This window comes from Populus trichocarpa, chromosome 5 (genome assembly GCF_000002775.5).
Source record: "Populus trichocarpa isolate Nisqually-1 chromosome 5, P.trichocarpa_v4.1, whole genome shotgun sequence".
Classification (NCBI taxonomy): Eukaryota; Viridiplantae; Streptophyta; class Magnoliopsida; order Malpighiales; family Salicaceae; genus Populus; species Populus trichocarpa.
Genome location: NC_037289.2, coordinates 24,486,446 through 24,612,986, shown reverse-complemented (window position 1 = coordinate 24,612,986; position 126,541 = coordinate 24,486,446). Strand labels below are relative to the sequence as shown.

Here is a 126,541-nt window from a genome sequence, read left to right as displayed (position 1 = left end):
CTGAACCAGTGAATAGCCTAAATAATGCAACCTGCCATATAAATATTAACATCGTGATGAATATGGACCACCCCCATTAAAGCGTAAATTCAAGAACTAGATTTTTTAGTTCAGTGACAAATTAGAGTAAATTATTCTTTAGTCCTTAAGTTTAAACACGGTTATAACTTGGTCCTCCATGTTTTAAAACCTATAATTTAATCCCTTGACTGAAGTTCGTCCAACACCTTTTAAGAAGTCGAATATCGGTATCTCATTTTTTCTCTAAAATCTAATTATTTTGTATGTTTTTCTTAAATCATCAATTGATACGTTTGGGATTAAGGAAAAACAGAAGATGTTTTGTAAGAAGATAATTGTTATCAAAAGTGAAGAGACTAAATTATAAGTTTTCAAACATGAAGGGCTAAGCTATAATCTCAATCAAAAAACAGGGACTAAAGAATAATTTACTAATGGCACACATAATTCAACTTGGACCACTTGGGAATTATTATTTTTTTTAAAAAAGAGAGTAATCAAGGAAAGGAATGTTATAAGCTTACAACCCATTTGATCCCTGGTGCTGTGGCGATGCCAGAGTGACGCTTTACAAAGGAGGTCTGGTGAACCAGTCTAAATCTTGCTGAGTCTGAAAATTGTTCAACAAGACTAATAAAATCTAAAATGTGCTGGGCAAGCAAAATCTATAAAATATTCATAAATGATCGCGGATAGTGTTATTAAATCTTACCCGACATAGTGATTAATTCTAAACAAGGTTTTAAAAAGAAATAGACTTAATCATTCAATTAAAAGTATAACTTTTATAAAAAAGTTTACAAAGCGAGTAGTTGGGTATTATTTAACAGTAATTGCCTAACTGTCATTCCAGACATAAAATATTTTAAAACTCGTGTATTTAAAATTATGCATTAATTAAATAATATATCTAATATATTGGTATAAAAAATTGCAAATAAATAAATATTTTTTAAAATATAAAATCCTTGATATTCATGATGAACACAACACAATCTTTTAACATGTAACTTAATTATCGATAATGTATGGTTTAAAAATAAACTTACTCAATGCGTAACAAAATTGAAAACTATTTACCAAAAGAAAATAAGAATATTTACCGTTTGAAAATTGGTACTCTAGGGACGAAGTCTCTAATTCCCAAGCCTTCCATTTCTTCATCTGATCAACAAACCCAGTTAAACAGATCATCGTCAGGCACGCCTAGCATGAATTCTAGATGCATGGCTTGCTAGCTAGGGTTTTAAGCTCAATTAAGCTTTATATATATATAAAACTACTGATCTTTCTTGTAGACTCATTGTATAGCTTATACAAAAAACAAATTTGCATGGGGAGCTTGTTATGGAATTGGAACTTACTTTTGCTTGCCCTAGCGCCATAGTAATGACACTGTACAGAACATGAAAAATGGCAAGAACAAATAGAAATATGTGCAATTGGTGCACTCCTGTTTGCGAAATCAAAGACACTTTACCCTATAACCACATCAAGAGAAAAAGGATTTATCAGATTCCCACCTCTACCATATTGATTAATCCTTATCAATTGAAAGAAGTTGGTTTTGTTGATTACCTTGGAGCAATAGTCGCCACCATCACCACCAGCTGCTGCCAAAACTCGGTGTATTGCTACATTTCCGGCAAATGAAAGTAGCTTCCTCTTATTATATCCCCCTTCACCTCCTTTACCACCACTTTTATCTTCATACTTGTCCAGGCCGTAAGCATTTTTGCAGGGGAGCATAATTTTTTCATATTTTTCAGGGATGCATATCTTCAAGATAGCTCTTGTACCCACAGTAAGCAGCAAGGATATGAAGCCTAGTAGCATTAGCTCTGTGATGAAAATAATAGATTCATCAAATCTAACTAAAGAAGCACTTGTTTAATAATAATGGGATGCATCTAAACACTTGTCACCAAAAATTTCTTAAAAAATGTTGTTCCTCTGCTGTACGTAGTGATTAAAAAGACTTAATTACCAGCTTTAATCTTCTCCAAAGCTTCACTCATGGCCTTCTTTTGACGTTTTTGGAACCACTGCAATGTGCATCATTACACAAGCTAATTTAGAGTTATGCATGGATTCTTAAGTCAAATCAAGAATAACCCACCTTTCCTAACGAATGAATGGAATGATCTATTAGAACAGATATGATCACAAACACTGCACAAACTGCCGCCACAGCCCATGTAGGTGTGTTTTGCAGGGTCTTGTCTCCATAAGAACCAGCTGCCATGGTGCTATAAATGTTTTACTTGATTCAGACACTTGCTAACAAGTGAGAATAGGCAAGCTTGCAATAATTCTTAGTCAAATTTATGGAACCTGAAGACCAATGAGGTAGATGGAAGGCAATGGTTGTGAATTTATCTTAAAAATTTCCCAACAATAACGCGTTGTTAATTTGTGTAATAAAACTTGTCATATACCCCTCTGTTTTTATTGCATGAAGCTGCAGAAAATATTAGCTGGTCATTTAGAGTTCCGTCAATCCTTGATATGAGCCGGGTATATAAGTCAAAGAGAGTAAGGTTGATCAAAACCATTCTCGTAGGTGTATTTACAAGGCAAATATCATTAAATATTTGTTTAATAAAGAAAGTATTGCATAAAATAAACTAAAAAATAATATTATAATTGCGTTATAATATATATTGATCATCAAACCAACCCACTAATTAAAACAAATATCCATGCCTTTTTTGTGATTTTAATCGTTATCAGCATATGGATTATCGAGACGGTGCCTTCTTGCTCTGTGTTTGTGGGTTTCTCAACATAGGATTTATGTTGTGCGCGCGCGCGCGCGTGTGTTGAAGGATGAAACGTGGAGGAAAAAGGGGATAAGAAAAGGACACCCTCGTATATGCCTCCAACTTAATTATACACTAGTTAACAATTAGGTCAGTTGAGGATTCTTTTTCCTCAATTGGGTACTCAATGTATCAGATATTATCAATTAGGTCCCCAGTCCAAATCTTTTTCTTAAAATCACAAATTGACTTGTAAAACTATATGATTTTACGTATTTATTGTAAAAAAACATTTTAAAAACTTGAATACTAATAAAATCAAATTGAAATGGAGTAAAATCAATTGAAATCATGATTTTACTTTTTTTTACATTTTCATGTAAAACATTTCTGCCTTATTTTTTTAAACAAAATGTTGTTAATTACCTTTGTTTTGAAGGATGTAGATAGTGTTTGGCGGTAGTTATTTTCTAAAATATTTTTTGTTTAGAAATATATTACAATAATATTTTTTAAAAATATTATTTTTAATATTAACACATCAAAATAATATAAAAACATTAAAAAATTAATTTAAAGAATTATTAACACCTAAATTTGTACCAGTTGAGTATCTAATTTATTAGATTGAGAGTATCTTATTGGGTTAATTACATATTCAGAAATTATGATTGTATGATCCCACACATAAATGTTGACTACCGTATCCTACAATTTGTTACCCATTATATATTATTAACAATTACCTTTTTATTTAATAATGACTATTTTTTTACATTTTAAAAATATATTTTTATATGCACTTAGTGTATTTAGTTTTCTTGAATACTAATTTTAAAGTATGAATTTTAAAAATAGAAAATGGAGTTCATCATTTTTCAAGTGATAAGTTTTTTAAAATTATTTATAATAATTACTTGAGAAAAAAAATTGACTCAATTTTTTTAAATTATCTTTTACATCACTTGTTGACATATATGGGAAGTGTTGTAGAATGGATATAAATTAATAACAAAATCTAGAGATTCACTCATTAAGAAGCATGATTTGAAGATTCAAATCAATAAGAAACCAGAATATTTAAGGAGTTTCAAGTTAAATAATGTTAACAATATTGATGTTGGTATTGATCATAGCACTAATATTTATAATATTGATGTTGGTACTACTAACAGCATTAATAATCATTTAGATGGTAATGATCTTGATGAATATACGATGAATAATAAAAAAGATAAAAATAATAAGATTAGTTTTAGTTTACATGACATGCTAATGGTTTAAAGCCTCCACTTAACAACAACAACAAAAACTCAAGAATAAGTAAGATATATTTGTCAATTATATTTTATAAAATAAAGATTACATCCATTAAACAAAAAGCCTCAAGCATGAAATGAAATTGCTAAAGGCTTTAATTATCAAATATACATAAAAATAATAAAAAAGTATTTTAAAATGCTGCATTTATAATTTTGTTCAAGGCTCTTATTTATCTTAAGTCGACTTTACACACTAATTGATCGTTTGTTTCAAGTTTGTTAATTGTGAGTTAATAAAAATTTATGTAACATTATGAACATGAAAAAATTACAATCTTTTAATTTTCAACTGTGCTGTAGATTTACATAATAGTTATTAGGGGTGAGCAAAAAAACTGAAAAACCGATTAAACCTAGAAAATTGGAAAAAAAATAACTGAAAAAACTGAACCGTGAAAAAAACAGATTAAACCGATTAAAATTTTGAAAAATCCAACCGGTTCGGTTCGGTTTCAGTTTTATAAGCCTAAAACTGAAAAAACAAAACGAACCCAAACTAGAAAAAACCGAGCCAAAACCAGAAAAAACCGAGCCAAAACCGGTTTGAACCGGTTTTTGCCAAAAAAACTGAACCAAAACCGGTTTTGGTTTTTTTTTTAAAAAAAATTGGTTTGGTTATTTTTTTATATAAAAACCGAACCGAACTGAAAATGATCACCCCTAATAATCATATTAGAATATTCTATAATGTTAGTATAAGAGTTGATGATTTTATCTATTGATAATTATTGTTATTATAACTTAATTATATGTGATACTACATGAATTAATTAATTAACTAATTTTGACAAGCTAATTTACTACCCAAAAAAAGAGTCCTTGTCTCCGGATCCCAAGCCAAACGCCATGTCATCGAGGAACTCAAAACGATATTAAGCTTAAGAAAAAACGGCATTTCAATTTTCTAAATACCATGAAATAATCCAACGGTGTGGTAAGCGCAAGGCCATCATCATCATCATATTGGCTGGTGTTAAAAAGTAACTCCTCTAGCTACAAATCACGGGAGTCGTCGTGATAAACGAAGAAGAAGCTTAGATATCATCGAGCGGAGTCAAAATCAAACCATCACCTGCTCCTGCACTTCAATTTCTTCTTCATCATCTTCTTCTTTTGGAGCTTCAAGAGAAACATCAACAACAATGGCTGCTGCTACTGCTATTCTTTGGAATCCTTTAATTCTAACCAGAAATCCTCAAGGACTCCACCTATCTCCAGGTTTGTAGTCTTCATTTTTCGCTTACTTCAATTCAATTTTCTGTATAATTAGGTTTATTCGAGGTGGCTAGATATTCCCATGGCTTCCTTTGTTTGGCACACAGCATTTGTAAATGAAATATTGATTATATTATTTATTTATCTCTGTTAGCGTTGTCTTCTTCTTCTTCTATAAAGCCGTTGGACAAACGCGCCTTGAGTGGTGGTCCTGGAAAACTGCGAATAACTAACTCCATAACCAGAAGCTCACTCACAGTCCAAGCTGCTGCTAATGCTGCTTATAGGTACCGTACAATTGCTTTGATGGAAATAGAAGAATTACTATAAATTTAGCTGAGAATTGCTTGTTTGCCTGTGTTTTCACAGTGATGGAGGAAGAAGGCCAAGCAATGCAAGCATTTTTGTTGGTGGCTTTGTTTTGGGAGGACTTATAGTTGGTGCTCTTGGATGTGTATATGCTCCTCAGGTCTTGTTAATTTTTTCCATATTTTTCTTATCTCTTTCAACTAAGCGGTGTGTGCTTCTTATAGCATAGTTGAAGAGAATTTTACAAGTCATTTTGCAAGTGAATCTTGTTTCTTATGCTTCTGTATAGATCAGCAAGGCATTAGCTGGCACTGACCGGAAGGATCTTATGAGGAAGCTACCCAAATTCATCTATGATGAAGAAAAAGCTCTGGAGGTGTGCTTTAGTTCTTGATTCTCTCTGTTCGTAATCAATTTTTGGCATTTTAACACTTTAGATTCAACCTTGCCTTGTGATTTTTCGGTTCTTTTATATCGCTTTTTGCTATCCCCGTTTCTTTATTCATTAATGATCTTTGGGATCCGGACTCACTTCCTATTTACCTTTCAAGTCGTTGCTACTCTATGAAAGTATTTGTTGATCGTTGTCCCGGAAAATTTACTTTTCAGCTCATTGCTGCCATGTCATAGCATTTGCTGATCATTGTCCCAAAATAGTTATGAAGATTAGATTCCTTAGGAGTTTGATTATTTTTGCTTTTGTCTCTGGTTTGACATACAATGCGTAATTGATTCCTTGGCACCATCACATTGAGTGCGTTGCGTGCCTGACATTTTATGATCAGCATAATGACAGACAGTGTTTGTAATTTCTTGATTTCCAGAAAACTCGAAAAATATTAGCTGAGAAGATTGAACAACTGAACTCGGCCATTGATGATGTTTCCTCTCAACTCCGATCAGAAGATGCCCCAAATGGAGCAAGTGTGCATTCTGATGACATTGAAGCTGCCATATGAGCTACCTCTGTCTACGCGACAGTCTACCTGGTCTCCACTACCAGTAATTTCCATACTGATAATTAATAGCAGTTGAGCTGATCTTTCTTTGTTCTCTTCTTTTCAATGAACAGTTCCACTGTGACGGCGCCTGGTGTGGGTACATGTAATTTTGCGTGATCGGTTCAGTTAGATTACGCTGATCAAGTATTGTACTCGAGTTATATACAGTAACATTCCAGCTTTTTTATTTCGTTATATGAGGAGCTGTTTTTTTCACTACAGTTGTGCTGCTATAACTAGAACTCTCCAATGTTATGTGCCCAGGGGTCACACTGGATTCTATAGCCTATCCTTGAGCCAAATTCCTCATGTCCTGGGAATTTTTTTTTTCAAAAATGCTTGATAGTTAACATGTTCTTCGGCGAGGTTATATTCAGTACTTTAGAAAAATTTGGGCACTCTTTGTATGATACGAAACCTGCGTGATTTGATTTCAGACTGTGAGTCAGTCATGTTGCTAAATTTGTGGAGTGATCAAGCAACCAACATATGGATTGCTTGACAGCATATGAAGCAGAGGAAAATAATCTGCACTCTGCGGTGCCTTCTTCAGTCCCCTCCTCCTGTCAAGGACTGGCGTTGCCATTTTTGCTAGGCAGGTCTCCCATAATACTAAATGATATGAGCTGTTTACTCTCCGAAGACCTGGGCTCTATGCTACTAATGATTGCTACATCAAGTCAAATGATTTGTTTCCTTTCATATTGTTTTTCTGAAAATATTGCATAGACTAATCCCTGCCTCAGAAAACTCCTAAATAGGAACCTCTATTTGAGACGTCCATGCAGTTGTTCTTCCTTTCTGACCTTAATCCACATAGATATTTTATATTTCCCAGTGTTCTCCACCATGCAGAGTGACTTTCCCTATTAACCAGAAAAATTCCCAGGAAAGATCTACTGGATGGGAGCCTGAATGTGGGCCATTTCTACTCATCATGTGGCCCACGAGGTACACAGCATTTCTCACTCAGCAAATTAGTGGCTATCAAGCAGTTGTATTAAACCCAGTCTGGGTCAATTCAGGATCTATTTGACTCGAAACCTTTCTAAACCAGTTTTGAAACCAGATTATATGACGTGTTTAATATTTTTAAACCTTGATTAATCGGTCTTTAATTATTATTTTTTAAAACCAAGTCATTTCAACTTTTTATTTTAAATATCGAAAGGATATAGTTTTAGCTAACTTATAACCCAAGTTTTGGACTGCATGAATCACATGACGGGTTTAATACCTTTGCAATTAAAGGGTCTGATTTTACAACTGTGAAGAGAGCAGCCAAGGAAATACAAAAGGGTGCACAATCTGTGGTCGAGACTCTCACATTACAAGCTCAATTATCATCTTATCCCATACATCCTCATGCACCATTCTCACCACTCGTTCTTTCAACTAAGTTGCGGCCATAATTTTTTAAAAAAAATTGGAAAAAATATCAAGGAATTGTAAAATGAGAATAACTGATAAAACGAGTTGAACTATATATAGCCAAGAAGTGGCTCTCTTTAGCTTTAGTTGCAGCCATGGCTACCCACGCAGCTCTTGCCTCTTCAAGAATCCCTGCCAATACAAGACTTCCCTCCAAGATCAACCACTCTTTCCCCACTCAAAGCTCCTTAAAGGTTTCTCTCTCTCTCTCTCTCTCTCTCTCTCTCTCTATGCTTTTACATACACAGTGCATCCTAGCAAGTGCTCTATGTTGCTCTCTTCTATGTGATATTTTGAATATATTTGGATATGCAGAGGCTAGAAGTGGCTGAGTTTTCTGGGCTTCGAGCCAGTTCATGTGTAACCTATGCCAAGAACGCTAGTGAGGGATCCTTCTTTGATGTGGTGGCTTCCCAACTTGCTCCCAAGGTTTGCTAAACTATGCCTGCTAGCTTTCTTAACATTCCTTTCAATGATCATTAGAACATACCTTGTAATTATATTTTGCTTTAACAATATGTAGTTCCACCTGAAAATTCTTCATTGCAGTTGTATAATTGTGCATGATTATATCTTCTTGATAGTGTGATAGCTTGGGGAGGGAAATTTGAACTTGAAATCTCTCCTGTAAAGGTGACATGCTGATAATATGAGGCTACAGCTTGACTATTTTGATTGCTTTATTTTAGCGATAAACTTAGTATTTGGAAGTAGAGCTTTATGTATCTCCAGCGTACCATATACTTGATTAATTTTGTACTGGATGTTTTCTCTAAAATTAGGTTGCAGTGTCAACTCCTGTTAGGGCAGAAACTGTGGCCAAATTAAAGGTGGCTATCAACGGATTTGGACGCATTGGCAGGAACTTCCTGCGATGCTGGCATGGTCGCAAAGACTCTCCCCTTGATGTAATTGTTGTCAATGACAGCGGTGGTGTCAAGAACGTAAGCAAACTACTGTATATATCTTAATTGTCTAAATTTTGGAGAATTAACTTTCATTAATTAATTGAGAAATCAACTAAGAATCTTGTGCAACAAACAGGCTTCCCACTTGTTGAAATATGATTCAATGCTTGGAACTTTCAAAGCAGAGGTGAAAATTGTGGACAACGAGACCATCAGTGTTGATGGCAAGCCCATTAAGGTTGTTTCCAACAGAGACCCTCTTAAGCTTCCATGGGCTGAGCTCGGAATAGACATTGTTATCGAGGTAAGCTGTGCTCTCAATTCTCTCCCTTCTGAAGTGGACTTGTAAGTTTTGTGGCAATTCTTTGTAAGATAATCATATTGTTGAACTGAATTATGCAGGGAACCGGAGTTTTTGTGGATGGCCCTGGTGCTGGGAAACATATTCAAGCTGGTGCCACGAAAGTTATCATCACTGCTCCAGCCAAAGGCGCCGATATCCCAACCTATGTTGTTGGTGTTAACGAAAAGGACTACGACCATGAGGTTGCCAACATTATAAGGTTGGTATTTTAAATAATTCTGCGTGCAAAAAAGCAAGTACCCCTATTATTCTTGATTATTCATTGGACTGCATATGATAAATTGTAAGTTGATAAAATTCTACTGTTTGCAGTAATGCTTCTTGCACCACAAATTGTCTGGCTCCCTTTGTGAAGGTCATGGATGAGGAATTCGGTATGAATTCATTCATAATCAGTGTTAAATATCTAGATGCATATGAGGGAAACTTGAGTAATTGTGTGATTATTTTGGCAGGCATTGTCAAGGGAACAATGACAACAACTCACTCCTACACTGGAGATCAGGTAACCGTTAAGAATTCAGTGCTCTGCTGATATAGTGTTATAACCTACTTAGTTTGACATTGAAACTATGAAAGATTAATTTTTTGTACTAACCAGAGGCTCTTGGATGCTTCACACCGTGACTTGAGGAGAGCCAGGGCTGCAGCATTGAACATAGTCCCAACAAGCACTGGTGCAGCCAAAGCTGTATCTCTTGTGCTGCCTCAGCTCAAGGGCAAGCTCAATGGCATCGCACTGCGTGTCCCGACACCCAATGTTTCAGTTGTTGACCTTGTTGTGAATGTTGAGAAGAAGGGCATTACAGCAGAAGATGTCAATGGAGCCTTCAGAAAGGCGGCTGAGGGACCATTGAAGGGTGTATTGGATGTGTGTGATGTTCCTCTTGTGTCTGTTGACTTCCGATGCTCTGATGTTTCTTCAACCATTGACTCTTCATTGACCATGGTCATGGGAGATGATATGATCAAGGTTGTCGCCTGGTATGACAATGAATGGGGATACAGGTCAGAATCCTGAACTAACTTGACACTCACCATAATTCTCATTTGGCATCATGAAGTTAAATATTAAGCATACAATCCTATATCCAGCTTGCCTAGAACAGAATTTACATCAACACTTGGATCCTTTATAAACTAGCAAGAGTATCCTAACTATAATGATATGATTTCTGTTTTCAGCCAAAGGGTCGTTGATTTAGCACATCTTGTAGCCAACAAGTGGCCAGGAGTGGCTGCAGCAGGAAGTGGAGACCCATTGGAGGATTTCTGCAAGACAAACCCAGCTGATGAGGAGTGCAAAGTTTATGAAGCTTAGACGATTGCTCTTTTTTCTTTTTTGTTTCGTACCAAGGTTTGTTAGTCTTTGTACTAACCAAATGGTGATCTTGTATTGACATCCGATGATGAGGAACACATTTGTCAAATATTAGCATGTTAATAATGCTATTCAAACTCCAAGCCTGAAGCTTCCACTTCAAAAACAATGCTTGTGATAATGTTACGACCATCTCTGTTAAAGAAAAACAAATCACTTGAGAGTTCCTTCTTCTTTACTGAATTTCTAATTTAGGGAAACAAACCACATGCATGGAGGATTAAGCAGCCCAAGTGACTTTGGACGATCACTATCTAGCCGTCCCAGATCTTCTCATCCATCATTATGCATTTACTTTGCCCTCCTTGTCAGAAGATCATTCCCTGCATCATCTGTTAGGGAGGGCAAGAGTACTTCCTAGCCATTACCGTTTTCTTTCTCTCCCATAACCCCTTCAATATCAAGGGAGAAGAGTTCTCTCTTTTTTTTTGAAGTAGAAAGAGTGTTTGATCCAGTTTAGTGGCATGAAATTAGCAGGATTCAAGTTTACTCGTATTCTTGCCGAGCCTAAAACAAGAAACTCAAGTTCAGCTTCAAATCACAAGCACACGCATCCTAGTTTGCAGTTTGCAGTATTCACACACCATGTGTATTCACTAATTATTTTGCTCAACGTCCATGATGATTCTTTAAGCGCGCTTGGAATCCACAAGGTTACAGAATTCTTGTGACATTTTTACATAGTATTTCTCTTTTAAAAAAATTTAATTACATAGCATCATCATCGATTCCCAGTTATAATTAAAATTTCAATTAATTTGGCTAGTAAACTTAATAATTTATTGATTTAAAGCGAGTTTGAATTAAATTAGTGAAAAAAAATTAAAAATTGATTGAATGAAATTGCTCTAAAATGTAGATTGATTTTATTTTATTTTTTGAATAATCAATTTATTGGAAACATTTTTATGGTCTTTTTGTGTGTGAATATATTCCTTGATAAATTACATAATTTTCTTTATAATGGATAAGTTCACCATAAGCTCGTAGTCCGCTCTACACCTAATAATCACTACCAGCGCCAACTATTAAATACTTGTAAATCCTCGCCGCCGCGAGTAAAAATGAAATCATCCTGTCCATCTGCCTCTCTCTCTCCGTATAAAAAAAATCCCCAAATTAGAGAAACCTAATAAAATCCCAATTCACGAGCTAAAAATCGAGTTCGAAATTCCCAAATGCAGTGATGAAGCGCTCTTTGATATTTCTTCTACTGATACTTCTGATCTTGTCACCGCTGATCTCTCAATTTTGCCTCTCTGATCAGAGTAATCAGATCACCAAACTATTCGATCCTCTGCTGCCGCCAACACCGTATGTAAATCTCAGATCATATGGGTTTTATGTTATTTTTTTGAATTTTTTATTAAAATCTAACTCATTTTGATGTAGTAGGCAACAAGATGTAGCGATTGTGGCTGCTTTGGATGGGACAGTGCATTTGGTGGATACTAATTTAAGGAAAACTCGATGGTCTTTTCCGACGGGATCGCCTATTTATTCTTCTTATCAAGCTAGAGTTAGCAGTGATGATGATAGGCATAATGGTTCTGAGCTTAGTAAGGACTTGTATTATATTGATTGTGGAGATGATTGGGAACTTTATGTGCATAGCCAGCGCTTTGGAAAATTGGTAATGCGAACCTAACCTTGTATTTTATTGATGCTTTAGGCTTTAGTTTTTCGAGGATTTAGTTTGCTAATTGTTAATTATGACATGGGTTTTTTATGGAAAGATATGAATGTCTGTTGAGTGGTCTGCTGCATTGCTGAATGAGTGGTTTTGTTACTTAATTTGCTGTAACTGCTTTTTGTGCAGCGAAAACTCTCACTGAGTGCTGATGAATATATTAGAATGACGCCACATATATCTGATGATGGAGAAATTACGTTGGGGTTGAAAAAAACTACTGCTTTTCTTGTTGATGCTAAGACTGGAAGGGTTGTTCGCACATATAAGTTTGATAATTCTGCTTCGAAAGTAGGGGTTCAAGTTTTTGAAGGGAATGCTGTTATGTTGTCGAAAGATGCTGGAGAATTGGTAGAATCTGGTGATGTTGATCTGGGAGCATTTAAGCATCTGGTTTACATCACAAGGACAGATTATGTGCTGCAACACTATTCTCCAAACTCTTCTGAGATATTATGGAATGTGGCATTTGCAGATATTGAGGGTGAATTCCGGTGTCAGGGGATTCAGAGTTCTTTTGATGGGGTGCCTCCGAATGCCAATGAGGACACAGATGAGACTGAATGGCAATTGCCTTGTCAGAAGAAGACAGTTGCCCTCCGAATTCGTGACCACGGCATGTTTGAATTTGATAAACTAGCAATTACTCATCTAGGAGGTGGAGCTAACTTTCTTCCTGTTCCATATAACAAACCTCCTTTTGGACATGTTCCTAGATTTCAGCCGGCTCTTCCCACCAGTGGAGACATACCTGTGCTTGCATTGCCCTCATCTGAGGGGAAAAACCCTGGGATATTGGCTCCTTTTAGTGGAAACAGTGGCACAGTGAATGCTATAACCCCATCTTCTGAAAATATAGCAAAGTCTCATGTATGGCCTTTTATTACAGCTGTTTTGTCAATTATGGGGTTCATCTTTTACAAATTTTTAGCATCCAGAAAACAGGGCAAGTTGAATAAACCTATTGAGGAACTTCAACCCCGATCTGGGATGCCAAAAAAGAAGAAAAATCGGAGATCAGGAAACAACAAGAGTAATCCCAATAATCTGAAAAATCAGAAATATTTGTCTCTTCAGAGTAAGGTTGGAGAAATCAATGAACTTACACGTGTTGAAAGAGATGAAAGGAAATTGTTATTGACTTTTACTGATCATGTTGATGGTCGAGTAGATGGTCGTAGAATTGGCAAGTTGTTAGTTTCCAACAAAGAAATTGCTAAGGGTAGTAATGGTACAGTTGTGCTTGAGGGAATTTATGATGGGCGTCATGTGGCTGTGAAGCGCCTGGTGCAATCTCATCATGATGTGGCTTTGAAAGAGATTCAGAACCTTATTGCCTCTGATCAACATCCAAATATTGTTAGATGGTACGGGGTGGAGTATGATCAAGATTTTGTTTATCTTGCGTTGGAGCGCTGCACCTGCAGCTTAAATGACTTAATTTATGTTAATTCTGAATCTTTCCAAAATCAAATACCATCCAAGGATATGGACTCCAACCGCTTGCCTGAGTACATGGTTCGATTGCATTCAATGCCGGAACATAACAGAAATGTTGAATTGTGGAAGGCCAACGGTTATCCTTCAGTACAGTTGTTAAAATTAATGAGGTCAGTTAATATTCCCTTTCTTTTTATTTCTAGCAGTCCTTACATAGGCATTAAAGGTGGTGATTGGTTAGAGGATTAATAATGCCATTCGTGTCTGCCCTTCAAGAACAGTAATTAAAGAATAAAGGTTTTGCCTTAGATGGATAGTGCATATGCTTTATTCTTTGCAGACTACTTCTGTTAAGGGCTTAAAGAAAATGCATAATCTGCACGATAATGTTTTGCTTAGACATTCTAAATTGGGTCAGAGATCAGAGTTTTGGACTCCTTGAATAACGCTCTCTTTTCTTAGAAGGGAAAAGAAACACCATTAGCACTTTATAATATATGACATCACTGCCCCTACTCTTGAATCAGCTAAAACAATTAGTAAATTACCAAAGAAACTGGACGAAACTTGAAGAACTCTTTATTTCTGCAGGGATGTGGTTTCTGGGCTTGCCCATTTGCATGAACTTGGAATTGTACATCGGGACATGAAGCCTCAGAATGTTTTGATTATCAGCGAGAAATCTTTCTGTGCAAAGCTTTCAGATATGGGCATTAGCAAGCGCCTACTTGGGGACATGTCTTCCTTGACCCAGCATCCAACTGGTAAGCATGCTAGTTATTTGTTGATCTAAGTATCTGAATAATTATCACTCATCATGGACTCATTGCTGGTTTCACCCACTGTCACTCTTTGCTTGCATGTTCTAATGAAGCAGGGAGGCAGGCAGGTTTAGCTCTAAATTGTTCCCTTAGTTCTCTGTGTTGTCACTAATTGTAGGTTATGGGAGCTCAGGCTGGCAAGCACCTGAACAACTACTTCATGGACGCCAAACACGTGCATTAGACTTGTTTAGTTTAGGCTGTGTTCTATTTTTTTGTATCACAGGGGGTAAGCATCCTTTTGGCGATAATATTGAACGTGATGTCAATATTGTCAATGACCGTAAGGACCTATTCTTAGTAGAGAATATACCAGAAGCTCTGGATCTTTTCACTTGTCTCTTGGATCCCGACCCAGAGAAGAGGTAAGACTGTCCTACACTTTCAATCTGAAAAGAGTTTTTATGGTCCTTAAATTATTTGTTTATTTGAAATTTGAAGAGTCCTATATTCTAAAACTTTCTGTTGAAGCCTTGCTGTATGAATGATAATAGCAGTTAGTATTATTTTCATGTGATAACGCATTCCTTGTATATGTTGTAGGCCAAAAGCCCAGGAAGTGTTGAATCATCCCCTGTTTTGGACTTCTGAGAAAAGGCTCTCATTTCTCCAGGATGTTAGTGATCGAGTGGAACTGGAAGATAGGGAGAATGCATCGGAACTCTTGGATACATTAGAAAGCACTGCAACAATGGCATTGAATGGGAAATGGGATGAAAAGATGGAAGCTGCATTTATTAACAACATTGGCCGCTACAGGCGTTATAAGTTTGACTCCATTCGTGACCTATTACGGGTCATACGCAACAAGTCACATCACTATAGGGAACTCCCCCAGGAGATTAAGGAATTATTAGGGTCACATCCAGAAGGATTTGAGAGTTATTTTTCACGTCGATTTCCAAAACTCTTGATTGAAGTTTACAAAGTGATCTACAGGTACTGCAAAGAGGAGGAGTTTTTCCGTAAATACATAGACAGCAATATAATCTAGCAAACTACTCCTTTCACCCTCCGTAACTCAGTCTGGTTCCTCTGAACAGAATAGTCATAGGTTTTGTACATAGAAACTGTAGTCATCTGTTGTACACGTCGATTGTAACTTACATGATTGTAACATCTTTTAGTTTCTTTTCTTTTGCCACCGAAGAGGCACAGTTGGCTCCAAAGCAATGTAATGTCACCTCCTAACCTCGTATCATACTAGTTGGAACTAAGATTTTCTTGAGTTGAATATTGCCAATAATTTGAGCAGCCTGATCCATGATGGTGTTGATATCTGTGCTTGGCTTTGAAGATTTCATATAGGTTTGTCTAGTCAACAACAGAGTGAAAAGGCGAGGGAGCTAATTGATGAATTCTATCTCCTCTTACGATTTATTTTCAGCAAAAGTGGATGGATTGGGAGGGTTTCAAGGAAACGAACGAGGAGTCTCTTGCTGCATCATGTCAACGCAATTATTTGAAAAAACCCAGTACTGTAAGGTCCAAGCCGAGACTGCTCTGCTTCCACTATTTTTTTCAATTGTGGAGGACAGTTTTTCAGACTCCCAGTATCTTTTCCATCTGCACTCTGGCAGCAATAGGCTACCACATTTTTGCACTGGCACACTAGGTTAATCGAGTGTTGTGCAACTGCGGGATGCAATTTTTTCTGCTATATGTATACTGCAGAGAAAGCAATGGGATGTGCCGAGCTGACATCCGTTTTTAAAGATAAGGAATCTTTTGCGCTCAGATTAGAATTTTTCACGTCATACTCGTACAAGAGGTAGTCAAGCTCCCGTTAGTAGAGCCTGGCATGAGTGAAGATTAGCTAGGAGTCCATAGTCACAATTCTTGACCTTTTCTACTAAACAGCTGTTTCTCTAACCTTGTTTGATCTAGATTCACCAACTCCAATCCACAGCATGAAAGAAAATCTTAGAATAATCCAAATTCGGGTGCAGGAATTTAACCAGCCACGAGAGCATAAAGATTCTAAACCAAGGCTAATCGGTAAAGTGACAGGTTGCACGGCAACAAAACATAGCCTATATGCGAGAACTAAAGCTACCCCAAGCACAGTGTGATATTGCCTACATCATGTGTAAATGCGAGCCAAATAATTCAAGATGCGTTTGACTTCAGTTACAATTGGATACCCCCACAGATTTTATCTCCATCATTTGCTACCCAACACAAATGGCCCACTCATAATCACCTTTTGATCTGGAGTTTGAATTTCTTGCATCACTCTGTTTCCCAGTTCAAGATTTCCCTTTAATTTGGCACCTAAAATTGTTGATCCATAGAGCACATAGGTAGGACAAGTAATTCCAATGTCATTTTCCATCAGAAATTGGTGCATAAATCCTGTATACTAGCAAAATTCTCTTACTAGTTAGCAGGCCAGTACCCCAATTGAACCAAAATGGCTACTGCCTCTGTCCTTGCCCTTCTCCTCCTTGCAATTCTCAGCCCACTTCAAAACGTTTCTGCTGTTGGTGTTAGCTACGGCACTCTTGGAAACAACTTCCCATCACCGAAAAAGGTACTCATTGACAAGGTCGAAATCTATGACACAGACCCTGAAATCCTAGAGGAGAGGCATTTTCCAACACCAGAATTGACCTCATCATAGCAGTCGAAAACTACCACGTGGCAAATATCAGCACTGATACGTCAGCTGCCGATGAATGGTTCACCGATCGTGTGATGTCCTTTATTCCTGTCACTTCCATTGTGCCATTGTTGTTGGTAATGAGTATCTAACAACAGATCCTGATCACCTGAAGCGAAATGCACTTGTCCAAGCAATGCAAAACTTGCATGTTTTATTTCAACGTGCACACATTCATAGTATGGCAGTTCTTGCTTCTTCATTCCCTCCTTCAGTTTCAACTTTTGCCACTACACTCATGCCTGTTATGACCTCAATTGTAGGCTTTTTGGCTGACACGGGTGCACCTTATATGGTCAATGCTTACCCTTATTTTGCTTATAGGGATAACCCTGGTACGGTCGACCTAGAGTATGCCTTGCTAGGGGATGCTACCGGGTCCACGACCCTAAAGGATATGTGTACAACAATATGTTAGATGCACAAGTTGATGCTATTGGATCAGCTATTGTTGCATTAGGGTCTGGAAATCGTACGGTTAAGATCACCATATCAGAATCCGGGTGGCCATCAAAGGGTGAATCAGGTGAGACAGCTGCCACACCTGATAATGCAAAGACTCATAATACTAGGTTGGTTGAACGTGCACAGTCTAGTAAAGGGACACCAATGAGTCCCAAGGAAAATATACAGAAATTTGTGTTTGCATTGTTTAATGAGAATAAAAAAGAGGGAGGGGTCAGTGAGAGGAGTTTTGGGATGTTTAATGGGGATGGATCTAATTAAGTTGTATGTTGTGGATTTGAGCTGCCAGTTTTGTAGTAGCAATGGAGGGACATCAGGGTTTGGTGAGAAAATGTCGAGTGGAGTAAGTGGTCCTTCAGTTCGGTGTGTAGCTAAACCTCATGCTGATGAGAAAGTGCTTCAAGCTGTGCTGGATTTGTTCTGTGGACCAGGTGGCGTGGATTGCAGAGAGATTTATGTAAGTGGTGACTGTTTTGCACCTGATAAGCTTCATGCACATGCATCATATGCCATGAATGCTTATTACCAAATGCATGGGAGAAACCACTGGAATTGTGACTTCAAGGGCACTGGACTTGTTACTTTCAGTGATCGAAGCTACAAGTTCAAAGACATGTCCTTCTCTTTTTTGCTTAAAAGGTTCTTTGTAATAGAGTTGATTTAATTATATTTTGGTTTTCTGTGTATGATTCGATCAGGTTACGGGATGCCGGTATTCACAGCAATGATTAAGTAGCAAGGAATGGCAGTAGCTTTGTGAGGTTTTTGGCAGCCCTTTAAAAGTATCGTGAAATATGTAATTGCCTTGGTTACTGCCAAAACTTTGCAAAATTCATTTGCTGGTTATTGATCTTGATGGATGAATCAATTCATGGATTTGTTTGAATATTTTGTTGGTCTGTCTCAGAGAATTAAAGGCATTATCATTTGATTACTCTATTAAAATAGAAAAGGAGTCGGGGGCACGTGGTTCTTTCATGGATAAAAATTTACTGGAGAAGAAGTAGATCATGATTGTTAGACACGGTTCAGATCTTACTTGAAAAAAGGCCTAGGAAACCAAGTTATTCGGCTAATTCATGGATCATCGAGTCAACCTAGTTCATCTCTTTCTGTTTTGAGAGGACTTTTATCAGCAAGAGCAGAAAAATTCAGCTAAGCCCATAAAAGATATAGCGCAACTAAAATAGAATTTCTCTTAACATTAATAAGGTAAAAGAAAATTAGGGAACTTCCTAACTAGAGGCTGTAGGTAATAAAAAAAACTGCTGCCAGTGTCTACCTAGTCCTCAGTTTGCGAGGATTAAGGTAGAATTTCCTATTCAATTTCTTTCTTCTCTGTATTTGCAGCATAATCCCACGTCCTCAAAGTTGTGCTCTTCTTGCACTTTATTCCTTTGCTTTTCTCCTTTCTTGTTCTTTTTTCTAGCAAAACTCATTTTGCTGAATATTAGAGCAAAATCAACAATCGGTAGGGAGCATGAACGTAACCATAGAATACGGTAAAGGACACACTTGTATGATATCATGCATGGAATTTTTGTTTTTGCTTTTGCAAACTTATATATAGTGTGCTGGTAATGTGCAGAAATATACGAGTTTCTAAGCATGTAAATGTAACAGTATGTGGGATGGGAGGGTTGATCAGACCGGCAACTCGAAGAACCTGAAGCACAAAGTCTGTAGATTGAATTCATAAGTTCTGGTAATACTCAAAACGGAGAGATCATAAGGAAGTCCACGAATGCTGAGGGAAATCCAAGAATCATGATTGATGGTTAAACAGGAAGGTTATCAAGTGAAATAAGAAGGTAAAGTAAGAGTGTAGAGAGAGCCAATATATTCTTCTTCATCTGTAAACATTAAAATTCCAACATTTCCTTTCTTTGTGATTTGATACAGGATTCTGGGATAGAAATTAGCAATGCAACACTCCATGTACAATCAGCAAATTTCAGTGGAACTGATACAGGCACTGATGTTGATTTGAAGGAGGTAGATAACATTCTGAAAAAAAGGCACGTTGCTAAATGAATATTGAGTACATTGTTTCCAAGTCCAACTCAAACGGAGGGCCAACGGTGTTGTGTATTCTTTTATCTGTAATTCAACGTCAAAAGGAGATTAGATAGGCTAATATAAATTCATATCATCACATCAAGGGATTGGATAATGTCAGTCTTTTGTTAGTTGAAAATTTCTGAGTAAAGAGATCCATTTAAAAAAAATTACTTAAAAGCTTATTTGTGAATAATTAGATAGGCTAAACATTTCTATTTACAAGAAAAAATGAAAATTCTAAACGAGAAAGACAGTAAATATAATTTTATACTACCTTCAATATTCACGCAGTCACCGAAATGGAAAACTAACATCCTTTTTGGGGATACCCCCCCCCCACCAAAAAAAAAAAAAAAAAAGCTTTCAAGCTATAGATTACTACTCTCAAAAGATAAAGATGTTGGTTGACAAGCTTACTAGCTTAACTTGCCGTTGTTCCGGTCATCCTTTCTGTTTCTTTCCTCGTGGGATTCCTCCCCAACTCACAGTCCCGATCATTCTCGGATAATGATCTTTCCAACTTCCTTCTTTTAACTGCACTCTTTTCTTGGCTAGCCTTCTCATCCATTAATGAAAATAGTCTATGAAGACGCCCAGAACGCAAGGAACCTTGACCAGCAGATGGAGATTCTACAGGGGCGGTGCGATATAACTGGCGTGTAATCTGGCAAAAGTGTATGAGGAGGGAAATGAAGCAAGCTAGACCACAAATGAGAAAGAGGCCCCAAAAGCTCTTGAGGTGAAGTCTATCTGATTCAAGCTCAGATGTCTCTGAACTGCACGTGCTTTGCGTCAGCCACTTGTCATGGATCCGTTGGAGATCACCATTCTCTGATAGTGCTAGAATTGCAGTTGACATATCCAAAGCTAAGGGAGAGTCTCTTGGAAACGCCTGGTTTTTGGCAAACACAAATGAGCAGAGGAGAGAATCAGTGGTGAAACTAACCATTCCCTTGACAGGATGCTTATTTATAATGGTAAAATGCACTGTCATAGCATTGCATGTCAAGGGATCAAGGATGAGTAATCATGCTTGTATAGAAAGATAATTTTGAGGCTAATAATTGTGTGAAATAAGCATATTAAAATGTTGATTCACTGTATGGACATATTTTTTGGAAATTTTATCTTTTTTCGTGAATCCACTCCGAATAGAGAACTTTTCATTCCTATCTATGCAACACAGGAACATGTATTCTTTATTTAGATCTAATGCAGTAATGCTTTGCTTTTAGAGTGAGAAAAGAACAGATGAACCAGGAAGCAGGTACTCACAAAACCCCAGCCACTTTTTGTAAATTCTTGACCAACAATCCTGAATGTGCACTGCCTTGAGAGGAAAAGTTCCACATAAGGAAGTTCATCAACAATTGCAGCAACACCCCCTTTTTCAGGACCAAGTTGGAGTGCATTAGCATATGCTTCTGGTGATCCCAAGGCAACAAGCCTAGATTTAGGTATTCCAACTTCCTCTCTCAAATAATATTCAGCAAACGAACCCACCTGGTATCCTACAGGCTCATTGCTTTCCTTCAAGCTTTCAATTCCTTTAATAGGAGAAGATAGTTGCTGCACTGTGAAAATTGAAGTCAAACTTGCAGTGTAGCTTGAGTTGATTATTAAGACCACAAAGAGCCATATAAGTAGCACAAACCGAGCAAGGGTGCTCATAGTGTTTTCTCCTGCAAAAGGTATAGGAAACCAACTCAATCAAATTAATGATGACTCCTTACGACCCAAGATAAGCATAGAATTTGGGCAAGAATCTGATTTCCACTTACTATGAGCGAAAAATAGAGTCGAGAGGCTGAACCTGCAAGGGTTAAGAAAGAAACGGATCAGGCAATGATCATTTTGATTACTTGCAAAATGTTACTTGGGATTAAATCATTATTGCATTAGTGATATATTATCTGAGGTCTGACCCTCATATGATAAAGTCAGCTTTACTAAAGGGTGCTTGAATTGCAAGAATACAAGTACATAATTTTAGCAAAACAGCATGGTACAGAAATCAAATTACTTCCTACAAGAAAAAGAAAAAAGAAAAAACAGAAACGAAACATTTATAGCAGTAACCGAGAAATGGCAGACACAAATGCGAGAATGGTAAATTTAAAATTTAAGAAACAGTGCATACAGATACAAGGAAATATTTCTCTTTTCTTGAATTCTGAAGAATTTCACAGTGACTGTTACTTCGAAGTTTTTCCTTTTTGTTCTTTTTTTCCTCTGTCCTCCAATGTGTTGTGTTTTTCTTAAACAAGGAACGAGCCAAAACAATATGAACTGAAGTTTGGAAGTTCCATGTCAAGTATGTAAGCAGGAAACGTATTCAAAAAAACATTTAGGAAGAACTTGTTTCTCATTTGCTCTCATAATTTTTTTGTTTTTTTAAGGGATGTGGCATTCTCAGTACGTCCCTTAGGCAACTAAGCACCCAAAAAAACCCAAAGAAGTAATTCCTTTGTTTTCTTTAACATAAATAATGTCAAAGATCTTTATCGACCAACAGCCAAAATAAGATGATAATTTAAAAGCTCACCATAAAACAGTTATTACTTGTCTTTTAGGTGGGCCCCTGAATTCGTCATTTATCCTATGCTCCAGAATCCACACAACTAAGCCAACAACAAGGAAGAAACAAGCAGTGACAATCCACATACGGGCACTGAATGGCCTCAGGAAAGCCCAGGCTCCAGAGTTCAACTTCCTAAATGGGGCCACAACAACCAATCCAGACGCGACATATGGCTGCGTAAAATCAATGACTTTCGTTCTTTTGGTTACAATGGCAATATCACCAACAGCAGCATCAAAGAACTGCAACAAGAATATGAGTGGGTCAAACACTGGAATACATGGACTTAAACTTGAAGTGCAAACAACTTTACTATGCACTCACACCCGTCGTGATCTTATTCACCAGCTCTGTGTAGCTTGGATTTTCTTTACCATCTCCAAAGGGGACGAACTGATATTGAACAGGGTATGGTAATAGATTTACAGCAGCTGTAAAAACATCTATGCAGAAACCCTTGAACGTATCTGTCCCTTGTACTTGTGATACAAATTCTCGGAAACTCACCCGAATTGGCACACCAATTCTCAGTTGCTTCCCATTGTTAGCAAAAGCCCATCCACGTGGCGTAAGCAATGTATCCCCAGGCCAAATGGCATTGTACAATTTCTGGTTTGCGCTTGAACGATTTGGTGGCTTTGTATAAAGTGTCTCAGGAGGCGTGATAGACAAACCAGAATAATTGGACCAGTAACCAATCCGTCTATACCCAGTTCCAATAACATTAACAACATCATATGCAGGCAGAATAAGAGATCTGTCTATTCCAAACTTAATACGGCCGGTCAAACCAACAAGATCACTCTGCAATATGTTATTCAGCAGAAGTTTTCCATCATCAAAGATGCTTATTGCCTCAAGGTGGAGACTACTACCTTCCCCAGAAGGTAACCTGGAATCATTAGAAAATGAGATAATACCACCCTGGTTAAAAAATGCATCAAGAGCATGCGCAATTAGCCAGACAGAATCATAAGCATAAAGCCCATAAGAATGCAGCCCCAAATAACCACCAGTCAATTTGTGCCACCTAGAGGAAAAGGCTCTATTTCTATCTGAATCTGGTGTGTGTTGACGCAAAACAAGAACCCCTTGCACTGAGTCCATGGTCTCTGATGGGAGAGGAGAAGCAGAATCCAAAACAGACGAAAGCCAATCCGTAGCAATCCATACCCACCCATTACCCATCATTTCAAGGTGGTTTGCCATGGAAAAGATCTTGAAACCCATGTCAGGATACACATGGACAATTACAACCCGAGATTCCATTAACGCGACCTTAACAAGAATATCCATGATGTCACCCCTGTTAACTCCAGAATCCGGGGGAATCCCCACCTTGTAAGATATTCTACAACGTCTCTCTGCAAGTCTATCACCTAGAGCTGACACGCCATTTCGTCCATAATCATTATCAATGAAAATGGCAGTCACCTGCTTCCAACCATAATGATCAACTACCTCTGATATTGCCGCCATTTGGTAGAAATCACTCTGCGTGGTCCTAACAAAAAAGGGGAACTGCAGCGAGTTAAGAGTGGGGTCTGTTGCTGCAAATGACAATAGGGGAACTTGAAGTTCATTCGCGACATGGGATATAATATGGGCAACAACAGAAGATTGCGGGCCAATAATGGCAATGACATCATTCTCCGTGAACTTCAAAGCTGTCACAAACATGATGATTTGAGTAAATAATTAAAAACCCTATCTTGTCCATGATAGACAGCTAAACACACAAAGTATAATCATCAACTAACATTGATAACATAAGGGGAAGAAGTATTGGTAAATTACCTTCAGCCAAGCCTAGAAACCCACTGCAGTTAGAGTTTTTCATATGAATTTTGAGTTCGGTGCCATGCAGAATGCTAGAATTTGCATTCACATCTTTGACAGCTTCCTGGATAGCAATCTTGGCAACTCTTCCAATCGTAGATTCAAAGGTAAAAATAGCTCCAATATTCACAACAGCAGGCCTTGAGCTCACATTCCTACTATATCCACTTGTTGAAAACAGCACACAGAAGAGAAAAAGACACGAAACAAACCTAACAGCGTTCATTTCAATTCAATAGCACAATTATCTTCCCCTCCAAAACGAATCCGCCTGCACAAAATTGATTCTGAAGGGCTTTGAACCGTATGTAACAAAACCAGACCTTAATCAGAAGCTTTAACAACAGAAATTTCAAAGACACGAGTAAAATCACTTAACAAACAAGCATTGGTCCCTTTATGCAAATGTGCAAGAAATCTTCAAAAACCGAGTTCTTAAATAAATAGTCAAGCTCTGAAACACGTGCTTCTGTGCTGAGAGAAAACAAAGCATTAGAATCCAAGCCAAAGCATCAACTCAGCCACAACAATGAGCCTAAGCTATGAAATGGCATCCAGCTAGCAGAAGCAGGAATAAGATTCTTCTCTCTTTAAGTAAGAAAAAGAAAAATCCAAAAAAAAGCCCATGTTAAAGAAATTGCCAGGAAAAATCCCATTGATGAAGCCAAGAATAGTTCTTCGAGAGCTAAGAACAAATTTATGATGCTATCAACAAACCCTTGATCAAATTCAATGAAAAAGAAATGAAAAATGAAGGGAAAGAGCCAATACAACAACAGAGACTGACCTGAAAAAAGAAAATCCAAATCCAACATGAGAGTTGAGTGGAAGACCAATATTCACACGAAACTTTCTTTTTGGGTCAATAGTCTCTTCATCAATGTGGAATGGGAATTAAATGCTTTGAACTAAAGTAGCACTCAACTCATTGTTCACATGGGCAGAAGGCATCGTTTTGGAGTGTACTTTGGATGGGGTTGAGAGAGACAAATTGCCTACTTTTTTCATTTTCCATGTTTGAAATTTGAGTTTCACATGACATGAAGAATCCCTTTGTTGTTGATAGTTTTGTTGCAATGCTACAACTTCTTTCCATATAATTACACCTTTTTTTTCTGAAGAAAAAAAATATTGCAAATTGATTGTTCTTTGACTTTGTTTGAAGGCTACCCTGTGTTTACTATAAAGTAATTTTTATTTACAAAATGAATTTTAGAAAAGTAAATTAATTTTTTTTATGTTTAGTAGTGTAATAAAAAATAAATTAAAAAATATTTTACAGTATTTGGCTATGTCATAAAAGATAAGCTGAAAAATAACTTATTAATATTTTATTTTTTTCAAGGTTATTAAAATAATAAGAAACAAATCTTACAAATTAAAAAGTTGAATGAGAATGAAATTGAAAAAAAATATAATTTTATAAATTATCTCAAATAAAATAAATAATAATCAAAATAATAGAGATCAAATCTAAAAAATAAAAAAAATTAAAAGATGAAGAAATTAAAATAATAATAATTAACATTTCATAAATTATTTCAAATAAAATAAGTAAGAATCAAAAGAATGAGGACTAAATTTGATAGATAAAAAAATTCAATTAAAAATGACAAGAGAAAAGCAAATAACAATTATAAAAACAAGGACCAAAATTAATATAAAAATTAAATTATAAGGGATGAAATTGAAAAAAAAATATATATATATATATATAGCAATCAAAAGTTTGAGTACTAAATTTGATATAATCAGTAAATAATATAACATTTTTAAATTTTTCACAACTTTCAGAAAGTATTTTTCGTTCAAAATAAAAGAAAAATATTTTTTTGAAAATCAGGTTAAATTTTTTTTTACTGGAAAATATTTTTTGTTGATTAACTTTTTTAATAATAAATAAACATTAAAAAATTTAAAAAATTATTTTTCAAGAAACAAACTCGTTGTGAACACGTAGCTGACAGGTTTCGCAAGTGTTTTTCAATGAAAAGACGGATTTAGAAACAACTAGGCATATTTAAGTACAGTAACATAAATTATATTATAGTTTAGGGCTAAAAACTAGGTTTGAAGAGAGAATTAGACTTGGATAAGATCTAAGAAAACCAATGGATCAGAAGCTAGCAGTGTTCCAGTCACGTGCTTGCATGCCTCTGGCACTCACGTACAAAGGATAACATGTAAACGGGGTTCTTGGTCGATGGAATGTTGTGGATTTGATGAAGGAAAGAATAAAGGTGGTCTCTCAGGTATTCTGTTCATGTTTTGTTTTTGAAAAAATTAAAAAAAAATCTTATTTTAAATTAATAATTTTTTATATTTTCAAATTATTTTAATATTATTTTTAAAAAATAAAAAAAACATTATAATGATATGTTTTTAAATCTTCAAAAAGCAAGCACTATCAAACTTCTTAACACACCGTGATGGAATATTAGGTTGTGAGGAATCTAGATGAAAAGGCAAGCACGGTGCTGCCCAACATGCATGTAAAGTGAAAACGTGTGGATGCAGTATGAGTATGGATACGAGTTGATTAGCATATATATATATATATATATATATATATATATAATCCTTCTTTTGATGTCGCCGTCGTGACCCATGTTACTTGGTGATATTCCACTCCAACCCCACCAGGCACCAGTGAATGGTTGTCGTTGTTTCTGATATGCATGAAGCCATAGCTTAAAGACTTGAGGAGAGCTATGGCTTCCGGGGTGAGTGAGCAGCTTGAAAGAAAGCTCTGCCTCTGTCCCTGCTGTTCTTTTCCCCTGCCGGTTTGGCTGCTGCCTGCTGGTCTTCAATAATTTGGATGTAAAGATTCCACAATTCATGAAAATATCCGCTCTTCTTATCTGACTCGTAGGCAATATCACTGTTTGCGCGCAGGCCAATCATTGTATATATGCTGTTGGCTGAACATTTCATCCAAGCCAGACATACGATCGAGAACCCCAGGATATACAAGTGTCTGCGGTTCTGTGGTATATAATAGCTTGAAACAATAAATTTAAAAAAATTATAAATTATAGTTTTTTATAATTAAAAAAAAAAAGAAATTTTAGTAGAATCTAGCTATATAAAATTACATTATGTGTTAAATATTAAACAAACATTCTTAATTTGCACCGTACAGTAACATGAAAATAAACATAGCCAGGACCACTCCTAACAACATTAGCTCAACATTGAATTAAACTAAATAATATTGGATAATCTTCTAGCATTATTGTTTTTTTTTTACCAATTTTTTTCAGGTAAAAATCATTAACAACGTCAAAAACATTTGATTATTATTTTTGGATATAACAATTAAAATAATTATGACAAAAACAACATATAGCATGTCTATGATATTTTAAAAAGAGAATAGAGTGATTAAAACAATTATGACAAGGATAACATAATATATTTAAAAAATATATATATATATAGTAATTAAGACAAAGACAATATATATCTTTCATATTAGAAAAAACATAAATCTATTTTAAATTTTTTTTAAAAATAAATTTATTTTTATATCTTTATATCTTTAATTAAATATATTTATAACGAAATGGTATATGATAATTTTATTTTTTATTTTTTTTATTTTTTTTTTGTGTGAAGAGGGTAACTAACTACACAAAACCCCTAAAAGAAGGAATGGCTGGAGGTAAGGCGTCGTAAGAAAGAGGCGATGATGAGAAGTGGTTTGTGGGCCCGCCTGTTTCTTTCACGTGGGCAAGTTGGATCCGAGCTGGATTCTGTTGGGCTTCTTTCACATCTTCGGTAAAGCCCTTGTGATGGTAACCCCGCGAATTGGATTTGTGACTGGATGTCATTGTCAAGCCCAGGCCTCAAGCCAGGGCATGACGGTGACAGATGATTGATGGATGACAATCATGCAAGAGCGCATGGTAAGAAGCAAGAGGGCGACTTCATCTTAACCTTACTCTGGCTGTGGAGATGGCGAGCATAGCACGGGCCTGGAACAATTATTGCAGCCGTCGGCAATCCCTTCCATAATTAGCAAAAGAAAAGCCCATGCAACCACCTCATTATAATCTCAGCAATTATGCCATTCTTCACTTTCACAGAGACAGACAGACAGACAGAGAGAGAGAGGGAGAGGGAGAAAAGGAGAGGAAAGAGAGCAACACTGGATTTCTGTCGGATGACTTTCTTCCTATAAAAAGAATATTCAAAAGATCATAATTTAAGGTAATTCAAGTTAACTTGTTATTGGAATAACTTTAGAAAAAAGAAAGGAAAAAAAATAAAAAAACTCAATGCTCAATAATCTAATATCAAGTGATGCAATTAAAAAAAACAAAAAAAAAAAACCAAAGTTAAATTAAACTACTTTTCAAAACAAGTAACTTTAATCATAAACTAAGATAACCATATAAAAAACCAAAAAGAATCCTGAACAGAATTCTTAACCATAAAAAACTATAAAGAAAATAAATAGTAATCAAAATAATGAATCTGGTATAAAAACTAATGAAATAAAATAATGAGGGACTTTATCGAAAAATAGAATAAAAAAAAAAGAGCAACTAAAAAGAATAAGAACAAAAAATGGATAAAAAAACAAATGAAATAAAATATTAAGGAACAAAATTGAAAGATAAAACAAATTAAGAAAATGATAAAAAAAAATACGCAATTAAAAAAATAAGAACTAAATATGAAAAAATTGAAATCAAATGTTGAGGGGCAAAATTGAAAGCAAAAAAAACAAGAAAGATATAAAAAAGAAACAATCAAGAGAATGGGTACCATATTTAATATAAAAACAAAACAAAATCAAATGAAAATAGATGAAATTGGAAAAAAAAATAAACAATCCAAAACAAAAAAAGACTAATGATAAAAGGAGGATCATAATTGAATCTTTTCTCCATTATTTTTTATTAAAATAATATCATTCTTACTTTTTAGCAGAATAAAAATCAAGCGATTAGTTAAGAAAAAAATAATTTCAACACCCGTTGATTTTTTTTTCCCATTGTTTTCTTGTCAAGATAATGTCAGTTTTACTTCCCACACAATAAAAAGTTTGATTAACCCATGTTAATCATGATTATTCAACCCAACCCGTGATCCAGGACATGATGAGGGTCAACTCCCGAGGCAGGTCTTAAAAGCATGACAAAAAAAAACACCAAATATGACATGAAAATTCAATGAAATTAAACAACAAGGGATGAAATTGCAAAAAAAAAAAAACAATTAATCAATAGAAGAATTCAAAATAAAAGGAATTGCAATCAATAATGGAGATCAAATTTTAAAAAAATTCAAATGACTAAGGATTAAATCGAAAAATAAAATCCAGTCGAAAAAAGATTAAAATCAAAATAAATAGGAATCAAAAGAATGAGGATCAAATTTGATAAAAAAAATAGGGAAAAAAATTATATGTCAATGGATGAAATTGAAAAACAAATAAGCCAAATTTAATACAATTAAATGATTGATGACCATTTTGCAACTTTTCATGGTCAGCACACCTTTTGAGGTGGAGAGGAGAGAAAAGAGTGGGGAGGAGAAAAATTATCGTTGGAGCTCCTTCGTGTCGTGTATGCCAACACGCGCAAGCCCATAATGTAGAGAGTGGTTAAATGCTTCGAATGTTGCCGTGTAAGGCTACCAGGAGGTGCCGCATGCGCTACCTAAAAAGCTACCTAAAAGCACAGATGCCAACTATTTTTTTTTTAATTATAAAAAGATCATAATACTCCCAATCCAAAGGGATAATTATAAGAGAACCGTGGTTAGAAAAACTAAAATGTTCATAGTACACAATCCACAATAAAACACGAACAAATTTTAATTTTAGCTATAATTTCAATCCATTCATGATCTATTTGTTTGTCAATAAGTATATGATCTACTTGTTTATTTAGGTTTTAAAATTGTATCATAAAATGTGTATAGCTTGGAAAAATATTAAATTAATATTTTTTTATAATTTTAATATACTGATATTAAAAATAAAAAATATTTTAACATATTTAAAAAAAACTATAACAAGATACAAAAGCACGCACTCAAGGTTTAATCACTACCTTCAATTATTGATCTTGTTTGTTTGTTTATATGTGATATAGTCCTTAAAATACCAAGTGTTTAATAACGAGACAGATACAAAGAAATAAAAATCATATCCAGTCCCATTAAAAAGTGATAAAAATTCTATTTTTTTAATTAAGAATTTATTTTAAAATTATTTTTCTACTACTTGTATTTATCCCTTGTAACCATGAAATTTCTCAGGATAATCATATGTTCAATGCTTAAAAACAAAATACACATCTCTCGAGTTCTTGAATTCAAATTTTAAAATTTGTATTAAAAACTTATTTTTTAATATAATAAAAGATCTAGTATTTAATTAATATACAAATTAATCTAAACATAAAAAAAAATTATTTGCAAATTTCGAAGTGATAACATGATGCTGTAGTAAAACAATTTTTTTTTATGAAAAAAATACTATTAAATAACAACTCATTTATAACATTAAACAAAAAAAAATCGAGCCTTGACCAATAAAAAAAATATAGAAAAGAAAATTGATAAAAGCAAAAAAAAGAAAGAAAGAGATCAAACAGCCTATTAAACAGTTGCGAGACCAACGGCTGGGACACAATGGAGGCACCAATCCACGAACTACCAAAATAACAATCCATCCAAACAGAAAACTCACCAACCAAAACAAACCACGTGTCGTAAATCCAATCTCCACACGGACAGCTAGTTAGATCCACCAGATCACCTGGAATCGCCAGTATCCAACCAAACACCAACATCCTTAACTCTCTTTCTCTCTCCTCAAAGGCTCAAACTTTCCCCTCCATCATCATCCATTTTCTTCAACCTTTCTCCTCCTCCTCCCCCCTTCCTCCTCTCTCAAGAATTCCTCTCCTTTCCTTTCTAGTGTTTTTACAGCCATCATCACCGCCGTTGAATTATTGTTTTTTATGATCGAGAAGAAGATATGGCAGCAGGCATGGATTTTTCGCCACCATTTACGGTACTAGAAGGCGGTTACAACAAAGACAACAACAACAGCAGCACTAATGTATCGGAAAATCAAAACGCTGAGAATTTAGACAACCTTAAACAATCCACCAATGGGAAACCTCCACGACATCTCCGTCAAAGTATGGACTCCACCCGATTGCTCAACGCCGCTGATCTGGTAAATTAAGAAATAAATTAAAAATTTAATCTTTTTTTCAATAATCATGAATTGATTGATTTTTTTGTTTAGGCGCTTGATGTTGGGGTTGTGGTCGTGGTTAGTAACTCACCGGCTGATGAAAGAACGGATTTTTTACCGTTGTTTCGATCGGGAAGTTGTGCTGAAGGAGGGCCTAAACAGTATATGGAAGATGAACATGTTTGTATAGATAATCTTGTTGATCATCTAGATGCCACCGCCAACTGCCCTTCTCCGGGAGCTTTTTATGGGGTGAGTATTTCAAAACATCCTGTTGATCTCTGAGTGACTGGGAATTTCATTATGTTGATAAGTTAGCTGGAAATGTGTTTTGGGCTGATTTTAATTGGAATTTGTGGGCAGGTGTTTGATGGGCATGGAGGAACAGATGCGGCATTGTTTGTGAAAAATAATATTCTGAGGTTTATAGTCGAGGACTCCCATTTTCCGATTTGTGTGGAGAAGGCTATTAAGAGTGCTTTTGTGAAAGCTGATTATGCATTTGCAGATGATAGTGCACTTGATATCTCTTCTGGCACCACCGCACTAATTGCTCTTATATTTGGAAGGTAAGGGGGATGTATCCTTTTTAGATATAGAATATTTAGTAGGATATTGTTGCCAAAAATTTCTTATTTGGGACTAAGGTGTAGCCCCCAAGCTTCCTTTTATTCAACAGTTTGTCATTCACCTTTAAAAGTACTTTATTTGAGGATTGCTTAGTTGTTTTGTTGAGCGCTCAAGGAGAGGGATAAAGCTGGACAGTGGTAGAGTTGGAGATGGCCATAGAAATTGGAGTGAGGTAGAGTAGATCTGACTGTACTTTTGGATCAAGTTGAGCTCGGTTTATCAGTGCAATACAAATAAATAACCTTTACAATTTGAAGATTAAGTGTTGCATAGCGTCAAAATATATATTGAAACACGGGCCTTTTGTTATGTTTGTCTACTGTCCCATCCTCTTGGGAACTCTTGTGTGCAGACATGTCTTTCTTATAAGTTTACATCGGTCTCCAGGTTCTGGATCTCATTTAGGTTTTGAGGTTTCATTTCTCTGAAATAACTCTACTCTTTTGCAGGACATTAATAGTTGCCAATGCTGGAGATTGTCGAGCTGTGCTGGGGAGGCGAGGTAGAGCAATTGAGATGTCCAAAGACCACAAACCTAACTGCACATCAGAGAGACTAAGAATTGAGAAACTTGGTGGCGTCATTTATGATGACTACCTCAATGGCCAATTATCTGTTGCACGTGCCCTCGGAGACTGGCACATGAAGGGCCCTAAAGGTTCGGCCTGCCCTTTAAGTGCTGAGCCTGAATTGCGAGAGACAAATTTGACTGAGGAAGATGAGTTCTTGATCATGGGCTGTGATGGCCTGTGGGATGTAATGAGCAGCCAGTGTGCTGTGACAATTTCTAGGAAAGAACTGATGCTCCATAATGATCCTGAAAGATGCTCAAGAGAGCTGGTCAGGGAGGCACTCAGACGCAATGCATGTGATAATCTAACAGTAATTGTTATCTGTTTCTCCCCGGATCCACCCCCCAGGATAGAAATCCCACAATCCCGAGTTCGGAGGAGCATATCAGCTGAAGGTTTGAACTTACTAAAGGGTGTTCTGGATAGTAACTCATGAAAAAACTGATGGTTTGATCACGTCTGTACAAATACATTCAAGGTTGGAACAGGTAAGAACATCTTTCTCTCCGGGCTGCTCCTGATATCCACAAGGCCATGGCTGACATTCAGCTTTCTTCAGGGAATGAATATGGCATGGATTCTTTTGAGTTTCAAAACCCTGTACATCTGATATAATTTATGTTGTTCCATTTGGAGTTCGTTGTTCAACTTCTTAGTTGCATGCACCTCCCTCTCATTCTTTTCTTCTCCGTTGTACATAATTTGGGGGGGAAATGAGAGCTGTGATCTAACACTCTTCTTTTAAATCGTTCATCTCTGTGTTGTCATTCAATGAATTAATTGATTATGAGGGATTTCCATGGATGCCTGCTTGCTTGTTTCCGTCGATCATTCTGTTAGATAACTGTGATGTTTTTTGGATTGTGTTGCCTTCAAAACTGACTTGATCATAACTAGCCGCGGCTCTCATAAGCTCATCTTATCAATTATCATCCAGCCTGTCCTTTTATGCTACTAGTGGTGATTCAGGTTTCAGATATTGATTGCCTGAAAATAAATAGCTGATGGAAACATGCATGAAACGAGTTCAGACTCGCAGAGTACCTGAAGACCGAGAGAACATATCTTTGACAAAAATTCACCTTATTATTGTCCTGGAAATAGATTTATTTACGTCGTTTTCGTTACCTGTGTATCAATTTGATACTAACCAAACACAATTTTAAATAATGGGATTTCGTATTAAAATAAAAACTGCTGTAATTTTTGAGTTTGATAGGGTCGCTTGGTGTTGTGCCTTTTTTAACCCTTTCCACCAACCTTCCCAGTTTTCAAACTTCTCGATACAAGTTTTTGTAAGCGGAAAAGGAGGAGAGCAGTACACTCACCTCAAAGTCGAGAAGAATAGCATGATTTCAGGTTTTTAATGTGAACATGGGACACCAAAGGTCCAAAGCTGTCCCATCATAATGAAAATCTTGAACCTTATGTACACCTGCTTCACCTGTGACGATGCTTTCTTGATCCAGGTGGCGGTTTCTTTTCCTTGGAAGCCACAAGTCGAAAGAGAGATTCAAAACAGGAAGCAACAAGGTTAAGTTAACAAGTCATATATTTGACAAAGAAATAGAAATCGAAATCAAGGTGTTCGTCCTCTTTCACGACTGTTATAGCAATGTTTTAGGTCCAAAACACTGATACAAGGCCTGCCCATTTGTGGGAGAAAAATTGCGGGGTTGTAATCCCGGGCACAATTCAGCATTGTAAACAAGGCTGTCAAGTTTGGAAAAACTTTCCCACGAGCGATCGATTCAAAATCATGGGAGTTACTCAGAGTTCTCCATCTGGTTCATCATCATCAGCGTCTGCCTGATGGGAGTCACTGCATAAACCAATAAAGTTTTGAATTAATATATAAATGAGAGCATGATGCCTCTTTTAGGTTGACAAACAATAGCTGTGCATGATTAAGCTGGAATCAGGTAATTTCCAATCAACAGGCAAATTGAGGAAAGACCCAGGTGCAAATTTTATTTTCTCAACCAGTAATCATGCATGATTAAACTGCAATCAAGTAACTTGCAATCAACAAACAAAACAAAATTGAGGCAATAACAAGGTGCAAATTGTATTTTCTCGTTTAGGAGGTACATGGGCCCAATATGACTTTAATGGAGAATGCCACTCAAGACAGTGAATGGTTTAATTGATACTTCCGAGTTAGGTCACAACACAACCTTCTTTAAAGCCACGTTCCCAGGGATTGATAGCAACTATCCCTGTAACCAGCTATTTTGCTTAAAGTACATAAACCTGGCTTTAGATTCCACGTTACCTGGACATATTACAATGCTTGCTCAAATCCTGGCATAAAATCTTGCTCACATCTCCTACTTTCACAGATCCTTTCTTTATCCGTTCTGCCAACTGCAATATTAACCATCCTTAGTAGCCTGAATTGTCACCCTATAATAAACCACATAAATGACCAGTTAACTAAGAAATGGCTAAGCAGGTACGAAAACTCACCTCATCTTCAGTTTCCTCCAATAACCTGTCCCATTTTAAACATATAGGTTAGACTTTGGTAAACCATACACTAGCTGGCATTTACCATCCTTGGATTATAAGCACAAATTACACAATCATATGCGTATTTTGCAATGAGTGAAAATAGAGGGATGACCAAAACATTCCATCTCACCTTCCACAATAAGATGATATATCTTTTGAATATGCCTTGGCTTCTTGCTTGTCTATCAAAAGATAAAAATAGAAAAACAACTTAAAAAATTTGTAGTAGTTTCAGTTGAAAATAAAAGTTCAAAGACAGAGAAACAAAGAACATATAACAAAAATGCTGAGTTAGGGCCAACCATTGGCATCACAACTAATAAGCGTGAGCCAATTGTGGGAAAAGGCAGTGATTCCAATTTCCTAGAAAGGCAAGGATAAGAAATTTTGTGGTGTTCCAATCCCATTCTCCTAAAAAGGAAAACAAACTCACCAGAGCAAGGATATGGCTCTTCTGCTTAAATAGAATTCCCATTCTGTTATGAGGTGATCAAGATCTTTGTTTTCAGCTTCCCACCAAATCTTAAACTCACATCTATTAATCTAACGCTAGTTGCACTTCACAATTAAGCTACCAATCCTATTCCAAGAGTAAGATAGTAGTCCTAGTCCTACTATCATTTTACATTCTCTTTATCAAACATGGCCCATTTGAAACTAAATGAACGCACAAAAAGCATGACATCAAATCAGACATCAAGTTCAATAAAGAAATGGAGGAACATCATGACAACCAGGGACAAATTGGTTAATGCACAGAAGCCACAACAAGAGACAAGAATATTGTTAAGAACAGGCAATATTATTAAATACTTACTAATTGCAAGATTGTCCCAGCTATCCACTCTAACCCATTCATATCTTTTCGAATCCACCTGCCAAAACAATGAAACAAATATTGAATGTGCTTGCAAGGGGACATGAAATAAATAAACATGCAGCTGCAAAGACAATATTTAATGGCAACATGATTAAGGATTACCAGACATCACTGTTAATAGAAACTACAAATAGTCAAGTACAAATGTCTCCGACTAAAAAACACAGAAGTAGTACATCAACCATGCATCCAAAGCAAAGAACACGACCGATGAAGAGCTCAATTCAACCGATAATTACCTTCTGAAGAGTGTAATCTTGCATTTTATCACAAAGCCCATCTAGTAACTCAACGACCCTAAGCTCACTGACTCTGTCCAAAAATAAAAACACAATCATAAAAAAATTAGCAACATTTACAAGACAATGCGCCCCACACAGACACTACACTATATGGCACGGAGCGGTACGGCACGGAATAGATAACTTAAAGTTGAAAGGAAATATTGAAGCTTTACCTGTAATCAATTACTTTTCCTTTACGTTGACCTTTAGAATCCAATCTATGTCGCATATCCAAATGATTCCTCGGTTTTTCCTACACAATAATTACCAAACCATTGAGAAATGAAGCAGAGCTTAAAAAATTGAAAGAAAATAAGACTAAAATCCTTACATTGGAAAGCCCATTCTCTATCTCCTCCTGAAAAATCGATGATCACAACATTCAGTTAATGAATTAAGTTCGGAAGGATGCTTAGTTAATAATTAAACCCTAACGATCATCGAATAAAGCACAGAGAGAATTGGAGGATCTAAAAGAAATAAAGGAAAGTACCGCAACGGCATTACAAGCAGCGCATTTGTCATCGATGCTTGAGACAACTGTGAATGTCAAAACGACGAGTATCATCAGAAGCCACGCCGTCAACTCCGCCATCTTTATCGTTCTAGTCTTCGTCTCTACCGATCGCACCTCTCTCTCTGGTCTCTTGTTCCTTGTGGACTGGTGAGTCTAATTTAAGGAACGCGTCTTAAACATAGTCCAGTGTCAAGATTAGAAGTCCAGGCCCATGTTACCGACGAGGCCAGCATGGACTAGGATTGTGGTTTGGACTTCAAGGCCCAGTATTCTTCTCACCTTTTCTTGAAAAAAAAAAAAAGGAATTGTGGTTATAAAATCAGATAGGATTGTGGTTATAAAATCCTTCTAATCACAGGCTATCCGGATAGGTCAATCTAGGAATTTAAAATCACTTTGTTTAATTTTTTAAGTTAAAATATCATGTCTTTTTAGAGAAAAAAATCAAATTAAATATCATTTAAATTTTAACCAAGTGAATTATGAAATAAAATATCAAGTTTGACATGATAAACTATTACCTGATTCGACATGATACTCAACATATATTTTAAACTAAATATTCTTCTTATCTTTTCTTGAAAAAAAATAATTAAGAATCAATACAATGAAATTTATCAAATTAACTTACATGTCAGTTTCATCAAATAATATATAACCATAGTTATAAAATTCAGTCTAATTCATTATTTGATTTAAGATAGAGATCATGAGTTAAAAAAATTAATCTAAATTAACCGAGTTCAAAACCATGTCATTTATTTCTTAAGAGTTAAAACAATATCACCGTGGGGAAGAAAAAATAAATTTAAATCATGTCCTATTTAAATTTTATAGGTTTAACCAAATCAATAATAGATAAAATCAACATACAACCTGACCCAAATTAGATGTCGATAAGTCACCGGATTTATTATGGGTTTTATAGGACCAAGCAAGACATTGCATAAGGCCGTTCTTCTATTTACATTTTTTTATTAATATAGGTGTTTGGACCAGTTTGCGTACACCTCGACTAATCCCACGGACCCTGAAGTTAACGACCATGTAAGCCTCTAGTGGTCCTGATGTTTGTGGGACTCGAACTGGTGACCTCTAGAAAATAAATTTAGGGTCTGACCAGTTAAACTATACCCCTCAGTATATATATTTTTTAGATTTATACCTTAAGATCATGGATATTTATTTTCGAGGAGTTTTCACATATTGTCCATGACGACATCTTACATATCCGAAGCTATTATTTAAGATCATGGATCCGATATTATTGTATGTTTATCCATTTTCCGGCTGTGGTGGGGAGTTATGGCAACAAATTATAGGCATTTAAATTTTGTGACGTTTTAGGAAAGTGGACGCTGGCATTGGGGAAAACGGGGATTGTTCATGAACAAGGAAAGTCCATCCATGTGGTCCAAAAGAGCAGGAGGCAAGGTGGGTCGTCATTTTCTCTCCAAGTTTCCAAGTCATGATGTTGCATTAAAATATACTTATCACCTTTTTTTATAAATTCCCTTTCGAAAAATAGATATTCTCCTTCCCCAGTGCCTATCCAACTATCACTCCAGTGCCTGAAATGAAGAGTTGTGCACATGCATGCTGATCAATTAATAAGACAGCAGTGTTTCCCTTTGTTGTCAGAGAGAGTTAGGTGCCCGCAAGACATCATTAAAGACCGTACAGTTTAATGGATGGTTGTCTAACCCTCTTTATGTAATAACCTGAAAAAGGAAGAGGTGGGTTTTCACTGTACAACAAAGTTCAGTAAAAATTCTAAAAAAAAATAAAATAAATTCTAAAAAATATTTAGAAAGTAGAATAGTTAAACACCTACGTGTTTTTAAATATTAATTTTGTATACCACCATTATTCTTCAATATTAGTTCCTTCATCGACCTTAAACAAAAATTTTAATTAATTATATTTTTTTTAGTGCTTTTTAATAACACCAATTGTATTAAAAATAAAGTCTTAATTTATGATTTATTGTCTATTTTTTTCATTTCTCGTTCTCTTTCACTCACACAAGTTTATTTTCTCTCTTATATCTTAGTATTAAATTTTATTTTTTAACCATTAAATATTCATAAGATTTTAAACACGATTGTATACTTAATTAATTTAAATAAAACATGTGTTTTGAAATAACCATGATTAAAAATAATGAGCGGGTACAGTTATTATAATTATTATTTTTAATTGATTTGTTTTAGTTGTATACAAAGAATTTGTGCTGTTTTTTTAATTCTTGTACACCATGTGGTAATGAAACATTCCCTTCGCTAGTACTCACCATCCTGAATTTTGCATTTTCGCTTTTTATTCGGATCTCCCCAACCACTTAGTAAAGGGATTAAGAATATAGTTTTTAAGATTATAAGGACTAGTCAGTTATTCTTATGAAACTATAGGGACTAAGCTATAATTAACTCAGGCTAACTTTAGCAAGTAGCGAGAGCCATGGCGCAGAGAGTAAATGGAAGTAGGTGATGGCATAATCAATCAGCTTCTTGACTTTAAGAGACACCTCATGGGGTCCACACCACTAACCCACCCAAAAAAACTGATCACACACACAACAGTTTCTCCACGACGTCGTATTCCACACTCCCATTAATTCGTTCATTGAACCCCGAGCCCCACGCCACATTCGAAACCAATCAAACACAGCTCCCCTCGAGATCCTAGTCACATAATCAACGGCTCGGATTAAAGATACACGATCACCCTTGAGTTCAAGGTTCCACCAAATCATAACTCCGCTACGAAAATTAACGCATCACTTTTGATTAGTGTCCGCATTATAAAATAAATCAGAAATAAATTTAGTAGGAGAAATTAAGATACAAACATAAAACAATTTTTTTATGAGATGATTTTCAGTTGTGATTAGTTAATATGTATTAGATATAAAAATAAAAAAATAACATAAATCCATTTTAATAACAGATTTGAATAGAAAAACTTATTGTTTTTATTGTCTTGTTTTTAAACGGTAATTAAAGATAATAACTAAATACTACTGATGAACATGTAAAAATAAAAATATGTTTAATTATAAAAAAAAATTGTTTTTGAAAATAATTTTAGAATAAATCTTTATGTAAAATAAAGAAATATATCCTTTTTATTTTTTTTTATTTTAAAAAGAATGATAAATGGGAAAGAAAAGAGGTGATGCGTTGCTTTATTTTTTATTTTTTTGAAATAAATTAGTATTGTAAGCAAAAAAGCGGAGTGGAGGGTCGCTTTACTCAATGCAGACCGACCACCAAAAATAAAAACTAGAAAACAAATTTTTTTGGTGGATACAAATTCCGAATCTCTCAAGTCTTTGTTACTTCATTCACTTCATTCCTCCTTCACCTCACATTTTCAAATTATGGGGATTTGTTTTTTTCTGCTGTTTGCAATGTAAGTAACGTTCTCTCTGTTTCTTGGCTTTTAATTTCGTTTATAGTGTTGGTATGGGTGTTTGATTACTGAGAAAATGGAGGAAAGAAATGTTACTTTTTTTATGCTAATAATGGATGTTTTAAGCTTTCCCTTTTTGTCTTTCAAATGGGTCACTTCCCTTTTTTTCAGGCTTGTGTTTTCTATAATTGGTGTTGCCTACTGGTTTGTTTTTGAAAATATGGTGGGTTTTGCGTTTTTATTTAAAAAGCTGCAACAAGGCTTACCTGCGAGTTGTGGACTTTAGTTTATATAATCTTTTCGATGATTTATGGTGATGATTTTTACTGATATAGGATATGATTTGTTGAAAAACCATGTTATGGATCTGATAAATTGAAGGAAAGTCGATCTTTTTTTTTGTTCCTTTTGTTCTATGAGGATGCTTGAGGGCTGATCTTTGTTGGGTTTTTTTTTTAGATGATAGAAGGTGAGTAATGCTGCTTTCAAGATGGTTACGGGGTGTAAATTGTTGTGTGGAAACTAGTAGAGGACGGGGACGGAATGTTTTCCGAGAGATTAACGGGAGAGGCATCTCTTCGCCGGGAATTGGAGGCTTTGAGTGTGTCTCAACGGCTAGTTAGAAGTGTTAGCCAGAAGTTGAGGAAGAGGAATCATAGAGGTGAAGGAGAGGAAGAGGATGATTCAAGGGGAGTTTCGCTGAAATGTCTTACTTTGTATGGTATGGGTGGGGGTTGCAAAGTTGGTGCTGACACAGGTGAGGAATTTGGGGATCCGAGCGGTAGGAGGAGGTCATCAAGTGCTAGTGAAGAAGGAAAGGGATATAGACCGATATGTGGTAATGAGGAGACAGGGTTCGATTGTTTCTCATATGGGATGAGGGAGAAGTTTTGGAAGAAAAACAGTAGAAAGGATTTAGAGCTTGAAGATTTAATTCAAAATAGCAGGTTGCATATGTTTCTTCCAGATGACGTACTGGAATTATGCTTGGTGAGACTCCCATTGACCAGTCTGATGAATGCCCGCCTTGTATGCAAGAAGTGGAGATACTTGACTACCACCCCTCGGTTCCTGCAGATGAGACGGGAAGGTCCATATCTGAATCCGTGGTTGTTTTTGTTTGGCGCTGTTAAAGATGGATATTGTTCTGGGGATATATATGCATTGGATGTATATCAGGACCAGTGGCATAGGATTGATTCTGACATTCTAAAAGGAAGGTTCATGTTTTCTGTTGCCAGTTTTCAAGATGATATTTATGTTGTTGGTGGTTGTTCTAGCTTGACTCACTTTGGGAGAGTGGATAGGAGCTCATTCAGGACACACAAAGGGGTGTGGGCTTTTAGCCCTTTAACTAAATCTTGGCGTAAAATTGCTTCCATGAGGTATGCTAGATCAATGCCTGTTTTAGGAATTTCTGAGGTTCGTTCAGACTTTTCAGTGGTTCACAGTCATCAACATCGACAAGAAAGACGTTTTCCTAGGTCACGTATTGCTGGGGTATCAGATGTTTATGAGGACCCTCACAGGTTTTCACTAAGAAGACAATATAGAAATGCTTTTGATGAATATGAGCCTTCATCATTGCCCAATAGAAAGTCACACAAGTTCACCAGACAAAAAAGTGGCCAATCAAATATGAAGGACTGCAAGAGGTTTGTATTGATTGCTGTAGGGGGTCTTGGATCCTGGGACGAGCCACTAGATTCTGGAGAAATTTATGATCCCATAGCAAATAAATGGACAGAAATCCAGAGGTTGCCTATGGATTTTGGGGTTGTTTGTTCTGGAGTTATTTGCAATGGGATGTTTTATGTTTACTCTGAGACAGACAAGCTCATGGGATATGACATTGAAAGGGGCTTCTGGATGGCAATCCAATCCTCTCCATTCCCTCCTCGTGTTCAAGAGTATTACCCTAAACTTGTATCTTGTAATGGCCAGCTATTTATGCTTTCAGTCTCCTGGTGTGAAGGGGATGGTCAAATCGGCCAGAGAAACAAGGCTGTTAGAAAATTGTGGGAGCTAGATCTCATGTATCTTAACTGGACTGAAGTTTCAGTACATCCCGATGCTCCAATGGATTGGAATGCTGCATTTGTTGCAGATAAAAACCTAATATTTGGGGTTGAAATGTTCAAAATATTTGGTCAAGTGTTGGACTTCTTGACCGTATGTGATGTGTCTGACACGGGGACAAACTGGAGTCACATTGCTAGGAATCACATGACTCATGAATTTGACGCTTCCTCGTGCATGACTAAATCATTGGCTGTCTTGTATCTTTGAGGTCCTTGTTGAATGTTGATTTGTGCAGAGAATTTTAAACATTTATTTAGCCACACCAGGTTTTGAGCACAGATTGTGACCCCCGAATTTCATATTTAATTCTTTGGACAATCAATTTGCCTGCTGGTGCTTTCATCTGTGCATTTTCTTCACCACTGTTTATACGATTCATCCTGTATTCCTGAGCTTGTTTATGTTCATTAATAATGAATTTGTTTTCTTGTTCATCCAGTTTCCAATTAGGTGGAGTTTATTCTGATGATATCATTTTGACCTTTCATTTTGCTTCTTTGCTGATGCTGATTTCATGCTTGAACAATGAATATTTATGGCGGCAAACTGGCAGTTGTAGGGAAAGCCTTGTGCTAGCAGGGTGGACAATTGATTTGGTGAAACAGACTCTGTTTTTCTATGTTAAAATAGGACTGTAAGAGAAGTTCTAGTACGGAAGTTGTCATCCACAGGCCACTGGTATTACATTACTACATGAAACGCATGATGACATTCGTAGCCACAATTTTAAAGATTCAAGACTTTCGATCCAGCCTCGAGACCAAAGTCTGCGTATCTATACGAGTTGAGTTCGTTGCATCAGTACTTCGTCTATGCTTGAATTTTTCCATAAAAAATAAGGTTAAGATACTTTGCATAAACTCAACAGTTCTGCTCCTGCACAAGCCCCCTCCCTCTGAGGATATTGTTAAAAAATTGTAAGACGGTTGCTTACCTAAGCTGCCTTTCAATTCTCAAAGGTTAAGTATTTCACGAACAGAGAACAATATTTATTGGGAAGCCATTACTTTCAGGACTACAAGACCCGACCTAGGGTCGATGTTAACCCGATTCCCGGAAACAGTATTGTTTCAGGTTTTTTTCATCCACTTGAGAAACATTGAGTGCTGGTTGATCTGCGAAATATAAAACGTTAAAGAACCATGATGTTGGAAGCCTGAAATGAAAAATAACCAATATCCCACTCTTGGTGCTAGTACAATACATGCAACCGTATTAAAAAATGGAAGAAAAGATGGGGGAAAAAATAAGAAAGAAAAGAAGTGAAAATTTTCGAAATCCTCTACAAACGAGAAATCGGTTTACATCAATAACTACCAGCAGCTTAACGCTACCATAACCATAAATGGCTCTGGACAAAGGGTGGATTACATACAGCTCCTGGATCAGAAAGCGGTCTGACCTGTATTTGGATAGATGCCAGAGAAGTTGGGTATCTTATCGACATGTTTCAGGGCACGCTCAGCAATCTGCCGTGTCCGATAGTCAGCATGCTGGAAGGCATCAACAAGTGCAGTACTCACGTTTGGATCTCCAGAAACGTCATATGCTATGTCATCAGTTCGTAAAAGTCTCTCAGCAGCCCAAACTGCCCTCCTTCTCAGATTCTCTGTCCGTTTCTCCAGCAAAACATCAAGTATAGGTCTAACTCCCTCTGCCTCACACAGCACCGCCACCCCTTGTTCAATGTCAACCCCATCATCCAACAAAGTAGAGATTGCTGCAAGTGCTGCCTCAACCACTTTCTCATTTGTGTGATCTAAAAGAGCTACCAGCTTCTCAACAGCCTGTCCTTCCAGAAGACAGAATGTTTCTTTTAGGGAACATGTTCCTCCGTGGAGCCGGCACGATCCACTTATGACAGGCTGTTTGCTAAAACACGAAAAGATTGAGGCACATAAATTAGGAGGCGGCAACTCAGGCAATCTTGTTAAATTTTTGGACTCTTGAGCCAAGTTCTCTAATGCCATGGCAGAGACCATCTGTACATTGTCGAGTCCGTTGGACTGAAGCAGTTGGATGAAAAGAGCTGCGAGATTGTGCTCACGGGCGAGCTTAATGGCATCTGGTTCATCAGCCAACACAAATGTGACCCTTGATAGAACCCGTACTAGTCCTTCAAAAAATGGTGTCATAAAGCGGGCACTCCTAATCTCACCCTGTTGGATCTTTACCACTCTGGAGATGATTAGTGGAAAGGAGCTTTCATCTAGCATCTGCCGAGTGAGGCCCAGATCCCTCTCTGGGAGCTCAGCTAAAAGGCCAATAGCAGCTGCCTGCTCTTCTGTGATTCCTATGTTTTCTGCTACAACTTTGAAAAGGCTTCCTAGCTGGCCCACCACGCCACAGAGAGCATCAGCTAATTCCTGGCCCATATGTGGAGAGACTTTCTGGAGAAGTTTTATGGAAGCTACACGCAAATCCCTCTGGGGAGCCTCAATAAACTGAACCAAACTGTTGATAGCTCCTGAGCTTTTAATGGCAGCAACAACATTTAAAACAGTAGATGAAGAACTAGTCAGCCCAACAAGAACCTGCAAAAGTTTGCACTCAATAGCTGGACCAGTGTTGCTAATTAGATGGAGGAGGTTATGCACCATGTCTTCTGAAACAAGAGAGTGATGGTCAGGTCCAACAGGAATCAGATCAAAGTCATCGCCTGAGTTTACAACATTGGCGAGAATTGTTGCCGCGACCTCTTTGAGACGCATGGGAAGCTGATTGGTGCCGACTGTGAAGAGGTCTTTGACAAGAGGAGGAAGAATTCCGGCCTCAATCAAAACCTTGGCACTTGCCTCGTGAAAAGAAATTTGATTCAAAGCTTTTAAGGCAGCTTCTCTTGACTGCATATCACCACTTCTCATAATATTGATTAAAGATGAACCAACAGTTCTTGCAACAAGGACTTTCACGTCATTGTTCATGACCAGCTCACCCAGGTATGAAGCCATAGACAGTTTAGTTTCTGGTGGGCCTGCAGCATTTCCATTCTGGTTACATTAATCAATGCAATATGGCATTTGTATATGATCAGATGAATGCATCTGGGTCTAACCATCGACGATACCACAATTTAGAGTACAAACGCCTGACACCAACTTTTTTAAATACCAAGTTGAATTTTGCAATTTCTATGGCTTTTACTACCTCCAGATTACAATTTTTAAAAAAGATCGTACAGGTGCATAAGCTAAGGACCCCCCTAATACTTGCATGAAATTCAAAAATCATTGAAACATTGAGCTCCGAGGACGTACCTTCAAGAATTTGATTCAGAAGAGGTCGCAGTCTGCCATTTTCAGCCATCTGCCGTACATTGTTTTCACATTTCTCCAGATTTCCCAGTGTTTTATCAGCTTTCTCAACAGTTGAAAGATTTTCTGATTTGCTGCTTATCATTCCAACAAGTATGAGAATTGCTCCATTGACTGAACCAATCTTCTCGCACAAGGCTTCGGATTTTGAGAGCTCAAGCAACAATGAGACAGCTTCCTCCCTTTCTATGGATTGCTCATGAGACAAAAACTTAACTATTGTCCGCACGTTGTCACCCTCAGCCAGTATTGCCTGCAAAACAAGGAAGATTCGGTTATCAGGAGACAGACAATGCATAACTCTGGTGATGTCATGGAAGCTATACCGCAACACATAACTCTGGTGATGTCATCGAAGCTATACAGAAATAACAAGCAAACCTGGCACGACCTTATTATCAGCATCATCCTCGACCACAATCTGAAGCGTTTCCAAAGCTTTGCACCGGACTCTACGACTGGTACTCTTCAACATTTCAACAACCATAGGTATTAAATCAGCATTGCGCACAGCATGCTTATTTGACCGGCTCTTATGACACATGTATTGTATATACTTCAAAGAATGCAAAACATCACTCTCTGGAGTGCCCGGGTTTAGAGATCTCCTTGCCGTATCAAGTTGAACAGCTTCATTCCTAGCAGTCCACTCTTCAATGGTGTTCCGCAAAGCCATGCTGGGGTTTAGTTCTGTGCTTCTCAATTCTTTTTGTGTCAAAGGGCAAACCAACTTCCTTCCACTCTCCCTGCATTCCTTGAACCACTTCTCTATCGCTTCGCGTTCAAAAGTGTGACCATTTTCTAAGGTGACAGGATCACTCATAACTTGCTTTGTTAAAGGGCAAACAAATGCATCGTAAATAGGCTCTACATGGAGTCTCTCAAACTGATAACTTTCATCCGATTGACTACCATGATCATAACTTCCATCCCAGCTTTCAGCCATCTGATCTAAATAAACCTGTAGCAACAAAGCAGTGTCCCGTCAGCAATCACCAAACTTAGTTTTGCCCATAGCCATAGCATTCCATCAACAAAGCAGTAGTAAAAGCACATCGAGAAGATTAAATTGGCCCAATTCCAAGAAAAAAGGCATCAAGCACAATAAAGAAAGAAAGCAAGCAAGCATTCCAAGTAACCTTTTCCTTCCAATCTACTGATAACAGTTGAACAAGCAAAGCGTTGAAGAGCTGCCTACACAAAGCAAAAACTAACCTTTCCCTTCCAATTTAGTGATAAATGAATGGAAAGTTACCAATTCTAATTCTCCAAATTTCCTCAATTATCTATCCTAGCAGCGAACACTTGCAGCAAAAAGAAGAAAGACAAGGGGAAACAAAGAATACATCAAGAAGTACAGTAGCTGAGATGGGCAAAAAAAGGGTCTACTGGAATCACCAAAACTCTTAATTGATAATCCAAACAAGTTAATTGAATTCACAAAATTCATACAGCCATACCTATCCGCCGTTAATTATCAAAAGGTCTCCAATTTAACAGCTATTCCAAAAACCCTTTCCCCTCCTTTTTGTTTGCAATTCAACAAGTAGCTCGAGAAGAATTGGACAATCCATAAGGGCAGGTTGCTTCAACTTCTATTATTTTTCTTCTTTTATCTTATTCGAAATGGGAAAATAATATTGGTACCAAACAGAGAGGAAGGAGAGGGAGAGGGAGAGGGAGAGGGAGTAAAAAAAATAATATTTTTTTCTTTCTTTATTTATTATTTTGAAATTGAATAGTATGGTAGTAGAAGAAAGGAGAAGGCAACAAGGAGAACCAAACAAAAAACGAGTGAAAACGATCATGAGGCATAAAAGTAGAGAAGGTTGACCAAAACGAAAGAGTCTTTATTTTTATTTATTTTTTAACTTTTAGTTGACGAAAGGGAGAGAGGTTTTGAGTTTTAATTATGAAGATTAACCTTAACAAGAAGGGTGGAAGTGGATCCCATGTGACTAGTGTCCGAAAACAGGCTGGATTTCTAGGTTTCTTGCCTGTTTATTGTTTGTTGAACCCATATGATTAGAGGAGGGAACCTAAGCAACCACCTTAACTACAGCTTGTGTAAATTAAGCAATAAGAGGGAATTTTGAAAACTCGTTGGTTTTTTTTTTTTTTTCCTGCGCTTGGACCCAGTAGAGATAGAACTTTCTTGCACTCTAGCAACCACCAGTAGCAGCAGCGGTCTGCTTTTTCCATCCCAACCGGTCAGCAAACTTTTTTTGTGGATTGCAATCATGATGCAAAAAAGATAACGGGTGAGCACTGTCTTTGATCCTGTTCTTCCCCTTTCCATGGACTTGTAAACAAGAAACATGCTTCGTTGGTGTACACAAAATCCATAAAGCTTGTGAGCAGTTTCACCTCATTCTTGAAACTCTTGTTAAAACCATGCTCCTCTGCCTCTCGATGATGAAGTTTCTTCAAGGCAACTACTTGTGCACTTGGAAGTTGTGCCTTGTAGACACTCCCATAACCAGTGGATCCGATACAATATTTGAGGTCAAGGTCCTCCGTCGCTGCAATGATGTCTTCGTATGGAAAATAAGTCTTCATTTCTAAAGATGTTGGCTCCACTTGGGTGGTCTTAACCTTACATCGAGGCAGAGAATAACATCCGAGAAAAAAGAGAGTGAAATGGTGATGATGGTAAGAAATATTTTGAGGAATGAGTATTTCTCTTGGATTTTGAAGGTAAGCAGTATGAGAAAACAGGGTGTAAATTGACAGAGTAAATAGATCAAATGATATAGATGGGAAGGCATCTTTCCACTTAAATTACTCTGTAGCTCAAACCCAGGAAGTTTAAATTATTACAATCTTCCAAAGATGATAGGATGGACCCATTGATGTAGTTGCGAGAAAGGTCCAGAGCTGTCAACTTGCTTAAAATGGCCAGTATAGTAGGAATCGAGCCACTGATAATGTTTAAACCAAGAACAAATCTGCCAAATGACAAAGTGCCAAGTGAATGTGTTTTGGACCAATGAAGATGCTTTGGGACAAGTTCAAAGACCAGATTCTTAAGATTGCAAAGTTCTGGAGGGATGGAAGTGAAGAAATGATTGAAAGAAAAATCAAGATCAACTAATTGGCTGAGGTTTCCAAGTGAAGACTAGCTCACATGTTAGATTATTCGAGGACAAGTTGAGGTACCTGAGTTTTGGAAGGAAAGAAATTTGAGGTGAGATGCTCCAAATGAGCTCATGGTTGGCCAGGCCAAGACGGACAAGGTTTAAGAATTAAGAAAAGTTCATCTTCCCAAACTTATTTCCCATCTTGAGGAACTCTGAATTTGGAGAAATGTCAATGATGCTTCCAGCCTGATTGCAAGCTATACCAAGCCACCTGCAACAACGTGAAGTGAGATCGCTGTAGTGACTCCACCATCCACTCTCAAGCAAAGACAAGCCTTCTGATGCTAGTAAGGGTTAGCCAAGTGCAGCCACAAGACACCAGTAGCAGAAACAACAACACAGGACATGAAAAATGCGATGCTTCCAATTGGAACAAGTTTTGGATAGATGAACGCAACGTTTGTGTTTAATGCCTTCAATAATAATGCAAAATTCATGAATGATGTGCATGGCTATTCTCATAGGCTATTCCCAAGTCAAGTTCGTCTGGTTTTTCTAGTGTATTTTTCTTACTGTCTTTCCAAACCAAAGGTGATGCATGGACCCATGCGTACACTGCAGGACTTTGAATTCTATCGTGTCCAATACCCAAGGCTTAAGCTTCAGATTGGCTAGCTCTTTTCTTCCACAAAGAAAAAAAGTTTCACCAATAGTGGAATTACTTGTAATCGAGTCAAGATTGTCAGTGCAGGGAGACTTGAAAAACTTGTTGTAATCGAGTCAAGATTGTCAGTGTAGGGAGACTTGAAAAACTTGGCCTTGAGCTTGCACCCACACATGGGTTACTGACCTTAGAAAAATATACAACACGTCCATGGTAGCGTATTTCTAATACAAGAAATAAAATTGTTTGCGTTTGTGTATCGGCATCTTCTATCATCATTTGAATTGTAGGAGAGGCATCTCTAGAAGAAAGCTTTTGAGTGGTTTTCTCTGGGACGATGGATCGAGAATTCCACATGTGCTTTGATAGATGACGAGTTATATTGGTAGGAAGATGGAGACTCACTCCTGTGTCTCCATCTACATGCTGCTACCGGGTTTCCACACAGACTCTTATCAGCAACCACGAAGGGAGTTAACAGATCTCTTCCGCAAAAATAATTTCAAAGATGACTTGTACTGCATTAGAGAAACAGAAACTAGTCAGTGGAAATATTTGATAATGAGAAAGAATAGCAATTCAATGATGCTTATGGAGTAAGAGGTGAGCATCAATAAAAGCGGAAACACTTTGAGCAAGTCTACTCAGGATGTTCTTAACTAAATAAAAGGGTTAAGTAGCAGGACTTTGTCTTTTTATTGCAGAACCAATCATCAGATTAGCTTAATTAATCTTTGCTAAAACTGTTTAAATGATCTGCCACCAAGCCCCAAAGAATATGGATAGTGATTCAACTGTTCCGAGATCCCACTGGCAATATCATCCTGGCAACTTATCAGTGTCTCAGTTTACCATAATGTTCGACTTAATATTTCATCTATATACTAATTCCTTTTGGTGGATATAGATGGAATTATAAACAATTAGCTTTGAAAAAAAAAAAGCAACTAAAATTAATCGTATAATATATCATATGTAGAGAGACAGAGGACTATATTACATCAGCCTAGAAAAACTCGAGCATACACTTCATTATATGCTACCTACCTTCCTCTTTGGGGATATTAGGCTGATCAATCAAGAGTTGTTGCAGCGCACCAAGATCACTGGAACTGCAATATAGCCAAGCCAGTATGTTTATAACCCTTGGATTGTAAAGTCATTAGCAGACATACGAAGATATCTGCATGCATGAATGCAAAAACACGTAAAATAAACAGAAGGACAGGAAAATACATTATAAATATATAGTATATTATAACCTAGGATCAATAGGAAGATGGGGAATAGGGCCGATGTTAAGGAAAAACATATCAGCTATTTCTTCTCTTCTGTATTTGTTCTACAAAAGCTCAAAAGTGACTAAGATCTAGTGCTAAGTACATTTTTCCACTCAGATTTCATATCTAAACCTTAAGATATCCACAAATGTAATTCACAACAGAAGTTTCCTAAGAATTTAAGAGAAATCATTTTAAGAAATGAATCTCGATGTACCTGAGTAATACAATTCACAACAGAAGTTCCCTAAGAATTCAAGAGAAATAAAGTTGTTCTCATTTTAAAGAATGGAACTCGGCGTACCTGGGTTTCAAGGTGAGCGCTGAAAGTGCTGAAACAACTGATGATTTAAGCAGGTATCTGCCAGAAAATCAGATGAGCTATTCTGATTTCAACAATACAACTACTCCAAACACGATAATGCAACACATTGTTGGATGCTACTAATTAGATGATCGGCATATCAAGATAAATCATGCGTCCCAATTGCTATAACTGATCTACCATTGATGCTTACAACAATCTTGGATCGTGTAATTTCATATTCACCCTTTTTATATTGCAGTAACATTCATTTAAAAGAGTTCTGTCATATAAAAGGCCACTTGAACACAAAAATCTTTGACTCGAGCAAGCACTCAGACAAGAAAGAATAGCCAAAGCCATGTACAGATTTTAGACAAAAGAATGAAATTTTGTCAAGTACTCAGATTGAAGCATATCAAAGGCCACTTGAACACACAAAATTATTTGACCCGACCAAGCACTCATACAAGAAAGAATAGCCAATGCCAAACCTATGTAAAGATTTTAGACAAAAGAACATCACATACTCAGCCTGATGCATTTCATGAAGAATCATAAGCCCATCTAGACAGTCAGCGAGACATGGTTTAATCCCAATTCGTTGCCGCAATTGTTTCACATTCAACTGATTAGAACCTCCACCCCCTTTAACTAACTGTCTACCATCCCTATACATCTTCTCAATTGTCAAAACCACACCGCGAAACTCTTCCCTGCAAAATATGTGTGTGTATATAAATTCGACCCAAGAAATGAAATTTATAAAAAAGTTAAGAAATTTAACAAGAAAAAGAAAAATACAAAGTCTTATTCATGGAAAGCAAAATGGTCTGCAAAGACTCGAGCTGCTTTCTCACCACTGCATCTACAATTCCATCCACACTCTTCAAATTACCATAATTATTACAATCTCCAATCACCTAATCATCATAATTAAAAACAGATAATTTCAAAATTGTAATCTAATTTTAACAATAATTAACAAACTAATTATCATAACAACAACAACAATTACCTTTAACCTCTCAATAATAGCAGAAGCGTTACTAAATTGAGAGATTAATCGAGATTGAAGCTGTTCCCATTCCTCCATTAATCCTCTCACTTTTCTAAATCTTTGCTGATATTTCTTCACCAATCCCTCCATGGCTAAAAGCTTCAAACTTTAAACCCCACATCCACCACGACGACGAGAGCGGCTTTTTAAACCACTTGAATAACTTACAAAACGTCGCCGTCTGGTCTCACATTTTTTAATATCACAAAACACCCCCTAAACTTCTAAACATTGCAATAACTCCCACAAACTTTAGATTGCATTTTATCTTCGATCCGATCCAGAATCCAATCAGAAACAATTATAGCAGCTCAGAAACCGAGGAAGAAGGTCCAGCTCACTCTGATGGAAGAACAAGAAGAAGCAACGGGCTTTGAAATCGAAGTACGAAAAGTCGTAGGAGATGAAGATGTTCTACGATTCATGGATTCGACGGATAGCTATTTGACTCTGCTAGATTCCTTATCTTCTACCCTTCGCCAGGTAAACTGTATTATTAATATTTTTTATTTTTTTTTGTAATATATTAATAATTAATCTAGATTCTAGTTTAATTTTGATAAAATGGAGACTAAATTTCGATGATCATGGCTATATTTCTAATTAGGTGTGCAATTTCTGTAAAAAAATTAGAAATTGAGATGAATTTGTGGTGGTTTTAGGGATGGCTGGATTTAGCGATTGCTCGGCAGTCGATGGGGGCTTCACGAATAAATGGGGCTTTATTGGACCATAAATTACACTCCGCTGCCACTTCAGTTCAAGTAGATCAAGAAGATGGTATGATATAATGGCTATATATATATATATATATATATATATATATATATATATATATATATATTCATTAATTAAATCATATTTATTTTTATTTTTCATGAGATTATTTGGTGGTGTAGTTGATTCTATGGAGGCTCAACCGCGCTTTATCTTGCGTAAATGGGCATCGGTGGCTGATGGAAAACAGTGTTACGAGGAGCAGAAATTGGGAGAGGATAAGTTGCCAGGGAAATCTGGCAGTTTACAGCTCCGACATCGCGGCGATTCCCAGCTTTCTGGTATTATGTTGTTTCCCTGTACATGGAAGTGGTTGTAGTTGTGTTTTGTAAGCGATGTAAATGTGTGTAAAATGGAAGTGTTTCTTAACCAGTTATCGGGGATAATTATCTGTTGCTTTTTGGAGCTGTTTGTAATTTTTTAATGATATCTCCTTGGTGGGCTCTCTATTGTTCTTCCGATTTGTGTGTGCAGAAGAAAAAACCTCCGAGAGTGGAGCTCAACTTGACGTTGATGACCAAGTGGGTGTCTTATAGTTTTGTTGGTTTTGGATTGAATTTGGTGGTATAATTCGATATCTACTGCTTATTGAAATGTAAATGAGCTCAAAGGAGTTGTTTTGTGTTTTCGATTTTTTTTCTTGTAGGTTCAAAAGGAGCGAGCCAAATTACTGTCTATGTTTGGGACTCTGATTTCCCCAAAGCTTCGAGCTGCCCAGTTGTCGTTTGAGACAGGTGCATGACTAAACACAAATTGGCTATGGCAATAGTGAAAACTAAGTGTCTGACCAATTCTGAAAGTTCAATTGTTGTGCAGCGCTGGAGACACTTGTAAAAATAGCAAACATGCGATCCGCAATGCTATCCTCTTATGATAGAGTCCGCAAAGAACTAGATCACCAAAAGGATGGCATGGTGTCTGTTCCTTAAGGTATCTGTAATTATGACTTTGAAATTATTGATTGCTCTTGCTCATTGCCCCATACCCTTGGATATCTGGCCACATGTTAGTATTAGAGAAATGCCCATGACACTTGTGGTGTCCAACCCTAGCAACTATGCGCATGCATGATTTGCTCCTGTCCACTGGATCAGGATAGGGGAGTTGGACACCAACTAGCATCCGTAGCACTCTTCTGAATTAACTCCATGCCCCAGAAAGAAACAAATGCCAGAGGCAGATACTTGGTGGCATATTTGTTTTTGCCTCACTGAATGCCCCCCCCCCCCAAAAGAGTTCGTGGAAAGGGGAAGCAAAGCATTCTCTTGCTATCCCAACCTTTAGCTTCTAGATGCTGCCCTCTCTTGCTTGATGTTGATTTAGCCTGCGGCGAGGATCCCGTATCCAGCATCCTAACCTAAAAAAAGCACATCAAAACCTCTTCCTTGTATAGGTTAGAGCTATAAAGCTTACCTAATTATTAGAGAAAGGTGAAGGGGCTTTTTCAACTGGTGTGCAGGTTTGGAAAACCATTTTGCCTTAGCTTACTAGTAGAGAGGCTGCTTTATCTGCTTGAAGTCCTGCAATCCAGAAATGATGACAACTGTGAAGCAATATCAAGCAGGAGTTATATATTTATCATTTAGTGAACTCTTTGTACCATGAAGCTGCCACTCTTTTTTCTTATGTGCTGGCATTAAACCCAATTTTTTATTAACATTCATCTCAGCAGATTTGGTGATCAGACTCGTAGCTTGTGTTTCTGCAGGTCGTCTATGATGTTGAAAGATGTGCAACTAGGGATTCTTTGGGTTGCCAATAGATGTGTGATTAAAGGATGCAATTGCCCAGGTAATGACCACTAAGGATCATAGATGTGGGTCTTTCAAGAAGAAAGCACCAAAGAGAGGAGCTGGAGAATCCTATTGGAGCTTCCTTCCAATTTGATGCAGAATTGAATTCTTTGCTCTTCATCCTTTGTGGCTTCTTTTACACCCATATTTTACTATTTTGTAGTTGAGCTCAATAATCTCACAATTTTGTTTCTTTGTTTCTTTTTAATTTTTTAATGGATTTATAGTCTGAGAAATCTGGCCACTTCATGTGAGAATTTCTGCCCAGAAATCACTTGTATCATATCTAATGCACCTTTATCTCTCTCGTCGTTCCCTCTACTCTGTGCGCACGCAAGAAGATACATGATGCCCAGTAGTCCTTTTAGCACGTTTCACGGCCCATGTTCTTAAATCGACTGATCTAGTGAAAAGCATAAAAAACCAATGCTTTTGCCCCGAGATGGTGTCAATGAGAAAATAATCGTGGTAAATTCAAGCCTCGATGATTGATTGAATGTGCTGTCGGCAGGCAAAGATTTGGCCGCCTCCAAATTAAACTCTTTTGGAACATAGCTGTTCGAGCATGGTGCCGCGATGATCAGAAAGAAAAGGGACAGTCATGGACTGCAAATTTTGTACTGATTACATGCATTTCCAATATTTATTGCCACCAGGCCTTTATGTAACTTTTTCCAAGGAAAAGAAAATTAAAAGTGCAGAGAATCTTTCTTTTCCTCAGAAATTAGCCGGAATCAAGTTGAACATAGAAGAAACTGAAATAGCAAAGATATCAGGCGAGTTGTTCCTTGAACAAAAATTCACTTTAAAACATAGAAACATTTATTTCATGTTTTTATTTCTCCGACCAAACACGGCAACTCGGATGGCAAAAAATATCCAAGGAAGCACGTAGTCATTTCGACCCTACGACCCTAGGGAAGGCCACAAGCCTCCAAACTGTTGTTTATGGTCTTACTTGCACTGTTAAGCAATTCATAGCACCAAAAATTAAATAAGAAAATAAAAGAAAAGGGAAAGCCAAATAAATCATACAGCCGTACTATAAATGTCACGTTGAAGCAACTTCAAGTAAAACGCAATATGAAACATTTGACTTGATGAAAAAGAGGAAAGAACATGAAATTTCGCCACCATTGTTTTCTCATACTGCCCAGTTTTTAATGGTCTCAAGAATTTGTCACTCAAAAGAACAAGAGCGTTATATTTCGATCTGGATGCCCCCAGAAACGGTAGCATGTCTTTTTTATACCTCAGCACAAAAATGAAGCAAGGCCATAATGAATAACTTTACAACAACACAGCTTTTTAACACAATCTATACAGCACAAACAAAAAATTGACAACGGTCAAAAAACCCTAAACAAAATAAAGAAATTTTACAAGGGAGAGAGAGAGAGAGACCAATACCGCTAGAAAGAACTCCAATTGTCAGAACTTTTTTTGGGAGTTTGATTGTCTGATGAAACCTTAAAGGTGCCACTGAAGCCAAATGGATCTGAGTCATCGAATGAAGAGAATGCACGACTATGGCCAAAATCTTTCGAGCTGTTTATGGGGTAGAACCTTGTAAGCTTTTCTTGTGGTGAAAATCCACCTTCAGTCATGCTGAAGGAAAGGAATCAAATCTCAAGTAATTGTCAAAATGATCCCCTGCTTCACTGTACCTTGGAGAGTTGCTAAATCTTGACATTGGGGAGCCTGCAACAGATTCTTCAAAAAATATACTATTTTTCTGAATAGTATTTGCAGGGGATGTGGATCCCGTTCTTATAGGCTTTAGACCAAAATCATCAGATCCAAAGAAACCTCCCTCATTCTCCGACGATGCCTGCTATATGACACAGTGCATGTGAATTAATATTTGCGAGCTACCAAACTGACAACCTAGTGGTTTGATACAATATAAAACCAATAAGCTGCGATACTAATAGGAGGCTAGGGAAAAAAATACAATCACAGATAACAAATAGCAATATGAGCTTACTGAAATGGGAAATCAAGGATGAAATATGTTCATAATTTAAGGGTAAGGTTAGAGATACCAAAACTTAAAAAAAAAACTCACAGTTTGGCTTTCTTCTAACCAACTTATTAAGCTTCCCTAATTTAATGGTTTCAGCACAAACTCTCTAATAGCACATGGCATATATCACAAAGCTCAACTGACTACATCGACAATAAATAAGCATCTAGATATCTCATATCTCATTGGATGCTAAAACCTGTGGATTGGCCAATAGGTTCACTTCCACCAGAGACCTATGTCTGAAAACATGGAAACCTAAGGATAGTGGCATGGGCTAAGGTATGCACCCTACGTGCAAACATGATGGTAATTACAAGAGCATGCCTTAAATCGTAAGAGCATTACAACAATCATAGTTGTGTGGGTTAAATCAATATCAGGTACAAGTTGGATAAAGTGATCTATAAAGAAGTAATAACTGCATAGAATGTTCTTCAGTAAGCTACAGATTTGGATATCCAACATGTATCCATGATCAATTGCAGAAGAATAAAGAGTGATTCAGGAATTTTGGACTCACCTTGTTGCCTGTAGGGTTAAATCCCCAGACTGAGTCCACATCATCATTTGTGTCAAAAGCACCCCAAATTGATTCATCGAAACTTCTATTGCCGGAAATATAAAAAGTTCATTATCATTATGAAGTAGGCCAACAATCAGCATTAAAGTAAGAGCATATAGGTCAAAAACATAGAAACAAATCGATGGCTGTACCTATGTGTATCTATATCTGCTTCAGTACTCTTGGCAAAAACATCAGAAAAGTCTTGAGATGGACTTTCTGACGCAGACCTTCCAGCTGGACTGCCTTGAGGGCTTCTTGCCATTTCATCTTCACTGTGGTTATAAGCAGCTTCACTCTCAAGTACATGTTTGCCGGTGAAAATCCCTGACCTCCCATCACCATTTGATAATGAATCAGGGGTTAAACTATCATCTACAGATGCTCTCTCCTTTTGACCAGGAGCACTTTTCACATCAACAGTGAGCTCGTTGGAAAACCCTGAAAGTGGAAATGATATGTTGCACAAATAAATTCCTACTAAATGTGTTCAATATTCATGAGAAAAATCCACTCAGTTCACGCAATTTATTTGAGATGTAAAAGGAGAAATGAAGCATAAGCTGTGATAAATAGTTCCACATTAGGGAGGTAAAGCATACCTTCATCTTCAAACTTGTCCCAATCTTCATCCCAAGTAGCAGCATCCTCTTGAATTCCTGGTTGCCAGCCTTGAGAATAGCAAAAATAAATAAATAAACAATGAAAGGAACCATAACAGGAACTAATTCATTCAGAAGTTGATGAAAAACCAAATACAACAAAAATATTCCACACATTGAACAATAAACAACTTGAAAAAATCCTACAATGTGCCACATAAAAATAAGTGCATCATTGATCTTGTTAATCGAAAATTTTCTCCAAGAATTGGATCCAAACAGGGTATTCTTAAGGAATAGAATTCAACATGCATCAGTTATTACATTATTTAAGAAAGAGCTAGCCTGCTTTTGCTTTTCAAAAACACATCAAGCAGCAAACTCTTTTCTTTGAGCTGGGAAGGGAAGGGCTTAATGAAATGTAAAGCACAGCATGACTGCTATTTTAAGAACTCAGAAGCAAAAAGCAGGCACTATGACACGAAATAAAGAGGAGTAACGGTACCGAAAGGAAGCTCAATCACTGCAGTTGACTTAACAGTGAGTTCATGTTTCTTGCAGCGTTGAGTTAAAGCCTTTAATAGCTCATCAAGGTCTGATTGTATACGATCAGCACGAACCTATAAATAGCACCAAAGGATGAGTGTTGGATAAAATCTCCAATGACACACCACAGTAAGATTGTTACAATTTACCTGAAGAATACCATCTGCACTGCCACCTTGTTCCATGTTAGTTATTCCTTGATGCAACTCCAGCTTTCTCTCCTAAATGTTACACAGGAGAAAATTTATCATGAAGTCATGAGCTGTCCACTTTGGCCAGGTAATGGGGCAGAAAGTGCATGAAATCCACTTGTTTAAAATTAGCTTTGGTGAAATCAGTTCAGTAACTCGTGCATACAAGTGTATGTGCTGTTTGTAGAACTACATGTTTCTACACATATAATGAGAGAAGGGAGAGGGCTTGTCTACGAAGTATTGACATTCCAAAAGGCTTACAGAGAGGGAATAATACCCGGCTCATCACTACTTTAAAAAAGTACAGTTCTTACCTGAATGTCACGAAATGTTGCCTCTTCAATTGTTAATTTAGATGCCACTTCTGCAACTTGCTTGTACTTCTCTTCGTATTTCTTACCCAGCAACTCTGCCTGTTATGTAATTTGTCAATATAGAACACCATAGAAGTCACGTTGTTATGAACGATAGAGACCAGATTCTTTATATTTCAAAGAATACCTCTCGTGTATCAGCCAAAGCCCTTTCTGTGATTTCATTTAGCCTATTATCACATCTGCTTTTATATAGAACCTGGCATACACAACAAGAAAGAAAGAAAAAAAAATGAGAAGGGTAATTTACGAACAAATCCATTAGGATGCTATATTTTTCAGAAAGGATGACAGACTGATTGAATCCTAATTGTTTCTTTATCAACAGACATACTGCACAGTGGACATATTAAAATCGTTGATGATCAAGGGGAAGAAAATAACATGAACTGAAATATCCTAATGAATAACATTCATAGAAGACACAATTTTTCGGTCAAGAGCATCTGTTTGAACTACTTCTGTAATTACTCTACATTCTCCAATGATAAATAATGATCTTAAATGGTCGTTGAAGCAAACAAGCAGCACCAGATTCTTGTTGATATTCGACCTAGATCTTGTTGTCTCATTATCACTGAACTCCTTTCCACCCAACACACTACTGTGTCACCAAACACCACATATAAAGTCAATGAGCATCGGGCCAGGTCTGAAACACCCTTTTTTTAAGACTTGGGATTTTCATCACATATTTGATTTCATGCATCAAATATTGGCAAAAGTTGGGTATCAATGAAAAGAAAACCAAAAACAAATAGGAAGGGGGGGGGGGGGGGGTTGAGAACAGCAGCTACTCACAAGATCCTGCATTTTAGAACGGTAAAACTCAATCTTCTCCTTGAAGTCCAAAATCAGCTTCTCTGCTTCATCAATCTGCACCAAATATTAACATATTCATTGAACTTTCATAATGAATCTCAAAAATATATGTGTCTCCTCAGGTGCAAAGAAAAATATGACGAGCAAAATAACATCGGAAAAAGAGATGACAACTAAACAGATGGAATTAGATGAAAAACTATGACCAAACAATTAGCAAATTGGATTAAAAGCAATGGAAAATTTATTTTTCTGGACCAAATCAAAGTGGTATTCTTTTAGGTCTTGACATCCAAATGTTACAGTTCAGACTAAGATAGAAATTCCTTCTGCTGTGGTTAGGGAAGTTAAAAGGGTTCGAGCAAAATCCAAAAGAAAAAAAGTATCCAATTCAAACAATATTTTGGTGTGTGAATCAAAAGAGCAGAGCATGATGCCTTTTTCTCTGAGGCTGTTCCATCTTGAGTCATTGAGTTTGCTGAATTCTGCTCTCCACCTTCATGTTGGTTCAAAAAGGAATCCTCCAAGACTGGCACTCCTGACATCTGCTGATTGTTGGCCATTGCAGCATCAGGCTGGGGGGCATTTACTGGAACTGGTGGCCTCATACCAAGGATAGGAGCCATAGGTCGGGCACCCATCCCCAGCTGCTGTGCAAAACCTAATCGTAAGAAGAATGGGAACATCAAGAAAATCTCATCCACAAGAAAGGAAAGAATGAGAAATAAAAGACCTTTTTGAAGAAATTGTAACCCATACCAGGACTGGGACCCCACGCAGCATTTCCATAAGCAACTTTGGGTTGACCTGTCATTGACAACAAGGTCTCATCATACAAAACATTATTTGGAAGAGCTGCTGGAAGAGGACGGCCTTCCCTGTACCTCTCCATCAAATAAAGGGCAAAGCAGAATTCCCTCAAAGAAAGCATGCTATCACTATCTTGATCAGATAAATCCCAGACCTGCTTTAAAATCTCTGCAAGAGGAAGATAAAGACTTAATAAGCATAAACAATCAGAAAAGAAAAGGAGATCTGCACAAGGTTCTTATGCAGCAATACACATATAACACTAAAGATTCATCTCAATCATATCCAAAATCAATTGTACAGCCTGGAGAAACTATCATCCCAAATCAATGTCAGACAAGGTTCTCAGGCAATAGCTTACAAAGCATTACACTGCACCAATGAAACTATACAGTCTAAAAACCTAAATCAAATTAAAAAGTCTAGAAAAAACATATCCTAAAATAATGTCCCATTAGCAATTTGACTCCCCCCATTGGAAGGATCCTAAACAATATGGTTAATTTGCAATGAACACTTTATAATGCTTAATCCACAGAGAGTCCATTGCCATGTGGAAAATGAAAATCCATTACCTCTTGGTAACCTCCAGCTCAGAAAAAGATTCCGTGCCTGCTCACCAGTGATTCTTCCATCTCTGTCAGTATCTACTTCCATAAAAACTTTAGTATAATTTTGAATGTCTGCTGGTTTCATCTTTGGCCATGAAAGCTGTGAGTTATCAGAAGAATTTCCAGCTCCAGCTGAAATGCCAGGTGACACAATTGAGGCAGAACTTGAAGCTGAAACATGTGGGCCGGAGCTCAGTAATGATTGGGTCCGCTGAGGCTGGCCGCCTAGAGGTTGCATTGCAAAAGCACTCTGAAGCGAATCAAGTGAGCTGGACTTAACTGGGCCCTGGGCCCAGGTGCCGCTAGAAACTGGGACACTGGAAGATGAGGATGGTGTGCTAACAGCTTTCAACAGTGAATCAAGTGAGCCCGACTTAACCGGAGGTTGTGCACCACCAGTAGCAGACAGCAGAGAGGGTTCCTGTTTTGTTGCAGCAGCGGTTGCAGAAAATACATCACTACCAAAAAACAAATTAGAGGCAAACCCATTTCCAGAAACAACCGGGACTTTAGAATCATTAGCAGTGGGCTGGGAGGAAACCGTGCTTAGAGGTCGTGGCTGAGTAGTGGTCAATGTAGATGGCCGGACACCTCCAGGGCCAGGTGGAGCTCCACTAGTCCTTCCACCAAGCCAATCATTTGAGATGTTCGGGTTTGATACACTGGGAGTGGAGCCAACAGTACCACCAGACATGAATTGAGGTGGACGAGAAGCAGTTCCAGTAGGCATTACTGATGATGGACCCCCAAGATTACTGGAAAGCATACCCTGAGGTGGACGGGAAGCAGTTCCAGCAGGGACACCCTGAAGTGGTCTCATTGTCTGACTTTGCTGTGGAAAGTATTGTGGGTTCATACTAGCATTTGGAACTCCTGGTCCTCTAAATCCAGGACTTTGCAACGCTGTCGGAGCAAAAGCACCCATCTGTGGGGCAGATGAAGCAACCATTTGAGGCACAGCCGTTTGAACTCCTGGTCCTCTAAAGCCAAAACCTTGAGACGCTGTTGGGGCAACAGCACTCATCTGTGGGCCAGAAGAAGCAACCATTTGAGGCACAGCCGTTTGAACTCCTGGTCCTCTAAAGCCAAAACCTTGAGATGCTGTTGGGGTACCAGCACCCATCTGCAGGGCAGTTGAAGCCGCAGCCATTTGAGGCCCCGCTGTGGCATGAAGATTAATTTGCGGTGGTGGGATTTTAGCTGCAGCTAGCCCATATAATGCCGCCTTGACAATATCCGGTGTCAAATCTCGCTTACTCTGTGCAACAGTTACAAGTCTAAGAGCATTAAAAAATTCCGGCCGGCCAAGGAAGCCACTGCGACTCTGATCAGCATGCATCCATATCTGCACCCACATCAAAAAAAGAAAAAAAAAACAATAATCTCCAATTAAATATAACAAATTCTCACATATAATATTCCAAAAAAAAAGCTTTGACCCAATTTAATCAAATTTTTATAAAGAAATAAACTTTTTCACTATCAGGCATCTAATTAACAAATAACCTAAACATAATTTCGATTCAACAGAACATAAGGCATTCACTAATAACAATTCAAATTCTGAAGTTTAAACAAAAATCAACAGAATATAGAGGGAGAGAGGGAGGGAGAGATGACCTGAGCAAGGACTTGTTTGGGCAAATTGGATCCTTGAAAGAAAGAAAAACCTTCAGCTCCACTAATTCTTCCATCTCCATCTAAATCAGCTCTCTTGAAGTAAGCTTCGAATACATCCATGTTTGGCAGCGCCATTTCTATTTCCTCCTCCGATTTAGTAGATCACATGAATTGAATTGAAGAAGAAAGGAGGTAAAGTAAAAAAAAAAAAAAATTATAAATCCTGGTGGTTGTATCGGGGAGAGCAATTGGGAGTTTATTGGAGTTTGGAATTGAATTGGGGAATTTAGTTAATTAAAAGGAAGAGGAGAGCTTTTTTTGCAAACTTTATGTTCCCAAATCGACAAGAAAAGAAAGCAAGCAAAAGGATGAGTTTGGTGTTGGAAGAAAAACAAAGAGAAATTGCTTGGTTTTATGAATTCGCCCCGCTTTTCTTCTTAAAATCCAAAAATGTACCGTATTCAGGAATTGGTGTTTTCAATTTAGCCCAATTTGTGGCCGGTTTTCTGGTCAGGTGATTTCCGGGTTTTTGCTCTAATAATCAATGTAAACGTCTAAAATCCATAATTGTCAGACACAATTTGGTGTCTAATCTAGAAAATGATTTGGATTATAGAGTCAATGAAGTTATTTTAATTTTTTTAATTTATTAATTTTAACCCAACTGATTTTGAATTAAATTTGATTAAATAAACTAGATCGTGAGTCACTTAAATTTAACAGAATTAATATAAAAAATAATTTAAATTAAAACATTTAAATCAAGTTTAGTATGACAGTTTTTTCAAACCCTATTTGATATTTAATAACAATGCTAAAATCCTATTTTTGTAAAAAACTTTTAATCTTTGATAAGGAAAAGAAAAGGTTTTTTGTCTCCCTACAAAACTACTTCCTGAATTAGTTATTGTATTGTAAAATAATTTAATTCGTTTGTCTTTTGTAGATATTGTATTGGAGAAAAAATTAAATATTTAATTATCTCTTTTTTTATTAACCAAGGATGAGCGAGTTTTACTTTTATTTGTAATTTTTTTTTAATTTTCATTTAAAGAAATCAAAGACCGAAAAATAACCCAATATATTTGAGTTTAACTACATATTGAGCCTAAATATATAAGAATCTGGTAAACTGATAGATCTAATATACTTGGGCTCAGTTAAGAGCTGAGTCTATATATTTTTTATTTGACAAGTCGGGAACAGCTCTAGATCTGACCTTGGTGACCATACCAGCCCCATCTTGAGAGTTAAATGCTATCAGAATAAGAAGAATGAGTTATAAAGACTCATTAGATTCTCGAAAGAAAGGGTTTTAAATCTATATTTTTATGGTATATTTATTTTCAAAGGTTTTTTAAAAAAATTTATTGCATTTTTTTAAAAAAATATTTATTTAAACATTGAAAAGTCTCCAAAACTATAATAAAAAAAAAATTGGAGGTGTTATGCATCAATCTTTGTCCATCTTGGTAAGAAAAAATAAACTAAATTACTAAAATCATGATTAATTTATTATCTGTGCGCATGAGTTGTATTAATCCTAGATTGATTCGTATTTGTATATATATAGGAATCCTAGATTGATTCGTAGTTGTATACATATAGGAACAAATAACTTTCCTGCTTATCTACTCTATATTTTTCCTATTCTGTCTCTGAAGTGTAACTATATATATTGCCTCATGTGGAGAAGAATAAATATAGCGAAGTAATATTACAGAAACCCTATTGTTTACATGGTATCAGAGCAGACTCAATTCCAAAGACATCTGCAGTAAACCAAACCGAATACGAACCTCGAATCCCTTCTCTTACGAAAAAAAAATAATCTGTATCAAGCTGTTGTTCTTATTCTACGAAACAGAATCCTCTATATTTCTGAAACGTAACTCACAAGTTATTTGATTTCTTCTTTATCTGGTATTTTTTTTCTTCTATGGCTGCAGACATGTCAACTTCAATTGTTCCAACACCAACACAACAGATTATTGTACATCAAGATAACTCTACCTTCCCAACCGGAGTCATCCTTGATGAGACCAACTATTCATTATGGTCTCAACTCATGGAGATGCGTATAGGGGCTCGCAACAAAGCTGGATATCTCACGGGAGAAACAACAAAACCAGAAGTTGGAGATCCCAATCTTGGAGCATGGATTACTGAAAATCACAGAGTAAAAAGTTGGCTCATTGACGCAATGAGTCCAGCATTAATGCAACGATTTATTCGCCTGTCTATAGCCAAAGAAATATGGGAGGCCGTATCAAAAACATTTTATGATGGATCAGATGAAACCTGTATCTTTGAATTGAACCAAAGATCTTTCTCTACCAAACAGAATGGCCGCCCCTTATCAACTTACTATAATGAACTTGTTGCTATCTTTCAAGAAATTGATCACAGGACGAAATCTCAGGAAGGAACAGTTGAAGGGGTACTTCAGTTACACTCCGCAATGGCTAGGCTTAGAGTTCATATTTTTCTGAGTGGACTTGATTCTGAATTTAATCAGGTTTGTGGCGAAATCTTGCGCAAAGATCCAAAACTTGATTTGGAGAACACATACGCATATGTCAGGAGAGAATACCAGCAAAGACAAACCATGGGAAGTTATCATCCAAGCTCTGAGAATTTAGCTATGCTAACCAACACTCCTCGACAAGGATCATCATATGAATCAGCCAGCAAACGAAACACTCAATTATCCAGAAAGGTTAACAACCTGGTCTGCGCTCATTGTGGGGAAAAAGGTCATTCACAACAGCGGTGTTATGAGATTATTGGCTATCCCGAGTGGTGGGATTTCTCAAAGAAACCTCGAAAAAAGATCTCTGCAAGAGCTATGACAACATCAACAGAAGATCACCAGCAGCCTACAGCAAATATTGCTCATCCTAGTAAAGTTGGTAAAGTATCTGTATTCCCTGCACATTATAAGGATAAAACTTGGATTATTGATACAGGTGCATCTGAACATATGACGAGAGACGTTAGACAATTACAATCCATACTCCCTTCTTCTCAATCAATTATTTCCACAGCCAATGGTAATACCTCCCCTGTTATTGGGGAAGGATCTGTTATTTTTTCAAATACACTCACACTCAATATTGTCCTTGTTGTTCCCTCTCTTGAATATAATCTGTTATCTGTTAGCTAAATTACATCCACTCTTCATTGTACTGTAACGTTTTGGCCCTCCTTTTGTGTCTTTCAGGACATTCTAACACGGAGGATTCTTGGCTATGGTGTTAGACGGGGCAAACTCTACTACTTGGAATTAACAGATAATAGAGAATCAAAAATCAGTCAGGCAAATCATGTTAGTAGCAGAGACAAGGCTCAGACAGTTATGTGGCTATGGCATCGTAGATTAGGACATCTTTCTTTTGGTTATCTAAAGAAACTACAACCAGTACTCTTTTCTGGTATTAATGAATTGGATTTTCATTGTGATACATGTGAACTGGCTAAAAGTCACCGTATCTCTTATTCTCCAAGTTTGAATAAAAGTTCAGAACCATTTGAGGTCATTCACACTGATGTTTGGGGTCCTACAAAGGTTCCTGCAATTTCTAGCTCTCGTTATTTTGTGACTTTTATTGATGAATGCACGAGAATGACTTGGGTATCCTTACTTATACATAAGAATGATGTGTGTCTAGCTTTCCAGACATTCCATAGAATGATACAAACTCAGTATCAAAAACAAATTCGTGTGGTGCAGTCTGATAATGGCACCGAGTTTGTAGCTGTGTCTCTTGGGAACTTTCTACGCAGCCATGGAATTCGCCATCAGACCTCATGCACCTATACTCCACAACAAAATGGATTAGCTGAGCGGAAAAATCGACAACTATTAGAGGTAGTACGTGCTTCCCTCTTTGGTATGAACATGCCAAAATTTTATTGGGGTGAGGCTGTGAAATCTGCTGCTTATATCATCAACAGAACACCCTCCCGAGTCCTAGATTTTCAAACACCCTTACAAAAGTTACAATCCTTACTCCCCAGTTCCCCATTTTCCCAACCTTAAACCCCAAATTTTTGGTTGTACCGTGTTTGTTCACATCCCAAAAATCTTACGGAACAAACTTGATCCATGTGCAAAACGTTGTGTATTTGTTGGCTACTCTGATCTTCAGAAAGGATATAGGTGTTATGATCCCTACACCCGCAAAGTCCATGTGACATTGGATGCCTCCTTTCGTGAGCTCATACCTTATTACTCTAGGGGAGTCTTGAGCCATTCTCTTCAGGGGGAGAACTTCAGTAATGAGAATGAGGATCTGATGGATAAAGGAAGTGAGGAGTTTACCCAGTTAGAGGCTCTGATGGATAAAGTAAGTGAGGAGTCTATCCAGTTAGAAGAGAATGAACAATTGAATCCACAAGGTTGTGATCATAGCACTAATGCCGAGAATAATTCCACACATGAGGCTCTATTTTTTCCTAATGAATCTGCATCACCATTTGAGTTGCCCCTATCTACACCATTACCTGCAGAATCATCCACGAATGTTCCTCCTCAAGTAAGTCATGGGATTAGAGAGTCTAATGAAACATATTGTCCTACAGAAAACCCCACTTCTAGATATCCACAAAGGATGAATAAAGGAATTCCGAAAAAACAATATGAACCTGATCTTACAGTCAAAACCAAATATCCAATTAATAACTATGTGTCCTCTCATAGGTTGACTCGTTCATATGCACTTACTGTTAATCAACTTTCCACAGTTTCTATTCCTAGTAATATGCAGGATGCATTGGCTAATCAAAGATAGAGAAAGGCAATGAATGAAGAGATGGAGGCTCTACAGAAAAATGCTACGTGGGAACTAGTTCCGCTGCCCAAAGGAATGAAGACAGTTGGATGCAGATGGGTGTTCACTGTGAAACTCAACCCAGATGGTAGTATTGACAGGTATAAAGCTCGACTAGTCGCAAAAGGATATACACAAAGGTATGGGGTAGACTATCAGGATACTTTTGCACCAGTAGCCAAGATCAATACTATTCGTATTCTTATATCTATAGCAGCAAATCGAGACTGGCCTCTGCAACAGTTTGATGTTAAGAATGCATTTCTTAATGGTGATCTAGAAGAAGAAGTTTACATGGAACTACCACCTGGAGTTAACAGCAACTTAGGCAAAGGTGAAGTCTGCAGACTGAAGAAGTCATTGTATGGACTAAAACAGTCACCTAGAGCATGGTTTGGGAGATTCTCTGCTACAATGAAGGAGTTTGGCTATAAACAAAGTAACTCCGATCATACTTTGTTTATAAAACATAACGAAGGAAGAGTAACCGCTTTAATTGTATATGTGGATTATATGGTCATGACAGGAGATGATCCACGTGAAATGAAAGCATTACAGAGATATCTAGCTACTAAATTTGAAATGAAGGATCTTGGACACCTTAAATATTTTTTGGGAATTGAGGTGGCAAGGTCAAGGCAGGGAATATCTCTTTCACAACAAAAATATGTGATAGACCTGCTAACTGAAACTGGAATGCTTAGTTGCAAACCAGTAGAAACGCCCATGGAGATGAATCATAAGCTAGGAATTTTTCCAGATCAGGATCCAACAGACAAGGATCGTTACCAGCGATTAGTTGGAAGGCTAATCTACTTATCCCATACCAGACCTGATATTGCATATGCAGTAAGCGTGGTGAGTCAATTCATGCATGCACCAAGTAAAGAACATATGGAAGTAGTATATCGAATCTTACGGTACTTAAAAGGTTCTCCAGGAAGAGGATTGTTGTTCACAAAAAACAGTATTTCTAACATTGAAGGATATACAGACTCTGATTGGGCAGGAGATCAGACGACCAGAAAATCTACTTCTGGTTATTTTACGTTTGTAGAAGGTAATCTTGTCACTTGGAAAAGCAAGAAACAAAAAGTAGTAGCAAGATTAAGTGCTGAAGCTGAATTTCGAGGGATGGCTCATGGTGTATGTGAATTGATGTGGATAAGGAATATATTAAGGGATTTGGGGATTGAATATACTGAACCTATGAATCTCTTCTGTGATAATAAGGCAGCTATAGCAATCGCACAGAACCCTGTTCAACATGATCGCACCAAACATGTTGAGGTTGATCGTCATTTCATCAAGGAGAATCTCGATGGAAGAATCATACAGTTTCCATTTATACAGTCTAAGAGTCAACTGGCTGATGTACTCACGAAGGCAGTTTCAGGAAAGGCATTTCATGATATAATTGACAAGTTGGGCATGATAAACATCTATGCACCAGTTTGAGGGGGAGTGTGCGCATGAGCTGTATTAATCCTAGATTGATTCGTATTTGTATATATATAGGAATCCTAGATTGATTCGTAGTTGTATATATATAAGAACAAATAACTTTCCTGCTTATCTACTCTATATTTTTCTTATTCTGTCTCTGAAGTGTAACTATATATATTGCTTCATGTGGAGAAGAATAAATATAGCGAAGTAATATTACAGAAACCCTATTGATTACATTATCCAATAAGCATTGCTCGCAGGCTACTTCTCCAATTATTATTACAAAATATATGGCAACTTGGCAATTTAAAGAAGTTTTAGCACCCCATGACAGGAATGTAAGTGCCAAGAGCTGTATCTGAGGACGAGTTATAGCAAGAACTCCCACCATTTCAGAGTCCATAGAAGTAGCAGATTGTGACTAAACAGATTCCGCTGAAACGAGAAGCTTTTACAGCTTCTGTATAGTTTCCTTTTCATACAGTATGACAAGAAATCTATTTGATCAATTAGCCTGGATAATGCTATGCGTGAAGGATCAAGATCCTTTTTTAGGAATGCCAAGGTCTTCTGTTTATCTTCACGTGTTTTGCTTTTAATAAAGTAATTCTGTCTTCTTTCCATGGTCTAATCAACAGATATTATGGCCTCTGCCTCAACTTATTTGCAGGAGAAGGTTGGCAAGAATATGGCGGATCTCTTCCAATCTCTCTTTTGTTTCTTCTGACCGGACCGGATGTTTTAATTTTTTCATTTCTCTTGCCGAATTCGGATGCCAACAAGGAGAAAAGTCTCTCCCCAAAGGATCAAATCAAAGGGCACCCAAGAAACAAAAGTCCGAAATTGAGAAAGTTTGATCAGTATGGCGAGAAAACAGTCTCTTTGACAAAGTGTGAAGCTGCTGCTACAAAACTGAAGTCCCAAGATCAAGTTGAAGTACAAGCTTCCATGGTAAGTTGTTAAGAAATCATTGACCTGGAATGTGATTCTTATATAGGTTCAAGGTAAATGACGACCTGCTATTTCGTAATGTTGTTATCTTTGCTAGTAATTTGACTTGCTACCAGTATGCATTATGGCCTCATGTGCAACTAAAAGAAAACATTGATATCACTAAAAACATGATAGGTGTTTTTATGTTCATTGTTCTCTCTTAGCGGTTGAATAATGTTTCTTAACATGGTTGCAGGATTTGTTGCCAGTTACCTGCTCAGGCATGGATAAAACTGCAATCTCGAGTTCCCTTGATAGATTCATATATTCCCCCACAACAGAATCATGGAGGCTGGAGGACTACAAAGTCAAAGGTGTGTGATTTAGAAATGCTTCGAGCTTTGGGCACATGGTCCTTTATCTGTGGAAAACTTTCATATATGAATCTCATTTCTGTTGTCTGCTGTTCAGACTACAGAAAGGAGGCATGCTTTCTAATACGAAAGGTTAATGTTGACCTGTTATTGGACATTCTAAGCTCCTCCTTGAACATACAATCTATCACATGGCTCTACATGCCATGAAAATCTTTAAGGGTCTAGTGCGGGATCTATCCTCTCCCAGAAATGTGTATCTCGGGGTTATAATATGGATCATCATTAATTAAGTGCATGGTGACGATAACCGGATTCTGAGTTTGACTTCCCAGCGGCTGCATCGATCATGTAACTCAGCTGTTAACTTCATGACCGTCAGCATCCAGTCTACCGAAGATGTCGACCTTGGAATCCAAAATAATTGATTTTGCAGGGGAGGACACTTTGTTATTTTGGTTATAGAAAGTTTATCCAGTGTGGATTGATAACTCGTGATCAGCATTTGTATATTTTTGGTGAAGACTGGATACACAACAGGTTGTGGGGGGGCTGAAAATATTTATGCTGGCTTGGTCTTTGTAGCTTTTAGCAATGAAAAAGACGAAGCTGATCACTTTGTAAAACTTCGCATCCCTGCATGTCACTTTCGAGTGATACAAGTCACAGATTCCCTCAGCAAGAGTTCATCGTAGACATGCTATAGCTGAGAAATGCTTTGTACATATGACAGCCTAGAATCATATCCGCTATTGGAACCAAGGTAACAACTAATAGTAAGTAATCTCCTCCCAATAGCCTTGCTAGATATAGAAGATACATGTCATTTAGATTTATAATAGCAGCTATCATAAGCCTCAGATCCTATTAGATCAGTCGATTTTTGCACAAGATGCATATAGTCTGGGCACTATAGAATCATAATGACCCAATCAAGTAAAATGTATGCCACAACAATAGACCTAGCCCTTAATAACCATTGCGAATATAAGTTTTTCGCGTACCAAACTGCTCACCATGTTATGTCTGACTGTATAAACGTTTTCTCTTATATTGTCATCAATCATCATCCTTAAACTCGACAAGCTTCTACTAGAGCATCTCTGCAATTCTGGAGGAGACATCATCCAAACAAGTCATATTGCTCCAGCTGCCAGTAAGGAATACAGCTCCCCGGGGATTCCATTTTCCCAACCAGCTGGTCTATTCCTGCATTCATAAACCAATAGCTTAAGAAAATTGGATTGTTCGAAAATCGCAGTGCATGCTTATCAAAGCTGGTTACGGACATAAGGCTGTCCGAAATAGCTCAAGTGTTGAATAGAACTCTCAATGCATGAATATTACAGAAAATTAAGGACAAAAACTTTCATTACCTATGTCTGGGCTATGCAAGTACATGTGGTCGGACACTGGGGTGGCGTCTTCATCAGGTTGGTTGTCTTCTGGCTTGGTCTTCTTCTCTTTAAAAGGCTCAATTTCTGTCTCTACTTCAGATTCTCCACTGTTTGGTAGTAAAGCTGATTGCTTTCTTTTTGAACGAGCTCTCCTATTTTGGAACCAATTATAGACATTTGTTTCAGAAATCTGGCCATGTTGTGCAAGTTCCTTGGTTATATCTTTGATCTTCTGCCTGCCTGGAGTCGCATTGCATTGTTTGAAAATCTGCTCAAGGATTTCAAGTTGCGCTGGTTTTGGAGTCCACCGCTGCCTCGACCCTATCTTGTGGACAGAAGATGACAGTAATGGATCGCAAAAGTATGGATTCCCAAGTCGCATGCCTAAATGAGAAGCAAAACATCGAAGATTTACCTCAACAAAACTAAGTAAAACACATGCTTATTAAGAAATTAATAGGACGATTAGTCAAGAACAAATTACATAGACAATAAATGGCTAGGCAAAGAATTATCTCAGCATAACTTTCCCCCATGATAAAGATAGAACAAGACAGCTTCAATTAGAGAACATTCAGCAATACAAGTGCCATCAAACCAATACTGTTTAGGGTTCTTTAGCTGGTGGAAGTGATCATCAATTGGCAAGTGAAATTTTGAGAGACAGAAATGGCCAACAGTGCTATAAAGAGGGCAAATTGAATAAGAGTAATCCAAAGGTAAAGTAACATAGCTCTCCATATCCAATAACTTTCAAACTCCACTGAATTCCCCCATTGATTCAGTTCATAGATACACAAAACAAAAGATTATAACATGCACAACAAACCCTTTAAAGGAGAGAAGAAACAAACCAGCAAAATCCTGGTGGACAGAGAGAGCCTTGTGCATCTCAACAAGCTGCTCACAGATAGTGGCATAAACAGAAATTTGTTTCCTCAGCATCTCCATTTGCTCATCAGTCATCACTTTAACACCTAACCCACCTCCATTTTGAAACTTTCCATCCTCCATGAATCTCTCTCTAGCTAACAAGAACTATTTATATATGCTACAGCTCTCTCTTTTCCTAATAATGTTTCACTTTCTGGCTGCGACGTGAAAAGGAGTTGAGAAGAAGAAGAAGAATTGAAGTAATCACAAGACAAGAAGAGGGACTCTGCTCTGCAGCATAAAGGGTAGAAAAGGGCAGGAATGGTTGACGAGGTGCGCATTTTAGCATGATTGAGCGGGTTTCGCGCGTCAAGATCTCCCTTACGCCCCGAATCTTGGTCTTCATATGAATCATAGATTTTGCAAGTAACGGTAAATTCCATATTTATCTCCTTTTTATTTTATTTTATTTTTTGAAAGTTGGTTTGGATTTAACATAATTAATCACCTTTAAAAAGAAAAATAAAACTTCAAATATTTAACTTAATTAACTTTAAGAGGGTGTGTATGTCTTTAAGATTTTATTTTTAAAAAAATAGCTTTTGTAGATTATGAATACCTCAATTCAAATAATTCTAAATTTTGATAGTAAAACATAGAGTTTATTCTATTTGGAAAATCGAATTCTATTTTTTTTTTTAGTTTATATAGTTGAAAACATGCATGGGAGTTAAATCCAGAAAAAAAATCAATGTTTTTTAAAAAATAATGCCGGTTTTCATTAGTCATGGAATCCGGCATTTCATGCGTGACTCAATGGTCCAAACATTTGCTTGAGTAAGAAAATGGCGGAGAATGTTACGAGCTCTCCTTGTCCTAGTGCCTAGCCTAATTTTTTATTAGCGGTAATTCAATCAAGTCTTAGTCTCATCCTGTTTCAAACTAAATTATTTAGTATAATCAACTTCCTTCAAAACCAAAGTTATTGAATCTGGTATCAGTTATGGATTCATCGGCTTGATAATAATTAATTAAATTAATATTGTTTTAAAAAAAACTCTAATTAAATTTTGTCCCACTAAATCCCAGTAAACGATTAAATTATTTCAAGTCAACTCTCATTTTAATTTTTAAAAACTCATCGAACTGCTCTTAAAAACATTGTTCAAGAATATTGCACATGGATTTATTATATTTGTTATTATTATTATAAAATAATATTATTGAATCAAATCAAATCAAATCAAATCTATATCAGTCAAACGGGTTGATAATAATTAATTAAAATAATATTGATTTAAAAAAAATCAAATTAAATTTTAACTAAATCCCGCTAAGCTGATGAAGTCACTTTGACTTAATTCTCATTTTATTTTAAAAAATTCATCTTAAATCTGATCTTAAATTTCAAGTAGGCTGGCCAAACCAACCGCTCTTAAAAACATTTTATTATATTTGTAATTATTATCATAAAATCTGAGTAGATAATCTAATAATTTTAGTCAAAAAAAAAAAAAAAGGTGACGGTTCAAGATCACTTGGCCATCACCAATCTTTTCAACTGCAAGCAAGAATTAAAAGCGATAAGAACATTAGAATAAGATCATCACTACAAGATTAAAAGAGAGCGACACAGAACACATGGCCTAGGTAGCCGCAGCAGAACTCTTAATTCTTGGCATGGAACAAGGAAATTTGGTGTCCCTGGCAAGAGCAACAAAGTTGAGGGATTGTGGGGTGTCTCTATCTTTCATATCTTATTTAAATTAATAACCAAAAATATACATACTTAAACTATAGTTAGTTAATTACCACTGCACAGTCGCATTTTTCCATCAGCACCACCGAGGCTGCTCTCACACAGAAACAAGGAGGAGGACTTCCTTGTTTTGCGGGTGGCTTGAACATCTATAGCCAACCCGCATGGCCGCCTCAGATTCCTGGCATCATCACTGCCGCCTCCTGGATAACCAGGATTGCCTTTAGAAGCTCTTTTGCGATGCTCAGGTCAAACAAACATTCAAGTGAGAGAACCCAACTAACCAAATTCAAGAGATTACAAAAAGAAGAAGAGGGTCCCTTTTCATAGCTATACAAGCATGGAAGATGAGCAGCTAACTTGAAAAAGCCATTGATTTTCGTTAATAGGTGGCCTTGGACATGTGTCTTTCCCTCAGAAGCTATCTTGAGATGTGAGGTTTTCTCTCGCACTTGTAAATTGACCGCCAGCCTCTCTCACAGCCGAAAGGGAGACACCTCCAATAGTATCTCGAGCCTTGGATCGGAGCTAAGATGACTCATTTCTCTCCTAGACTATAGGATCTAGATTTGTTGGTAAACCTGGCCGCGCGGCGCTAATACCAATTGATAGGTGGTATTGGACCTATCTCTTTCTCAAAAGCTAGCTTAAAAGGTGAGGCTTTCCCTCACGCTTATAAATCGATACTCATGTGGAGTAAAGTCATGAATAATTCCAACTATCATGAAATTATTCACTCAAGGAAAGGAGAATGCATCATCAAATTGACCTCAAACAATAATAACATTGTGGCTTTACTTTAAAGAAAACAGCAATCAAAAAAGACCAAAAAGCTAGTAAATGGAAAACTGCGTCGCTCACTAAATCCATTCATCGCCTGAATCTTCAAAATAATGTTGTTTCTTGGCTAAATTCAATTTGTGACCGGAATCAATCCTGTGGTGTTCTTCAACATAAAATTCTTTCTCAACTGAACTCAATCCGAACGGTAGAGAAGCTTTCCTGGATTCACATAACCCAATCTTCGACACTTGGCTTAGGTTTGCTTTTGAGCAGATGATGTCATCTTTTTCAAACCTTTTAAAATCTTAAGCAGATTTTCCACTGCAACAACCTGATGACCTTTTCCCTTCAACTTTATTTTTATGGCTTGCAGTTGATGACCAATTTGGTTATGAAATCCTTCGTGCTGTTTACAGAACTTGGATATCCAAAACTTCAATGTCTGAAAAAGAAATATCGAAATTATGAGGTAAAGGAATGTGTAGCCAGCATGGAAAGGGAAGTCCTAATAATTTCTCAACCACCCACCGTGGCATACTTAGGTTGCATTACATTTTCACTACACAAGAAGGATAGGGTCTCTAAATTAGGTGATCTTCTGAGAATGTATGCTAAAACTAGAAAGTGATAGTCCTTCAGACAACTATTCACATTAATGACCGAGTGCTGAAGGTTGTCGAACACAACTGAGCAATAATTGTGAATGAACTGAGTCTGCAACATAAGTAAACATTAGTCAACATTCAAGTTTCAACCCGTCCTGTCATGAAACAATTAAGGTTCAATCTAGGCATTAGGAAAGAGCGTGCATACCTCAAGAACACACTGTTAGCTCTAAAACTCTTGTACAGCACACACCCTGGAGAAGCTCAGTTATACGATCGCGACTAGTTACCACATCAATATGGTCATTTAAAGTATCAATATTCAGAGTAGCATGGTTCAGAACTTTGAACTGACTCCGGTAAACGTTATTTGCAGACCATGCTGTCCACTCCAACTCTTAGAGATTAGGGGCATTAATTTTCATTGTGCAGTTGTATACAGGAGACAAGGAATTCAAGTCCAAGAATAACTTCTGCAGCCTCTCAGTTGAGATGCAAATCTCCAAGAGATTATATGGGAGATCAAGTAACGTTAATTCTTCAAGACATGGATGATTGATACTAATTTTGTCTGTCTTTTAAATCGGAAAGACTCGACCTTTTAAGTGATGGGCAGGCAGTTGAAATCAACTTTTTTAAAACATCTTCAGAATCAGAACCTACCACTGGAGTCAGGGAGAGTTCCTCAAGAGAAACAAAAAACCCCGCAGGCTCTTTGACACACTTATAATACAGATCTAAGTCAAGGACTCTAAAAGTTTCAGAACTGTACATACACTGCGGCAGCTCGCAGATTGGCTTTTCCTCCGACTCAAAGAAGAGGATCTTTACGTATCCCAACCTCAAGGTCAATCTCCTGAACTCGACAATTCACTGCAACACTGATCCATTTGTCAATAAGATTTACATCTGCATCACAGTTATTCTTGCGGCAATACCAGTCCAGGCAAAGACGCTGTATCGCCATCCCATTTCGCTGGCTCAGCAACCCATCCGCACTATCAATAAGTTGATTGCACGAATTCGGGGGACCATCATAGAAACATTTTGATACAAACATTTTGATACAAACTTCAGATATGGGCTAGAAACAAACATCTGTCTGAATCTTTTTGATACCACACCAATTCGAGCTATGTCATCCATCTCAAGGAAAGAGAAAATATTGTGATGAATAATGGGATCTGGTAAGTTCCAGAATTGATCCATCGCCTCGGTATTCCTACATTGTGCTTTCCTACAGCGTTCTCTGACTAGCAAGGCCATTGTTATACCCAAAATTCTCTACCTAAAAAGATGAATATCTTCCAAATCAGAAACTATCAAAATATTAATATTAAAAAAACAATAATACGTGAAAACTGACAACAGCCCCACAAACAGAACTCAAAGCAAAACCCTAAATATCATGCTTTAAAAGCCCTACATTCAAACACCCTGCTCTAAATCATATTGACAGATTCAAAATGTAAATTGCAACAACATGGATTATAGAGTATTTCAAACAATAAGTAAAACAAAACCATATAGGTGGTGGCCCAGTGGTAAGAGCTTGGGATCAAGAGGTTTGCTCCCTCTGTGGTCTCAGGTTCGCTCCCTCTATGGTCTCAGGTTCGAGTCTTGTGGTTGCTCATATGATGGCCACTGTAGGCTTACATAATCGTTAACTTCAGGGCTCGTGGGATTAGTCGAGATGCGCGCAAGCTGACCCGGACACCCACGTTAAATTAAAAAAAAAATTATGTAAAACAAAAGGAATCAGAGAACACATACCTGAGCAACTCGAGAGAGTTTTTTTAATTTTTATTTTTTTATGAATAGGGTTTGATATTATTTTCTATCTCTCTCTTCTTGCATATACGCCTCGCTTAATGAAAATTAGTTTTTTGAAATTTATTTTCCAAACTATTTTCATGTATTTATTTATTTTAAAAAACTTAATTAATAAAAAATGATTTTCAATTAAAAAAATAGCTTAATTTTAGAAAAAATTATTTTTTTATTTCAAACAAAAATATTTTTTAGAAGTTAAGAAAAATTCAGAAATATCTTATTTTTATTAGTTATATCATATTTAATTCTAAATCTTTTAATTTCAATATATTTTGTTTTGAATTATTTTTATTCAATTTTATCTCTTAGAATTTGATTTTTATATCAACTTTGATCCTCATTTTTTTATTGTTATTTTTTTTTCTATTTTTCTTTTAATTGAAAATTTTTATTTATTAGATTTAGTTCTTATTCTTTTCACTGCTATTTATTTTACATTAAATAATTTTAAAAATTATATTTTATTAATTTTATCATCTTTCAACTTTTTTATCTGTTAGATTTGATCATTTCTTTTAATAATCTTGAAAAAAAATTAATAAGTTATTTTACAGATCATTTTTTATGATATAGTCAAACATTGAAAAATATTTTCCAAGTCATTTTTCATAACACTACCACACATCAAAAGATAATTCACTTTCTATATAAATCACTTTAAAAAAAATTATTTTCTAACAAACAAACGGGTCTTGAAAAGCTTCTCAAATGAGAAATGCTATTTAGAATAGCCAAATTGGTAATAAGATTTTTTAAATTGTGCAAATACAAGCACTCTAATGGTCAAAGGCAATTTAGAAGACTCAATTGTATTTTAATATATTTGATACATAACTATATTTCATAGTCTGATATAATCTGGTTGACTTGGTAGATCTAAAAATAACTTGGATGATTCTCAATCAACTCAATATTAAATGATAAGATTAAAAAAAATTAAAAAAAATAAAATTAAAAACAACTTGGATAAACTCACTAAACTCATAATGCGGATTACAAGAAGAAGATAATTTCATAAAAGAACAACCAAAAAGCTATTATAATGAATAATATTTTAATATTTTTGCAAGATAAGTAAGAATAAAATTTATTTATGTAAGACAGATATTTTGTCTAGGCTAGCACTCCTCTTCGAGCATGGAAAACAAGCATTAAAAAAGGAAAATAATTCGTGGCCTTCCATTTAGCATCTCCATGGGATGCCATGGAGATGCTCTCAAGGATTGATAGCTGTGACAGCGGGCCGTGTCTGCAAGTAAAGATAGAGACATGGATAGGAAGAAGGTGCTTCTAGGAAACAAACCTCCGAGCCTTCCATTCTTGATGAAACATATAGATCATGCGAGGAACGTCATAATCACCTAACATATGTTATGTGCTCTTTAAGGATAAGAGCTGCATATATATATACAGTTGTCAAGTTGGGAAGAAATCGCGTGTATCCACTCTGTTCTGTTGTCGACACAATCCTTGTTCGATCCAAGTGATTTATCTACGTACAGCAAGAAAAAGTCAAATACATAAGACACAAGTAGAGGCTTTTCATGGAAGGCAGAATTCACAGCTCTGTGAATTTCATTTCTTATCGGTATCAATGCGCTAATTCCCGGCTACCTTCCTCTTTCTTTATTCAATCTCTTCTCGGTTTTTTAGGGAACATTTGACCTTTTGTTATGGGACTAAGGTAATGTTTGTTCTTGTGTTTTTTTAAAATAAAAAAATATTATTTTTTAATTAATATTTTTTAGTATTTTTAATTGTGTTGATTTGAAAAATAATTTTAAAAAATATATTATTTTAATATATTTCAAAAATAATTTTTAAAAATATATTATTTTAATATATTTCCAAACAAAAATAATTTTTTAAAAATAAAACATTATCAAATATAACTATAAATCATAACATATTTTCATTCAGAAACAGCTAAACACCTTTAAATCACAACATTTTTCCATTTAGAAACATCCAGTAACAATAACTCTAATTTATAAAATCAAAGGTTTTCATGTCAGTCAGTATATACAAGAATAAACATGTCTTTTTCATCTAGTTTAATTGTTCTTGTAATTTTTTAATTTTAGATTAAAAACAACAAAGAAGAAAAAATCCTGATGTTTTTTGTATAATTATCCCTATTTAATGAAAAAGTGAATAAAAACAGTTAGGAGATGTCTGAAACTCTCCAAATGGTGAAGGTTAGAATTTCTTGTATAATAAAAAACATAGGTAACCAAATGGATACTTTTGACGAGAAAATATCAACCTTGAAAATTAAAAAACAAGATATAATTGCTTCTGTTCTCTTCTTTTGAAATTTACACACCCTAACATGGGCCCAATGCCGGGCTTTAACAAGCATGAAACACGCTCTGCACCCTAGAGTCCTCCTCGGGTCTGCAAATTACACATTCATGATTGCCTCCGTTGAAGTTTAAATTTGTCATCATCTTTGACCTTGCTTTTGCTGTAAGAACCATCATCATGCAAGGATAAAAAAAGACAGCACCTCCAACTGAATTTTAGTGAATCCAAGAAGGGGTGCTGCACCTCTCCTCTCCTGCACGGGTAATCATGTCTACTCTCCGCGTAATATGACAGAAAGGGTAAAAAGAACACCAGATCAGACAACCGAGAGCCCAATCAAAATGACACGCAACTTTATTTAACTAAGGTACCCAATCACAAAAGGGAGAATATTTTAGTGGGATGAAAGCGCAAAGCTAATTTTAAGGCCCCCTATAGAAGCTAGCATAGAATGATTGGAAAATAAAATACAAAATAAATGTAAAATACATTTCCGATCTACTGCATGAAGAAACAACTGGTTTCAACAATTGCCCATCAGAAGCTCTCAACAGCCTCCTAACCTTGTCATTCATCTACATCACCCCCCAGAGACAGCAACTTACATACAAAACCTACCGGCACTCGTTTGCCAAGTGATGTCGAAATTCTGAGGATGGAGCAGCGAGAAAATGACAATCGAACATGCCATAAGCTAGAAACTCCAAGAAAATAATCAGTGACAAGGTTAGAAGAGACACGATGGAGTGAAGAGAGGACAATACAGGGATCCATCTAATTGAACAAAAAATAAATCTGACCACACCCAGGTATCAACGAAAAAGTACAAGAAACACGAAGAAAAGGGCATCAAACCAATTTAATATACCACATCCATGTAAACACAGAATTTAGTGCAACCTCTACCTGATACATGCATCACACCGTTCAAAACCTAAATGCCTGAAATACACTTCAGTAATTCTTATATAATTCTTTCTATAGAGAAGGGCACAAGGCATATATGGTAATGAACAAATTAACCATCAAGCAGAGACACCATGTAATCTACAGAAGATAACACTTATCTAATTCATTAAACTTTGATTCAAGTACAGATAACAGGCATTCTCCCTTCTACAACTAGTAACTTCTTTCCCTTGGAAGGAGGACAAAATAACAAAGGGAGCAGTACGCATATCCTTCCCTTAAAAAGATAACTGAAAGACAAAAAATTAACAACCAAAATAGCCAGTCATTAGCATCAAATGTCCAAACATTGTCACAACCTACATGACTAAGCTATTCTCCGGCTCCATATCCTACTCGTCGTCGTCATCTTCCTGCAAAGAAATTGCGAACCCCCCCAAATTAGACCAACGCAAAATTATCAATAACACAGACACCAAACAACATTAAGCAATACTAACCTCCCCACTTCCCTCTTCATCATCTTCATCGTCATCATTGACCTCTGACATTGACTTCTCAGACTCCTCTTCTTCCTTGGGCCCTTCAGCCTAATATTCATGCAGAAAACAATATCAATTTCAACAACTAAGATGATTACAATCTGACAAACAAACAACCAGGTCAGCACTGTTACCTGCTCCTTGTTGTAAGCTTTCATCTTCTTCTCATATTCAACCTTCCTCTTGTCCGCTTTGGCAACAAAGGGTGCTTTCTCCTATATTCGGTCAATTATGATCAAGTCAATAAAAGCATACTAATATTATTAATTACAAAATAAACCCCAAATATTAAATTAAATAATAAATCACTTACAGCCTCTGACAGTGACTTCCATTTATCTCCTCCAGCTTTTCCAACCTGATCATTAATTCATCACAGTAAAGTCAACAAACAATAAATCACAAATTGAAAATTCAACTTGATAGCCAAATATATAGGAGTAATTAAACTAGCAATAACTGAATGCTCACAGCTGCAACGGATTTGTTTTTAGGGTGTTCCCTCTTGTACTGCTCTCTGAACTCCTCCCTACAGTCAATAATAAATATTTCATTTAAAAAAAAACATAGTTTATTTTCCATTTGGCTAAAATGATCACAAAGAAGAAGAATATAGAGTAAGAAAAGTACATGAAGACGAAGAATGCACTGGCAGGCCTCTTGGGCTTGTTTGGATCCTTAGCTGCCTTTCCTGATTTCCGGGCTGCAGCTCCTCCTCCTCCTCCTTTGGTTGGTTTCTTGGTCACAGAGAGCCTGATAAACCACATCACAAAACGACAGGAGTTTAATCACAAAACGACAGCAAAAAACTTGAAAACCCATTTTTCTAGATCTTAGATCTACGAGACCGCAGAACACGTTTCGCACGTGACAAATACTGAAATTGATAGGAAACAGGATTGCATAAACTTACTTGGCGCTCTTAGTATCTGACTTTGATCTACCTCCTTTCATTGCGAATCCTGCAGTTTTAAAACCAGATCAGCTCAAAACACGGTTTAAATCAACGAGAACCGGTAAAAATCGGATCAAAACCGGCAAGACTTACCGGTAGGTGAGCTGAGATAGGGTTTGAAAGAGAGAGAAAGAGGAGGAGAGAAGGGGGGAGGATATTTTTACGTGTGAGGATGTGAAGAGAGTTGAGGGAGGAGCGGAGATATTAAGTGTAGTGAAGGAAATTGAAATTCAATTGCGGATGAAATGAAAATGGGAGAGGTGGAATGGGGTTTGGGCGGGATTTGGAAATTGCATGACACGTCATCGATCTTTGTGCTCTTGATCTATTGGCTGCGTGGGTGTTAAGCTTTCGACGGCTTACCCTTTGATTATCGCTATTCCTCTTTGTGCTTCTCTTTGTGCTTCTTTGCTCTCACATAAGCAGTGATATGTGATAATCTAAGGTTGGTTGGATTCCAGAGATGTAAGGCCCAGATTTTATCAACGGAATGGGCTATGCGGCTCCAGGCGTTTAGTTGATAACTATTGCCATAGTTAGAACTGGCCCAGCAAACCCTGGTCATCTATAGAACCCGAGCTGGCTTGGTTCAGGGATTTGTGGTGCCTATATTTCATATCAATTAAAAATATTTGTTTAATTAATATACACATCCGTTTAACATAAATTTTATCTAAAAATCTCTCTTGAAACTTTATTTAATAAGAATTTATAATTTATAATTTTTAAAAAATTATTTTTTATTGAAAAATTATCGCAATACCAACAACACTCACTATTTTTTTGGTATTTTTTGGTATTTTAATATTATTTTGATGTGTTAATTTTAATATTTTTTTATACCACAACCATAATTTTAAAAAACAATTCTAGAAAAGATAGGTTACTTTTATGTGATAGCAAACAAGGACGTGTGAGCAGATAAAAGAATTATTATCTCTTTGGTTTTTTTTTATTTTTCTTGTCTTAATAGAAAATGTGTCACCTAATTAAGTAATGTTAATGACGAATAGTGACGGGGAGATCATGTTATCATTGCTAAAATGCACATGGTCCACCCTTGTTTTTTTTTTTCAAACAAGGAAATAAATAATTTTATTAAATAGTATTAAATTAATTCATGATAATAACATCCTGTCATCCACGCTAAATAATTGGTGTGTAATGATTTAACACGATTATCGATCGCAGGTAACCCAATTTATTGATCACGATTTGCTTTCACAGGCGAGAAACGAGGGTGCAAGTGCATGTCCCTGCGGATTTTGCAGTGAAGTATTCACTCATTATTAGTCATGTTTGTTTTAATATTTTAAAAATATTTTTAAAAGAAATTAATTTGTTTTTACTTTTAATTAAATTTTTTATGTTTTTAAATCATTTTAATACGCTAATATCAAAAATAATTTTTAAAAAATAAAAAAAACATAATTTTAATACATTTTCGAGTAAAAAATACTTTAAAAAATAATCACAACCATATTTTCAAATAAAAAATATTTTAAAAAATAATCACAACCATATTTTAAATATGGTCTTAGTCTTATAGAATCCTAGTATTCTGTTAAGATTTGCTCTGGAGTAGTGTTTCTGTTGTTAACAGTGATTTTAGCATGAAAGATACATTAAATTTATTTAATGTATTTTTAAATAAAAAAATATTTAAAAATATTTTATGCCACTGTCTCGAATACACTCTTAATTTAACCTCCACATGATATCTGCACACTTGTCTAAATAAATGTGGTAGCGTGGAGGATTGGCTTGGTAGGCAAGGAAAATTTAATCGTCATGCCCGCGGCATTCATATTGTGACGTCTACCATACACTCAGTACGTAGATGAGTAGCATAGCTTGACACGGAAGGAAAAATACATTAAAAAAGAAATGAAAAGAGTTTACCCACACTTCCAATCAACTCGCGATGTAACCGTTACAGAGTAATATAAAAATATCTTAATAGCTTTATTTAATTTTTTAATACGGTACCATTATTTTTACTATTTAAAATTAATTAATAGTTTAAAATAATATATGTTTTTCTGTCTCGGTTAATTATTTTGCAACGGTAATAACAGGACACGTAGAATATTAAGTAGACCGTTGAATTTTTAAGTTTGAAACTTAAAATCAATAGTAGATCAATTTTCATTCATTTAAATGTATTAAATAAATACGAGAAATGTGGTATCAAGATCATTGTAAAAAAATGTAGACTTGACTTGTATGAAAATAGAATAACTTGTAAAACAAATTGTTTGAAAGTTGATACGGCACGGTTTAGTCACAACCGAGTTGATTTTTTTAATATTTTTTAAAAAATATTAAAAATAACATTTGTGTCTGGGCCTGGTTTCGCTAAGGAGGACCCAAGCGCTATGATGATGGGCCAATAGAGAGCCAGAGCCGAGCCTTACGACTTTCGAGTCTGCCGCTCCACTCTCTAGTTTCTGCCCAAACCTCTCTTAAAAACCTAACCACAACAAGTCCCTCAATCCCTTTGGCTGCGAGGGAGCCAGTCTCCTAGTCACATATATAATTTTTCACTCGCAGGTATTAATTCTTTGTTTTTGTTTTCAATCTCTTATTTCTGACCGCCGCCTCCTATTAGGGTTTCTTGAGGACCGTTAGCTTGAAAGGCCAACACCCTATCACCAAATCACTCTTAGACTAGATATTTTCCGGTTTTAATAGATTTCTTGGTGTTTTAGAAACGCATTCAGCATGAAAGAAGATGGGAATTTTTATTTTTTTTCATTGATTCAATCTTTTTTTTTTCAACACTCTGGTGGGAATTTTGTTTACTAAGAAAAAAAAGCAAATAAATGTGAAATGTGAAATGTGGATGCAGTGGCTCCGCTTGTGGAGTTTTTTTTTTTACTGTTGGGATTTCTCTAGAAAGAATGATCTTGCAGCTATCTATTTTTCTTTCAGGGGTCAATGCTTTTGAAAGAATTTGGTTTGTTTTGGGAAAAAAAGAAAGCTGATTTTAAACCTAAGACAGGGCAAATGATGTCTTACACTTGATCTCTGAACTTCAGGTAAGTTCACTTGTTGACAAGCTCTTTACTGATGCCCATGTTCTTGTCCTTTATTCTGGTCCTTCATCTCTTTCGAAGGTGCAAGGCTACTGTAATTGCTCCAAGAAAAGGCCAAAAAATGAAGAAGTAGGCTGAAGGGTTACTTTGTTAATCCGTTGTGATGTTTTGAGTTTGAACAGATAAGTTTTAAACTTGTGTATTCTGGTTTGATAAAACAACTGCTGTAAACTAAAGAACGAGCTTGGAGAATTTTTTTGATTTTGTTCTTCTTACACTGCTATCTTGCAACTACAGGTCTTTGGTATGGAATTATTTTAAATTTTTTATTGCCACTGAGTGATTTGTTAAAGAACATGATAATTTTGAAATCAATATAGAAATTCTTTGCAAAGGTTCATATCTATGTTTTTTATTTTGGTTATTGATGGTAGGTCTCTGTGCCTGGAGTTGAATGTGAATTTGCTTGCCTGCCTGCTTGCCGTTGCTGTTTATATGATGCCTTTGTCCATTTTCAGGCAAGAGAAATGGGTAATAAATCAAAAAGAATTATGTGGCCAGGCGGGATGTGTTTAAATGGACAGAACGTATGGATGATGCCTTCATTAATGCCCTTGTCCGTCAACAAAGGCTGGGAAACAGGGTTGATAGAGTTTTCACAACTGCAGCCTATGATAATATGGTGAGGGAATTGCGTGAAAACATCGGCATGCCATTTGAAAAAGATCACTTGAAGAATCGTTTGAAGACCCTTAAAAATAATTTCAAGGAGTGCTTTGACATTTTTAATGGTGCAAATGGTTTTGTCTGGAGCCCTGAAAATAAAGTGTGGGTTGCGAAGCCTGAAACATGGAAAGCCTTTGTAAAGGTCTGTTTACATTTTCTCTCCTGTCTTACATCTAACATTTAATCACACCATTACTTGTGGAATCGGTGCTTCAAGAATGCTTTATCCTTACATCAGGCAAAACCTAATGCAAAAAAATGGATGACTACACCAATTGCCCATTATGATGAGCTGTCACTGCTTTTTGCAAAAGATAGAACCAAGTCAAACGGTGCTAATACCACGAAGGAGAAAGCAGACCAATGGGTTGGCTCTGGAAGTCCCTACTTGCTTGATGGTTTCAACTTGCCAAACGAAGTTACACTTAACCTTGAGGACTCAAACGAGATGAATGGTGGTACAAGTCAGCTAGCAACTCCTGTTGAAGCAAATTCCCAGGCAGATTCTCAAGGATGTTCTCATTCTGCAACATCATTGAAAGGCAAAAAGCGCAAGGCTTCAAGTGTTGATGCAGTTGAGAGAGAGCTCAGAGGCATAAAGGATGCAATTAAAGAAGTTGCACGGGCAATTAGGGAGGGAAATCTCATTGCCGAGAGAGGACGCCCCCGTGTTTACTCCGAGCAAGAAGTTTTCTCAGAATTGGTGAAGATAGGAGTTGAAACACATCTACGGTACAAGGCCTACACTTTCCTTGTTGCAAATTCTGGGAGGGTAAGGGCTTTCTTTGGTTGCCCGCCTGGGGAGCGCAGGGAATTTTTGCTGCACATGATGTATAGTCCTGATGACTCTTCAACTCTTGATTGATAAGTTTGTGTTCCAATTGAACTGTTAATATCTGCATTGTTCTTGGGGGAGAGTTTTTCAACGTAAGTAACTCTGTCCAAGAGTTTCCTCTCTTTTTTTCCTCTGTAGATTTGGTTGGGGAATAGGACAGGTAACTGTAACCCAAGCTTGTGTATACATGATGGCTGATCAATGTAGCATTCAGGTGATTGTCATGGAGAATAAATTAAACTTGACTAGATGGAAGAAAAACCTGAGCTTCCACTGAAGTGCCATTGGTTCCCATTGCTTACCCGTCATATCGATTGTTAATGTACCAAGTTCTCCACACCTCTGTATTTTGTTGCCCCATCCCCATGACAACAATAAAATGTTAAACTAGTAAATTCGCTGTTTGGATTCTTTAAAGAAAAAAAAAATGTGAGGAGTATAGAGATTTTTTTTGACAATATTATCACATATCATCCAGTGATTTTATCTTGAATTTTTATAATTTATTTTTATGTCTAACTTGAGTTTTCAATTAAATTATATCGAAACTGGTTCTAAGTGAATCAATTAATTTAATCGGTCAAAAAAATTACTTGAAAGATCAGTAAAAACATGACAACTTTTAAAAATACTTTAAGATGATAATTTTTTAAAATATTAAGATTATACTCGATTGGATTGACCTCGATCACCCTACAACCTAGATCATAAACTCCAATAGGTTTAATAACTTTGTTATTTTTGTAAATTATTTTTTATATTTAATTTTATGATAAAAATAAATGCTTGCAAAATTGAGTATCAATCATAAAAAAGAAGTTCATTTGAGATCATGATAACCCTATAAAAAATAAACTATGAATCTCATTTTTAAACCAATCTAAAATTAAAGAACAATGAAACAAATAAAACAAATAAAAAAAATTAAAGGACCAAAACCTAAGAACAAAACATATCAGGTTTGATGAATAAAATCGTCAAACTCGTAAATCGGGTAACCCGGGTCAACACATCAAACCCGCAAACTAGGTGATGGACTCCATTGGGATTAACAATTTTTTTAACACATTGTAACAAAAATAGATGATCGCAAAATCGAGCGTTAAATCAATATTGAGAGTTTTTTTTAAGACTATGATAACCTCATAAAAAGTGAAACGAGACAAATTATGAAACTCAATTCTTAATCAACCCAACATCGAAGGATAATATTGAAAAAATAGATTTAAAAATAAAAAAGAAAAAAAGATAAGAAAAGTTGAACTCACAAAACCCATGAACTTTCTAAAATTTAATAACATATTTTTTTTTCAAAACTATTTTTTTTTAACTATATGGTAAAAATAAAAATAAATGATCATATAATCGACTTCTGCTATGAAAAAAAAGTAACACGCTAAACCTGCTAACCGAGGCAACCACGGTTACCCTGCCAATCTCGCAAACCAAGCCATTAACTTTACAAAATTTGATAACCTGGTTTTTTAAGATTATTTTTGTTTAACTAGACTTTTTTTTAAATAGATCATATTGCGTTGCTAAGATTTTTTTTATACGAACCTGATATGAAAATATTTTTGTAATACAACGATAAACATATAAAAGGTAAATTAAAATAAATTATCAACTCTAAATCTCAATAAACACATAATATAAAGACCGAGTAAAAAAAAATTCAAAAACCTAAGAAAAAGGGGGTCAAAATGTAAAAATAATAATAATTGTGGATTACTATTGTAAATCATAATGCTATGGATGTGGGGAAACAATGTTTCCCCGCAACTTTGAGCTTTATAATAGTACATTCCTGCAGGCTCCGCTGCGAGCTGAACTACTTTTTGTAAAAGCTTTTAAAAAATATTAAGAGTATGAAGATTTTTTGACAATATCAATAAATTTAATCAAGCAATTCAATCTTAAAATCTCATAACATGGTTCCTTATCTAGCTTAAGTTTCCAATTAAACTGCGTGGAAGCTGATCCAAAGTGAAACAATTAATTTAACAGGTTCAAAAACAACTTGAATGATTGGTAAAAATATGATATAACTTTTAAAAAGACTTTAAAACAATAATTTTTTAATTATTGAGACGATGCCAGATTGGATCAACCTAGGTCACTTTGTGATTTGGGTCATGGATTTCAATGGATTTAATAACTTTGTAGCTTTTGTTAATTATTTCTATTTAATTTTATGATAAAAATATATATTTGCAAAATTGAGCATCAACCCTAAAAAATACGTTTGTTTGAGATCGTGATAGCCTTGTAAGAAGTAAACAAAAATAAATCATGAATTCAATTTCTCAGCCAATCAAATATTAAAGAAGAGTGAAATAAAAAAAATAAAAAATCAAAGGACCAAAAACTAAAAAAAATCATATTAGATTTCACGAGTAAAACCGCCAAACCCATGAATGAGATAACACAAGTCAACACGTCAAACCCGCAAATTGGGTATGGACTCTATTGGGATTAATAACTTGTTTTTTTTTCCTAAACTATTGTTTATTTAACTATACGATAACAAAAATAGACGATTGCAAAAACAAGTGTCAAATCATATAAAAAAAATAAAATAAATTATGAAAATCAATTATTAACCAGCCCAATATCAAACGATGAAATAAATTTTTTTTAAAAAATAAAAGTTAAATTTGCCACACCTATGAAGAGGCCTATGAACTTTCTAGAATTTAATAACTTGTTTTTTTTTCAAAACTATTTTTTTAATTATAAAATAATAAAAAATAGATGATTACATAATTAGGTTCAATCAGAAAAGAAAAAAAATCCTAGCAAACCTGTGAACCGGAACAATTTGAGTTACTTCGCCAAACTCACAAACTAGGTCATTAACTTCACAAAAATTAATAATACAGTTTTTTTTAAAATATTTTTTTTATTTAACTAAACTTTTTTTTAAAATAGACCATACATGTAATGTTGAGATATTTTTCTGATACCAACACAATACTAAGATATTTTTTTTAATACCACAATAACCATATAAAAATCAAATTAAAATAAATTATCAACTCAAAATCTAATAAAAACATGTAATATAAAGATTAAATTAAAAAAAAAGCCAATAATTATATAAAAAACAAATACCATGTTTTAGTCGTACCTTTTAACTTTATTCTTAATATAGCAGAACCAACATCTATGGCTGCCTCTATGGATTTAATTTTGGCTGTTTTGGTTATTGTTTCTGTGATTGTTCATAGAGATTTAAAATAAAAATGCTATTGGAATAGTTTTAAAATGAAAAGGACGCGGGGCATGATTTTTATATTCTCATCGAGATAAATGCCTTTAAGATAAAAGGCTGGAAACAGGGTGTGTTAAAAGAATATATATCTAATTCCGAGAGGTATACTTAGAGGTGAGTAAAAAAACTGAAAAATTAATTAAATTGAAAAAAAAAACTAAAAAAATCAAACCGTAAAAAAAAATTGATTAAAATTTTGAAAAAACCAACTGGTTCAGTTTTATAAGCCTGAAATTAAAAAAACCGAATCGAATCCAAACCGAAAAAACCAGAAAAAAACCAAGCTAAACCAGTTTTGGTTTTTTTATAAAAAATTCGATTTGGTTATTTATTTTGATAAAAACTGAACCGAACTGAAAATAATCACCTTTAAGTATAGCTCAACTGATCAATTTTTAAATTTATTTTATAAAAATTTCTAGTTCAAGTTTTATAAATTTTAAGATTATTAAAGATTTATAAAATTATTAATTTTAAAATTTATAAAATTAATCAAAATATATTCAATTCAAAGACACGTGAAATTAGTTAAACTAGAATAACGCTTGGAAACACTAACGTTAATAAAAAACAGAAAAACGTCTCATGTTTTTTCAACCACCAAACGCAACAATGACGTGTACTTGACAAGGGAATGACATGTCATTCGTGGATTATAAACTTGCCCGCTTCGTTTTCTGAAGGAAAAATACCCGTCACTTAACTGTTTTTCGCACCAAATTCAAAGAGAAAACGGAGGGAGAGATCAGAAAATACGGTGCAAAAGAAAAATCCACAGAGGAAGAAAGTCTCCCATAAACCGAATGGTCGATGGAAGCTCATAATCTCTTGCTTTCCATTTCATGAAGCAACCTTCGATTGCTGAGTGGCGGGCCTTAGTAAGCAGGTGGTCTGCCAAGTGTTCGAAGAAATTCCTGAGAGCAACTGGGACACATTTATCACTTTAAATGTTTCTTGAAATCTAATGTCCAAGGCAATGGACTGGAAGTTGACATCTATCAGTTTACACCCTATACTGCCAACGGCAAGTAATGTCTTAAAGAGCAGCAGCATGATTTTGATGGCACATTCCAGTACAAGAATCTGCTACAGAAAGATACCTAAAAACATTCGTTATCCGCGACGCTCCAAGCTTCCTCCTGATTTTGGGGTGAATTTGTTCTTGAAGAAGCCTCAAACAGATTCAGTTCAAGATCACAGTGATGACTTGACTGAAGAGGAGGAGGAGGAGGAAATTGAAGTAAATAATGGCGAGATAGTTTGGGAATCAGAAGAGATTGAAGCAATATCATCTCTTTTTCGGGGGAGAATCCCTCAAAAACCTGGGAAACTAGGTAGAGAAAGACCTCTCCCTCTTCCTGTTCCTTACAAGTTAAGACCTTTAGGACTTCCTGCACCGAAAAAACATGTTAATAAACAGGTTTCCTTGAGTCGGGCATCTATATCCAGTCAAATTTATAAGAACCCAAGTTTTCTTATCGGTCTAGCCAAGGAGATTAAACGCCTTAGCCCAGATCAAGATGTGTCTGTAGTTCTTGATAATTGCTCTCGTTACCTGCACAAGGGGTCATTATCCTTAACAATTCGAGAGTTGGGTCATCTGGGTCTTCCTGAGAGAGCTCTGCAGACATTCTGTTGGGTTCAGAAGCAGCCTCGGCTTTTCCCTGATGATCGTGTTTTGGCTTCCACAGTTGAAGTTTTGGCAAGGAATCATGACTTGAAAGTGCCATTCAACTTGGAGAAGTTTACTAATTTGGCCAGCAGGCGAGTGATTGAAGCAATGGTTAAAGGGTTGATTAGAGGTGGTAGCTTAAAGCTTGCCTGGAAGCTTATTTCAGTTGCCAAGGATGGTAAAAGAATGTTAGACCCTAGTGTGTATGCAAAGATTATACTGGAGCTGGGGAAGAACCCCGATAAACATGTGCTTGCAGAAGCCTTATTGGATGAACTTGCGGAAAGAGAAGATTTGAATTTAAGCCAGCAGGATTGTACTGCTGTAATGAAAGTTTGCATTAAGCTTGGGAAATTTGAAGCTGTGGAAAGCCTGTTTAACTGGTTTAGACAATCTGGGCATGAGCCAAGCGTAGTTATGTACACTACTCTTATTCACAGTCGTTACTCAGAGAGTAAATATAGGGAGGCGTTGGCTGTAGTTTGGGAAATGGAGGGTTCAGATTGTCTCTTTGATCTCACGGCTTATCGTGTGGTTATAAAGCTTTTTGTTGCCTTGAATGATCTGCCGAGGGCTGTAAGATATTTTTCGAAACTCAAGGAAGCAGGCCTCTCTCCGACATATGACATATACAGGAACTTGATTACACTTTATATGGTTTCTGGGCGGCTGGCAAAGTGCAAGGAGGTGTGGAAGGAGGCAGAAATGGCAGGATTCAAGTTTAGCAAGGAAATGGCAGCAGGGTTGTTGCAACTCAAAAGAGAAACGAGGTTAGTTGAAACAAACACAGAGGAAACACAGACATTACCATTTTAGTGCAAGAATAAAGGAATTACTTGACAGTTAATAATTTCTGATGGGCAACTTATGAGATTTGAAACAACTCCACTGTATTTTATTGAGCACTTGAAATGAGTTTTTCAACTTTTATCATTTAATTATTCATGCATAGCGGTATGCTCATTTGAACAATATTACGTGAACGCGTTGCACATGTTAGTTTTAACTTTTCTTGATGCCTGGGACATCAATTGACAAACTCTCACTTAGACTAACTGTTAATTCTAGTTTATGGAGGTTATTTTGGTAGCTTCTCGGACCCTTCATCCACTAGCATTGCATTGTTTTTGAAAAAAAAATCGACCTTCGTGTTTTGCCCACATTCCACATATAGAATTGCGTAACTGATATAAATGATTATGATAAACCATCTGACCTGCCAACCCACATTTACAGAATGCATTAACCAAGCCGCACAAACACATGCAATTGATGAATGTGCCGCCTCTTATTTATATTCCCTTAATGAGTTCAACCATCTCTATCTCAAATCTAATTCAGCTTTTGAATGCGATAGTTCACAGTGCTTTCCTTCCAGACGTTCTTTTCAAGATAGATTTCATAAAAGCTTACTTCTCCACCTGCTCCTATGGTCAGTGCAGCAGTGCTCCTTGTGCCATAGCATCCCTGTTCGTTAGACAATAAGTATTAATTAATGATTATAAGGCGAAGGGTTCTCATGGAATGATTAAGTGGTAAATCAAACATGTTAATTTTTACCAGTGGGGTGTCTATTTCAACAAATATGGAGCTTAGATTGAATTCCCAGTCAATAGAGCAGATACCCGGCAACCTGCTTTTGTCAGCCTTAACTTTGTCCCTCATTAGTTTTTCCAGCACCTCCTTCACAGGTATTTCACTTTCACCATATTTGCCAAGCAGATCCTTCAAATTGAGTCCAAGGCGCTGTACCTGCAGAGTAAAAAAATGGGACCAACTGAATATTTGTTACTGAATTTGCTGTCTCCGTTCTCATCCAAAATCACTTACTTCATAGATCTTCAATATGGCCAATTTGGCTTCTTTTTATTTTTATTTTATCTGCGTTGTTAGTTTTATTAATGTATTGAAGTGCAATGCATTCCTGACCTTGTGCCAGGGGGAGTCCAGCTTTGCATTTGAAAGCACATGAAGGCCAGGAGAAACCTCTTGAATGACAACAGGTTCACCTTCGGGCCTGTTGGAGAGATAGACCATGCTTTTGGATGAAATGTCAGCTAAGATCAGGTTGAACCCATTGTACTGATGGGCATCTTTCACCAGTCCCTCTGCGAATTCCTTCGGACTCTTTGTGCTCTGCAATGTTTTGGAAACGAAATAAGGGGGGGCAAGTGACAAATTTAGAATCAATCCCCGTCAATTTTCCAGTCTTTTGCATTTTCCTACAATTATCCTTTCATGTGCATGTTCCTGCCCGCATCTTAGGCAATGTATCTTGTAAAATCAAACATAAAATATAAAGTCTGCAAGTCTGCATCATTACTTATCTTTATACTTGCCAAAAGTTACCGTATGTGTTGTAGTCAGAACGGCCCTATAAATCTAATTTTACCACTCAAAACCTAAAGTGGCCTGGCCATGCAGCCACTTAAAGTACTGCAATCTCTTAACCTAAAAAAGTACTAGTGGGCCGAAGTCTAAAGAAAGAAGTGTAAATCTTAGGTAGAGCCAGCTTCCATTGATACTGCTATTAACTTGATGAAAACAAACTTATGCTCAGTAAACTTGTAAACTTCCATTAGAGCAATCCAACTGTTAATTCGATGTTTCCAATGTTGGAAACCACTCTACTGTGAAGATTATTCTTAACAATGAAATCTAGAGACAGGACAGTACAGCACTGAGTTTTTTGAGCTAATTCCTGGAAGACTAGCAAGTGTAATGGTCCAATAAATGGTTTGAGGATGAATAGGGTTACCTCCAAGAAAAGAACAGGGAGTTCCCCACGACTCTTTGCCTCTGGGAATGGATGGAGCTCTAGTACATTTGTAATGAAAGCCACTCTTCCTGTCCTCGAACAAGCCAGCCATGTTCCTCCTGCCACCGCATCTCTCCCTCCCAATATTTCACTACCATCCCACCATGCCACTGGCTCTGTCGGCCTTCATAAAATGCACGGACAGGAAAGAAAGAAACAACATCACAATCATCTCCATTAAACCACAGAAGAAAATATCAATAAAGCCAATAAAGGTGAGCTTGCCTGTTGTGATACTCATCTCTGTTCTGCAAGAGAAGCAGGGGGTAGAGTGGATGAGCTTGCCATATAAAAGCTGCTATGCACATTATTCAATTCAATGGACTTGCAGTCAAGAAATTGATGGAAGAAGAAGAAGAAGAAAGAACTTAGATACAAAAACAATGAGCACCAAATATCTATGTTTCCGTGTTCTTGACACCTTCGACTATATATAAGCAAATATTGCGCAAATAATAATAATAATAAAAAAAGAGTCCAGATGATCCAGTGGGGTCCAAAATTCCTTTGTGATATGGATGAATGTAAAGAAAGAAAAGAAAAACCAAGGCAAAACCCCGTGTATACGTGTAGCTATCCATATCCATGGTGGGCTATAAACCATTGGCGCCACCAACTGGAACTCATGGTGATTTTGATGGGCATTTTCTCTACGTATCTAGCGGGTTTTTTGGATTAGAAGAAATGAAGATAATAATGATAAATAAAACATGTATCTCTGTCAGAATTATGAAATATTATCTTAAGGATATATTTATTTAATGTAATTCGTTTTTGTCTCCTTGAAATATTAACCAAACGCGATGCAATTATCAACATTGAAAGCAGTGCATCCATTTAATTAGCTGCTCATTCAAGAAAGGGTGAGCAAGCTATGAGTAAACAACACCGACGATATATTTTCCAAATTAAATCAACTTTTATTCATTAATGGAAGTTTTCCCAAAAAGGAAAGAGTGAAAGACAGACGAGCAACGATGTGATTTGTAAGATCGAAGCCTGAAATAGATTGAGTGGGAAAGGAAGACATCATATCATGAATACAAGAACGACGAGCACTGAGTTTTAATGGCTTTATTTTTATTTACAGTTAATGTTTTTTTTATATTTTTAAATTTTTTTGATATATTAATATTAAAAATAATTTTTAAAAAATAAAAAAATATTATTTTAATATATTTTCAAGTAAAAAACAATTTAAAAAATAATCATTTTGAATTTGAAAACCTCTATTGAATTTCAATCTTATTATAAAACCACAATTTCCTTATTTCAATTATATTAAAAAAAAATCTCATAAAAAACACCGTGGGCTCTCATTATCCATTTATTTTTCTTCTAATATTTTTCATTTCAGCCACCAATTTATTTTTTTTATTTTTATTATATCCACTCTGTTAATTTTAGACTGAATAACCATGTTTATTATTGGAACAGTGCTGCATTTCTTTTCTATTAATAATTCTTATTTCAGTCACCAATCCTTTCTCTCTCAGTTTTATTATATCATCTACCCTGTTAATCCTAGATTGAGAAAGGCCATAACCATATTTATTATTAGCTGGACCAGTCTATATATAAATTGAAACCTATATCCTCTTACTGTTTAATTGTGCTCCTCCCTTAAAAATATATTTAAATAATAATTTTTTATTTTTTAAAATTATTTTTAACACCAACATATTAAAATAATAAAAAAATATAAAAAATAATTTAAAAACAAAAAAATAATCTTCTTAAAAATCACCCCACCAAGACAAATAAGATATTGGGTATTAGTCAAAAGAAAGTAATTGCCGTAGCTATAATTTTGAAACCCGGCTCAGCCCGGCCCGATGGGACAACCCGGAACCCGGCCGATCCGGGACTGGAACCGGGCCGGGTTGATGAAAAAATAGGATAAGCCATGACTCGATGTGACCCAGCAGGTTGACCCGGTAAAACCCATTGACTTTTTTTTTACTAAAACGACGCCGTTTTGATTTTTTTAAAAAATAAAAACTGGCCCAGCTGACCCAGTGACCCGATCAAAACCCGGTACCCGGGCCAGGGTTAAAAACTATGCCCTAGCTGAAGATATACAACAAGAAGCCGGCTCGGCTCAACTATTTTTGGAGGCCTGTAATTGCGCTTGGCGTCGGTGGAAACACCTCCCTAGGGCTATTCGCTGCTGTTTAATGTTTCCATGGTCGCGTCAGTTGTCTAGAAGTAGAGGTTGATGGAGATCTTCTAGATGGATGAACTCTATTTTTTTTTTTGGGGGGGGAGATGAAGTGATGAACTCTAATTTTTCTTTTTTTCCTCAAACGGGCACTGAGTTACAACACTTGGTTTTGACGTTGGGTACACACAACAACAACAACACGTATTTGAAGCAACATTCAATGCATAACCAGAGAGAAAAAGGCAGAGACAAGAAACAAAATGGTAATGAATTCAAGAACTGGCACCAGCTTGTGCGGCACTAGGAGGTGGCAAATAGACTGCCTCGCATGTGTTTAGGGCAAGGTGATACAGTATCTAGGCATGTACCATACTATGTGCCATCATTTTTCAGATCGGCCGCCCCTAAATCCTACTCTTGCATGATTGAGCCATGCAAGAAGGCCCCATCTCCCCCATTGAGCAATCACACTCTCACCTTAAGGTTCATGCTTAAGGACAAGAAAAGGAAACTTCAACGTGGATGGAGAGCACTCTCGACTTCCTTCTTTGTTTCTAAATGACAGTAGTAAGAGTTATTAAAACCTGTTCAAAGGTTTTGTTCGTGGGTAAATAAAAAATGATATTGTTTCATCCTTTTTCTCTTAAATCAAGCTGAGGTTAATTTAATCATTGATTGAGTTGTCGGGTTAATCGGATTAATTCTCACTCGATTTTATTTAAAATTTATACTTTATTTTCTCATTCTTTTTATGAATTCAAAGCGAAACTCCCTAGTAGGGACCTTAAGGGTGTATTTGGGATTATACTAGTGGTGTCAGTTCAAAGTGTTTTTTCATTTAGAAATGCATTAAAATATTTTTTTTATTTTTTAAAATTATTTTTGATATCATCTCATCAAAACACAATCTAAAATAAATTTCAAAATTTAACTTCCCAGACCCACCTTACATCTTAAACCTAGACAATCCCTTTATAACGAGATCAACCACTTTAAGCAGATGGAATCTCCATTTTGGAGGTCACACGAAAAGAATTGAGCATGGTCTGTCTCTTCAAGGAAACTCCAATGTCCAGTCGTTTAAGATAAGGGCCAGGGAAGTCAGTGTGATGGTTGCTAAGGTAGTTTGAACCTTCTAAAGCCCAGTCGGCTTGGTCCACGACTCGAAGCTCATGCCACGGCCCAAATTACCTGTTTATTTGATTTTATTTTATCCTGTCAAATTGCCGTCCAGTAATGTTCTCAAACCGTTACTTGGAAAGGAAACCGCGGCAATAAGCAATGTCTTCAAATAACTTTTTAAATAACTTTTTGTGTTAAAATAAATATTAATAATATTTTTTTATTTTTTAAAAAATATTTTTAACATTAACATATTAAAACAATACAAAATATATAAACTATATTAAATTTTAATAAAAAATAAATTTAAATTTGTTGGCACACAGCGTTCCCAAACGTCCCTATTAAATCCATTTTAACCACGCGTCTCTCGCACCCCACATCACGTGACCATTTTTCTCCCGCGGTCCGTACGTTTCACAATTGCCAACCATCCCACACGCTCAAAAAATAAAATACTTCTAGCACTCAGGAAAAAAAAAAAAAACCGCCTGAGAGAAAGAGAGGAGGAGAGGAATGGGGGAGATCGCAGACATGCCAGACACAACAATGAAGAAGAAGAAAAAAGGAAGACCTTCTCTTTTAGAGCTTAAAAAACGCTCTCTCAAGCAGCAACAGCAACAACAAGAAAGCCCTAATTACCTTGAAAACCCTAATTCTCTCAATTCCAATCCCGTCCTTCCTAACCGTCGATCCTCTCGCCGGAGCTCTAATTCTTATGCACCTGAATGGATTGATGGAGACGACGACGAAGAAGACGATGAAGACGATGAGCGTAAAGAGAAGAAGCACAAGCTCTTGCGAGGATTGAATTCTCAAAAAAATAACAACAAGAATTCCAATACGTTGCCTCCTTCAAACTCTGATTCGAATGCTGGTGGCGGTAATCACGAGGAGGGAATTAGGAGGCGCAAGATCAGCGCCGTCCGTCTTGGATCTGATGATTTGGTGATTATCTAACCGCAAATTTTATTATTTACTATTATTTTTTGTTTTTATTAGAAAATAAAACAGAACGATTTTTTTCTGTGTTTTTGAATGATACTTTTTTTTTTATTTCGCGCGTTATTCGTTGTTTAAATGAGTTGGATCGGAGTGAGTTGTTGTGTTTGACCCGGTCAGGATTGTTTTCTTTTTTTTTCTGGTAATTTATTTCTACTTTGAAAATCTTGGTAGTGGTGGATTTCAAGTTTCTATGTATTTTTTTAATATTTTCTTTATATGCTAAATTCGAATATTTACCATAAATATTTTATTCTTAGTTGTTTGTTGTATTTAATCTTGTGTCTGGTGCCCAACATTATAGAAGCATAGATCTTGTTGTGTATAAAGCTTAATTTTGTCTTTTCTCTAATAATTCTAAGCCTCTTCTTTTTCTGTACTTTCTCTGCTTTTGCTGTAACTTTCCTCATTGTTTCTTCACTAATAATTTAAATCACTGATTTGTAATTTTTTCTTGCAGGATGAAAAGGTTTTGAAAGGGACAGACACTCTTCATGGTATCAATTCAAACTCAAAATCTCATGAAAAGGGTTTTCTGGGAGGTCTTTAAAAAGTGTATGTTGGGAAATAATTAATTAAAACTGTGCCATATATTATATATATGTTTGTGTGTGTACAGGGTCATCGGTGGAGCCGGGTCCCACTACACCTTTGCCAGACAAAAAGTTGTTGGTCTTCATTCTTGACAGACTTCAAAAGTGGGTGTTGTTTTTAGCTGCTTAGATTTTTACTTTTCTTTTTGTAGTCTTCTTCTTTCGACTGAGTTAATCAGTTGCTTTCAATTGGGTTTTGATTGGTCTTATTGATTGCAGGAAGGACACTTATGGGGTTTTCTCTGAGCCAGTGGATCCAGAAGAGGTGCATTTATTATCACTTTGCAGTGTTGTGTTTGTTTGAAAGATAATTGAATATTGGTTGATACCAAATTGATTTTGGTACAGCTTCCTGATTACTTCGAGATCGTTGAGAATCCCATGGATTTTTCTACAGCGAGGAAAAAGTTAGATGAGGGAGCCTACACCAACTTGGAACAGTTTGAGGTTGGTTTGAGATTATTTTGCTTACTAACTTGGATTTGTAAGTCACCTTCTCTTAGTGGAGTTGCATCAATGACAAGTTGAGTCTATGCATTGGGGATAATCTCCTTCGCTGCTTCAACTTGTTACAATTATGTGGTTGTTTAGTGCTTTTGATATGTGTGGAACCTGATAAGAGATTTATTCTTAAAGCATAAGAAGATGTTTGAATAAGAAATGGATGTTGTAATTAAGATATGTTTGATACTAAAACATCCATTTTGCTTTGGGTTGGAGTCTAACTGTATAACAGATAAGAAAGAATTCTACTCTGTAGAACAGTGTTTCCTTGTACCCCTTATCTGATGGTCAAAATTTTCTATGCTGGTAGTTTGGTTAATTGCAGAAAGAGCTGTTACATTAACACCCAATCCCCATTTCTCTTTTAGGAAATTTAACAAATACCACCATAATGAACTTGTTGCTTGTTGCCACCTACAATGGCAAAAGTTATGATTTTCCCTTGAATAGCTCATGAAGATATTGAAACATTTCCTGTGATGTGTCCAGATTGTTGGTCTCTTTCTTTATAACATACCAAGTCCACTTTGTTACTTTTGTATCGATTGCTTCCTTGCTAGCAATTACCAGGAGACAAAATAGATGTTAGATCATGGAGTAACTAAACCTTTGAAGTGAGGATCAGCAGTGACCTTGTGCAAAATGTGTGCAGGTAATGCAACTGACTGCATTTACAGAGAGTATTTTGATTCTTTCCGAGGTGGGGTTCTTGGAACTCCTGTGGACAAAATGAAACTGCACAAGGATGGATATCCAAAAAAAATGGCATATTTTGCTTACCTGCCAACTAGCTATTTACCTTGAAATCAATTTCCTGTACTCTTGGTTTGCTTGTGGAAAAATGTATGTCATTCTTGCTGGCATTTGAAACTTTTGACATTTCTTTTGCGCAGAAAGATGTTCTTTTGATATGTTCAAATGCAATGCAATACAACTCCGCCGATACTATTTACTATCGACAGGTTTGGCTTCATCTCAATTCTGTTACTATTCTATATAGTTTTGCTAGTGTTATTTCTGAAAACCGTCATTTTTTTATTTAGGCACGGGCCATGCAAGAGATTGCAAAGAAGGACTTTGAACATCTTAGGCAAGATAGTGATGATAGTGAACCACAACCCAAAGTTGTGAGGAGAGGGAGGCCACCTGGCACAGGCAAGCTGAAAAATGCACTTGAGAGGTCGCCTGTTGATCGTGTTGGTCCTGAAGCATCCTCGGATGCAACTCTTGCCACTGGAGGAGATAATAATAGCTTGTCCAATGGTTACAATCTCAGAAGAAGTTCTTCATACAAGTACCAGCCTGCTGATTCATTGGTCAGGGCCTCTCATGGGTCCCACAACAACGAAAATCATTCTACCTGGTTATCTGAATGGGAAAATGAATTTCCAGGTATGGGACTGCTTGACTCTGCTTCTTGCTTTTGTATTCTGTCTGCTTACTATTCTGAACCTTTTTTTTTTCTTCAATTGGCTATCTTTATCCAATAGCTATTGATGTATTTACTTGTCTTGCAGCTTCTGTTGTGAAGGCCGTGATAAAGTATGGGAAGAAACCGATTGTGCTAGACGAGAACAAGCGTGACACCTATAAGCATCCACTGGACTCCCATGAGCCATCTGTCTTGATGACCTTTGATGGAGAATTAAAGCAACTCATGGCGGTAATGTCCGAAGAAACTTTTAGAACTTTGTTTTGGTTTCCTAATGGAAAATTGATTTTCCATCTGTTGGTCTCCTGCAGTATGAGCCTTTTCACATCCTTTTGTTTAGGAGCAAGTACACCCCGCAGCATGTGGCCTTTGCCCATAATGTTTTTTCCTTTAACCATAAGTTGGGCATATGTTTATGATCCAATCAATTAATAGGCACTAGCCATATATCCGTCCCAGTTTTTTCCCCCACTTTTCAGTTTATAGGCAATATACGGTTTCATCTATTGGTAACCTTATTTCATTTTACTTTGATGTGCATTAGGTAGGTTTAAGCTCTGAGCATGGTTATGCAAGAAGTCTCGCTCGATTTGCTGCTGATCTCGGGCCTGTTGTCTGGAGAATGGCTTCAAAGAAAATTGAAAGTGTCTTGCCAACAGGAATTGAGTTTGGCCCTGGGTGGGTAGGAGAAAATAAAGCAATGGAGAAGCATAAGGTTTCAAACAGCCCCATATCTGATAACCATTTAAGCAGATTTCAACCTGCAACTTCCTTGAGTAGAGATGCGACATGGACTAAAGAAGACATGCTAGAAACTGTTGGTGGATTAAATTCTAAAAATGAGTTAACTACACTGAACAGTGCTACTGGTGGGATGAAATCTTTGCCTACTGTCTCGATTCAGCAGAAACCGATGATTCATCCTGATATGAATGGTTTCAGTGGAGGATTTGGATATAATTCTTCATCTCAAATAGGGATGGCGCGGCCTGTGGCACCTACAGGAAAGTTCAGTTTGGAGAAGCTGCACCCTGCAGTGCCATCCCAAATGTTTGGTGCGGTTCCACCTAGTAACAGCACCTTCATTTCAATGCCTGGGAACAATTTAAATTCGAATAAGGCTATGCTGTCAGAAACTTCAGGTGGATTATTGCAGTCTGGAATTTCTGCAGCTGTAGGGTCCAGCTCTGACTCTCATACATTACGCAATGTGGGGTTTGGTGGGAAATCATCTTGGCAGGGATTTTTACCCTATCATCAACAAGGTACTGTTCCATTTCCACCAGACCTGAACGTTGGATTCATGGCACCTGGCTCACCTTCTTCCAGCGTGCCAATTGGTTCACCACGGCAGCCAGATTTAGTATTGCAGCTCTGAGGTTGAACGGATCCCTTGCCATCTAATCAAACATGTTGAGTAATGTAGGTATTAGGTTTGAACATTTTCCAGCAGAAAAGGAATAAGAAATTGATAGAGGCAAGTCATTTTTTAATGGAGGGTGGCTTGCAACTCATTACTGGAATGATTCATAACATCAAATTGCGTAGGGGAAGAATTTTGTACAGATTAATGTATCATTATTTTTAGGCTTAAACCACAGTTTTATACTAGTAGTATGGATCTCAATTGAATCCTTGATTTTTAGATATTTTCAGGATTCTCATTGGAAGTGATAGCACTGATATGTTATGTTTTAGTTTAGTTTTTTATTGTATGATGTATAGTAATGTTTATGCGTCTCATTGCTTGCCTCCTTTAATTTTTTCATACTTTCCATTTTAGTCCTTTACTTTTTTACTTTTTCTTTTTCCGATCCAGCTTTTCAAAGTTGTACCATACCCCCTTCTTGATCTATAGCTTATCTGTGTAAAAAGCTTGCTATTACTTTCTCATTTGTAGCCGATTTCCCCATCAAATTCAGACGCGCAACATTTGCAACTCGATAGCCAGTCCAATAATCGAAGAACTGTGGATGATTGTTCATCTCTCAGCCATGGAAATGGAAGTTGTACTGAGACCTTGTTTGGTATTCAAGCAAGCTGTTTACTATCAGAATTGGACAAGCTGTGTAGAAGAGTTATATTCGCGTGCTCTGTTTTTTGCAAGTAAAAAACAAAGAAAAAAAGCAGAAGCAGAGGTTCAATTTCGAATTAGTCTCCCAAGTATGTAATGATTCTCACATGGTCCCTAAACTAAATAATCTCTCAATGAGCCCCCAGCATATCGGAATTCCTCAGTTGGGTCGTGTCATCGAAGATCATCCAAAAATTGGTGACTATTTTCTCCACCAGCCCTCAATTGAGTCTCCAAACTAAGACTTTTCTCAATTCCCCCCTCTCATTTTCCCTATTCCCTTAAATTCAACAATGGGAAAACTTGAATGAAGCTTAATTTTAAACAAAAAAACAAAAGAAAACCATAATCTTGCGAGGGCAGGGTGGAAGTAATTAATGGAGTCACGAGGCATGAGGTGTTCTTCAATGCCATGGCAACCAAGTAAACTCTTTGAATCGAAAGATTCTTATACCTTTTGCCTTGTGGAACTGGCATGAGTATACTTGCAAATTGGGATTACATCAAACAACCCACCGTGTCATGTTTATTTTTTGTTTTTTAATGGTGTTTTTTTTAAATTAATATTTGTTTTTTACTTTAAATTACTTTTTTTATATTTTTATATTATTTTTCCAAATAAAAAATATATTTAAAAAAAACAATCACTAATTCGGAAGAATCTCTATACCTCGTCATGATTTGTATATATTCCGGTGTGCATCGATTTTTGACTTCGTTCTCTAATGGAACCAAGACCAAACCTGACAAGTAATCACCATTAATGAATCAGTCAAATTCATGCTTTGGTGCCTAACTCAATTAATATTGTGTGGTTTTTGGTGCTATTTCTTTAATAGGGTTTTATTTTAAAATATATTAAAATATTCTTTTTATTTTTAAAATCATCGTATTAAAAATATCACCTTTACACCTCTTAAATAAAACATACTTTTAAAAAATACTTCAAAAATAAAAATCACCACACCTACCATGCATATTAGAGGGTGGCTTTCATAACATTTGTGGGTTTTTCTTTACCGTCGTTTTTTCAAATTCAAATTAAAACCATATATATACCAAACAAATTGCTTTTTTTTGAGATGGATGGCCGCCTAGTTCCTAATTAAAACAAGAGGGTTTTGTTCGGGTTGACCCAGCAGGCCGGGTCCGGGTTTTATAGCAGAGAACAAAGAAAGCAGCGCATAAAACAAATAGCAAAAAAACAAGGACAAGTGCATTAAAGATAAGACAAGATAACTCTAAATATTAATTCAATGTTGTTCTGTATTTCTTTCGATCATATTCTCTTACACGCCTTCTAAAAAACTTAACCAATCAACTGAACAATTTCGTCGTCGGTTGAGCGAAACCAAAAAAAAAATTGTGGTTTAATCGATCTAGGGTTTCTCTATGCTGTTCCTACTAATTAAAAAGAATAAAAGAACAGGTTAATCATATTTGCCATGCCATTTTACTTCCTGCCATGGTTTGCTTCTCAAACCATCTTTGTGCAAGCAGCTTCAACCTATCGTCTTGCACTTCACAAAACTTATGTTCCCACCCTGATGGCTCCACTGCTTCAAACCCTAATCCTGGCGCCCTATCTTTCGACAAAGGATTCAAACCTTTTGTCCAGTCCACTACGTACGCTGACACTCTTCGCCGGAACTTGACCTTAAATTCAGACCATGCTTGATACTTGTAATGGTTCACCACAGCAACTTCTAAACTAACTGGCTTCGTTCTGTACCCCTCCTTCAACTTAAAATGGTGTATTGCATTAAGCAATGAATGTTCAATTGCTTCTAATAAGACTATAGACTTGTGACGATTATCTTCTTTTCTCCTGCAAGTATACCCTTGTGTCACCCCTTCCAAGGGATGTGTTATCTGATTCGACGGACCAAACTCATTGCACCGAATCGAAACCTGACCAATCGGCCGAGGATCCGACCACCACTGGGTTTTCGGCAATAAGGATCTTAACATCGGATCATCAGGCGAAGGTTGTAATGAAGTAACCCATGATGGTGCAAAAACAAACTCATCAACATCTAAATACATCATCCAAGTGCATGAATCCTTAGCATACAATGAAGCGTGAGAGAAGCCAGCTTCTTGTGTCTTAGGCCAAATCCAAAAGAACGTTTCAATGTTATAGCCCTCTTGGTTGAGCTCCTTAATCACCTTCATCAAGTCATCATCACTGTCATTATCGTATAGCACAAACTTTTCTACTCCAATCTTCGAATGGTACATGACCCATTCTCTCAAGAACTTAGCCACGTCAAAAACCATGGTGCTGGCGCACAATAGCGACTTCGGCCTTTCAATTTCTAACTTGCGCCATGGAATATAGTACGCGACAGAAGGCATCATGAAACTGCTTTCCCCCTGGTGACGAATCTCAAGGGAGACTTTAATCCGTTTGTTTAGGCCGTTACCTTCCCCGCCATAACCGAACGACGTTAAATCTGGACGTTCGCACCTGAACACTTCTTGAATGGAGCTGGAAACGGCTGTTCTGACCGAGTTATTGCTAGTCTCATCAATAAAAACGCAAGTCAACTCTTTGGGGGACAGGTTAATCCCTTGCCGATGATTCAATCCTTTGACGAACAAAACGACATCGTTTTCGGTCGTAAACGACTCGTAAGCAAGGCGAGTCCATCTCATCATCGGCTCCGGCGGCGGAGACGAAACCAGGAACTCCTCTCCTGAGCGAATCAAAACAGGCGACAAGAACGGCAACCGCCGACGATTTCTTTTCGGAAGGCCGCACTTGAATGTTGTCTGATTCGTCGAAGGCAAAACACCAGAGAACCTCGCCGGAGAAGTCTCGTTGTTCGGATAAAGACACAGGAAATCATTGCCGGATATTGAAGCAGTCATCGGAGGAGTACTTTCCGGCAAGACAATCAAAAGAACCTCCCAACCAGGTAACAAAACAGAGACCGATTTTACCCCCGAGGAATCTTGAATCGACGCCACGTGTCGCGTCAGGTAATTAATGTCTTCTTTAATGGCAAGAGAGGAGGAGGAGGAGGAATATCCTGGTATCTTAGAGATGGCGGTTAGATTAACAGACGGAAAGCTGATTTCCGTTGAGGCATAGATTGGATTGCAGGAGGAAAAATAAAGGGAGAAGGAGGCAAAGAGGAAAACGGAGAGGAAGAGGAAAAGAAACGCCGGAGAGACTTTACGACGCATCGTTTCAGAGAATTCAAAAGGGCGTGGAGAAATTAAGAGTAAACGGAGAAGTGGTGTGGAGGGGGATTTCTTTATATTCATTGTATTTTCCCTCTCAATTTCATAAGAAAAATAAAAAAGTCAAGAAGATGAAGAAGAAGGAAGTTAATTTATTTAATTAGTTAAAATAATAATAATAATAATGAAAACTGCGGATGGCGAGAGGGGGGGCAGAGAGAAATCACAGAGCATATATAGAAGAAAAGAAACTGGCGGAACTTTTCAGAGGTGGCGAGCTGATGGGCCGGGCCGGGTCGCATAAGATGGCGTCAGGGGCGGCTTCTTATTCTGTTCTTTGGCACGTTGTTATTTTACTTGGACTGTGACTATTTATTATAATGCTGATTTTATTTAATTACTTGGAGATTCTTTTCCTAATCACTTACTTTGTGACAATAATTTACTAAATAAATGGGTTTTTTAAAAATTCATGAAAAAGAAAGACTTGAACTTAATTCCTCTACGTTTTTTAGGGGCTCAAGTAATTTATTAAAAAAAACTCTTAATTCACGGTTGTTATTTATTTACAAGTTTTCACTGTTTTTAAATAAAAAAATATGAACAATATAATATGTATACATAAACACTTTTTAGCGGTGTACGTAAGAGATTAGATTTGTTTTTTATATTTAGTTAGTGTTAATTATAGATTTAATTTTAATCATAAATCTAATAATTAAAACGATATTTCTTTTGTTAACTATCATTGTTTTTCTAATTTGAATGAATTATAAAAAATATGAGATCACAACTATTATAGATTATAGTTTTGATTTTTTTATGAAGAATAATTGTTATTTTGATGTTTTTTTTTGTTTTGTTTTTTCATTGCAAAAATCCATCTTCATTTCCACTAACTAGACATGTTTTCTAGTTTCTTATTAAAAGAGAAGGAAGAATGGAAAAGGAAAAGGAATTTTGTTTTTTTGGTGATTTAATTATTCGGTAATGTTTGGTAATTGGTGGATTGCATGCATCATGTTAGATTGGATTGGACTGCCACCATGATTCTATTCCTGGAGATATGGTTCTGTGTGCCAGGAAATTGATTTATTAATATATTAATATATTGGTCAATTTCCATAAAATATTAACTTAGCTTATCCAAGCTGGCTACCAGATTAAAAATATTCAGGAAATATGCTTCTTGATAGCAATAATTATGTGAAAAAGGTAAGAAATCTTTTAGTGATTTATTGATCTAAAATCTAAAATCGATGCTTCCCACAAGTTTTCGAATTAATTCACATACTAATTAAATCTCTAATTCGGTTAATCTGTAAATATATGAGTTGATCTGTACGTATCTTGATTTTTTTTTAATAAAAAAAATACCATCTAAAAATATATCATTATTTTAATAAATAAAAAACGGTACTTTATAAAGATGAAACCTAATTAATTAATGATGGTTGGTTGTATTATTAAATTAATTAGGAAGAGAGGATCAAATATGACTGCTGTGACTTTTGCCAGATCAAAGAGAATATTATAATATGTTTCTTGTAAATGCATTGGCTTGCATGACCATCAAGTCGATCTTGCACGTATTCTCTTCGTGGACGAGGTCGAGCTGACTGTCTATTGTATTCGCGTGCACGTTATACAATTTTCTGCAGTGGCATTTTATTAATTATGGAAACGTTTGCTTTTTCAATTATTTTTTATTTGAAAACATTATTCAATCGATGATATTTTTTAAATAGTCTGATATATCAATATCAAAAGTTAAAAAAAGATATTATTGTATTTTTTATTGAAAAACACCACACACACACACTTATAAGCAGACAATAACCTCTTGCGCACTTCACGTTAAAGAAATTAACTCGGATGTTAAAGAAATTGTATTGATGAAACATAAACAGAAATTAATTGGATTTCACGTTACAAATATAAAGGCTTGCATTTACATTAATATTGATGAAATGAATTTGCAAATTAATATAAAGGCATTTATTTACATTTCGTGCGTGGTGAATTAACGAATTATTTGTCTATAAATCTACAATAAAAGCCTACAAATTTAAATGATTTGCCCATATACGTACAATCTATCAATCCATGATATATAGACTACAGTTTATGTGGGTATAGTTCTGTGTGTGTGTCCCTAAATTTGCAGAGTCAACTAAGTAAATCGCAGGTAAATACTCTCCTTGAAAAGGAGTACTTCCCTTGTATTAAAAGTCTCAAAATCCAAGACGTGCGTTGGAAATTCAACTTTATGTGTACAGTAAACCACTGAACATTCAGAAGTCTTTTTTTTTTTTTTTCCAAAATATTTCCCATGAAATCATTGATTTTCAAAAGTTTAAACAAGGAAAGTTGCGATTGTTCTTCCTTTTCTTTCTTGATCTTGTGATGACTTGGCTACATATATAAGAATCTCGACTGTAGACGTATGAGGGAAGCCCCATCGATCTGGCTTAGCGTGTCAAGGGCAAGAAACGAATTGCCTGAGCAGCAAGTGAGCAGGGAACCGCGGGGCATGGCTTTACAGCTAGAAGCTTGACTGGTTTTCACATTTTCTCAGGCGCAAGTTTGGGCTTAATTCCATAGCACACAAAGTTCATTCCTTCAACTTTATGCTCCAATAATTCCATTGCGCATATATATATATATATATATATATATATATATATATATATATATATATATATATATATATATATATATATCCTTTAATTGCTTGAAAAGTTATCAACTTAATACGTCTAACTTTAGCTTGAATATTCTGATCGATCGTAAAAGAAGAAAGAATAATAAAAATTATTCTCTAATCCCAAGTAGTGTTGGGATGTTGTGCAAGTCACTTTTGTGAAAAATAAAATAAAATAAAATTGGGGAGGGGATTTATAAAAAAATAATTGCGAATCATATTGGAAAAATGAAGGCATAGAAGATAAGTCAAGAGCATGAAAATATCTTTCTGTCTAATCACTTCTTGTCTTTAATTGAGTTATGATCATGTCTTTTCACCAATAAAAGCATTAGAACATTCTCACATTCATCCATATCCATGCTTACTATTTCAAGCACATTTTCAGTGGAAAACTATACCTTAAATTCAACATATATATATATTGTGAAATCATATAAGTATTAATTAATGATTCAAGGATTGACTTGAAAAAATCCCAACTCAAAATCCTAATCCGAACTAAGTTTCAACTTGTACATATCTTTACAATAACAAACTCTATTGACTCGATTAGATTGACACGTGATTTAGTTGACCCACTAACCCAGTGATCCAAGCCCTTTTCAAGATGAGATCTCGGGTCGGGTCTTATCATACTATCAAAAGCAAAGCATGAGTAGCATTTTTCTATCTCGTTAATGTTGGACACAAGCCTGTTACAACTTCTGGGCCAAGACAAAGAATATGGGCTTGAAGTCCAAATAAGAGAAACGTCTAAACAGTAAAGTAAGGCTCGGAACTCCCCAGCCCGTTAAACTACATAACAACGGCCCGTTAGCACCATCTTACAAACATGCTGACCATAATACCCTTATCGAGAGACCAAATTCAATCCTGATATTTGATGATGGGATATAACGAAGGAGCAGAAAACAATAAAGAAATTGTATGGTCTGCCACGGTAAATGCCCTTCATCTAGGGTAAATCAATTCATCGGTGAGGTCAGCATAGTTTTTGGTTTTTTATCTAATTATATAAAAAAATATTTGATTAATCAAATATCTTATATTTTTTTATTGGATTGCATGTATATAATTACATAAAAAAATATATTTTATAACAGTTTTAACTAACATATATTTTTTTATTTTTAAAAAATTATAACTAATTTTTTTAAACCTATTTTGTTTTTTAAACCACAAAAACAAAAATTATTGAAAGTTCGACTATGTTTTTGTATTGTGATAACAATTACTTTTTAAAGTATTTTTTGTTTAAAAATATATTAAAATAATTTATTTTATTTTAAAAAAATTAATTTTAATATTAGCATATTAAAAAATCTAAAAACACTGAAAATAAAAAAAATAAAATTAGAAACACTTTTCAAATAAAAAAAAACAACAGAATCGGCATTAACTGTGGATAAATAATGGACCCGTGCATGTCGAGGTGGTCATGAATCATGATAGCGACGGGGACCACTGTTTTGTAAAGAAGCTTCGGCTGGGCTTTTCATTCGACGGTGATTTTAGTTTTGGGAAAAAAAGGACAAAAAAATCTAAAGTACTATCCGCGTATACTTCTGATTTATTGGTCTTGGGATAGAATTATAAACAAGTAAATTGTTCTCGTTAAGAGCAAAGGCTATAAAAAACAAAGAACATATTTCCTTATATTTTCTTTTTTTAAAATAAATTTATTTTATATCCTTTATTTATTTTTATTTAATTAAATATATTGATGTTTATTTTGTATATGTTCTTTCAATTTTGAAATATTAACTAATTGTAACAATATGATTTTTGTTTTGTTTTGAAATCGAGTTAAAAAATAAAGAATAAAATTCAAATAAGATAATACTGAGTTATATTGATTAAATATGTTAAATGAATCGATAATAATTTCCTTAATTACTGACGGATTGGTTAGAAAAATGAAAGAAAAAAGTGACATTCTATTTATTTATTTTTATTTTATTAATCATTGTCACCGAAAGGCAAAGCTAGAAGAAGGCTCCCCCGTGTTTCTACCATGACAAGTCTTTGGTGATGTATGATATTTTTATTTTATTTATTTTTTATTTTGTTAAAATTTATTTTTAAAATTATTACATTAAAATAATAAAAAAACATTAAAAAAATTAATTTAGAATAAAAAAATTAACTTTTTTTATAAAAAAAAGGTTGAAACTTGAAACACAGCTCTTAACGGACACTTTATATGGATGGTACAAAATGTATAAAAAATCTTTGTTTTTAAGAAGAACCATCATAGAGCATTTGTTTTTGCATTCCAATATATTTTTTAAAATATTTTTTATTTGAAAAAAATATTAAATTAATTTTTAAAATGATTTTTATATACTAATATTAAAAATATAAAAATTATCATCTTAAAATATTTTTAATTAAAAAAATCCTTTAAAAAATATACCCACCGAACACTCAACTAGCATATTTTTTTTCAAGATTAGTGGAGTTTTCTTCGCAAGGTGGAGTCCCACACGCTCTAACATGATTTTTCAAGATGAGTGGAGTTTTCTACGTAAGGTGGAGAAAAATGGGGGGTTTGGAGGCTAGTTGGAAGCTTCAAGGAGTCATTTTCTTGGAGATTTACAATACACCATCAATAGATGCTAGCTAACCAATCATTCTCTGGTTTTGTCTCTATCAATCCTCTTGCATTTCACATCACGTCTCAATCTTTATAGAACCCCAACAAATTAGGTTAAATTTCTGTCCCTTCTGTTTTGGTGCTGGGCCTTCACGCGCTCCCAAATCCCAAGTCAATGAACACCACAATGAAAAAGAGTTTTATATCCTAGTTAGTTATGAAACTCGATCCCTCTAAATACGTAAATTTTACTTCGTACTTTTTTTAATATTTTTTCAAGAAATATATAGTCCAAACTTCGAGATGGATAGAGACAACATTACAACGCGGAATCAAAGTTATCCCACCAAAGATAAGAATATATGTATATAATCTAGTCCCTATACTCTTGATGTTTGGCAAAACAAGACCATTTGTTTTTAATTTGATAAATTCAAACCCTTTTTTTTCCAATTAAAGTTGATTTGATCCTCCTCACCCACCTCTATTACTAAGCAAACAGCCAGATGAAAGCCACATGTTAAAAAACAATCGGATGAAGATCACAATTAAAATATGGGATTTGATTTGACTAAACATAAAAAATAGAGGGACCAAACCATACCAGTTTACGATTTGGTCCCTGAACAAAAAGCACTCAACGCGTATAATCCGAAGATTGTTGTAGGAACACACACGGGGGGTTGACTGTTCAGTGTCAGAACAGGACAAAGAGAGAAACAACAAGGTCAAAAACGTAAAAGCAACGGCATCCACCGAACCGGAACGTTTATAAATGCGGGAAGAGAAACAGAGAGAAAAATGAAAAATCCAGTTGTGCGTGAAGCTGCATGGAGAGCGACTTGCATTAATTCACATTAATTTCAAAAAATAAGAATAGAGTAATTTCCCTTTTTATTATTAATTTTATGAATTTAATTTATTTGGAAAACTATTTTATTATCACTGCTTACTGGGCTGACAGTTTGCCGTTAAATCTGCCGCTCAACTTGTTCACTCTCCCTCCTCTTTCCTTCACTACACAAGTTCTAAGTTTAGGGGTACGTGTGATTTTCTCTATTTTGCCCTTTATTGAAAAATCTTCCTTGTTTCCATTTTTATTAATTAATAAAGCTCTGATTTTTCAAGAATGTTTTTCTGAAATCTAGGATCTCGAGGGACAAAGACAACATTGTCATTCAGGGTTTCCCTTTTTTTGTCTCTCCAATCAAGGAGGAGAGAAAAAGAACGGAACTTGTTTGTGTGTTCTCTGAGTTTTGTTTTTTGTTTTTTTTTTTTTTTCTGGTAATGTAGCTTGGTTTGTGTTTTTTACTATAAAATATACAAAGAGTAATGAGGATGAGATGCTTTTCTTGCATAAAACCAAATCGAAACGATATTAAGATCGACACTGAACACGCCCCTCGATCTAGTTCTCGATGTTCTTATGGGTCCTCAGGTTTTTTTATTTATTTATTTCCCATTTGTTTTTTTTTTGGGTTTTGTTTATTTATTTATTTTGATAAAGATAAGGTGTGGGATTTGTAGGTACCCAGAACGCAAGGTTTAATGTAAATGGTAATTGTTATTTAATTTTTTTGGGATTTAATTTGTTTTTTTATAAGCTTTGTTGTCGTGTTTAATTAATTATTTGGATTCTTATATTCAACAATGGGGTGCAGAACATGGGAAGAATCAGAGTCCTGAGGACGGGGCTCGTAGTTTTACATTTCGTGAGCTTGCAGCAGCAACAAGAAATTTTAGAGAGGTTAATTTGATTGGTGAAGGAGGTTTCGGCAGGGTTTATAAAGGCCGGTTAGAAACAGGGGAGGTAAGTTGCTGTAAACAGTTATAGAATTTATGTAATTGTTTTGATTAGTTTATGAATGTGGCTTCTTTTTTGGTTGCAAATAGGTTGTTTGTTGTAATTTTGTGGTCAAACTGAGACACTTTCCTTTTGTTTGGTTTGGTTTTTGATGATTAGCTTGTCGCGGTGAAACAACTTAATCAGGATGGTCTTCAGGGGGATCAGGAATTTATCGTGGAGGTTCTTATGTTGAGTCTGTTACACCATTCCAATCTTGTTACCTTGACTGGCTACTGTACTTCTGGTGATCAGAGACTATTGGTTTATGAATACATGCCGATGGGTAGTTTGGAAGATCATCTTTTCGGTAAATTTCTTTTGCATCTTATGCATAGATTTTTAATGTTCTGCAATCTTCTTCTGATTTGTTATTCAATGAACTTAGTCTGAATTTGTTTAGTTTCTGATTTATTTTTTGTGTCAGATAATTCATTGCTACTAAACTCCCTGCCCCATCTTGCCACCCTCTATTTATCCCCTTGATACTGAAAATTTGATTATTCAACCAAAACACATGATTGCCACCCTCTATTTATCCCCTTGATATTGAAAATTTGATTATACAACCAAAACAGATGATTAAGCAAGTTATTTTGATCTTACAAGTTTGTCTTGTTGATGTTCCGATGGATATCAATGATAATCCTAAGTCTATGTTGTGGAAAGTTTACTTTCTGGAATCTCATTCACCTGTATGATTTATCTTTTTCTTGATAGGTAGATATGCTTTCTCATTGCTCGTTATTCTTGATTCCGCGCATGATTTCATGTTTTTGGCATAGGAGAAAAGTAGATGATTGCTACATAATTTTCAGCTAGCATGCTTTTTGATAATTGATACTGTAATTGTTTCTCAGATCTAGAACCTGGTAAAGAGCCATTAAGTTGGAGCACTCGGATAAAGATCGCTGTAGGTGCTGCCCGGGGTCTCGAGTACCTACACTGTAAAGCAGACCCACCTGTTATTTACCGTGACCTGAAATCTGCGAACATCTTGCTGGACAATGATTTCCAACCAAAACTATCAGATTTTGGAATTGCAAAATTGGGACCTGTTGGTGAAAATACACATGTTTCAACCAGAGTTATGGGGACATATGGATATTGCGCTCCAGAGTATGCCATGAGTGGCAAGTTGACTCTGAAGTCTGATATTTATAGTTTTGGTGTTGTTTTGTTGGAGTTGATCACTGGGAGAAAGGCCATAGATCGTTCTAAGAAGCCAGGAGAGCAAAACTTAGCTGCCTGGGTGAGTTAAAAACCTGAACTTTTTTCCAATTTATTTTTGTTCTGCTCTCATTGCTCATCCAAGCAATCAGCTTATCTGAGAGTTTAATCATAATTGTTTGTGATGCTGGGTGTGCACTCAATGCATCTTCAATCCCCATCCAGGTAATGCCAAAAGCTCAGTTTAATTTCCAAATAGTTGGTTTTTTGGAGTAATTTGCTGACCCTTGTACAGCAAAATGTCAGACCCAAAATAACTCCAACAAACTATAATGCATCGATTCTTTTTTCTTCTCAATCTCCATTGTAGTCTCAGCCGTTCTTGAAGGACCAGAAGAAATATTGCCAATTGGCTGATCCTCTGTTGGAAGGGTGTTATCCTCGTCGTTGTTTCAACTATGCAATTGCTATAACTGCAATGTGCCTTAATGAGCAAGCCAGTTTTCGCCCTCTTATTGGTGATATACTGGGTGCCTTGGAATATTTGGCTGCACAGTGCCATGTCTCAGAACCCAATACTGGTCGGGTACGAGGTACCAATCCATCGTCACCATATTCTGACAGGAAGGTCGTTTCTCAAGAGCGAGATTCTAGGAGTAGAGCTTCTATTTGAATGATGTGGAGCAAAAGTTATTGAAACCCCTTGATCTCTGTACTGTAAGTAACCAATTCCCATTGTCTTGAACTTTTAGAATTTTTTAGTTGCTGAAGGCTTTCAAACTTCCCTTGTAATATTTTATCTTGTGTATTTTATTTTAAAACTTTAATTCATTAGAATGTGCAGATAGACATATGTTCTTAGCAAAGAGATTTTAATATTCCATGAATTGTTATTATTTGGTGAACGTATACCAAGATTGCTATATTTTTATATAGTTTACCGGGTTATTTGCTACATTTATACCATTCATTTCACCCTCATCAATGAATTAAATTACATACTTTCACTGTGGCTAACCTGTTTATTTAGACAGTCTCAGTTTCTATACATGTCAGAGCTAAGAAATTGATCATGTCTGCATCGTATAAACCCGAAACATTATAATGACCTGTACAGTTTTCTTTTTACGTTTTTGATTTGCATTCTTAAAGTTCTAGTCTTTTGTAAAATGATAGGTTAAGGTATGGTAACTTATCTCGAGGAAGGATCCTTTTCCTTGCACACCCCTGCCCGTTTTGTTTCCATTCTTGCCAGAACCAAACTCACTTTGGTGATCCATATACTTCATGGGCTCTATTTTGGGAAGTTGTTTTTTAGCTGCACTTGTTATGCATGATATATTTCCATAAATGATGCTTGATAGATTGGTCCATACTACTGTAGTCATGAGACTGTTTGTTTCTCTGTGCTTGCAGGTGTCTTGCCAAGCTTAGAGGGGATGGCTGTTGTGTTTCATACCATGTAAAAGCGCATCGATACAGTGGGTAAATATGTTTATTGACATATATGTATAGACAGACTGTTGGGGTTTGGAGTAAATGATTTTTTGGTTACGAAAATCAGGATAAACACATGTTTCTTCTAAGCCTGCTGAAGTTTGTACTTGCATTGAAGTGAGAATTCTTTGCAAATGGCATTAAGCAGCAGGCTTTTAGAATTGTGTTTAGCACTGTTTGAGAGGGATTGGATTTTTGTTAGATACGTCTATGCTATGATTTTCCATGCTTGTTTCTCCTCCTTTTCAGATCATTCAACATGAAATAGAGAATCAATAAAGGAAGTATGTACCATGGAGCATAATTGTTGAATTCTTTAGCATTTTTAATTTCTGTTCTTTAGAAGGTCCACCAGGCCTTCTACCTCCCGTTTCTGGAGAGTAGCTATGCTTCCCTTAGAACACCCATCCGAGCAGCAGCCCTATATATGCTAACCAAGTACCAATGAAGATGAATACATAGTTAAAATACTCAACCCTAGAGTTGGCCTGGACTAATTACCTAGGTTGCAAATTGGATGGGTTTGATACAGGCCATCCCAAGTTTTTTTTTTTTTTTTAAAAAAAAAGACTAGGTTTTTCTACTGGACTAAGCCTGATTAGGTCATGGGTCGGCGAGTCGATGAATAGATTGACCCATTGAGTCTTGTAAATAGGAATGAATATCCATTCAGTGAAGAATGTTGTCGATAATTTCCCTAGGAAGAAATGCCACTGCCTTCTTTCCGTCCCCTGTTCTTGAAGAACTAGCATTCTCTGTCTTGAAGAATGCTGTCGATAAAACAACGTCATTTCGAAGAAAACTTGAAAGAAAAAGTCAACGAACATCAACAAATTTCCTTGATCGAAACTTGTCTAAAACATTCAGGACCAAATCGATAAACTTTATGGGTTTGCGATCTAATTGAGAATGAGTATATATATTAAGGATTAAATTGAGGTTTCCCAAAACATTGAACTGGCTAGAAATCAGGTTCATGAGAAGATTAAATGATAAAAATCCCTCCTCCCAGAACATCCTGAGCTAGAGGAGCATTCACTAATCTCTGAAGCTTTTGAGCATGATATTCTCCTATGAACAATATTGCAACTTGCGACTGTTCCCCGAGGAGATCTCCAAGGCCTCCTCATCAACAAGAAGCATATTCTTGTGGCAATCAAAAGAATCAAGCATTTGATCTTCTGCTTTGCGAGAAATACAAGGGCACATGTATTGTATAATGTTGATGTCCATGTGGGTCTTGGAAGCATACTGTTATCTTATTAATCTTTGGACAAAACAATTGGATTTTTAAAAAGTTGGAGTCTTTGTGACCATCCTTAGGAGTTGCTTCGAGCGGTAGAATCTCCTGAATTCTATATATGATTATAGGTTATGTTATGATTTTTTCTTAGTTGGAGATGATTAGGATTCATTTTCTGGTTAAAAATTATGTAATTGATTGGTATAATGATTTTGTTGTTATTATTGATTATTGCAAGGTTATTGAACCTCGTCACGCTCATAATCCAGCCCAAGGCTTGGGTTATGGATTGAACGAGTGGATTTAAATTAATTTAAAATGTTAAAACAATGTTGTTTTAAATTTGTTTTTTAAAAGTGAAATTAAATTTTAATTAGGTGGATTGAGTCACGGATTGACCCGGCATATCACTCGGGTTTGATCGGGTCAACTTCCACTGAGATTTTTTAGACTTGATTAAGGCTAGATTCCGAGTTGATCAAGTTTTTAATTGACCTGTGAGATCGGACCGAGTTTATTACACTAGCTTAATTAATTAAAAATTTTAAATGTGAATAGTTTGAAGCGTATGTACCTATAATAATTTTCAACAAAGAGTAATGCAGTGTGATATGGTTGAAATTATATTTTATTTTATCCATGTTTTCAAAGGTTAATTAACATATATATAACAATTTTACATGGATTTCAGTGAAATTTTTAAAAACCTTGTTAAGAAAAAAATTATTTTTTAAAATATGTTTAGTATATTTACTTGAAATTATATTAATTTTTTGTATTATTTTAATATCAACACATCAAAATTATAACATTTAAAAAATATTAATTTAATGTTTATATAGTATCAAACATATAACAAATTACTCTTCATAATATATTTATTTTCCTAAATATGAACAGAGGGAAAGCTGACAATCTCTTACTCGGCCGAGAAAGAGTGAGAAAAGCGTTGCCCTGGCAGTGACTGAAAATGTAATGATTCATTCCGATATCACTCCTCCACGAGAAAAAATGCATGTGCTTTGATAACCTTCAGAAAGATACGAAGGCTACAATTGCCGACCGACTTTAAAAAGGGTAGGGTCATTTTTAAATAAAAAAAAAAGAAAAAGAAAAAGAAAATAGAGGTGATGTCTAATATAGACGACGCCGACGCCGACGAGTGTCTGCTTCCTAAGAAATTTCTGTTGAATTTTCTCTCTTAAGAAATTCTTGGCCCATCATATAAAACAATAAAGTCTAAAGAATTATAATAAATAATATCTTAGCTTAATGGGTTCAACACTGCTGTTTATTTGTTTAATCCCCCATCTCACTGTTTTTTGACGTAGTCAGTCAGCCATTTTATTAGAATATCATATTGGCAGTAATTTTCTGTGTCCTCAAACATCATTATTAAATAATTAATTTAATTTAAAAATTTGAATAGTTAGGTAAGATTTTAAAATATAATTTATATTATTTTTTAATATTCTTCTCAAATGAAAGTTCTTTAAACTTGAAACTTATACATTCTCATATTACCATGTACTTCATTTTTATCAAATAAATAGAAAGTGTGAGATTCGAACTCGTGACTGCTTGGTTATCAAGGCTATGATATCATGTTAAAAAATTATCTCAACCTAATAATTTAAGCTATTAAGTAAAACTTCAAAATATAATTTATATTATTCTTTAACGAAATTATTAGCACAGGGGTCAAAGCAATACTGACAACAAGATTCTACATGGCATGGAAAAGTATGTTTATTAAATGAAATTTTATAGTATTTGAATCCAATAGCAACTCAAATTTAAGGTATACTGTTCTTAGTCTCTTGGCTAACATAAAAGGGAGATATGGACTTTGCAAGTGTCAATCTCTAACATCTAATTTGTCATTATCCACTACTATAATATTATTTTAAAAAAAACTTTAATTTAAGTTGTGTTCGGTTAATATTACACAACAAAAAAAATACAAAAACAAAAATATATTTAATTAAAAACACGAGTCAATTGTCAAACCAAACAGGGTCATGAGATAAGAAAAAAATCCATTCTAAAATAAAGACACAATGAAACAATTAAAGTCTGCCCTGGTTAACTTGCAAAATTCATAATCTGGATAATAAGACCAAAATAGATTTATAAAAAGTAAACCAAAACAAATCATAAAATTTAATTAATAATAAATACAGTATTAAAAGATAAAATTTTAAAAAATATTAATTAAAAAAATCAAAAAAATCATATTAACTCATCAAAGCTAATATATGAATCTAAGAGATTAAAATAACTCAGTAAAAAACAAACAATCAGTAAATTTTGCATTCTAGTCAAATGACTCAAACCCAAATCGCAAAACTATGACCTTCGAGGACACTTTCATCAGAGATAAGAAATCTCCTGAAGTTTAGCTTCGAACTGCTATGAATATTTATGAGGTAAGGCCATGCGTCGTGCTTTGCAGTGGCTCCAACTTCATGGGGATCAACAATGGATGTACAAAGTTTGTTCGATTATATGATTGAATTTTTTCAGTGCTCCTAGAATTTTATATAAATATTAATTTTATGGTTAGTAAGAATTATGGTTTTGAAATCCGGTTGATCCGGGTTTGGAACCGAGCCTGGTTTTTTTTTAAAAAAACTTAAGACGACCCGGTAATATCCGGTCAAAAATTTGGTTGCAACCCGTTGTTTTTTGGTTTTTTTTATTAAAACGACGTCGTTTTGATTTAAAAAAAAATTGACTCAGTGACCCGATCAAAACCCGGAACACGGGTCTTGAACCAGGTCGGGTTTAAAAACTTTAATAAAATTAGTTAAAATACATATAAACAGTTCCAGAAATTCATATTAATTAAAAAAAAGCTTGAGACAGACATGGGAGACTTTGCCTTGCATACCTCGCAAGGTCATTAATTAATTTCTCGACTTGCTGGACGGTTTCCTCTATATATTTTGCTTCCTTGGTCTGCATCGTCCCTTGATATGTAATTGAAATTCTATTCAAGTATTTGTTGACATTTTCCCCTTCGTCTCTCAAAGATTTATTAGTGCATTGGCATGGATGAGAGTAGCACCATTAATGTTCTTAAAAAAATGAGAAGGATCTTTTACAAGTGCTATTTTACCCATTCTTCTCTTCCACCAATAAATCTTGCTTATGTCCATCATGTTTGTCTTCATTAAGAATAAAAATCGCAATTAGTGATCGGCTCAAGCTTGCAAAAGTCTTGAATTCCACTTAATGGTTGATTGAGTCTTGCGACTAACATTACCATTGATATAAAACTCGAGACATGACTCAATCATGATTTCATGTTGAATCATGTAAGAGTTAATTCAGTCAAATTTAATTATTATGATAAGTTAACTTGTAACTATATAGATCCATAAAATCTAGCTGAGATATGATTTGATTGTTTCTTGAAATTAATTAAATAATATCCTTTTAGATTAGTTAATTTAAATTGACCCTTCGAACTATCACTCGAATGTTGAATAAGATAATAAGTTTTATAACAATTAATGTCCGCTAATCACTAACTAATTATAGTCATTAATGCCAATGGTAGTTAAATTAGTTTGACCTGAAACTTCATCTGAAAGCAATAGTGTGAAAACTAACTCGAGGACATATCATGGCTGTTTCCTGAAATTACGTAATTAATACGTGCATAAATAGGACAAAAAATAAGGAATATCTCGAATCCTGCCGTATTTCAGGTGCGGGGAATTAGTGCTTTCACACACAGTTGAAGCCCAACAATCAATATTGCTCCCCAGTCGCAGATTTATATGCACTGAAACGTCAACAAGAAGGGACCCTCTCGCTTCCAACTTTCTCGCTTGATGTAAAACAATGCTGGTTTACCTAGCGGAGGGGCCTCCAAAATATGAATTTCATCTTCTCAAAGTATTATGGAAAAAATTAAAGATATAGATACCATGATCAAATAAAACTAAATTTATAGTGATGGTGTGTGTTTCTTACAATTTGATTTGAGTCAACCATGATGTCTTGTCTCCTTGTTGCAGAAGTCTTTTGGTTTTTTAAGGTGCACAGAATACAGACATATAAAAAAAAATATAAATTTATTTGGTTGGAAAGATAAATAAAAAAATTGAATAATTTTTAAAATAAATAAACATGTATTAATTTAATAGACCGTGGAATGTGTCAACCCATGCATGGACCCAATTGCCTGTACAAGGTGATTGGTGCGGGTGATGAAAGTCCCGATGACTTAGTTGCGGCTTTATACTTCTACTTATTTCTTTTGTCTTTAAAATAAAATCATTAATGACATGATAAATGAATACAAAAAACTAAATAACAAAAAATATAAAAAGATGAGTTATAGGAGGGAAAAAAAATCTGATTTGGTAGTATCGATCACATATATTGATCAGATTTCAATTTTGAAAGAAGGGGTGAAATATCCTCTAGAAAGTAACGATAATTTCTTTTATTTTAATATTTTTTTTCTATTTGATAAGATTTATTAATTCTTAAAATATTATTTCACCAAAGCTCAAGACTCCATTGCTTTCCCTGCCCTAATGATTTACAAACAGCACTAAGACCACGTACCGTGAGCCACATAAAAAGAAGTGGTAGCAATATTGAAGGCAGCGACTTTAACGAGGAACACGAAAAGGAAGGGGAGAGAGTACAGGTGTACACCTGTACAAGGATAAAAGTCCAGATAACAAGTAGTCTCCATCACTGAAACATTTCTCTAATCCTCTTATTTCTTGACACTTTCTGCTATCTTTCGAGGAACCAGCGTAATCAGTTTATCATTCTATACCTAAGGCCTGCCACCTTCAGCACAGACGATATCAAAAATCTGTGTATCGACATGGGAAATTGTTGGGGAAGTACTCCTGTGACCAATCATAATAGCCCTTCTGCTACCAAGCCTTCTACTCCAAGTAATTACACCATAAAAACCATTCTCAAATCTTCCCTTTTTTCCTAAGGATCTTCTTGTTAATCTTGTTTGATTTATATGTTAATGCAGAAACATCAGCAAACCACAGCAAAGAAAATGGACTGGGGGGCAGAAGCAGCAGCGACCGTAAAGAGAAAGAAAGCGTCAAGATTAATGGTATGTATGTGAAGAACAAAGACAAGGATAGAACAGCTATAATTCCTCCTAGAGGACAGGTCATGGCAATATTGGGACCAAAATTGTTCACTCTGGCAGAGCTGAAGAGTGCTACCAGGAATTTTAGACCTGATACTGTGCTAGGGGAAGGTGGGTTCGGCAGGGTTTTTAAAGGTTGGGTCGATGAAAAGACCTATGCACCGGCTAAAGTTGGCTGTGGAATGGCTGTAGCTGTTAAGAAATCGAACCCAGACAGCTCTCAAGGCCTGCAGGAGTGGCAGGTAACAATCAATTTCTTTCTTTGTTAATTTGTTTTCTGCCATTATAAAGTCAGGAATCTTTGTTTTACCTAAATCTTTATCTTTCTATGTATAAAACATAGCTTGATTTTGGTAGCTCGATCAGCTTTGGAGTTGCTAAAAAAACTTGGAAAAAAACCTAGATGCTGTAGTGTTTTTTTTTTTTTTTTTCATTTGGCGAACTCCCTCATCCCTCAACCGTTGACACAAGCACATTTCTGCCACCTGTTGCTTTGCTATGAAACGTTCACACTGACCATGTTCAAATTGCATATGACATTTCCATTGATCTTAATATGACGTCCATGCTTACATCTCCAATAGTCATATAATTTTTTTATTTATTTATCTTAGTTTCTCGAAAAATTGAAATATTCAATTAGGAGAAATTCGTATAAATCCCTGATTTTTACACACCGATTCTCTATCACTTTACCAACTAATCTAATTTTTTTTATTTCAGTCCCTAATTGCTCAAAAATTTATGATGGTTTTTTAATGCGTTTTGAAGAGAGATTGATGCCACTTTTCTTTTGTAAATGAAGTTTTTTTTGACATGATGGTGGGAAAATTGTTAGAACCCAATTGAAAATTGGTGAAAGAAGAGGAAAGAATTGAATGATGAATTCAATTGTTGTTCTTCGACGAAAATAATTAAATTAATACCCCCAAAAAACCAAGCCAATAACCATATTTAATATTCTAATCAGAATAAAATGTGAAAGCATGAACGAATTGCATGCAGAACACAGATGTGCGCACACATGGTATACAAAGTCAGCATGCCAGAAAATTTGCTTGGTAAGTTTCATTAATGTTGATGACCAATTCTACTGTCTTAATAGTACGGTGCGTGTGGTACGTGTTTTATTCCAATTATGAATTTAAAAATATTTAATTAATTAATACATACATATCAAAGTTTTATATATATAGATTTTATAGAACTCTTTCTTAAGAGTTTGGTAAAAAAATTATAACTTGTTTTTTTAATTTATATTTTCAAATTACAACCACAAAACCCATTACAATATCAAACACTTAAAATCATCATGTTGAATTTGTTGTCGCAGTCTGAAGTGAAGTTATTGGGAAAATTTTCTCATCCAAACCTCGTCAGACTCTTAGGTTACTGCTGGGAGGAAAACCAGTTCCTTCTTGTCTACGAATACATGCAGAAGGGAAGCTTGGAAAAGCACCTTTTCAGAAGTAAGAAAACCATAAACCAACACATAATCTCTCTCCTTTCTTCTTTTTCACTGACAATAACCATAGTGAAATCCACTGATTCGATGCACAGGATTTCTGAAATAGTCACTAACGGCATGACAAATTGTGGGTGTTTGCAGAGGGGGCAGAACCGCTTCCATGGAACGTTAGAATTAAAATAGCAATTGGAGCTGCAGAAGGTCTTGCCTTCCTTCACACATCAGAAAAGAGTGTCATTTATCGAGACTTTAAGACATCTAACATTTTATTGGATGGGGTAAGGTTCTTTGTATCTTTGCATTTTTCAGAAAACGAGGCACCATTTAAGTAGCCATATTGACTCGACTGCTCTCTGTCTTTTCTTTCACTTTACAGGCCTTCAACGCTAAACTTTCAGACTTTGGGCTGGCAAAGTTTGGTCCTTTAAACGGCAACTCCCATGTTACAACAAGGGTCATGGGCACATACGGTTATGCAGCTCCAGAATATGTCGCTACTGGTAATTAACCCTTCCCCCCTCCCAATATTGATCAGATATTTGACGTAAATGGTATTAGTATATAACAATTACAACCAAAATTTACAGGGCATTTGTACGTCAAGAGTGATGTCTACGGTTTTGGTGTTGTGTTACTGGAATTGTTGACGGGCCTAAAAGCCCTTGACACCAATCGGCCGATTTGGCAGCAAAATTTGGTAGAGTTTGCTAGGCCTTCTCTTTCCGATAAAAGAAAACTGAAGAAAATAATGGATCCAAGACTCGAAGAGCAGTACCCTATAAAAGCTGCAGTGCAAGCAGCTGAACTTATACTACAATGCTTGGAATCTGACCCAAAAAGTAGACCATCCATGGAAAAGGTTTTGGAGACCTTAAAAAAGATAGATGACACGAAGGATGTGTCCAAGGACAGCAAAGGCAGTGCCAAGAAAAAAGCTACAAAGCGACAAGAAGAGCATTACCGCCATCAGTCTCCACTTCAGTCCAGACATGGTGGCACTGGCAACAACGGTCGAGCCCACTCCTCAGCCTATGTCGGTTCATATCAATCAACGGGTGCCCGTAGGCCATTATATTTTGCTAATCACTTGTAGTTTTGCTCTTCTTTTTGGTTCCTTTAACTTGTAACACGTCCAATGTATGTTTATTAGAGGTCCAAACTTGAGTAAGAAATGTTCTCTCGGCCCAAGTGTCATGAGTTTGAACTAGCTGTTTTGTAGAGGATGGCTGAGCCCGTATGCCCAGGTTGGACCTGTAAATTGAGATGTAATTCAGGCCCGACCCAGCTGGAAACCCAAGGAAAAAAACTGTGTGTATAAATTAAACAAAAAAAGAACACAGGAAAGGAAATCATTATTTAAAAGGACATTCGAGGGGCGGTGAAGGTCTCATTGGTTCTTGTTTATTGAACCCTGATTTGTTCACCTGTATCTATTCCTATAGAATGTTTGATTATTGATTCGAAATAAAAAATACTATATGTGAAATATATTTATTATTTTATGTTTCTGTCTCAGCTTCTTTAATTAAGTATATATTTTTTATTATTAAAAGATACTATTCGTCACACACATTCAAATATGTGCCGGTCAAAAAGCTCAAATCATCGGCATACTCCATCCAATGCGACTACTGCTCTATGTTTCTGTATCATAGTGTTTTTTTTTTTATTAATATGAATGTCCGGGCCAGCTTACATATATTTCAACTAATTTTACAAGTTTTAAAGTTAATGATAATATAAGCTTTGATGACCCTGAAATTTGTAAAATTTAAACCAGTAATTTTTAAAAAACAAATCTATATGGTGTTCAGTTGGTGTCACTCAGGATACTTATAAATCCTAATCCTAAGTCTATGGAGCCAGATCATTGTCTGGTGGATCTTATTTCCAGCCCAGAAAGCTTGGGGTTGGATATTCTGGGATTTACAAGCCCAACCAAGCAGTCCAGTTTCTGATCATTTCCATATACAAGTAATTCAGACAAAGTTAAGTATTCTCCTTGATTTTTTTCATTTTTTTTTTATACAAACAGTGTAGTTCTTGTTGA

General features: G+C 36.0%; 20 protein-coding genes, 1 long non-coding RNA gene and 1 other non-coding gene across 38 annotated transcripts in view; 12 read left to right on the top strand and 10 right to left on the bottom strand.

The window, feature by feature from the left end:
• LOC7494714 (MLO protein homolog 1) overlaps nucleotides 1–2,266 on the bottom strand; it is a 4,130-nt gene extending 1,864 nt beyond the window's left edge. Inside the window, exons 1-7 of the mRNA XM_002306953.3 lie at nucleotides 2,141–2,266; nucleotides 2,009–2,066; nucleotides 1,600–1,862; nucleotides 1,386–1,502; nucleotides 1,125–1,185; nucleotides 546–631; nucleotides 1–31 (exon numbers count right to left, since the gene is read on the bottom strand). The exon at nucleotides 1–31 is cut by the window's left edge and continues 44 nt beyond it. Coding sequence (XP_002306989.1) covers nucleotides 1–31; nucleotides 546–631; nucleotides 1,125–1,185; nucleotides 1,386–1,502; nucleotides 1,600–1,862; nucleotides 2,009–2,066; nucleotides 2,141–2,266 — 742 coding nt within the window. The remainder of the gene's footprint in view (nucleotides 32–545; nucleotides 632–1,124; nucleotides 1,186–1,385; nucleotides 1,503–1,599; nucleotides 1,863–2,008; nucleotides 2,067–2,140) is intronic.
• Nucleotides 2,267–5,016: 2,750 nt separating this feature from the next.
• Nucleotides 5,017–6,846, top strand: LOC7494713 (uncharacterized). Its single transcript, XM_002307771.4, has 5 exons — nucleotides 5,017–5,323; nucleotides 5,475–5,607; nucleotides 5,690–5,789; nucleotides 5,919–6,005; nucleotides 6,454–6,846. Exons 1-5 carry the CDS (start codon nucleotides 5,248–5,250, stop codon nucleotides 6,586–6,588), a joined length of 531 nt encoding a protein of 176 aa, XP_002307807.1. The 5' UTR covers nucleotides 5,017–5,247; the 3' UTR covers nucleotides 6,589–6,846.
• Nucleotides 6,847–8,086: 1,240 nt separating this feature from the next.
• LOC7494712 (glyceraldehyde-3-phosphate dehydrogenase B, chloroplastic) lies at nucleotides 8,087–10,797 on the top strand. The gene is made up of 9 exons (XM_002307770.3): nucleotides 8,087–8,255; nucleotides 8,377–8,490; nucleotides 8,844–9,005; nucleotides 9,106–9,273; nucleotides 9,372–9,532; nucleotides 9,646–9,707; nucleotides 9,789–9,838; nucleotides 9,935–10,341; nucleotides 10,519–10,797. The coding sequence occupies exons 1-9, from the start codon at nucleotides 8,157–8,159 to the stop codon at nucleotides 10,652–10,654; spliced, it is 1,359 nt and encodes a 452-aa protein (XP_002307806.1). The 5' UTR covers nucleotides 8,087–8,156; the 3' UTR covers nucleotides 10,655–10,797.
• Nucleotides 10,798–11,766: 969 nt separating this feature from the next.
• LOC7494711 (serine/threonine-protein kinase/endoribonuclease IRE1b) lies at nucleotides 11,767–15,893 on the top strand. Of its 2 annotated transcripts, none has more exons than XM_002307769.4 (6): nucleotides 11,767–12,028; nucleotides 12,110–12,347; nucleotides 12,534–14,014; nucleotides 14,436–14,608; nucleotides 14,784–15,030; nucleotides 15,209–15,893. In XM_002307769.4, the coding sequence occupies exons 1-6, from the start codon at nucleotides 11,901–11,903 to the stop codon at nucleotides 15,657–15,659; spliced, it is 2,718 nt and encodes a 905-aa protein (XP_002307805.2). In that variant the 5' UTR covers nucleotides 11,767–11,900; the 3' UTR covers nucleotides 15,660–15,893. The 2 variants fall into 2 exon arrangements, with proteins under 2 accessions (XP_002307805.2, XP_024457790.1); XM_024602022.2 differs by having other exon boundaries at nucleotides 12,107–12,347.
• Nucleotides 15,894–19,621: 3,728 nt separating this feature from the next.
• LOC7494710 (glutamate receptor 3.3) lies at nucleotides 19,622–25,344 on the bottom strand. 5 transcript variants are annotated; one of them, XM_024602018.2, is made up of 8 exons: nucleotides 25,061–25,344; nucleotides 24,232–24,747; nucleotides 22,759–24,101; nucleotides 22,399–22,676; nucleotides 21,635–21,666; nucleotides 21,129–21,535; nucleotides 20,271–20,745; nucleotides 19,622–19,892 (listed from the first exon to the last, which is right to left on the bottom strand). In XM_024602018.2, exons 2-7 carry the CDS (start codon nucleotides 24,497–24,499, stop codon nucleotides 20,275–20,277), a joined length of 2,799 nt encoding a protein of 932 aa, XP_024457786.1. In that variant the 5' UTR covers nucleotides 24,500–24,747; nucleotides 25,061–25,344; the 3' UTR covers nucleotides 19,622–19,892; nucleotides 20,271–20,274. The 5 variants fall into 5 exon arrangements, with proteins under 5 accessions (XP_024457786.1, XP_052308738.1, XP_052308739.1 ...); XM_052452778.1 differs by having other exon boundaries at nucleotides 24,232–24,742; XM_052452779.1 differs by having other exon boundaries at nucleotides 24,232–24,691.
• A 5,673-nt stretch (nucleotides 25,345–31,017) lies between these two features.
• LOC7494709 (probable protein phosphatase 2C 27) lies at nucleotides 31,018–33,501 on the top strand. The gene is made up of 4 exons (XM_002307767.4): nucleotides 31,018–31,474; nucleotides 31,547–31,747; nucleotides 31,859–32,064; nucleotides 32,575–33,501. Exons 1-4 carry the CDS (start codon nucleotides 31,271–31,273, stop codon nucleotides 33,131–33,133), a joined length of 1,170 nt encoding a protein of 389 aa, XP_002307803.2. The 5' UTR covers nucleotides 31,018–31,270; the 3' UTR covers nucleotides 33,134–33,501.
• A 730-nt stretch (nucleotides 33,502–34,231) lies between these two features.
• On the bottom strand, nucleotides 34,232–37,047 carry LOC7494708 (uncharacterized). Its single transcript, XM_002306951.4, has 9 exons — nucleotides 36,869–37,047; nucleotides 36,707–36,733; nucleotides 36,549–36,628; nucleotides 36,331–36,403; nucleotides 36,029–36,086; nucleotides 35,342–35,393; nucleotides 35,167–35,191; nucleotides 34,973–35,064; nucleotides 34,232–34,519 (listed from the first exon to the last, which is right to left on the bottom strand). The coding sequence occupies exons 1-9, from the start codon at nucleotides 36,968–36,970 to the stop codon at nucleotides 34,468–34,470; spliced, it is 561 nt and encodes a 186-aa protein (XP_002306987.1). The 5' UTR covers nucleotides 36,971–37,047; the 3' UTR covers nucleotides 34,232–34,467.
• Nucleotides 37,048–40,113: 3,066 nt separating this feature from the next.
• LOC7485649 (F-box/kelch-repeat protein At5g42360) lies at nucleotides 40,114–42,822 on the top strand. The gene is made up of 2 exons (XM_002307765.4): nucleotides 40,114–40,306; nucleotides 40,766–42,822. Exon 2 carries the CDS (start codon nucleotides 40,850–40,852, stop codon nucleotides 42,593–42,595), a length of 1,746 nt encoding a protein of 581 aa, XP_002307801.1. The 5' UTR covers nucleotides 40,114–40,306; nucleotides 40,766–40,849; the 3' UTR covers nucleotides 42,596–42,822.
• A 714-nt stretch (nucleotides 42,823–43,536) lies between these two features.
• Nucleotides 43,537–47,699, bottom strand: LOC7485648 (U-box domain-containing protein 44). Its single transcript, XM_002306950.4, has 4 exons — nucleotides 47,163–47,699; nucleotides 46,094–46,663; nucleotides 45,646–45,955; nucleotides 43,537–45,362 (listed from the first exon to the last, which is right to left on the bottom strand). The coding sequence occupies exons 2-4, from the start codon at nucleotides 46,646–46,648 to the stop codon at nucleotides 43,774–43,776; spliced, it is 2,454 nt and encodes an 817-aa protein (XP_002306986.1). The 5' UTR covers nucleotides 46,649–46,663; nucleotides 47,163–47,699; the 3' UTR covers nucleotides 43,537–43,773.
• Nucleotides 47,700–49,586: 1,887 nt separating this feature from the next.
• On the bottom strand, nucleotides 49,587–52,191 carry LOC18099705 (uncharacterized protein At5g43822). 4 transcript variants are annotated; one of them, XM_024602162.2, is made up of 6 exons: nucleotides 52,049–52,191; nucleotides 51,835–51,953; nucleotides 51,561–51,746; nucleotides 51,031–51,087; nucleotides 50,494–50,558; nucleotides 49,587–49,964 (listed from the first exon to the last, which is right to left on the bottom strand). In XM_024602162.2, exons 1-6 carry the CDS (start codon nucleotides 52,178–52,180, stop codon nucleotides 49,921–49,923), a joined length of 603 nt encoding a protein of 200 aa, XP_024457930.1. In that variant the 5' UTR covers nucleotides 52,181–52,191; the 3' UTR covers nucleotides 49,587–49,920. The 4 variants fall into 4 exon arrangements, with proteins under 4 accessions (XP_024457930.1, XP_024457934.1, XP_024457933.1 ...); XM_024602166.2 differs by lacking the exon at nucleotides 49,587–49,964 and having other exon boundaries at nucleotides 50,494–50,629; nucleotides 51,031–51,107; XM_024602165.2 differs by lacking the exon at nucleotides 49,587–49,964 and having other exon boundaries at nucleotides 51,031–51,107.
• A 236-nt stretch (nucleotides 52,192–52,427) lies between these two features.
• LOC7494706 (uncharacterized) lies at nucleotides 52,428–54,964 on the top strand. Of its 3 annotated transcripts, none has more exons than XM_052452773.1 (7): nucleotides 52,428–52,573; nucleotides 52,753–52,870; nucleotides 52,990–53,148; nucleotides 53,342–53,388; nucleotides 53,514–53,601; nucleotides 53,684–53,797; nucleotides 54,576–54,964. In XM_052452773.1, the coding sequence occupies exons 1-6, from the start codon at nucleotides 52,436–52,438 to the stop codon at nucleotides 53,794–53,796; spliced, it is 663 nt and encodes a 220-aa protein (XP_052308733.1). In that variant the 5' UTR covers nucleotides 52,428–52,435; the 3' UTR covers nucleotide 53,797; nucleotides 54,576–54,964. The 3 variants fall into 3 exon arrangements, with proteins under 3 accessions (XP_052308733.1, XP_052308734.1, XP_052308735.1); XM_052452774.1 differs by having other exon boundaries at nucleotides 54,561–54,964; XM_052452775.1 differs by having other exon boundaries at nucleotides 54,327–54,964.
• An 811-nt stretch (nucleotides 54,965–55,775) lies between these two features.
• Nucleotides 55,776–63,210, bottom strand: LOC18099704 (uncharacterized). Its single transcript, XM_024602160.2, is given in 14 exon segments — nucleotides 55,776–56,279; nucleotides 56,282–56,494; nucleotides 57,210–57,294; nucleotides 57,404–57,692; nucleotides 57,854–57,922; nucleotides 58,359–58,473; nucleotides 58,549–58,620; nucleotides 58,908–59,006; nucleotides 59,095–59,166; nucleotides 59,769–59,843; nucleotides 60,227–60,450; nucleotides 60,549–60,767; nucleotides 61,175–62,555; nucleotides 62,831–63,210. Coding segments are annotated over 14 exon segments (3,255 nt in total). The 5' UTR covers nucleotides 62,966–63,210; the 3' UTR covers nucleotides 55,776–56,072.
• An 8,016-nt stretch (nucleotides 63,211–71,226) lies between these two features.
• LOC7485645 (WUSCHEL-related homeobox 8) lies at nucleotides 71,227–73,087 on the bottom strand. The gene is made up of 3 exons (XM_002306947.4): nucleotides 72,670–73,087; nucleotides 71,795–72,199; nucleotides 71,227–71,627 (listed from the first exon to the last, which is right to left on the bottom strand). Exons 1-3 carry the CDS (start codon nucleotides 72,827–72,829, stop codon nucleotides 71,542–71,544), a joined length of 651 nt encoding a protein of 216 aa, XP_002306983.1. The 5' UTR covers nucleotides 72,830–73,087; the 3' UTR covers nucleotides 71,227–71,541.
• A 1,175-nt stretch (nucleotides 73,088–74,262) lies between these two features.
• Nucleotides 74,263–76,048, bottom strand: LOC112327571 (uncharacterized). Its single transcript, XR_002981880.2, has 2 exons — nucleotides 74,501–76,048; nucleotides 74,263–74,392 (listed from the first exon to the last, which is right to left on the bottom strand). It is a non-coding gene; the product is annotated as an uncharacterized LOC112327571 (long non-coding RNA).
• A 4,975-nt stretch (nucleotides 76,049–81,023) lies between these two features.
• On the bottom strand, nucleotides 81,024–82,640 carry LOC7494705 (high mobility group B protein 3). Of its 2 annotated transcripts, none has more exons than XM_052452771.1 (8): nucleotides 82,475–82,640; nucleotides 82,340–82,388; nucleotides 82,057–82,179; nucleotides 81,898–81,955; nucleotides 81,740–81,784; nucleotides 81,561–81,641; nucleotides 81,393–81,474; nucleotides 81,024–81,297 (listed from the first exon to the last, which is right to left on the bottom strand). In XM_052452771.1, exons 2-8 carry the CDS (start codon nucleotides 82,378–82,380, stop codon nucleotides 81,290–81,292), a joined length of 438 nt encoding a protein of 145 aa, XP_052308731.1. In that variant the 5' UTR covers nucleotides 82,381–82,388; nucleotides 82,475–82,640; the 3' UTR covers nucleotides 81,024–81,289. The 2 variants fall into 2 exon arrangements, with proteins under 2 accessions (XP_052308731.1, XP_024457997.1); XM_024602229.2 differs by having other exon boundaries at nucleotides 81,385–81,474; nucleotides 82,475–82,638.
• A 2,140-nt stretch (nucleotides 82,641–84,780) lies between these two features.
• Nucleotides 84,781–87,241, top strand: LOC7494704 (uncharacterized protein At2g29880). Of its 5 annotated transcripts, none has more exons than XM_024600380.2 (4): nucleotides 84,781–84,934; nucleotides 85,316–85,422; nucleotides 85,938–86,287; nucleotides 86,384–87,241. In XM_024600380.2, the coding sequence occupies exons 3-4, from the start codon at nucleotides 86,009–86,011 to the stop codon at nucleotides 87,008–87,010; spliced, it is 906 nt and encodes a 301-aa protein (XP_024456148.2). In that variant the 5' UTR covers nucleotides 84,781–84,934; nucleotides 85,316–85,422; nucleotides 85,938–86,008; the 3' UTR covers nucleotides 87,011–87,241. The 5 variants fall into 5 exon arrangements, with proteins under 5 accessions (XP_024456148.2, XP_052308952.1, XP_024456150.2 ...); XM_052452992.1 differs by having other exon boundaries at nucleotides 85,501–86,287; XM_024600382.2 differs by lacking the exon at nucleotides 85,316–85,422 and having other exon boundaries at nucleotides 84,804–84,934.
• LOC112327681 (small nucleolar RNA snoR101) lies at nucleotides 85,396–85,458 on the top strand. Its single transcript, XR_002982105.1, has one exon. It is a non-coding gene; the product is annotated as a small nucleolar RNA snoR101 (small nucleolar RNA).
• Nucleotides 87,242–90,841: 3,600 nt separating the features above from the next.
• Nucleotides 90,842–94,252, top strand: LOC7485642 (pentatricopeptide repeat-containing protein At2g01860). The gene is made up of 2 exons (XM_002307761.4): nucleotides 90,842–92,696; nucleotides 93,866–94,252. Exons 1-2 carry the CDS (start codon nucleotides 91,219–91,221, stop codon nucleotides 93,921–93,923), a joined length of 1,536 nt encoding a protein of 511 aa, XP_002307797.3. The 5' UTR covers nucleotides 90,842–91,218; the 3' UTR covers nucleotides 93,924–94,252.
• A 4,156-nt stretch (nucleotides 94,253–98,408) lies between these two features.
• LOC7485641 (uncharacterized) lies at nucleotides 98,409–103,304 on the top strand. The gene is made up of 9 exons (XM_002307760.4): nucleotides 98,409–98,978; nucleotides 99,493–99,529; nucleotides 99,652–99,730; nucleotides 99,845–99,890; nucleotides 99,974–100,072; nucleotides 101,023–101,091; nucleotides 101,173–101,521; nucleotides 101,647–101,792; nucleotides 102,106–103,304. The coding sequence occupies exons 1-9, from the start codon at nucleotides 98,547–98,549 to the stop codon at nucleotides 102,937–102,939; spliced, it is 2,091 nt and encodes a 696-aa protein (XP_002307796.4). The 5' UTR covers nucleotides 98,409–98,546; the 3' UTR covers nucleotides 102,940–103,304.
• Nucleotides 103,305–104,877: 1,573 nt separating this feature from the next.
• On the bottom strand, nucleotides 104,878–107,033 carry LOC7494702 (glycosyltransferase family 92 protein At1g27200). Its single transcript, XM_002306942.4, has one exon. It carries the CDS (start codon nucleotides 106,906–106,908, stop codon nucleotides 105,070–105,072), a length of 1,839 nt encoding a protein of 612 aa, XP_002306978.4. The 5' UTR covers nucleotides 106,909–107,033; the 3' UTR covers nucleotides 104,878–105,069.
• Nucleotides 107,034–112,938: 5,905 nt separating this feature from the next.
• On the top strand, nucleotides 112,939–116,949 carry LOC7494701 (probable serine/threonine-protein kinase PBL21). 2 transcript variants are annotated; one of them, XM_024601169.2, is made up of 8 exons: nucleotides 112,939–113,167; nucleotides 113,276–113,565; nucleotides 113,655–113,684; nucleotides 113,789–113,937; nucleotides 114,091–114,280; nucleotides 114,831–115,222; nucleotides 115,517–115,857; nucleotides 116,557–116,949. In XM_024601169.2, exons 2-7 carry the CDS (start codon nucleotides 113,460–113,462, stop codon nucleotides 115,811–115,813), a joined length of 1,164 nt encoding a protein of 387 aa, XP_024456937.1. In that variant the 5' UTR covers nucleotides 112,939–113,167; nucleotides 113,276–113,459; the 3' UTR covers nucleotides 115,814–115,857; nucleotides 116,557–116,949. The 2 variants fall into 2 exon arrangements, with proteins under 2 accessions (XP_024456937.1, XP_024456936.1); XM_024601168.2 differs by having other exon boundaries at nucleotides 112,941–113,167; nucleotides 115,511–115,857.
• A 5,563-nt stretch (nucleotides 116,950–122,512) lies between these two features.
• On the top strand, nucleotides 122,513–125,993 carry LOC7494700 (probable serine/threonine-protein kinase PIX13). The gene is made up of 6 exons (XM_002307758.4): nucleotides 122,513–122,808; nucleotides 122,898–123,265; nucleotides 124,357–124,492; nucleotides 124,633–124,769; nucleotides 124,868–124,991; nucleotides 125,079–125,993. The coding sequence occupies exons 1-6, from the start codon at nucleotides 122,736–122,738 to the stop codon at nucleotides 125,582–125,584; spliced, it is 1,344 nt and encodes a 447-aa protein (XP_002307794.2). The 5' UTR covers nucleotides 122,513–122,735; the 3' UTR covers nucleotides 125,585–125,993.
• Nucleotides 125,994–126,541: the final 548 nt, after the last annotated feature.

What these genes read in the sequence shown, in the direction of transcription:
- LOC7494713 (XM_002307771.4), top strand. Translation starts at nt 5,248, where the DNA reads ATGGCTGCTGCTACTGCTATTCTTTGGAATCCTTTAATTCTAACCAGA. An exon ending in AGGACTCCACCTATCTCCAG is followed by an intron (nt 5,324 to 5,474) that starts GTTTGTAGTCTT and finishes TATCTCTGTTAG; the next exon opens with CGTTGTCTTCTTCTTCTTCT. An exon ending in ATGAAGAAAAAGCTCTGGAG is followed by an intron (nt 6,006 to 6,453) that starts GTGTGCTTTAGT and finishes CTTGATTTCCAG; the next exon opens with AAAACTCGAAAAATATTAGC.
- LOC7494712 (XM_002307770.3), top strand. Translation starts at nt 8,157, where the DNA reads ATGGCTACCCACGCAGCTCTTGCCTCTTCAAGAATCCCTGCCAATACA. An exon ending in CTTCCCAACTTGCTCCCAAG is followed by an intron (nt 8,491 to 8,843) that starts GTTTGCTAAACT and finishes CTCTAAAATTAG; the next exon opens with GTTGCAGTGTCAACTCCTGT. An exon ending in GGTCATGGATGAGGAATTCG is followed by an intron (nt 9,708 to 9,788) that starts GTATGAATTCAT and finishes TTATTTTGGCAG; the next exon opens with GCATTGTCAAGGGAACAATG.
- LOC7494711 (XM_024602022.2), top strand. Translation starts at nt 11,901, where the DNA reads ATGAAGCGCTCTTTGATATTTCTTCTACTGATACTTCTGATCTTGTCA. An exon ending in CCTCTGCTGCCGCCAACACC is followed by an intron (nt 12,029 to 12,106) that starts GTATGTAAATCT and finishes ATTTTGATGTAG; the next exon opens with TAGGCAACAAGATGTAGCGA. An exon ending in GATCCCGACCCAGAGAAGAG is followed by an intron (nt 15,031 to 15,208) that starts GTAAGACTGTCC and finishes TATATGTTGTAG; the next exon opens with GCCAAAAGCCCAGGAAGTGT.
- LOC7494710 (XM_024602018.2), bottom strand. Translation starts at nt 24,499, where the DNA reads ATGAACGCTGTTAGGTTTGTTTCGTGTCTTTTTCTCTTCTGTGTGCTG. An exon ending in CAAGTAATAACTGTTTTATG is followed by an intron (nt 21,667 to 22,398) that starts GTGAGCTTTTAA and finishes TAACCCTTGCAG; the next exon opens with GTTCAGCCTCTCGACTCTAT. An exon ending in GACTCTATTTTTCGCTCATA is followed by an intron (nt 21,536 to 21,634) that starts GTAAGTGGAAAT and finishes TACCTTTTGCAG; the next exon opens with GAGAAAACACTATGAGCACC.
- LOC7494709 (XM_002307767.4), top strand. Translation starts at nt 31,271, where the DNA reads ATGGCAGCAGGCATGGATTTTTCGCCACCATTTACGGTACTAGAAGGC. An exon ending in TGCTCAACGCCGCTGATCTG is followed by an intron (nt 31,475 to 31,546) that starts GTAAATTAAGAA and finishes TTTTTTGTTTAG; the next exon opens with GCGCTTGATGTTGGGGTTGT. An exon ending in ATTGCTCTTATATTTGGAAG is followed by an intron (nt 32,065 to 32,574) that starts GTAAGGGGGATG and finishes ACTCTTTTGCAG; the next exon opens with GACATTAATAGTTGCCAATG.
- LOC7494708 (XM_002306951.4), bottom strand. Translation starts at nt 36,970, where the DNA reads ATGGCGGAGTTGACGGCGTGGCTTCTGATGATACTCGTCGTTTTGACA. An exon ending in CTGGGACAATCTTGCAATTA is followed by an intron (nt 35,394 to 36,028) that starts GTAAGTATTTAA and finishes ATCTTTTGATAG; the next exon opens with ACAAGCAAGAAGCCAAGGCA. An exon ending in ATATCATCTTATTGTGGAAG is followed by an intron (nt 35,192 to 35,341) that starts GTGAGATGGAAT and finishes AAAATGGGACAG; the next exon opens with GTTATTGGAGGAAACTGAAG.
- LOC7485649 (XM_002307765.4), top strand. Translation starts at nt 40,850, where the DNA reads ATGTTTTCCGAGAGATTAACGGGAGAGGCATCTCTTCGCCGGGAATTG.
- LOC7485648 (XM_002306950.4), bottom strand. Translation starts at nt 46,648, where the DNA reads ATGGCTGAAAGCTGGGATGGAAGTTATGATCATGGTAGTCAATCGGAT. An exon ending in AGGATGATGCTGATAATAAG is followed by an intron (nt 45,956 to 46,093) that starts GTCGTGCCAGGT and finishes CTTGTTTTGCAG; the next exon opens with GCAATACTGGCTGAGGGTGA. An exon ending in TCTGAATCAAATTCTTGAAG is followed by an intron (nt 45,363 to 45,645) that starts GTACGTCCTCGG and finishes GAAATGCTGCAG; the next exon opens with GCCCACCAGAAACTAAACTG.
- LOC18099705 (XM_024602162.2), bottom strand. Translation starts at nt 52,180, where the DNA reads ATGGAGGGATTGGTGAAGAAATATCAGCAAAGATTTAGAAAAGTGAGA. An exon ending in CTTTCCATGAATAAGACTTT is followed by an intron (nt 51,747 to 51,834) that starts GTATTTTTCTTT and finishes CATATTTTGCAG; the next exon opens with GGAAGAGTTTCGCGGTGTGG. An exon ending in CATGAAATGCATCAGGCTGA is followed by an intron (nt 51,088 to 51,560) that starts GTATGTGATGTT and finishes ATTTTCTGGCAG; the next exon opens with ATACCTGCTTAAATCATCAG.
- LOC7494706 (XM_052452773.1), top strand. Translation starts at nt 52,436, where the DNA reads ATGGAAGAACAAGAAGAAGCAACGGGCTTTGAAATCGAAGTACGAAAA. An exon ending in TATCTTCTACCCTTCGCCAG is followed by an intron (nt 52,574 to 52,752) that starts GTAAACTGTATT and finishes TGGTGGTTTTAG; the next exon opens with GGATGGCTGGATTTAGCGAT. An exon ending in CCAGTTGTCGTTTGAGACAG is followed by an intron (nt 53,602 to 53,683) that starts GTGCATGACTAA and finishes ATTGTTGTGCAG; the next exon opens with CGCTGGAGACACTTGTAAAA.
- LOC7485645 (XM_002306947.4), bottom strand. Translation starts at nt 72,829, where the DNA reads ATGGAGGATGGAAAGTTTCAAAATGGAGGTGGGTTAGGTGTTAAAGTG. An exon ending in TGTCCACCAGGATTTTGCTG is followed by an intron (nt 72,200 to 72,669) that starts GTTTGTTTCTTC and finishes CTTCTCATTTAG; the next exon opens with GCATGCGACTTGGGAATCCA. An exon ending in CTTGCATAGCCCAGACATAG is followed by an intron (nt 71,628 to 71,794) that starts GTAATGAAAGTT and finishes TTATGAATGCAG; the next exon opens with GAATAGACCAGCTGGTTGGG.
- LOC7494705 (XM_024602229.2), bottom strand. Translation starts at nt 82,380, where the DNA reads ATGAAAGGAGGTAGATCAAAGTCAGATACTAAGAGCGCCAA. An exon ending in AAAACAAATCCGTTGCAGCT is followed by an intron (nt 81,785 to 81,897) that starts GTGAGCATTCAG and finishes ATTAATGATCAG; the next exon opens with GTTGGAAAAGCTGGAGGAGA. An exon ending in GGAAGTCACTGTCAGAGGCT is followed by an intron (nt 81,642 to 81,739) that starts GTAAGTGATTTA and finishes GACCGAATATAG; the next exon opens with GAGAAAGCACCCTTTGTTGC.
- LOC7494704 (XM_024600380.2), top strand. Translation starts at nt 86,009, where the DNA reads ATGGATGATGCCTTCATTAATGCCCTTGTCCGTCAACAAAGGCTGGGA. An exon ending in CATGGAAAGCCTTTGTAAAG is followed by an intron (nt 86,288 to 86,383) that starts GTCTGTTTACAT and finishes TCCTTACATCAG; the next exon opens with GCAAAACCTAATGCAAAAAA.
- LOC7485642 (XM_002307761.4), top strand. Translation starts at nt 91,219, where the DNA reads ATGTCCAAGGCAATGGACTGGAAGTTGACATCTATCAGTTTACACCCT. An exon ending in CAACTCAAAAGAGAAACGAG is followed by an intron (nt 92,697 to 93,865) that starts GTTAGTTGAAAC and finishes ACCTTGTGCCAG; the next exon opens with GGGGAGTCCAGCTTTGCATT.
- LOC7485641 (XM_002307760.4), top strand. Translation starts at nt 98,547, where the DNA reads ATGGGGGAGATCGCAGACATGCCAGACACAACAATGAAGAAGAAGAAA. An exon ending in GTCTTGGATCTGATGATTTG is followed by an intron (nt 98,979 to 99,492) that starts GTGATTATCTAA and finishes TTTTTCTTGCAG; the next exon opens with GATGAAAAGGTTTTGAAAGG. An exon ending in CCAACTTGGAACAGTTTGAG is followed by an intron (nt 100,073 to 101,022) that starts GTTGGTTTGAGA and finishes TCTTTTGCGCAG; the next exon opens with AAAGATGTTCTTTTGATATG.
- LOC7494702 (XM_002306942.4), bottom strand. Translation starts at nt 106,908, where the DNA reads ATGAATATAAAGAAATCCCCCTCCACACCACTTCTCCGTTTACTCTTA.
- LOC7494701 (XM_024601168.2), top strand. Translation starts at nt 113,460, where the DNA reads ATGAGGATGAGATGCTTTTCTTGCATAAAACCAAATCGAAACGATATT. An exon ending in ATGTTCTTATGGGTCCTCAG is followed by an intron (nt 113,566 to 113,654) that starts GTTTTTTTATTT and finishes TGGGATTTGTAG; the next exon opens with GTACCCAGAACGCAAGGTTT. An exon ending in TTTGGAAGATCATCTTTTCG is followed by an intron (nt 114,281 to 114,830) that starts GTAAATTTCTTT and finishes ATTGTTTCTCAG; the next exon opens with ATCTAGAACCTGGTAAAGAG.
- LOC7494700 (XM_002307758.4), top strand. Translation starts at nt 122,736, where the DNA reads ATGGGAAATTGTTGGGGAAGTACTCCTGTGACCAATCATAATAGCCCT. An exon ending in TACCAAGCCTTCTACTCCAA is followed by an intron (nt 122,809 to 122,897) that starts GTAATTACACCA and finishes ATGTTAATGCAG; the next exon opens with AAACATCAGCAAACCACAGC. An exon ending in GGAAAAGCACCTTTTCAGAA is followed by an intron (nt 124,493 to 124,632) that starts GTAAGAAAACCA and finishes GGGTGTTTGCAG; the next exon opens with AGGGGGCAGAACCGCTTCCA.